This window comes from Notechis scutatus, chromosome 1 (genome assembly GCF_049901735.1).
Source record: "Notechis scutatus isolate UNSWTSFEM ecotype Mainland chromosome 1, rNotScu1.2, whole genome shotgun sequence".
NCBI classification, from domain to species: Eukaryota; Metazoa; Chordata; class Lepidosauria; order Squamata; family Elapidae; genus Notechis; species Notechis scutatus.
The window spans coordinates 124,694,169-124,838,347 of NC_142009.1; the positions used below are offsets into that span (position 1 = coordinate 124,694,169).

General features: G+C 37.9%; 2 protein-coding genes across 2 annotated transcripts in view; both read left to right on the plus strand.

The window, feature by feature from the left end:
* LOC148132974 (protein eyes shut homolog) overlaps window positions 1-33,372 on the plus strand; it is a 110,408-nt gene extending 77,036 nt beyond the window's left edge. The window contains exons 8-9 of the mRNA XM_087951167.1: window positions 7,822-7,943; window positions 33,102-33,372. Of these exons, the coding sequence (XP_087807293.1) occupies window positions 7,822-7,943; window positions 33,102-33,372 (393 nt within the window). The remainder of the gene's footprint in view (window positions 1-7,821; window positions 7,944-33,101) is intronic.
* An 8,434-nt stretch (window positions 33,373-41,806) lies between these two features.
* Window positions 41,807-98,720, plus strand: LOC148132975 (uncharacterized). Its single transcript, XM_087951266.1, has 5 exons — window positions 41,807-41,939; window positions 82,488-82,659; window positions 83,224-83,302; window positions 98,386-98,585; window positions 98,696-98,720. Exons 1-5 carry the CDS (start codon window positions 41,861-41,863, stop codon window positions 98,718-98,720), a joined length of 555 nt encoding a protein of 184 aa, XP_087807392.1. The 5' UTR covers window positions 41,807-41,860.
* The last annotated feature ends 45,459 nt before the right edge of the window (window positions 98,721-144,179 follow it).

Here is a 144,179-nt window from a genome sequence, read left to right on the forward strand (position 1 = left end):
CTTCAGCTGCCCCTGCAGGGCAGCCTAGCTCCGTACCCGTCCGGATCGGAGCCCCAAAAACGGCTAGCGCGGCAGGGATCGCGCAGCTTCGCAAATCCCTGCCGCTCGCGAAGCCGACAAACCGGAAGTCCCCCAGCTGAGTCTTCTTTTGTTATCTTGCACAGGAGAACAGAGCTGGAAAGCAGGTTAGTGGGATGGGGAGGGAATAGGATTTTGCAGTAACCTTCCCGCAGGAGTGGGGAGGGAATGGGATTTTGCAGTAACCTTCCCGCAGGAGTGGCATGGGGATGGAGATTTTACAGTATCCTTCTGCTGCCACGCCCAACAAGCCACACCCAACAAGCCATGCCCACAGAACCGGTAGGAAAAAAAATTGAATCCTACCACTGCCTAGGTATATGAGTGTCTTCGGTCATGATTATTTTAACCTTTTTACAGAATATTCTATAACTGGCTGTCTGGAGAATTCTGGGAATTAAAGTCCACCCATCTTCAAGTGACTGAGATTGAGAAACACTGTTTTATATAATAGCATTTCCCAAAATCTAGCTGACTCCAGCCCTTTTGAGCTCTCACAAAACTTTAACAACTTGGCTATTTCAACAAGTCTTTGATGTCTGATACGTTAGTAATTTTTCCCATCTTCAAAGGGAGTGTTTTAATTGTTATTGGGTCACTGCTTGTTCTTCTGGTGGAAGGCAATTGATTATATTTTATGGGAGCATTGTGTTTTAATCCTATTACTGAAATTAGGAAAGTAAACCTCTCAGGGTGTTACAAATGAAAATGACACATCAGCCTAGTTTGCTGAATGAAGGGAGAAATGAACAAATCAATATTTTCTATTTTTCAATATGAAATAAAAAAATAGGTGGCCTTATCATTACAAATTACTATACTGGGTATTTTATTCAGTTACATAATTTGGTTGGTGTTTTTTTTCTGCTATTCACAGCAATTACCTTGCTTATTTAGGTTATGTAGTACTGGTTAGAGGAATAAGAAAGAAATGTATATGGAACCTTGTAATCGATGGTAAATGTAGGTTCAGTCTGTTTTCTCTTTGTGTATTTGCATGCAGTTATAAAGGAAGCAGAAGTGGTATTCAGAAAGTTCTGTCCAGTTCTGAAGAACTGGTAGCAGAAATTTTGAGTAATTCGGAGAACCGGCAAATACCATCTCTGACTGGCCCCATCCCCATCTATTCTTTGCCTTCCAAGCCCCAGCTGATTAGCTGGGTCTTCTTTTGTTGCCCTGCACAGGAGAATGGAGCTGGAAAGCAGATTAGTGGGGTAGGGAAGGAATGGGGATTTTGCAGAAATGAGGAGGGAATGGGGATTTTACAGTATCTTTCCCCTGCCACACCCACCAAGCCATGCCCACCAAGCCACACCCACAGAACCGGTAGTAAACAAATGTTGAATCCCCTATTGTATATATTGACAGAAGAGACTCTTTTAGTACAAATTAGGCAAAACCAAGAGATTAGAGGACTAAAAATTAAAAAATAGGAATATAAACTCCAGGCATTCGCTGATGATAAGGCATTTATATTAGAAGAACCCTTAGAAGCAAGCTCTATACTACTAAGAGAAATAGAAGAATATGAAAAGGTGGCAGGGTTAAAAATTAACAAAGAAAAAACAAAAGTGTTAACAAAAAACTGTACAAAGGAGCAGAAGGAAGAACTAGCAAATAAATTAGGTATGCAGGTGGTAAACAAAGTCAAATACCTAGGGATCTGGTTGACTGCTAGATGTTCGTCAATTTAAAAAAGATAACTATGATAAGTTAATAATTCAAATAGTTAAAGATTTAGATAATTGGGTCAAATTGCAGTTATCGATATTGGGACGTATTTCGATAGTAAAAATGAATATTTTGCCAAAATTGTTGTTCTTATTTCAAACAGTGCCAGTCAAGTTGGAAAAGATTTTTTTTGTAGAATTAAACAAATGTATATCTAAATTTATATGGCAGAGGAAAAAACCCATAGTGAAATATAAATTATTACAGGATGCCAAGAAAAAAGGAGGATTTGGCCTTCCAGATTTTGAATTATATTATGATGCTGCTATAGTAAACTGGCTTAAGGATTGGGTTAAATTAGAAAATAGAAGGTTATTAGTATTAGAGGGTTTTGATCTCCAACTTGGCTGGCACGCTTTCATGTGGGATGGAAAATCTAAACAGCATTCGTATTTTCAAAGGCACCATGTAAGAGATGTGTTGTTTAATATCTGGGGAAAGATTTAAAAAAAACCACTACCCAAAGGTTCCATTGTGGCTATCTACACTGGAAGCAGTTACACATCCAAATGTATTGGATTATGAAAATATTGTTAGGTATAAAGATTTATTATATGACACTGGAGAGCTTAAAAATAGGAACCAAATACAAATTCAAGGAAAGGAGATAGCATGGTGGCCCTTTGCACAAATACAAACCCATTATAAAAACGATAGAGAACAATTTGGCTTTAATATGACTCCACAAGAATTAGATAAAATATGGCGAGGAGAGGAAAAGAAAACAATTAGTACAACATATAAATATCTTTTGGACTACAAATTAAAAGAAGAAACAGTTACAGAATCTATGATAATTTGGGCTAAAAACGTGGGTCATAGTATTGAATTAGATAAGTGGGAACACATTTGGCAAACAAATTACAAATTAACTATGTCAGTCTCATATAAAGAAAACTTATATAAAATGGTTGATCGCTGGCACCTACCTCCTGTGAGACTGGCTAAGATGTTCCCCAACCTACCACCCAATTGTTGGAAATGTAACTACGCACAAGGAACATATTTTCACATGTGGTAGACTTGCCCATGTGCTCAGAAATTTTGGAGAAATATTAGAAATTGGATTTTAAATATAACAAAACAAAATTTAAAACTTGAACCCGAAACCTTTCTGCTAAGTATGATAGATTCAAACATGGAGAAAAAATATCAATATTTAATTTTGCATATCATAACTGCGGCCAGAATAACCTATGTACAAAACTGGAAACTGTCTTCCATTCCTTCGGAGGATATGGTAATTTAAAAAATACATGAATGCGCTGAGATGGATAGCCTAACCAAACTGTTAAAAAATAAACAAGGTAGTGACTATTATGAAATATGGAACATTTGGTATGAGTGGTTAAAGAAAGGTAATATTTGATATTTGGATAAGTTATGGAAATGACAGAAGACGTGTATTTAATCACAAACTATATGGAGAAATTAAAACATTAAAAGAACGAAGGAGTTATGGTAACAAGGCAGATCACATCAATGATAAAGATAAAGAAAAAAAAATTAACAATTGCTCAATATATGTTGTAATATATATATAGATAGATAGATAGATTTGTCTGTTTTAAATGTATGTCAAATAAATGTTTTTTCTAGAATAAAATGTTTTTTTTTTAAATATTGAATCTCATCACTGAATAAGGAAAATACAACTTATATAGTTCTGCATGGTTCAGAATTCAAAAACACTTTTCTAGGAAGCTCTTCATGAATACTTGTGCTCTGAAACTATTCAGAGATATCAATAAGAACTGGAGTCAGTGTGGATCTTTGGATCTTCTAACTACTGAAATACATGTTCCTACGCTTGGCTTCAAATCCTCTTCAGAGGAGGATATGTGTTTGTATATTATTCTTTTGAAGTAGCATGTTTTTCAATTCATTTATAACAGTCTTCTTCCTGGTGAATAAACAGCTGATCTAATGAGTTCTTTTTTAGAAAGAAAGAAAGAAAGAAAGAAAGAAAGAAAGAAAGAAAGAAAGAAAGAAAGGAAGGAAGGAAGGAAGGAAGGAAGGAAGGAAGGAAGGAAGGAAGGAAGGAAGGAAGGAAGGAAGGAAAGAAAGAAAGAAAGAAAGAAAGAAAGAAAGAAAGAAAGAAAGAAAGAAAGAAAGAAAGAAAGAAACTGATTAATGCAGTTCCAGTCATGTAAACCAGTCCAATGATCTAGAAATTCAGAAGCTGAATTTCAAACTTGAGTTCCCCTGATTGCATCTCCCAGAGAAATGTACAAAGTAGAACATAAGCTATGCCTCTTCTTGAACCTAACAAAGCATAAACATGCCCTGATAACATTTTTCTTTTGCGATTTCCCCAATGCTATTGCCTTCATCTCATTCCCACCTATGAATTAAATAGCCTTAAGTCTGCTGTATTTTTCCCTTATTCTGACACAAACCAAGGGCAGTTTGAAGGTGTGTGTAATGTATGACTCTGAATGGATGACAAGCAGTGACTAAAAACTCAGTTAACAGAGACAGAATAGAGATGGGCAAAAGGAACAGTAAATTTCATGCTACTTGTCTGCTGACTCAAGGATGGGCATCCCTTTCATTATAATGGGGAATTTTCTATAATGTTTATACTGAAGTTATGATTTCATCAGATTCCATAGGAAGGGTATCTTTTTTCCTTTTCCTTTTCCTTTTCCTTTTCCTTTCCTTTCCTTTTTTCCTTTCCTTTCCTTTCCTTTCCTTTCCTTTTCTTTTCTTTTCTTTTCTTTTCTTTCTTTCACCAACATTTATATATAGAGTCAGCCATTTTTTCCTAGACAGGTCCTTTGAGTAATACAAAATCAAGAGTCTTCTTGTTGCCCAAAGCACTTGCAAGCCCTGTCCCATTGTACTAAACTGATTTTTTTTTAAAGGTAAAGAAATTTATTTTAATAAAAATACTTTAAAAATTTCACTGTAGAATTCTAGATTAGAGTTTAGATTTTTTTAAAAAAGAAATCTTCATATAAAAGAAAATAAATTGTAGGTTCTGTCAAACAGTAAATGGGACAAAACAGATATAAGTCTGAATCATCTCCCCAGTGCTGATAATTACTGGTGCAGACATTGTTTTTTTACTAAGGACCATGGTTAATTAGTTGGAGGGAGAAACCAATTGGTAACAGAATTCTGAAATTAACAGGAAGATTGCAAAATTCTGTTCAACATCTTTAAGGATGTGAGTCTAATGTTGGGCTTGTCAACCTCGAATTTATATTGCAATTCAAATAGATATTATATATTTTATTAATACATCTATCTTTTATGTTAATATTCCTTAAGAATTATTTTAGTTTATAATATTTGCCTGACTGACTGACTGACTGACTCTCCCATGATAACCATGTGATTTGGGCAGTGAATATGGCTTGATCTCACTCTTAACTTTATTATTTGCAGGGTAGAAGCAGAAGCATGTACGGACATAGCTACTTTAGGCCATCTTCCTGTTCAAAGTAATAATACACTTCTAGAATAGGGTGTGCACGGGTGGATAATTATACAAGTGATAATATTTTGACAGATAATATGTTCCTATTATATATTCCTGTTAGTAGCACTGAGCTGTATTTTGTCTGCAGTAGGAACAATGTGGGGTGTAACTGATCAGTTGGGTTGTGGGTTCCCAGGAGTTCAGTAAAGCAGATGGAAATTGCTGAGAATAGCATCTGACCCATAGCATACAAATGGTTGTGTTTTAATGGAAATGGGGAGGGTTTTATAAACATGAAAACTTATGTAGTTGTTCTATATGCTCTATGAAATAAGTTACATTGGGGAACTTAAAATTTCCACTTCATAAGCCATAGATTAAGAGCATTTCTGCACTAGTTATTTATGGTATCACTCAGTCATCTCTGCTATAAAACTTGAATTCATTGACAATATGTTGCCACAGCAGTGGCTGAATGACACTATAAACTGCTGATGCAAAAATGCTCTAGGGATAAATATGTACATGCCTACTTATAACTTGATAATGGCAATAGTGAGTGATAATTAGCAATATGAAAAATTATCTCAGAAATAAATAAGGGAGATAAACCTTTCATGTCTCCTGGTCCGAAAAGAAGCCAATCTCAACCTTGCAAATTTACTAGCTTTAATTCCTATTTAATCAGTGTAAACATACAGCTGAATTATATTTCACTATATTGGTACACAAACAAACATACACAACAGAAGGTCTCTGCCTAAAGAATATTAGACTTCAGAGAAATGTCTGTGGTGGAAGACTATGCCACAACCATTGGTTTTTTTGCATGAAGGGAATTTGTATGATTGTGTTATATGCACTATATGGAAAATTACCAGAGCAAAATGATCAAAGAAAATTGAGGGCATTGTTACAGAGGTCTAAATAGGGGTGGGATTCTACCAGTTTGGACCAGTTCTATAGAACCAGTTGTTACGATTCTGTGCAGTTCGGAGAACCGGCAAATCACACCACTGGCTGGCCTCTCCCCTCCCCACCCACCCCACCTAGGAGGCTTCCCTGAGGCCCAGTCAGGGGTGGTATTCAGGGAGTTGGGGGAGGGAGAAGTGGCCTGAGAGCAGAGCTGAACCTTTCTTAGGATTGAAGGTTCTATTTTTCAGTGCAGACTCAGGCAGCAGATTGCAGAAAGGTAGATTTGGGAATGAAGCTGTGATTCTGCAAGCAGCTCAATCTGCCTGCCTGCTTTGCCTGATTTTGGATAAAAGTTGCTCTTTTTTTAAAATAAAAAAATACATCTTTACATATATATTTACAATATTTACATACAAGCCATGCCCAGCCAGTCACATGACCACCAAGCCACACTCACAAATTAGGCCATGCCCACAGTACCAGTTGTTAAGGAATTTGAATCCCACCCCTAGGACTAAATAAGCATTTTTATTGAGTTCTTTATTTTTGCATTAATGTGAATAAATCACACTGATACAATGTGTGTGTGTGTGTGTGCGTGTGCGTGTGTGTGTGTGTTTTGGATGATGATAAGTACAAGATCTCTAAACATCAATACTTCAGTGAATGTTCCAGTTTTATATCTGAGTTTTGCACATTTTGTTCTTTTCCATTTAAAAGGACTCTTCAACATGACAGATACAAAGCATGATAGATTATTACTAATAAAAGATCTTTTATTCCAGGAAGTGGAGTGTTTCATAGTTTTATCATAGATTTATTTTAGGAATGGTGATTTAAATGATTTTAGCCAAACCTAATTTGCCAAATATTTTAAGCAGATTATTCTATTTGTATTTCCGAGGTGCTTGGTAGCCTTGAAACTGAATGGTTCTTGTATAACAGCTGTCTGCAACTAGAAATTGCTGATTCAAAGTCTAACCTAGAAACCTTACTAAATAGCTAATGGGTAGATTTAGAACAGGTGATAATATAGGGCTTTTAAAATGCTTGTAAGGGCTGCTTTTTATGAGTTAGGTTTTAAATACAGTAGAAGAGGGGTGTCAAATTCTTGGCCGGATGTATCATACACTGGCACGCTCGCCCATTTTAGCAAGGAGGGAAAAAGTTGTGATACGTCACATGACGACAATGTGTTGTCGCGAGTTTGACACCCCTGCAGTAGAATATTAAGCATTTGCCATGTAAATGGAAGCCTGTTGTGGATCACATTTTATGCCATTTCATATTGTTGCTTCTCCTGTTTTATCTATATCAGTAAAAGATAGGATTATGTGAGTTGTACTAAATGGGTATTATGGGTTTTTTTCCTGACCAACTATTCATGTACTTCCTTCTATATGGTCTTAACTTCTCATACATTAATTATGGCAGTACAAGGAGAAACACTAAGATAATGATTTCAGTATCACTGGGTTAACTAAGGAATGAAAACGTCTAGTTATTTCATCAGTTATTATTTATTAAGCACTGGATCTCTCTACCATTCCAGAGATCATTGGTATTACAATTGCACATGATTTTGAATCTTTCTTCCTTAAAAAATGCTTATTTAAAATGCACTGAAATATTGTGAAATAATTAATTCATTTTGACCTAATTCGTTTTAGGGTTACCGGTGTATCTGCCAGCCTGGCTGGGAAGGGCCATTTTGTGAATCTGAATCTAATGAGTGTAATTCTGGTCTGTGTAAGAACAATGGAACATGCATTGATCTCTTCAATGACTTTCGGTAAGAAGCATCCTCTCTGCACTAAATCATATCCCTCCTTTGTGTTTTACAATTTATTGACTTTGTTTCATTGGCTGAAGTTCTAAAGTTGATTAGAGAGAAGGACTCTTGACTCAAACATAAGTTCTGATGATTACATGGATGTGTATTTCTAGCTTTTCTTTTTTGGCAAATATTATGAAAGTAAACTACCACTGACTTGTCCCATAACTTTTTAACCGTTCAGTCTAATCTTATAGTTCTATGATTTCCTGGTGGTATTCATCCAAATCTAGCAACATCTGTCCCTTCTTATTTTTTTTTTTTCAAATTTGCTAAGTTTTGCTACATGCTGCAACCTGTTGTTGAGGTTTTAAAATCACTTTACTGCAATTATTAAGAAGCTTTTGACATATTGGCATCAAGAGTTTGTAGGAGTGCTGATGTATATCAAGCAGTCCATTGAGGAAGAAAAAATGATTGTATGGAAATGTGCAGGTATTTAATCCTCTTTTATACTGAAAGGAGAAAAGTACTATATTCCTCATTTTAAAAGCCTCGGTTTCATGCCCAGTGATTTATGCTCAGCTTTCAAGGTATATTATCTCTTTAATACCCAAAACAGCTGACATAAAAAGCAGTTCTCCTGGCTCACTTGTTTATTCATAGAGACATCAGAGAGCCGTCAAAGTCTCCATGCTTGAAGTACAAAAGGATTAATCTGGGTCAGGTCTCTTAACTTTGATTTTGATTTTAATAACTATTTCCACCAATGTTCCCTACTAGCAAATACAAAATTACCATGCATCACAGTACTCTTTTTAAAAATGCAAATTACTTTGGCTGTATTTTGTTGAGGTTAGGGCCCTATTATATCTGTGTATGTGTATGTGTGTGTGTACTGTGTGTATGTATGCATCAGTAGTGGGATTAAAAAAAAATTACTACTGGTTCTGTGGACGTGGCTTAGTTGGCGTAGCATGGCTTGGTGAGCATGGCAGGGGAAGGATACTGTAAAATCTCCATTCCCTCCACACTCCTGGGGGAACGTTACTGCAAAATCCCATTCCCTCCCCACCCCACTAACCTGTTTCCAGCTCTGTTCTCCTGTGCAGGGCAACAAAAGAAGAACCAGCTGATCAGCTGGGACTCGGGAGGCAGAGAATAGATGGGGGTGGGGCCAGTCAGAGATTATATTTGCTGGTTCTCCAAACTACTCAATATTCCTGCTATCGGTTCTCCAGAACTGGTCAGAACCTGCTGAATGCCATCTCTGTGTGGGACTGTATTGTGCAAATGTAGCCACTATACTGCTGTCTCTGTGTATCAGTATACAGAATTCTGGGAGTTGAAGTTCACAAGTCTTAAAGTTGCCAAAATTGAACACCTTGCTGATATAAAGCCAGAAAACAGTGGGACTATTTCTTATTGTTTACTTACTTTCTGATGCTGCTGTGGAAATCCTTTCCGAGGGCTAACTGAAAAGCTAGTCTCTGTAGCTTCTCTGAATAATTTAAACAGATCAATACATGACAGATTTTGGCCTTCTTGGTCTTTCAATTTATTTTCATTTGCTTTCTTCTCTAAAATGAAAGGCAAATAGATTCTTCTGTTCAGCCCAGTAAAAAAGAGATGCCTTAGCTTCATTTTTTTTGTGATGCTGTATAAATGATCACATCAACCCACAGTTCTGAATGCTTTTTATATTTGTTTACATTTTGCCGCTAATCAGTCGTAGTTCCTTTGATGCCAAAATTTCACCACCGAAAGGATTCAAAGGTATTGCGAGAGCAAATCTTTCACTCCTCTCATTCTGTTGGTGCTGACAAGAAATTATCCTGCTGGCAGGGAAAGGTCATCGTGGACCACTTGACTGCACATTCAGAATAAGCCAGAAAGCAAAAAGCTTTGTGAGCTTTAATAAGCTAACTTGAATTGTCTTGTTTATTTAATTGTCTATACATCACAAGTTGTTTGGTCTTCTGATGAAAAGTACATACAAAAATACATAACTGGTTTCAAATGAATAATCCTTATTCTTTCTGTAAGGTTGGACTTTTAAAGAATATTGCATCGGCATTTTCTTGAATCAGATGCTGAAATGTCCTCAATACAATACTTGGCTCCTCTTTCTAGATACTTCAAAGTGCAATCTTATACAAGTCTTATTAAGTCTAATGGGACTGCCTGATTGTATTATAAATACAAATAAGATTGTATTTCCCAGTACCTAAAAAGCACATCATAGGGGACAGAACCCTAAAGCATTCTTCTGTTTTAATGAATCCAAAATAACCATTTCTTAGATATCAAACTGAGGAAGGATAGAAGTTCATTTTAAGCCTTTTTATGCAGTCAGTAATAAATGAGGGTGGTTTGTTTTACCATATGAAAAGGTTCTGCTGGTGGTTGCCATATATTATAATAAAAGAGATTAATTTATCCCTACCATGATGTAGAGGAGAAAGCCAGAAACAGCATTGAAAAAGGAGCAATATAGTTATCAAGGTTTGAGCAGAAAGGAATTATAAACAGACCAATATATGCATCATTAAAACATGCTGAGTGTAATCAAAATAAGAAGTCATAAATAATGAATAAACTTGCCTTTAGGATATGTACGTATTTCTAAATATTGCTTTAAATTCTGATGTTCAAAACAGAAGTGCCTTCTCCAAAACATGTAACTCCATAGGTTCTCTAATGGAGAAAATCTGACTGTATATCTATAGTACTGCCAGCTTTTAAAATATCTGTCAATCTTAAAATATCTTTGGGAAAGATTAAGATTGAGAAATAATAATCAGATAATCAGAGTTGGAAGGGATCTTGTAGGTCATCTAGTCCAACCCCCACCCCCAGCGGGAGACCCTACACCATTTCTGACAGATGGGAGTCCAATCTCTTCTTGAAAGTGTCAAGAGATGGCATTCCCACAACTTCCGAGGGCAAGCTGTTCCATTGGTTGATTGTTCTCACTGTCAGAAAGTTTCTCCTTATTTTCAGGTTAAATCTCTCCTTGTTCAGTTTTCATCCATTATTCCTTGTCTGGCCTTGGGGTGCTTTAGAAAATAGCTTGATCCCTTCCTTTCTGTGGCAGCCCCTCAAATCTCTTTTTTCAAGCTTCAGGCTCCCCAACTGTCCAGGGCTGGCTTGCAAATTCTGTGTTGTCCAAGTACATTTGAGAAAATGGAATTAATAGAATAGATCACCAATTCTGAGGCACTTGGGACAGCTTAGTGACAGACATTACTTTTATGGACAGCTTGTCTTGCTGGCAGCCTGATGGGGAGAAAATGGGAAGCATTGTAGTTGTTGTTTCTTTACCTGACCACCCAGGAATTGTTCCCCTCCTTGCCTGGCAAAGCACTATGACTGGTTTGTTCTGGTAAACACAGCTTCTTGGTAGATTACAATATATACTAAAATGTGGAGTTATTTCATAATCTGTTTTCCCTATTTTGTACTGAATGTATCTGGACATCAGCACAATGAACCAGTGAAATATTAAATTGTCTGATATATATTTGAAGCCACAAGTTACTTTTTTTTATCAAACTTCTTCCAGTCCAGATGCCTATATTATATTATATTATATTATATTATATTATATTATATTATATTATATTATATTATATTATATTATATTATATTATATTATATTATATTATATTATATTATATTATATTATATTATATTATATTTATTATATTATATTATTATATTATATTATATTATTATATTATATTATATTATATTATATTATATTATATTATATTATATTATATTATATTATATTATATTATATTATAATTATATTAATAGGAAGATTTGGAAGATTTGACAAAAAAAATAACTTGTGGCTTCAAATGCAAGCCAAACTAGATGACATAAATAATTATATTTAGGAAATGTATCCAAGAACTTAAATCCATAGGGACATTTTGTTTTTGAAATTCATTTAAAGAAGTAGAGTTGCTAATGGGTCATCTGGTTTGGCACTAGATCAAAGTCATAAAGTCCATAATTGCATTCCATGCTTTTTTTTATGTATATGTCATGGTTATACTTCATTCCCATTTCAAACAGCTTTGGTGTCTTTTTTCTTTTCTGAAATTTTATTCTTAATCAATTGGAAAACAAATGACTTACCAGAAACTGCAAACGTTACTCACTCCCTGTTCCATGAGCTTTGAGTTCCAGTTAACAAGGAATAGTTAAATATCTTATCCTTTTTAGAATTTTAAATAATAAGTGAAAGATTAATTCTGAAGTTTGATTCAGGTCATTGATCTGATTTGGAGGGGGGGGACAATTCTACCCATGTGCCAAACCCCACTGAAAGTCAAGCACATTGGAGATGCCTTTAACAGAGAGAAATGTAAGGCAATACATTTAGGGAGGAAATACATATAAAACCATCTAAGATGATTTGGTTCCATTATTGTTTGTAAGCAGTTGGACCTGGATATGATTATTAACAATAAGTATAACATGATCCAGAAATGTGAAACGGCTACTAGAAGGGCTAACACAGTTTTGGAAGAAAACAGTCAGTCAAGGAGACTTGAAATCCTTATTCTTCTCCATTCTGCACTATATATGATTTTGGGAACCACATTAACAGAAGCATGTTGACATGTTTAGAAGGGACAATAATTCTGATATTGGAGCTTAAGAACATGCTCAGTGAAGAAAATTGGGGTGGGGTGGGGGATATTCAATCTGGAGAAAAAATAACTAGGGGAGAAAATATATTGGTGTTCAGGTACATAAAAGAGAACCATAGAAAATTATTTTTATATTGAAATTAGTATCAGAAATGACGCGTAATTTTTGTACCTATCTAGGATTAATTTAAATATAAGGAAATATTTCTCAACAATAGGAACTGCCAAACAGTGGAACAGTGGAATAACATGTGCTGTGGAAGTTTTAAGTTCATGATCTCTGGATATTTTAAAGAAGATTCTAGATAGCCATCAGGATGGCATGATTGGTTTTCATAATTGGCCATTATAATCCCTTCCAATTCCACAGTTCTATGACTCTATGAAGCCACAGAATCTAGTCTGGAAATAATCAGCTCAGATATCCAACACTATTAATATTGTGGGAGTCCTGAATTGTTTTCAGAATGTCTCAAAAACTTCATGTGGATGGGACGCTTCAAATGTTGTGCACTGGGCTTTGTATATGATCCAAAAAGTCATCTCTTCCAACTCACCTCATATCATCCCCAGTAGGTCGAGATGGCAAATAGAATGTCCCTTGATTTATTGGAATATTCATCCAAATCTTCCATGACTATGCAGTGTGCTAAAAAGAAGGAAATTGAAGTTACATTAATATTGGAATATATTGTTTTGCTACAAGCAAATATAAGAATTATATCATACTCTGTGTATTGAAAGTATTTATTATATAAGAAATGTATTTTTCATGCCATAAAATGTTTCATTTAAATTAAGTTCCCATTATTTGCATCTTTACTTTTATAGCTTCAGCCTGAGTTCCCTCAACCACCTGCACACATTAGGGAGCAATAGATAACTTTTAAGAGAAAGCTATACAAATATTTAAATATGCTTTTATAATTCTTGCGGCAAATATGCTTCATGTGTGCTCGCTCGCCAAAGCAACCGTTTCCTTTTCTCTTCCACCTGAATGAGCTTTTTAATATTATTATTACTTCACCCAAGTATCAAAGGCACCCATTTTGCTTTATTTTCAGATATAACTAGAAACATTAGCTTGAAAAATGTTTTGCCATGTTTGGAAAGTAAGTTGTTTAAAATGTTATATTTGAATAGGGTTTCATATAAAACTACCACTGTTGTGAAAAACTGTCAAAGAATGTGGCCTATGGGCATGAAGCAATATAGTGCTTGTGTAGTATGTCTCATTGAGTTTGAATAGGAAAAATCACAATCTTTGCTAAAGATAGCCAAAATTTGTGATCACATGTTGCTGTGCAGCACAGTGTACAAAATGTGATGTACATTGTTGGCAGTTCTGTTGTTCTAGGAAGAAGTACAACAAATAAACTGGAAACTGGAACTTTCCAGTTCTAAACTGGAAAGGAGGAGTATTGGATCCATCCAACTTCACAGAATCCCAGAACTGTATCACTGAATTATGGATCACTGAGTCCAACCTCTATTGCATGCAGGAATCCAAATTAAACTCTCCCCCACAGATGGCTGTCCAGGATGCAGATTGTATAAACTACGATCAGAATAGAATATATATCAAACAAGTAAAGCAGTTAAGAGCAAATTTAGGTATTTGTTTCTGTCATGAATAGTGACATTTTAAGTTCATTGAGAACGAAGCAGAGCAGGAAGATTTTGTATGATATCTAAAGACCTTAACATGACTTATTGACCACAGTTTTATACTAATCACAGGACTAGCACTAGTTTGGGTTTCACAAGGAGAGCTCAGTAGTGCCCAGCAGAGTTTGAATCTGTAGGCCAAGAAGTGATTTAGACCATCTGGTGACACAAATGTAGTATCTGTCTATAACTCCTTAAAGCTGCTGCAGCTTTTTCTATGAATAGCCATCTTTTCTGGGGGAATGCCTTCTTTGAAGTAAGGAGTGGCAAATTAGGTGCTATGTTTACTTATTGAAAAGCACTGTTGCCTTTAAATTCTACTCATTGGACAATGGGTAGAATTCAGTCTGTAGTATTCAGTCAATGGGTAATATTCAGTCTGTCATGGAGTCATTTCTACAGGAAGAGGACATATCTTTGAAATTTATTAAAGCAATGGTCTTGCAATACTGTTATCACTGTAGTTCTCTGACTACTGGAAATAGGGGCATAGGGGAGAATAATTAGGAACTCCTTAATTGGTTTAAGTAAAAAATACTTTGGTCTGGAACTTGTAATAGATGTCATATTTGGATCAAAACCAAAGAAGAAGCTCACCAATTCATTTTCAAAAGATTTTTATACCTCTTAAGTAAGTATTATGAAGAAATATGCACATCTGACAAATATGTACACATGGAAAGAATGATAGATGACAGCTCTTTCAAAGAATATGAAAGCTGATCAATATTAAACAAATAATCCAAGCTCAAATAGATTTTGATCCCCCTCCCTTCCCTATTGTTTTTCTTTGTTTGATAATGGATTTCAGGGCCCTGCTAGCTATCTAATACCTAAATATTTTATAACTGCACCTACTCTCTGCTTACAACAAAAATCAGGTGACAAGAGACATACTTTCTTGCAGTTGGCACTGGAAACAAATACAAGGAACAAGAATCTTACAGTTGTGGTCAATAGTTTTTATAAGAAGGTATAACACTTTGTATTTGGTCCCTATTTTAATAATTCAGCCATTTTATCAGTTTATTTTTCCCTGAAAAGTCTTAGCTAGTATTCTCAGAGAAGCAAGAACATTCCGGACCAAGTTTCCTGACTGGAATTGGACCTTGAATTCAGGGCCAATGCCCCCAAACAATAGGAAAACTGGACCCAGTGTAGTTGATTAGTGGGATAGGTATCACAGAATCTATCAAGGATCTTTTATTTTAATCATTTCATTTCATTTGTTCTCATTTCATTATTTATTCATTAATTGGTTTAATTCTTTTGAAGGGATAGGGTTATATCTCCACCCATTTTTTGACTATTATTTACCTCTATGTTTTCTTGTTTACTTCTATGAATGTTAAGGGCAACTAGCATTTCTGTATAAATCTAGGCCAACCATGAATTGATTGAGCTATTTTATTTCCCAAGCCCATAATTGGATACATTTACTTAAAAAAAATAATCCTGCTACTGTTTTTTTCTGACTTTTTTTTATTTAAAGAGTTTTATTTTACATGTATGTGGTTTTATAGACAAATTCTAAGATAATGGCACATTGGCAATTAAAATACCTGAAAATATTAAAAATAATAGAGATGAAGATAAGAGCTAACGACAATCATAAAACTACATTCTAAAAGTTAATATATGAAATTGTGTATATGTAATGTGTGTATGTGTATTTTACTATATAAAAGAACAAAGATATTATCTTTATGTAATATGGACACGAAGACCCACCAAGAACATTTTAGAGTGACATCTATAAGCCAAAGATAAATGCTTTATAAATATAACACATAAAAGTTCAAAGGTGAAAAAAGAGTAAGATTTATATAAGAAAAACACAACCAACACAATTTTATCAAAGGCTTGAGGAAAGGTCACATAAGTAAAACATGGAAATACCAATTCAACAAATTTAAACATAGTTGTTCTTTAAGAAGCCAACTTAGAAAAAGCAATAAAAAGCACTTTTCAATGAAACAAGAAAGGTGCCAAAATGGGCTTCCCCCAAAAAACACTATCTTCTAAATTGGTGATTAATCACTTTACTTCACTAATGAGTAAGTTTAGGTTGCCAGATCACATATTTTGAAATTTCATACACTTTAATTACTTTTAAAAAATAGACTTTAAAAAAATACACTTTACTTTTAAAAGTAAACTTGTAAGAATGAAGAATTACAACATTTGTACTGATTATTTGTTTATGTTCAAATTAACTATCCATTGCAGGCATTGTGCATAAATTTGCTGGTATTTCAGTGATAAAAAAGATGCAAGAAGTATTGAGCAATGCTCAAATCTGCTTAGACTATTACTATGAACCACTTCAGGCTTTCTTGATGCTGTCTGGACATTTGCATTAATTTCATACATACATCACAAAACCTTTTTTTCCATACAACAATATTTTCTTCCTTCCTGCCTGCCTCCCTGCCTTCCTTCCTTCCCACTGTCCTTCTCCATTGCAAAAGTGGACATAACTAAAAGCCTACTAAAATTTTCACAGCCAAATTTTTAGTTGGCTGATATATTGCTTTCCACACACAACTAAAATAGAGCTGGCTATGAAGGATCGCTGGCTTGCCAGGGAAGAGCCTGATGCTGATAGTAAGAAGTGTTCCAGAGCTTAGCATCTGGGTCCAGTAAGCACTATACAGATTCTCCATCTGTATCCGAAGCTGTTCATTGCTGCTGGGGAAGGAACAGTCAAACATAGTAAGGCAACAACAGCTAAAGCGGTGCCAATAGCAACAGAAGGCAGAATGAACTCAGCATTGAAATTAACATTCATATTCCAATTTATTTTTCACTTCCGTGGTAATGTAAAAAAATCTAGTTATTTAGGGCCAAATATGTTTTAGGCACATTGACTTGCTAGGAGGCAACCACTACACAGGGCATTTCTTATGCAAAGTTGCAGTGACGTTTCACTTGCTCTTTGCGAGCCAAGTTTTTAAAATAATGATTATTTGGGGGTTTAGTAGCATTGAAAACATTAAGGGAAAGGCCAAGATGTAATGTGAAATCTTTAAAAGTTCTAATAAAATACTAGGAGGAATTAGGAAGCTTGCGGATACCTTAGAATGTAGCCTATTTGTTTAATGAATGGAAGAAGTAGTAAACTCAGATTCATTCTGTGAATGAAATATCCTTTGTACATGGCATCATCATCTTCCTAGCATTTTCCCCACAGTATTTTGTATTTTCTTTCTCTTCTCTTCTTTTCTTTGTTTCTGGCTTTATGTGTTAATATTGTAATTTTTTTTTCACCAAAAATGATTTTAAGAAAAGAAAATTCTCTTTGTTAACAGACCAGACCAGCTCAGACCAGACCAAAACAGAACAGAACAGAATAACAGAGTTGGAAGGGACCTTGGAGGTCTTCTAGTACAATTCCTTGCTTAGGCAGGAAATCCTATAGCATTTCAGACAAATGGTTAGCCAATCTCTTCTTAAAAACTCCCAGTGTTGGAGCATTTACAACTTCTGAAGGCAAGTTGATCCACTGATTAATTGTTCTAACTATCAGAAAATTTCTTCTTTGTTCTAGGTTGCTTCTTTCCTTGATTACCATAGTTTCCACCCATTGCTTCTTGTCCCGCTCTCAGGAGTTTTGGAGAAAAGCTTGACTCCCTCTTTTTGTGTCATCCCTAGTCCTTCTTTTGATCAAACTAGACAAACTCAATTTCAGCAACCGTTCTTTATATGTTTTAGTCTCCAGTCCCCTAATCATCTGTGTTGCTCTTCTCTGCACTCTTTCTAGAGTCCCAACACCTTTTTTTACATCATGGTGACCAAAACTGGATGTTAAAAACAAAAATCTTGTGTGACATTTTATTTTGATAGAAATAACTATGTCCCTTGTTTCTTCTATCTAATGAATAATGACAGATTTGGTATGCTAACATATTTTGCATACTACTATTAATTTCTGTATGAGTATCATCCAAATTTTTTTCATATAGTCAACAGTTACTATTTGGATAATGTAGAAAATACACAAGCAATAGTACAATAATGAATAGTGCACTCATTCATTATTTTTGCAAGATTTTAGATCCACATACTTATCTCTAATGAGGCAAGGTCAGACTTATGAGTTAGAAAAGTAGGTGAAAGTATATACTGTATTACATCACAGTGAAGTCTAGATTTATCTGCATTTATCTCTATTTGGATTTCTTTTTCAAAACAAGAACATAAACAAGCAAACAAAATCCCCAATGATCTACTTTAAGAGCATAGTACAGAGCAACAGGATACTATAAAAATAGCCTTCTTGTTTATTGATGCTGTTATTTGACCTATAAGAAATATATACATGTACAGATATAGTATTAGTTTGGCCATGTATATACTAATAATAATAGCTCATCAGCTGCCTTGCTGGGACAGGACTATGCATATTATAAATATCATAGAATGAAATCTTTATCTTTTGAGCACTAGCAAATGTCAAAGGACCATCTATATAAGTATATTAGTCAGTTTGATAATTTGCTTCATTGCATCCAACATATAACAGAACTGGTTGGGTACATCATTTCTTTATGTAGGAAAAATTGCAATTACAGGGAAAAATGTAGAAGAGGAAAATTGGTGACCTCATTATTTTTAATCTAACCCCCTTGTAATGAATCTCATTTTAGATGAGTCATAACAAAATCAATTTTGTTTGCTCTTTTGCCCTTTGTTCAGTGGTTTTCAGAAAGCATTGTGACATCTTTAGAGAAATCCTAGTGAAGTATGATTTTCAAACAAACAAATATAAAATGGTGTGAGCACTTTGCAGTGGCTCATTAGAAATGAAAGGAGAACCCATCCATCAGTGTTTGGTACAGATGAGATATTTCATGCATGGCCAATGTCTATGCCAAACACAAAGAAACAGAATTTTGACGACATTACCGGAATTGCCACTAGCATTAAATCCTATTGAACCATGGAAAATGAATAATAAGCAATTTCATGTAAATGTGTCATATGCAGAACTATAGTAAAAGCTATATTTAGCTATTAATAAAAAGCCATTAATAAAAACTAAACAATATATTTCTGGAAACAGGCATTTGACCTTGTCTTTGATGCAATTAGTTTTGGACTTAGAGTAAACGCAAACACTATTATAACTAATTAATGTTACCATTCCTTATCACAACCAAGTCTTCTTTGCTGTTCTTTAAGCCAACTTTGTACAGTCAAGTTTGTTTGTTGTTTGTTTGTGTGTTTGTCTATGGTGTTGGCTCATTTGGGACAATGTGACAGAACCTCTATTTCTGACTATATTTGTGCTGGATGATTGCAGTCCACAATTAAAGCAGCATCCATAGCTTTCCGGTACTTACAATATGATGTCCAACTGTCTCCATAATTTAACAAGTTATGGCACATTACTATTACTATTATATGAATGGTAGAGAGAATTTATTTCGGTACTGTAGATTTTCATCATTTGCAGGCAAGGAATTTGACAAATCTATTTTTGAATGAATGGAGAGAACACATCATAACACGATAACCACCAATGTTTAATAGATTATTAGGTTATGATTATACCATTCTATTATATCCATCTGAATTATGCTTTTTTTAAAAAAAATCAGTAACAACAAATGGCTGTCCCATTGTTGATAGGTTTCCTAGTACTTAACTTTAAATCTGAATATAAAAGAACATTGTCATTAAAAGGAACTTTCCATTTAGCTGAGTTTTTTTAAAAAAAAATAAATAATGCAATGTAAGTAGCATGAAGAACTTCCAAATGGTTGATGAAAAGTTTGAAGATAGATTTTTTTTATATATATAGTAAACAGAGGTTGGTAACAAGATTTTCTTGTGTATACTAAACATGTGTTTGAATAGGCCACGGTTAACATCTACTCTATTATAACTTGCTAACCATATTACCAGCCTTTTTTATCTGAAAATACATAAAGGAGGAGAGAATCTAAAAGAAGTCAGATTTCTTGGAATAGTTAAGTCACCAACAGTTTTTTAATTAAAAGAAGAAGAAGAAGAAGAAGCAAAAGGTGAGGATGACACCGCTGTACCCGGACTTAAAGAAATAGGAGATAAAAGGAGAGGTCCTTACAATTTTACTCTACTCTCACAGTTTCCAGCCAACATGCCTGGGAACTGATGTTTATGCTTCTGAAGGACATCCAGGTATGAGAAGACTTCTATATGCAGGAATAGCAATAGGGCCTTTGTCTCTGTCTAATCTAGTACATTAGACCTAACAATAAAAAATGAATGGCTGTTTTGTTAAGCTCTCTTTGATATTGATTTAGTACAAGTTTATTTTTTTTATTTTATTTTTTAAAAACAAGTTTTATTAATTTTCAAAACACACAAATCATCATTATCCATTACATGTTTAAACCTTTTTCCATTATAAATTTAACAAGTCAGATAAACTATATTTCTGTTTTAAACCATTTCCATATAAACATACAAAAACCTCTTATCCAATTTCTCTTTACTTCTCTTTACTCTTATTCAATTTCATTATTATTATTTCATCTATTTCTTTCTGACTTAGTTACCATTATTCTCATTCTATATTTCTGCAAGGTTTTATTAATTCTCCCCCCCCAAAAAAACATATACACACAACACACAAAACATAAAAAAAATCTTTTTGGAAAGTAACTTGGACCCAGGTATCTCTCTCTTCATGGACTTCAATTATATTCATGCTCATCTTACATATCATTACTTATTTTATTTACCATTCTAAGTCTTCTATATTAACTTCCTCCACATATTTCACTCTTCTTAATTCTATCTTAATTAATCATCTTAATTTGAGTCATTATATTTGTATCTTTTGTCTATTCTTTATTGTCCCTTTGTCTCGTTCCTTATATAAAAAAAAAAAGAAGTTTCTCCTGAAATCACTAATCAGAGTATGATGCCTTTCTATCTCCCCTAAATTAATCAAATTAACCTTTAAAATAACGCCCAATGCCCAATCCGATTTTGCTTGGTACATTCTATCTAAATAGTACATCCAGAATAATTAAATACATAGTTAAACAATATATCTAAATATTAAAAACAAATACTATAATAAGAATTTTATAATAACATCAATACCATAATCTTATTAAACTCTTTAATTAAAACTCAATATTCTAAACCTCCCCTCATATTATTAAATTTTAAAACCAATCATTATTAAACATTTCAACATTTTAATCTCTTATCAACTCTTAAACCATTTAAGTTTTCTATTTCTGATACAATACTACAATATCATCTTATGTACCTTGCAAAATCTTTTTGAAGAAATTATACTTTATCCTTTATCCCTAAAAAGATTCCTTTTTCCCCATTTAATTTCAAAACTTTGTAGCTTTTCTCCACCTTTTCCCTTTCTTTCTTCTCCCAACAAACCTTTCTACCCCCCTTCTTCTAGCCTCTGCCTTACTGGCTTCCCTTCTCTGTCGTGTTCCTTTTCCCTTTTGTTTACTATCATTATATTGATTTTGCACCTTATTTTTCCCTTTCTTAAGTGTTTTTTAAATCTTAAGTCCTTTATTTCTCTTCCTTTCCCTCTTCCTTCTTTCTTGGTCGAGTTCTGAAATTCATTAAAAATGGCTTCCTTTCCTTCTTCTTCTTCTGCTGTCTTCATCTGTTGTAATGTTTGTTGATAGTTAATAAGCGCCATTTCTAAAAAAAAGGAAGGCTTCTTTCAAACCAGCTTTACCATTTTTTTTGCTTGTTCATAATCTTTTCTCAGTTCCTCAATAGAGAGAGCCATTATAAATCTTTTCTTTTCTTTTCCCCTTCTTTCTTCTTACAACAACCAGAATATTCCAAAGAGAAAATAAAACAGTCCCAAAGTTATCAATCAGTCCAAACCAAGGCAGAGTTCTCACTTTCTCCTCCTGGGGTAGTATCAATCAGAGAAAAAGAAAGTCCAAATCTGTTTCTTAAAATCTTAAAATCTTATTGCAATATATTTTAGTCTTCAAATCCTTAAGGCATCTCCTCCAACAAAGTCTTAGCATACAAATATTTTTTTTTAGTCCTCTCTCTTCCCACTCATCTGAAAGTTTTCACCTAAAAAAATAGGTTTCTTAATATCCACTTATTTATTCCGTAGGAAAAGAGGGTAAGCTTTCCTTTCAGCACCACCAAACTGCCGCTTTTTCCTCTTCTAGAAGGTATCATTCAGAAAGTCATACTTTTCAGGAATTTTGTTAAATATGTCTTAGAGTCCTAGGAACCAAGAAAACTTTCTCCTTTCAAAAACTTTCTCCACTTCCTCCTGCGCATTCTTACCCGGCTGCCAGCTTCTTTGTGGCGGCCATTACAGACCGCCGCTGCACTGCCTTGGGAAAAGGGGGTTCTGCCGGCCGGGAGGGGGTCTGCAACACCCCTAACCCCTCTCCGGATCCCCCTACCTTCAGCTGCCCCTGCAGGGCAGCCTAGCTCCGTACGCATCCGGATCAGAGCCCCAAAGCGGCTAGCGCAGCAGGGATCGCGCAGCCGCAAATCCCTGCCGCTCACGAAGCCGACAAACCGGAAGTCCCTGATTTAGTACAAGTTTATTTAGTACAAATTCCTTCTATAAATATTCCTAATTTATGGCTGCAAGAAAAGATTGTTCTCCATTGCTCCTGAAGGCAGGGCCTTAGTAGATAAAATTGCAGAGGAGTATTCTTAATAGTGATAGCTGTTCAGCAATGGAACAAACTACTTCAAGACATGTTGAGCTATTCTCTTGAGAGATTTAAGCCAAAGCCTTGATGGGCTTTGTGAGTAGGAAAACATGCATTGTGTATTTTGCACTGAACCAAGGGCTGGGCTAAACCTGCTTGACAAAATTGACACCTTCCAGATTTATTGCTGGTTAGTAATTATGAACGTGAAAAAAATTGCATTAGCTAAAAAAAAACCATATCTTTGAAGTTCTATTTTGACAAATGTCTCAACTAGGCAAAAATATGGATAATTGTGAATTAATGCTTGAGATCTTTTAGACAAATACAATATTGTTATCAAATAATCCTAAATCTGTTTGAATCTGATCCTGTTAACTTTTCTACTTAAATTAATGACTGGGTATAGTTATAAACTCCTACGGAAGTATGCCACTAAAGATCATTATAGTACTAGCCTTGTTGGTTTATATTCATAGGAAGAAGTTGATATTCACTTGTAAAATAAAAAGGATTTGTGAACTTTCTGTAATGCAACATTGTAATTGGGGGGGGGGGGGGGGGGGGGGGGGGGGAAAATTAAATTTTTTTATTTTTTTTTTTTTTTTGGGGGGGGGGGGGGGGGGGGGGGGGTGGGGGTTTGTTATTTTTTTTTTTGGTTTTTTTTTTTTTTTTTTTAAATAAAAAATTAAGTAAATTCTAAAAAAAAATATAAAATAAAAAAAAAAAAAAAAAAAGGAAGGTTTTTGTTGTTTTAATACGTTGTTGTTTTTTTAGGGACTAACAAGGGGGGGGTTTTCACCCCTTATTTGTTTTTTTGTTTTTCTCTTTTATTGATTCACAACAGTAATTCAATTAGATTAGATATATACTGAAACAAATGAACACGGTTACCTATCTGAAATTTGTCTTGATTACAGTGAAATTACTTTTCAGATATTAGGAGAATCTGTGCTTAGGTTATGGTCTAGAAACCAGACCAGTAACTAAAATGTATAAATCAATTCCACAGCAATTTAGGGTAGATTTTAAAATTTCTTACTTTCCAAATATAATCATTTGGATTCAGTTATTTAAATAGTGATGAAAGGAATAACAAATATCTATATGACCTAATATAACAGGAATATATTAGAATCAAAATGTGCCTCTGTTTCCATCCCCTCCCACTTGACACACACACTTGGGTATTGTGTTGCACAGTGTGTTAAGCCTGCCCCTACAGTACTTACTGCTTTACAGAAAAGAATATGACTGGGAAAGCTATGATAAGAAATTCATAAAAAGAGGAAAATGAATCCTAAGAAATTAGACAAGGAACAGGCAAAAGAGGGCTGAACCAATTAAATTGGAAGGAACTTATTAAACTGGAAAGAACAAAAAAAAATGCATAAATCCTCTAAGACTTCCTGAAAAGACTATAGAAGCAAAGGCAGATATTTCCACTGTTATGATAATAATAGTCCTCCCTCCCTCCCTCTCCCCCCCCTCTCTCTCTCCAGCTTAATCCTGTCAAATGCTTTCTGCATATATATAAGGTCAATATACTCTTTCATCTGAATTTTGCAAAGAAAGTGAGACATTGGAAATATCTTGTTTGAATTTCTTATTTTTAATAAAAGGTTTCTTGAAATGTGTTTCAAAAAGAATTTTCCATATAGATTCTTGAAAGTATATAATGGATGGGTTTAAAAGACAAGTTAAAATACATGTGGGTAATTGTGCCTTTGGCATATGGCAAACATAAAGTTCCTTCATTATCAATTTTTGTTGTTTTGTATTTCCTGTTATAATCTTATTCAGGGAGAAAATTCCTTCACAAGTTGTAGAGAGGTACAACATTTAAATTATTATTAATAAACACATTTATATAGCTGCCGAATTCACGTATACGTGACTGCAGGTAGCTTACAGTATTTAAAAATTCACTGTATAATATAAATTCTTAAGTAACTTCACCGCTCCTCCTATGGCAGCAGTAACACAATCAAATCAGTCACTTGATCAGCTCCATTTCCATTTGTGGTTTCCAGGCTCACTGACCATGTTTTTAGCACCTGATATATCTTTAACAATGTTATATTTAACATTTAGAATAACAGTGTAACAAAATTGGAAGGGACCTTGGAGGTCTTCTAGTCCAACCCACTGCTCCAGCAGGACACCCTATGGTAAATTGCATAGATTTTCTACATGACAATCAACCCCTGGTATTTCCAATCTTCTAATGATGCACACATTTCTGCTATAACGGTCCACTCACCTTGCTTGTCATCCTCTTCATCTATTTTTTTCTACCTTTACCAGGAACAGAGCCTTCCCCAGAGTTCTTGTATAATGTGTCTGAGGTAGGATAAATTGAACGAACGAATAAATTAAATCCCACCTCACCAACTTCCTACAATGCTTTGAAACTGTTAACAGGCTCATTGAACCCTAGCCTTCTCAACATTTTATACTTGGATTTTTTGAAAACTTTTGATGCAGTTCTTCCTTCTTAATGACTCTTGAATAAATCCAACAGCCCTGGCTATCCAGTCATGATTTTTAATAGATTGTTAGCTTGTTGTTTTTTTTTAAAGCAAGCAAGCAAGCAAGCAAGCAAAGAATTGATGAAGTGAGAAGTGGAATCCCTCAGGGATCTAATTGGAACCAGTGGTATTTGACTTGTTCATAAATAGTCTTAAGGTCCTGAATCAGAATAGAACTAGAAGGGACCTTGGTGGTCTTCTAGTCCAGCTTCTGCTCAAGTAGGAGACCCTATACCATTTCAAACAGATGGCTATAAGGTGTAAGCAGTGACCTGGCCAGATTTGCATGTGATGCTAAACTATTCTGGTTGATTTTTTTTTTAAAGACTCCAGGACAAATACTTCAAACTGGGTGAAATGTCAAATAGCATATGTCAAGCCTCCAAGTAACATACCCCAAAAAATAAAGTCCAAGGCATCCATCTTCCTTTCAAAGTCTATTTATTAGGTACTGAGGCAGGGACTTGATGTCATCCCAACTTTGACCCAGATTTGGAATTACACCCAATAAAAGCAAAAGTGTGAAACTTCCCACCTGAGTCACAATCTCCAATCAAGTCTCAGTCCAAAAGACCAGCGACTCCAAACTCCACTTTCAGTCAGCTGCAGGCATCTTCTCTGTTGCCACGGGAAAGGAATGCCACCTAGACATAACATTCCCCCTTTATCTTTACAACCCCCTTTCAACAGTTAGAAAGTGGCGAACCTGGAGTATTATTAAATTCATTTACTCACAAAAGCTAATAGAAAAAAGAATACAAAGGCTAAAATAAAATATGGCTACACATATGTTATCTTCAGGGTCAACAGCGTATGCAACTCTAATCCATTTTTTACACTTGAGATGATAAAAAAAAGGTCTTCCCCCTATGCACGTCTGTCTGTAACTAACCTGGAAAAAAAAAGGAGGGTGGAATGCGATTATAATAGATAATTCAGCAATGACAACTCTGAGGAAAGCGCATTCTGTACTAGAGTTCATCAGAAACAGATTAAAAAGAAAAATACCAATACAATCACAACTTTATGAGGTGTCTGTTTCTGGACTACTGCCTCAAAGGTTCTGACCCTCACATTTGAAAAAAAAGAAAGAACAGATTGGAAAAATTAGTGACCAAAATGTTCAGGGCATTTGAACTTTTTTCCTATGAGACAAAGTTAGAACACGTGACCTCTCTTACTGGGAGAATGGATGACTGAGGGAAGACATTGGTAGTCCTCAATTTACAACCATTCATTTAGTGACAGTTCGAAGTCACTGAAAAAAAGTGACTTACAATCGTTTTTTCACACTTGTGACCATTGCAGCATCTACATGGTCACGTGATCAAAATTTGACTACTTGGCAACTGGCATGTATTTATGACTGTTGCAGTTCCTGGGTCATGTGATCACCTTTTCTCATTTTCTGACAAGCAAAGCCAATGTGGGAAGCCAGATTCAGAACAGAACAGAATAACAGAGTTGGAAGGGATCTTGGAGGTCTTCTAGAACAACTCATTCTAATTCACTTAACAACTGTGCTACCAACAAGGGGGGGAAGGGCAGGGGGAGGGAGAGGAGGAAGAAAATTTAATGGCTGTAGATATTTTCAATCAGAATAGAGCTGGAAGAGACCTTGTAGATCTTCTAGTCCAACTCCCTGCTCAAGCAGGAGACCCTTTACCATGTCAGACAGGTGACTATCCAGTCTTTTCTTTAAAAACCTCCAGTGATGAAGCATCTACAACTTCTGAAGGCAAGCAGCTCCACTGGTTAATTGTACTCACTGTTAGAAAGTTTATCCTTAATTCCAGGTTGCTTCTCTCCTTGATTAATTTCCATCCATTGTTTCTTATCTTGCCTTCTGGTGCTATGGAAAATAAGTTGACCCCCTTGTCTTCTTTGTGGCAGCCCTTCAAATATTGGAATACTGCTGTCATGTCATCCCTAGTCCTTATTTTCTCTAGACTAGCCATACCCAATTCCTGCAACCGTTCTTCATTTGTTTTTGTCTCTAAGCTTTTAATCATTTTAGTTGCTCTTCTTTGCACTTTTTCCAAAGTCTCAGCATCTTTTTGTAATGTGGTGACCAAAACTGGATGCAGTATTCTAGGTGTGGTCTTACTAAGGATTTATAAAGTTGTACTAATACTTCACATGATTTTAATTCTATGTCCCTGTTTATGCAATCAAGATTGTATTTAGCGATTTAACAATATTAATGATATAGCTTTAATAATCCATCTTTTAATATTGAGGGGTATGCTTCAGCCAGGGATATTCCTAAATCAAACCTTTGATTTTTTCAAAACAGAGGATTACAAGAACACTAGATGCATGGAGAGAAACCCCAATATAAAATGAGAAGTTACTGAATGTTGGGTACAAATTATATCTCAGGCAGGTGGGTGACACCCTTGAGCTTCCTCATTACTTAATTTAGATATGAAACAGTGGATTGCTTGTCCCAACCTCCCAATGCATTTTTTTAAAGCAGAAACTGCTGAACATGAAATGTTAATAAGAAAAGAGAAGAGTTTAATGTATTCTATGCTTAGAGCATTGAATCTAATGCAAACGGCATAAGAGATTGACCTAGAAACCTGGAACTAAGAAGCAGATCTAGGACTGCTGTCTTGTATGCTTCCACTTTGAACATTTCTTTCTGCAGAAAAGTCTGCAGTCATGGCAGACAACATTTGGTTGATCCTTCCATAAAGCTTGGCAGAAACATCCAAATTGAAAAGCCCATTTGTTTTAGTTTATCTCCCTTTAGACCATGGAATGTAATATTGCTATTCCAAAAGGACTTGGTGTGCTTAATTCTGTTGGCTTCAGGAGGATTGTTTTGTTCAGATCTAACCATTTCTAAAGTAAAACATCTTCAACCTCTACAAGTGGCTGATTTCGTTTGGCACACACTTGCTGCTTTTGCTCTTCAATTTGGGATTTTTTAAAAGGCATGGGGAATTTCCAGGGCAATAAACACTTAGTAGTTCTTTGTCTGAGCAAATAGAAATCTGACATTATTGCAGACAGCAAGCCAATGACTCGTTAAACAGTTTCAGCTGGCTTGTGCAACAATAAATTGCAGCCATTACAATCTAAAGGTGAAAAGCTGCATTACAGAGCCATTACTTAGTAGTGGAAAAACGTACAAAAAGAAGCATTACAGGAATTCAGAAAGAAAGAAAGGAAGGTAATGAATTCCTATTCTTCTTCATACCAGTTCCAAATAAGGCTAAGTTATGAGTAAATGTCATAAGTACCATTTAGTTGCTTCGATTCTCTGTCCAATTTTTTATAGGATGCATTTGGAAAAGGGTTGAAATTGGAAGTCTATGTGATATCCCACATGAAAAACAGTCAAGCTGCCTACACTAACTGTTGGTACCACCAATTGTAGGTATTAACCTTGTAAAGTCAATCAATGCAGCTAATACAACACATCAGATACCCTGCCATGTGTTAATCTGAGTTGTTAATTTGATGTGTTCTGAATTCCTTTTGAGTTCTTTTATGCGTTCCTTTTTCATTTGATGCCTATACAATTGAAAAAACTATAATTAAACTTAAAAAATAGAAACATTAGAGAAGAGAGAGGCCCAAACAAATAAAAAATGAAATCTATGGGAGGAAAAAGGAAAGAAGGGAAACAATTCTACCTTATATTTCTTTTGTATCAATAGTCACTGGATTACTAATGAATATATGAGTATAATCATTCACTTTTTTTGTCCTTTTTTCATTTTGTCAATTTTTATGTGTAGTTGTTGAACTTCACACTATTCATTTCATTATGGACTATTTTTCTGTTTATATACCTGCATCAATATATCATTATCTATATTGGGATGTCAAACTCGTGTTGTCATGGTGGTGTCACATGACAAATTGTGACTTTTTTATCCTTCACTAAACCAGGTGTAGGCATGGCCAGCATGTCACACATCTGGCTCACGGGCAGCGAGTTTGACAGCCCTGATCTATATCAACATCTTGGATATGCTAATTCTTTTTCTCCTAGCTGATAAAATAAATAAATAATAATAATGAAGTGCTCTGGAATGTTAGAATTCAAACAGACAAGCATCTGCCATATAACATCGCAGAATTAATTATTGATAGGAAAGACAAAAAACTCTGGATAGTAGATGTGGTCTTACCTGGAAACTTCAGAATAGAAGAGAAAGAACTTGAGAAAATCACAAAATATAAAGACCTGCAAATAAAGTTACTGTGGCGAAAGAAAGCAAAGACAGTAGCAATAGTAAAAGACACTTTCCTTGGGTACAATCCCAAAACATCTGGAGCACCACATGAACAATATCAGCATTAGCAAAATCACTCTCAGTCAATTGCAAAAGGCAGCTTTACTTGGAATAGTTTACATTTTGCGATGATACTTTAATATTATTAAGCAACTGCATCTTCTTATCCCATGTCCTTGGGAAGAAATTGACAGGTGGACAATCTAAACATCTGGCTGCCTGAGCAATGAACCATAATGAAATGTATACTCTCACAAAAATGATCTGTAAGGTTCAAAACTGTGCTTCAGTATGATAATGAATCAATCAATTTATCTAAATTTAAGATATAGATTAATCGAAGTTGACACTTGTTTCAGAACAGTATATCAAATTAGAGAACTTCAAACACTTCATAGATTTTTAAGGCACTTTGCAGACTTGATGACTTCTGACAACATATAACCATGGCAGTTTCATTTTCAAATAATGAGAATGCTGAAAAGGAAACTTGAATGATGTAACTGTCTAACATGCTCATTGGGAAGCTACCAGTAGCACTGTTTCTGGCCCGAGCTCAGCATTTTCTTTTGAATAATAAAGCCATAAACATTATTTTATGATCTGCCTGTCTCATATGAAATCTCCCACATTTGAAGACTAACCTCAAAGTCCCCTGTCCCAAGTCTAAAAATATCTAGCATTAGAAAGAAAGGTATTATTTCTAATGACCACTTCTTCATGAATGAAGAGGGATCTGTTTCAAAGCACTAAACCCAATCAACAGGCTGCAAAACACTTTGTCCCCTTACAATGTGCTTTGCAGATGCCATAGTTTTTGGTTGCTTGTTTCCCAGTGTGCAATGTTGCAATCTCACTTCCATTTATGGAGAAAGCTCAAGGGGGAAGTTTGAATGATTTGAGAACTTCCTTAAGATTAGTATTTGTAGCTAACAAATGAGTTTTATCACAACATTAAACTCAATGCATACCAAATTTATTTTGGCATGTCAAAAGGCTCTCTTTCTCAGTTCTTAGCTTCTTAAACATGGTCAGCCACAACGCTAAACTCTGCTGTCTCTTGAGGTAATGGAATTTGGTTTTATGCTTCTCTGCTGGTCCTCTCATCATCTTGAATAAGAGCTCAGGATTGATCAGTCCACTATATAGGGACTGGAATGAAATCTTACTTTTAATTCTGGATGAAATGTTATTTTTAATACTTAAGGAGTGAGTCAGATTTAAGTGGGGGGAAAAAAGAAACCCAGAATCTCAACTCCTGCAGTGGCTTATATCAGTTTGCCCTTGAAATTCAAATCATTGTCTCAAATACAATTATATCCTCTTTAAATCTGGGAGTTCAAACAGAATCAGGCTTCATCTGCATTGACCATGCTGATATTAGCTAGCTGTTAGGAATAAAGGACAAAATTTCATTCCAATACTAGTGAAATTGGGAGAAAAAGATGGAATTGGTTTTCTTCTGAACTGAATTAACTAATACAAGAATATAGGTAGCTCAGGTGGAACTGTGGAGTCCTCTGTTCTCTGTGCCTGCTTGATTGTTTGCTTGCAGATGTTTCATTACCCAACGAGGTAACATCATGAGTTCATTGATTATCATTGATGATGCTTCCTAATCAGCTAATGGGATGTCTTCAACAAGCAATCAAGCTCAGAGAGCACCAAGTACTACACAGAACTAAATTAAGTTCAACATCTGGATAGCAAAAAAATGCAAGTCCTCATTGTTATAGTTCAATTTTAAGGAAACAACATTTAAAAGAATCATATAACATCATGTGATTTATTTAGAAAAGAAATACATCTATGTTCTATTATTTTATCCTTTCTCAAACACATTTTTTGAAACAGAACACAGAAAGGTATGAGGGAAATTTCTTTTCTTTTCTAAGATTTGGGAGTGCTAAAACATGCCCTAGTCTTTAGGTTCACTTTATTCTCCTGTTTTTCCATTGGGAAGATTTCTCATTGTATGGCAGAAGGAGGAAGAGTTGATTTGTCAAATTTTTATTCAAAGTAAGTTGGAAATGTCAATTGATATGGTCCCTTTTTTCCAATGTTTCATGGCTGTCAGAGGAACCCTGTGAGACCAAAATAATAAAGATTATCAGTGCTCTACATATTTGTGTCACATCATTAAAACTGGCCAAGCAATTTTAACCATATTTCCTTTTACAGACATTTTTACAGAAATGAATCTTAGCTGTGTTCCAGGATCCCGAATATACCAAGGAGTATGTGCATTGGTTTATGGGAAAAGGTGGTTGGGAATCAAAGGTTAGAAGCCATTTTCAGAATGTTCCATTTAAAGATTAACAGTCCGTGGATGACTCATTCTTGCAAAGAACTTAATTATAATTCAGAGGCTTTGTTCCATGTGTAAATCCTAAAATTTGCCTTTGGAATAGACTTTGCACTCTGACCCAGAAGCTAAGAGTTGTTGTTTTTTACAGTGACTTTAAGATTTTTTAGTAGCTCCCATTTTGTTTCTAGAAGCAGTTCACAGTGCTGATCAAACTGTTAAAACCATTCTCATTAGGGCAGACAGGGGATTGCACTTTGCCTCATGTATTTGGCCATCAGTAATTAGTACAGTATTGCTGTTTCCAGGTACCTTTTGGAGACCAGTCATGGTATGTTGCTTTGGTAAGGACCTTCCTTCATTATTATTTTTTTGCATTCACATCTATTAGCATATTTCAACCCTCCTGTTAAGTATCTCTATTTTCTCAATCCTTTTATGGCAATTTATGTTAAAATCTATGGCATTGTTTAAGTCTATGTTTATCAACCTTGGCAACTTTGAAATATGGGAACTTCAACTCCCAGAATTCCTCACCTACCATGGATGGCTGGGGCTTTCTGAGTTTTAAAGTCTCCAAACATCTGAAAGTTGTCAAAGCTGAGTAACACTGGTCTACATATTTGTTTCATAGGCAATGTTATTCCATTTGTCAAGGTTCAGCTTCATCTTATTGTTGATCTTATCCTGTTTTAAATTGCATTTGTAAGTCACCTTGAGTTCTGTAATTCAGAAGGACAATCTGTACATAATTGTTGCATATATAACATATTAGTATTCTCAACATATAAAATTTGCAACCTTGTTGGCCAGTTAATGATGAATTTGATAAAACAGCTTTGTATGCTCTTTTTCATCACAACGTTCTTGCATTTAAAAACTCGTTTCATCTTGCTTTTTTTCCCCTTAGGTATAGATTCCTTTGTCCTACACAGCAGGTTCTTTTTTAACTGTTGGTAAAAACTCTTTTAAGCAGCTTAAAGTTAGTGCTCATAAAACATAGTCAAAATAATAGAAATATACAGGGAACCATTACCAACGAGTGTTTTCACCTGGTTTCATTATCTTCTGCTTTTTTCTCAGATGTGTATGCACAGCAGGTTGGACAGGACAACAGTGCAATGAAGATATAAATGAATGTGAATCTGCACCCTGCTTGAATGGAGCAATCTGCTATGAATCCATTGTCCCTGGTCAATTCCTCTGTGCTTGCCCTCCATTTTACATTGGAAAAAAATGCCAGTATCACCATAATCCATGTGATGCTCCCTACAATCAATGTAGAAACAATGCTACTTGTTTGGCCCAGGTTGATGGGAAGCCATTGTGCATCTGTCAAAAAGGTGACTTATGAAAAAATACTGCATGCTTTGTACATTTTACAATAGTTCATAACAGGTGAAACTACAGTGAAACATTAAATGTAAAATTTAAAGCAACAAGCCTATGGATGGGTAAGGAAGAACATCCATTACAACAACTGAACAACATGAGCCGTGGTGGCCCAGTGGTTAGTGTGCAGTACTGCAGACTACTTCTGCTGACTGCTGGCTGCCAGCAGTTTGGCAGTTCAAATCTCACCAGGCTCAAAGTTGACTCAGCCTTCCATCCTTCTGAGGTGGGTAAAATGAGGACCCAGATTGTTGGGGGCAATACACTGACTCTGTAAAACCACTTAGAGAGGGCTGTAAAGCACTGTGAAGCGGTATATAAGTCTAAGTGCTATTGCTATTGCTATTGCTATATAGGTACTACATTAGGTCATAGCTTAGAACTGGAAAAGGGAATAATTTAAGATGAAAGGGGGAAGCTTCAGACAGTCTACCTGGGTTTCTTTACAGGAACTGGGCAAATCATAGGCCAATTGAAAAGCTTTCCAACAATACGAACAATTTGACTATAGAACCAGCAACCAAGGGAGGTAATAGATTTCCATTCATTGTAAAGGTTCAAACAGAATTTAGCATCAATCTATGTGGTTATTTTAATTTGGATTCCTACTCTTAAATGGCTTGACTCAATAGTCTCAATAGTACCTTCTAACACTACAAGCAAAACTTAACAGAACTATTTTATCATAAACAAGTGATCTGAGTGTCTTGTAGCTTTAATTAATTAATTGTTCTTGATAAATAAAGCAATATTGAAATAATTCTGTAGGGGTACATTTCACATTGCCTTCAAAACTCTCAGGCGTAAGATAATCAGCCAAAGCAACTATTCATTTTTCTAAGAATTGCATTACATGAAGGCCATCAGCAGATTCACTTTCTTTCTTAACACTTTACAAGTCTGGGGGAAAGATTTCTGTTTTTCAAAAGAAAGGAGACGAAAAACATATTCAGTGCTCAAATGGGAATGCTTTATTTCTTTATTTAATTACCACGAGTAAAGTCTTGTGATTTTAAGCAATGTAGGGAAATCATGCAAAACACAGCTTCTGGAATTATTTCCAACCCCTTAATGAAAGCTCTGTTCCAGATTGCATGACCAGGAGAATGAAAAATAAAACAGCCACATTATCCAAAATCTTTGCACAACTGCCTTTCCCACAAGTGTGTATTGGGAGATCTTATTTTCTTCAACTGGATCTAGAAAGTGATATGATTCAAATAATTTAACAACCGGTTCACCCAGGGTCAGGTTGGCTGTCATGGGAGGGGTGGCCCATCCCTGTCCTCCTGCTTCACCACATATGCGGGATGAGCCTCCCACGATGGCCAACCTGACCCTGGGCAAACAGGTTGTTAAATTACATACGCACACACCCGCTATCAAAGTGGATCCTGGGCACTGCGCTGCAATGGAGAAATGGGCAATGGAGCAGCCGGCACAAGGGAAGGAGGAGGAGCAGAGAGAAGAAAGAAGGAAAGCAGCCTTCTCCTTCCCTCGCGCCGGCTGCTTCATTGCCCATTTCACCATTGCAGCGCAGCACCCAGGATACACCTTAATAGAGGGAGGGGTAATTTATCAACCAGTTCTCCTGAACCAGTGCGAACTGGATGAATCCCACCATTGAATCTAGCCCATTTTCAAAGCCAATCTTTTACCAGATTCTCCTGTAATAGCCAAATCTGATAACATTTCGTTCTTAGAGCATTATCCTGAAGATAGAGGTCCCAAGCTCCCTTGAATAAGAAAGAATAAAAAGGCCTTCAGCTGAGAAATGTACTGGGATTTCTAAATCACAATCTGAGTTGCATTTTAATTCATCTCTCACTGTTGATTAAGTAAACCCAGAAATTCATGTGGTTGGTGACTCTGCAGCTACAGGCAGTAGTACTTGTTTATTATTAAAAGCTGGACAGTCATATAATTGAAAATGCAACCCAAATAAGGAATACCCCTAAGTAATAAGTAATGAGAAACTGAAATTTAGTTTCTTCTAAATGTTTTGCTTGAAAAATATAAAAATATGGGGGGGAAAACTAAAATAAAAAAATAAAAAATAAAAGTCTGTTCTCTAGGGCTATATCAGATCATTTCCATGCACTGTTGATTTATAATTTGTATCTTCTGCTAGACTGATTTGCATGACCAGCAGCGGCTAGTAGTTGCATTGAAATGTGCCTATTACTTTAGTACACATGGTAGTAAATGTCATTACCATAACAATACATTAGCACTAAATGTATATTTTCAAATGCCTAATTAATAAACCAATTTACAAAACAGTTGGCTGAAAAATAAAAAAACCTATGTTTTATATATTAAATTAATAAACTATATTCACAGCCTATGACATGAATTAGAATTTACATTATGATGTTTTCTGAAGATTGTTCTGGGCAAATATTTTAGATGCTGCAAATTGATTGCAGTTGGTTATGTTAATTTGTCATAATGTTGCTAACTGTTAAAAATGTGTTGAACAACGTTAAGTTTCAGAAGTTAAAGAAAAAACAGCTCTCATTTAATTTTATTAGATCACATTAAATTGGCTGGAAATATGGACTTGGCAGTACTTTTAGCAATTTCCAAGACTGTCAAGGGTATTTCTTTATTAAAGACTCTGGTTCTGCACTCAGGACAGAATAGATTATAATAATCATAATTCAAACAAAGTATATATCAATAAGATCATATGGCTAACATAACCATCATGCTAAATCAAATCAAGATAAAATGGTTATAAAATCAATAAATAAAAATAAACCACTTGAACAAGTCCAGAATTACATTCTTGTTGAAATAGAAAGGGGAGGAGAAACAAAAACCCTTGATGAGCTGTTGGGATATCAATAAATTAGAAGTTTAATTTAATTTAATTTAACTTTACTTAATTTAATTTCTTGGAGGGGGAATGTCCCCGGAAAAAGTCTAGTTTAAAAGCAATCACTATCAAAAGGCTTTGTTATATACTACTATCACTAGTATATTGTAGAGCAGAGGAATTCAGAACACACTAATATAATTAGTAGTGTAAATCCGAGATTTAAAAAATTGCATTAGATTTGGAAATTGGATTAGAAAGTATATTATTCTGTAGAGATCAGCATCAAATATTAATTCCATGAAAATAAGACATTGACATAACAAGTGTTTTTGTTTAAAGGGAAATGTAGAGTGATGAAAAAGGAATAACATATAAACCTAACCTATTTTCTAAAGATATGGAGCTTTGTTCGGATATTTTCCCACGTCAACTTTAAAAGCACAACTATAATGATGTGGGAAAATACCCGAACAAAGCTGAATACCATACATATAAATACCTGTGAACACTTAAGAAATATATATATATATATATATATATATATATATATATATATATATATATATATATATATACACACACACACACACACACACACACACACACACACACATATATACTGTGTGTGTGTGTGTGTGTGTGTGTGTATGTATATATATATATATATATATATATATATATATATATATATATATTTATTCTATATTGCTTTTCCCTCTCTCTGTCTGTCTCTCCTTTGTGTTTGTACTGAGATTGCACACTTTCATGATAAGAATGACATTACTTTTTTTTTCTTCCTGAAATAGATTTCACTTCTTTCATAACACTCACTTTAGATGAAAAGGACCTCAAGGAATGTCATTTCATGCTGAAGTCCTAACTTAAGAGTGAAGATTATCTCCTTATGTTTAGTTCTCAGTAGCAAAAAAGCACACTGCCATAAACTTTGAATGCTGTTTTGTCAATATATTTTACAAATCACAATGACTGCAAACACACTAAACCAAAACAAAGTAAATCTTATCATGACTTAGCATGGTGTCCGAGTTCCAAATTTTCTAGCAAATTAAATCTTAAATTCAATTTTCTCTGTCAAATTATGTAACCTTCCCCAAAACTAAAGCCGACTACCTCCTATCATTACATAATTAATATAACAACAAATGAAATCATCAATATCAATCTCTCTCTTTCACAGTCTAATGACTAGAAATATTATATTGATGAATGATCTAGTTAAGTGATGGCACTCATTATAGTAAGCACTCTTGAAAAATCCTCAGATTTTACATTGCTTTCAACATTTGCAATGACATTTAATTTTGAATATTTGTTACAAGTAATCTATATTAGAATTGCTCAGATGCTGAAAACAATACATTTGGGGTTTCGGTATAGTTGGATCATACATTGTTCCATTAATATCTGATTACCACATACAAAAGAATGTAGGTTTTTTCCCCCTCATTGCAGCCTTCACTATTTGACCAGTGATTTAAAAAGAAAAGAAAAAAGAAAAGCCCAGTTTTGCACTGGCCACCAACTGGTAAAAATATTACTATCCTGATAAACACATTTTCTAACATTTTGTTCCCCAAAATACATTTTCTCCAAGCTATTTTATACATTGCTTTCACTAATGTACTCTCTTTTGCCAACACAATTCATTTTTGTAGAAGGAATTGCAATGGCAATTCTAAAAAGGGTTCATCTCTGAATTGATTCAGTGAGTACGAATAAAGTAAATAATGACTTAAATCTATACTAAATCATTTTTCCCATTCCTAGCCTTATCAATATAAAAAACACAGAAAAAGGACAAATATTGTCCTTTGCAAGTGACAATATTTTTTTACTCTAAGATATCTAGAATGTTTAAGAAGTACAGTGGCTCAGTGGTTTAATGACACTGGATTGGTTTCTGGTCTGGTACTTTGAGTCTAGCACTGCATGGCCAGGTGGACTCCTGTCACTCACCTCAGATTTTGTCCACCTAACAGTTTGAAAGCATGTTCTATGTAAGTAGATAGATGAGTACCACTTTGGTGGGAAAATGAATTGGTGCTCCGTGCAGGCAATCAGATTCCTGATGGCTCTGAACCTTCTCGGGTGCAATGCCCATTTGTGAGGCAGCTCCAGGAAGGGAGGGAGACTTGGATGATAATGCAGGAAGAGCCCACTCTTCTTTCTCTCTAGTGTGAAGTCAGTTTGTCCTTCTGTGGTGCACCTTTGGGAAGCATGCAAGCATGTCCTACAACGGGGTTGGTATCTTGCCAAGCTAAGTTACTACTCTGAGATTGCATTGTGGTCTCCTGGCTACTGCAACAATACCATACTCTTAATCTAGAACATAAATAATAGATAATAATCTACCTATGCTGGCTGGGGAATTCTGAGAGTTGAATATAGCACATCTTCAAACTGCCCAGATTGATAAACACTGAGATATATGATAGCTTAAGCTCCATGATGTGGCAGATTTGCCTAGTTTTTGAAGACAGCATACTACTATTTTAATATAATATTTCCAAGTTTTTCAAAAAGGCAAGAGTAGCCTGGCCGATTTTGCTAGACGCTCATTTCCTGCCTTCCTCTTTATTTTGTCCCTGCATGAAAGTATTATTTGATATGCGATCATCTCTATGGAGAAGCATTGCTTGTTAGATTGAACAGGTGAAGCTCCAAGTGTTTTAAAGTTCAATTTTGAAGGCATTCACCTGGGTCTTTGTTATTTCTGCTCCTGACATTCAAACTAAGTCAAAAAGATCATAGATCCATTACTGCTTCATCTGTCTTTCAGGATTTGAAGGCACTTACTGTGAAATTGACAATAATGAATGCATCTCCAACCCATGTAGGAATCAAGGTCACTGTGTGGATGGGATAAACAGTTATAGGTAAGGAAGAATCAGTGTAAGACTTGGCTTGGGGACTGTTTTAGAGGAAGATGATGTATTTAGTGGCACAGATTTGGATCATTTGTGGGAGAAGCCATTGCTTAACGTTCCTCCAATTTCTGGGCAATAATTAAAATTTATGCAATCAGCAAACCATGTATTTTGCCAAAAAAGTTGTTTAAATTGTCCAGACTGTTTATTTTAAGTGATAGAGTATACAGAAAAAGGAACAAAATCTTGCATTTTTCTTTCTTTTTGTTACTTCTTCTGCTAAAGATTCTTTGCAGTTCACTAAATGCCATCCTTCTATCCAGGTGCTTTTGCAGAGATGGCTTTTTTGGGATACTGTGTGAAGGGGAGATTAATGAGTGCCTATCAAGACCCTGTGCAAATGGCGGAACATGCATAGATCTTATAAACAGGTTTGTGACTGGAATCAAGTTTTGGCCTTTTACTTTGCTGATATAGCATGTCAAGTAGTATTATAGAAAGTAGGCAGCCTATATTTTTTGTAACAGCATAGAGCAAGCAATTACAGCTTGTTTCTTAGGGTTTGTAGTGAACAAATAACAGAAGAGTTTATATATAGTTAGAGTAATACAATCATAAAATTATTATAGAATAATTCCATTATCATTCATAAGTTATGAGCTCGAGGCTCATGATTTAATTAGGGCAATCATCGGAACCCTGATGGGCCATCATTCTGATGCAGTATAGGCGTGAGGATAAAAACAAAGCAAAGTTGTTGCTTTCATATCTTTTAGGTACTGAACAGTGGGTTTCATCATCTCATTAATATTTCTACTTATCAGGACTCTTTAATGTTGCAAAATGACTGCTTTGACTCTTATTCACCACTCTTAATTTCAATCACATCACCAGCCACAAGTTTTAACTAGTGACATGATATAGCTCTGTACTGATCATCCAACATAATTAAAATTTGGTTTGTTAATACAATATACACTGAATTCTCTATTATTTTTTATTCTGTATGATTAGGACAAGATGAAGTCCCTTAAAAATGGGTGCCAAACAACCACTTACAGATATTGGAGGATGGGGGAGGCAGGGTGTAGTGCAGGGGTGTGTCAAACTCAATTTCATTGAGGGTCACATCAGTGATGTGTTTGACCTCAGAGGTTGGGCATGGCGATGTTGGACGTGAGACAGGATCACACCTCCGCATACATGGTTTTTAAAATGATTTATAAAAATAGAGAGACGTAAATTTCTGTGATTTTGTTTTTTTAATATATACTTGATCTACTTGATCACCCTATGAAAGAGAAACCAGATCAAGAAACTAACTCCAAAGGACCAGACTAGAACTACAAATTATTGACATAGGCTATAGTAGCAGAATCTTGCAAGCCTGAAAGGTAAAATATTTTACTTTTCCTCCCTTTAATAACCTTCTGAGTCAAGGACTCCTTCAGTACTCTGGCAGCCAAAAGAGGGGGGGCTCACATGTGCCCCCTGCACCCCATTCTGGGCCTGGACCACCCACTGCAGCACTCAGCAACCAAAGCACCCCCCCCCCCATGCCTCTGTGCCCCATGCTGGGCCTGGACGGCCTCCTGCAGCACTCTGGCAGGCAAAATGCCCCTCCCCCTGGGAACAGAAAATGGACTAAAATCTATCCATATTACATCTTCCTAGCGTTCAAGTGTGATTTGGTCAATCAATTCCTTGTTGCTCTTCCTTTTGGGATTTCTTGGATTTTTTCCAGTTTCTAGATTTTCCTCTTCTCAGAAGCTGAGGGGAGATAAGACAGAACAAAGTGCTTTTTTGGGGGGGGGGGGCTGGGAATAGGGCTGGCTTTATGAATGCTGGATGATATTACAACTGGCAGCAAAACTACGGTATAAATGCTACTTGTAGTGGGCCATCTCTTGATCTGCCCTGCCTATCACTGTGGCATTTTTTAACACTGTGCCAGCCTGGGGTTCTGCTACCTCTGCTAATTAATTAACATGGATTACTGCCAAATCTGGCACACCTGCATTCTATCAAGGATGAGGTTGTCCTTTCTCTAGAAAGGCCAAGCTTGGTGTTCAGTTATATCATCTCACAAAACTCAGTCATCAAAGGCATAAAGCTCACCTACCTGCAAAGCCAATGAGTGGTTATTCTTCCAACTCCTTCTCAAAAAAGGCCAAATCTACCAAGGGGCCCTTTCCTAGCCTGGTATCCTACTTTCTGCATGGATTTAGCATAACTTTGGCTGTTTGCCCAACATTTGGCAGGATATTTGGAGGCCTTTCCCTCAATTTGGCTATCTCTCCCTTCACAGATATACAGGAAGAATATTTCAGTATTTTTCCCAAAATATATATCAAACATTTAACTATAAAGTATGCATATAGTACACTTTAACTTACCCAAAATAAGCCACCTTCCATTTGCTCATACACATAGACATAGTACTTAATTGTGACATAATTTGCAGAAGAGCAAAACCAAAACAATACCATATTCTGAGCTGTGGGTCAGATCAGTTTATCAGTCAGATAAATCATATCAGTTTACTGAAATATCTAGGAATTTCTGAGAGCCACTGCATTCCTGCATCCGAGTAGAAGTAAGTTGAACATATGGCAAATACTGTGAATTTGCTGATTTTGCCATCCTCTGAAATCTTCCTTTTCTCTGATAGGTTCCTTTGCAACTGCCCCATTGGCTTCTATGGGGCATTCTGTGAAGTGGATATAAATGAGTGTGAAATGGTTCCTTGTTTGCATGGAGGAAGTTGCTTCAACAAGCCTGGAGGCTACCAGTGCGTTTGTGATTCTGGTTTCACAGGTTAGCACATTTTAAAAATGTACTTTGTAGACATAAACCAAATCCCATTATAATAACATGAGTGTTTGATCATAAAGTCATTGTTTCATCCTGGATAAGCAAAAAGGTCACTTACTTTTTGAAAGATAGATCAATAATTATCGTGGTGATTCCTAAATCTGCATCTTTGTTAAGCACCTCTGGACCTTACAGTACTTACTGCATTTCTGATTTATTGGTTCTTTACCAATCCAGGTACTTAGTTGAATTATATTAAAAGAGAGGTTCTATAGACCAGAGAAAAAAATCAATATTTTGTGAATTCAGCTAAGAAAAAATAATTACTAGTGCAACTGTGATGTTTTACAAAAACCTACATATCACAACTCCTTTTTCAGTTGTGCCAGTTTATATCACAGTAGGAATGCTTAATGAATCAACATAAATCCTGACATATGTGAAAGAAAAAACAAACAAATCAGGCTTTGGCACAATAAAACTGATTTACGTTCACATTTCTCATTATCGAACATTTGACTTTCCTAAAATGTAATGTTGAAAACTTTCCTCACGTAGGGATTTGTAAACTTAAATATTTATGCATCATTTACTGAGAGAAGCTGTACTAAAATCTCTGAATCTTTTTACTAGTACGTAAATATTCATCATATGTTATTCATATATAATGGATTATTTGTATTCAAAAACTCTAGCACTGCATGCAAGAACAGTGCAAGAAGCACCCTGCAACTGGTCTCTCATTTTGGGGCAGCACGGGGCAGCATGTCCACTTGCAACTCTGTTCTATGAATTCCACCGGGGTACTCCTGGTGTGCAATTCAAGATGCTTTTTGTCACTTGTGAAGGCTTCCGTGGCCTGGAGTTGGGTTGTAAGAGCCATGGTGGTGCAGTGGTTAGAGTGCAGTACTGCAGGCTACTTCTGCTGACTGTCAGCTGACTGCAATTTGGCAATTGAAATCTCACCAGGCACAAGGTTGAGTCAGCCTTTCATCCTTCCAAGGTTGGTAAAATGAGGATCCAGATTGTTGGGGAGCAATATGCTGACTCTGTAAACTGCTTACAGAGGGCTGTAAAGCACTGTGAAGTGGTATACCATGTAAATCCAAGTGTTATTGTTATTATTTGTGGGACTGCCTCTTCTCAATTCTTTCGAACTATCCTGTTAAGTCTGGCAGGAGAGGCCTGTTGCAATGTCCCAATGATTAAAGAATGTCATCTTGTGGGAACCAGAATTTTTTTGTTATGGTGCCTGTTTTATGGGACTCCATACAACTACTGGAATGGGAAAACTTACCGCAGCCAATTCACCATGGCTGTAGGAAAACTCACTACAGCAGACTTGCCACGGGACAATTTAACAGTTCAATTTAATTATTTAATTTTTAAAATATTTTAATTTTTGTCAGTTACATTTCCTTTTGGCCCTCTTGCATCCTTTCTGTAATGTTTCTATTCCATCATTTCTTTGATTTTAGTGTAGACAAGCATATATACACATGTGTACATACATATGCTACACACACACATATATATTTATGATTCGGCACTTTGCAATGTTTCCCTTCACTCATTTCCTTACCTTATCTAAGAAAAAAGAATGCTGGGCAAAGTTCTGCTTTATTTTGACTTCTTTATGGGAATACAGACCTTCTCATAGATCTCATACCAAGTCAATATTTTCCTGTGTGCGCAACAACAACAAAAATATAGAAGAACCAGGCATCCCTTTGGCAAGGGCAGCAAAGATGGCCAGGGAAGGTCAGAGCTTACTACAGAGAGCAGTCGTGGAGCCCAGCTGATTGACAATTATGAAGGCATTGCCAGTCTCCATGGGGAAGTCTAGAATGGAAGATCTTCTGTTGCAATGCTATGGAATCACTGATAACGTTGATGAAATGGTGGCTCCCTTCTGAGTAGCCGTGCTTGTCAAATAGAAGTGTGGCATCCTTGTAGCACGTTGGCCATTTTATCCTCACTCCTCCCTTTGTCCTCATTTCTTTTTTCTTTTTATTTTTTAATCTAATTCCAGCTTAGATGCAGAACAGGAGGATGACAGATTGTTCCATGTTATACAACACTGACGACTAAAATGAACAGCTGATGTGACAACTAGCAATCCTGATTTTGCCTCCTGAATGTAGCAGTTTATTTGACACAATTATTGGGCTGTTGAACACATCTGAGCAGCTGCATTTAGCTCATTGGGCCTATTTAGGCAGGTCTATTTGCATAAGTATTAAAAATTAAACTTAGGGTTGTAGCATTATTTTAGTGAGCTTGTATCGTATTCATGTTTTGGTCTGTTAACCATTCCTTTTTGATAAGATTCGTTGCTAAAAGCCATTGATGTTGTTATTGAATTTTAGTTTATACTGCTTGGCACAAATTATGATAAGCAAAATGGTCTTATTTGCCAATCCAGAGAGTATGATGAAGGGAAGCTATTTCAAGGACCATGTAAGCTACCAGACTGTGAACAAAGGGGGGGGGGTCACAATTCCCATCAATTAATAGGTTGATGCTCAGTGTTGGCTTTATTGACAGCTTGAAAATTTGAGAAGCATTTTTTTTTTTTTAGAAATGTACTATATACTATGATGCATGACTACTTTCTATGTTGTATTGGTTTTATGTCACCTAATTCATAAGAAACGAAAACATATTGTTTGCAAGGGTGCCAACCTTCTCTGCTTAGGATAATGAAAAAAACAATTTAAAAAGTCAATATGTCAGCAGTTTAAAGGGACTGGATTTATGAGGATATAACCAAGCAATATATTTAGCTGATTAAAAAGGAAATATATGCTCAGCTAGTTATTTCTTTCATATATATGTGCATGTATACATTTATACATATTTTGCCTAAGGGGCCTTACCCAAAGAAGACAAAAAAGAGTGCCTGAGGTTGGTCTTAAAACCCAAGTTTTGTACCAATTCATTTGTACCAATAAAAGAGAATATCTGTAGCTCAGGGTTGAAATGAGGGATCCTTCTGAAATGAGCCCAGAAAACACCAAGGATCCCTCAGAAAACTGTGTATGCAAACAGTATTTTAAATCATCTACCAGTTTCTATCAGTTTCGGCTTTTAAATATTTTAAATATTAAAATCAGCACTGCCAAGTACATAAATTTCTCTTCGTTGAAATTTTTTTTCTTAGTTCCTTTAATTTCATGAAAAAGAATTTATTTTAAAAGATAGAAATTATTTCAAAGAAAGTTTAAGGTTTTGTGCCTTTGGCCCCGTGCCAATTCCATTGGTAATGGACACACCAACAGAAAGGCTTCTCCTTGAAGGCCTTAATGGCTAGAGATGTTCAAAATGAGAAAAAGCTCTCCAATTGCTCTGCCTTTTGATATTTCTGGCTTTAAAAGTTGATACTATATTTTTTATGGTTGGTAAGTTGGCAAGCAGTGTAAATCTGTCAAGAGAGCAATAATTTGATCCCTGAACCTTGCACAGATGACTACTTACCTGATGCATTTCTTACTTCCAGGTATTTTTAAGGGTAGCTTCCTATAAAGTCTATTCCACAGTAAAAAACAAACAAACAAACAAACAAACACCTAGGTGTTCTGTCTCACTTTTCTTCTTTCCCAAAAGATGAAAGAATACAAACTCACACAAACACAGGCAGGCAAGCTGGCTCGGACTTCACAGAGTTAATTCTTTGGAACTGATAATATCCTTGGCATTCCAACAAGTCCGAACTGATAACAAATAAAAATCTACTCACAGAAAATTACAAGGCAGTCCACAAAAATCATTCACGAAGAAAATCTGAGGTAAGATTAAACTTTGTCCCGTACAAAATTCCAGCTGAAAACATACCCACTTTTATCCCCTGTGGGGTGTGGCTCAATGACTCAGCTCACTCTCTGACTCTCCCACGCCTCCTACATTGCTGCTCACGTTTCTCCCTACGATGCTGCTTAGGATCAAGCCAACACTCTTCCTCTTTACTCCCTGTCAGGGGCTGCTCCGATATGCCTTCCTCCTGATTAATCTCAGGATGTTCCTCTCGGTTGTCTGATAAAACCTGAGGCATTATCAGGGAGGAAGGCATTGCCAGAGAGGAAGGTCCTGGGAAGGAAGGCATTCCCAGTTCCTCCTCCTCATCTTCCAGGTCTTCTTCCTCTGACAGCATAGGCTCGGGAATGGGGGCCACAACACTATCCCCCACCGCAGGGCCCTTCCCCTGAGTCTGACGGTCAGGAAGTGGTCGCAAGAGGAAATGGTCATGGAACATCTGTATAAGGTCCGGGGTGTGGATCGCGGAAGCATCCACCCAGGAGAGGGCCTCCGGCCCATCCCCCTGCCTCTCGATCAAATACTGGAACCACCCTTTTAGCCAGCAGGAATCCCTAATGCTGGCCACCTTGCCTTCTACTGTGCCATCTTCTCTGGGCACAGGTGGTGGATCAACAGCTGTGGGACGTCGGAGATAACATGAAGGGGCGTCAGGGACCAAAAGGGAATGGTGGAAGACTGGATGAATTCGCGTGGAGCACGGTAGAGTCGGTCGATAGACTACGGGGTTGATGACCGCCTAGATGGGAAATGGGCCGATGAACCAATGGTCCAGCTTCTTTATTGGGCGGCTGACCTAAAGATGTTTTGTGGATAACCACACACGGTCTCCTACAGCCAGTGGAGGTGTTGCCCGTCGAGAGCGATCTGCAAACCGCTTGTAATCTTCCTTGGCCTGTATCAATTGCTGCTGAACTAACTGCTGAACTGAGTGAAGTTCCGAAAGGAATTCCTGGGTCTCGGTAACAGGGGAATCTAATAGTGTCAAAGGGAAAAACCACGGATGGTACCCCACATTAGCATAAAATTGTGTCATTTGGGTGGAAGTGTGCTGGGAGTTGTTGAATGCAAACTCCATCAGAGGGAGATAATCAGCCCAGTTGTTCTGCCGTTGGTTTACAAAACAACGCAAGTATTGCTCGAGAATGCCAATGACCTTCCCCATCCCCCCATCAGTCTCTGGATGGTGCACCGACGACAAGCACACCTGCACCCGTAACACAGTCATCAGGCTTTTCCAAAATTGGGCTGTAAATTGTACACCGCGGTCAGAAACTACCCTGTCTGGCAGACCATGGAGACGAAAAACATGCTGCAAGAACAAACGGGCAGTTGTACAGGCCGTTGGCAATTTACAACACGGAATGAAGTGGGCCATTTTTGTCAACATGTCAACCACCACCAGCATAGTTGTAAATCCAGAGGACGGTGGTAAATGAGTCAAGAAGTCAATGGAAATCGCTCCCCATGGTCTTTCTGGAGTCGGCAGAGGTTGGAGGAGACCAGGAGATGCACCCGTCGCGGATTTCACTTGCCTGCATGGTACACAAGATGTGACATAGGTGTGGACATCATGCCATACTCGAGGCCACCAAAAAGTCCACGTTACAAGATGGAGAGTCTTAAAAAACCCAAAATGGCTGGCTGCAGGGTTGTCATGACACTGAGTCATAATAAGGGCTCGAAGTGGCCCCGTGGGTACGTACAACCGGCCCTGATGCTTGAGTAAACCCTCCTCCAAAGTCCATGGGGATTTGGGTCTAATCTCCCCCATCCTCTGCTGCAACCAAGTGTCTAGGCGCTGCGCCTCTCGCACCTGAGTCCGCAAGTCCACTGATTCTTGGACTGCGGCCAAGGATTCTGCTGGCAGCACCATCCGCAGAGAAGGGGGTCCTCGGGGCAAAGGTACTCGGGTTTGCGGGACAGGGCATCCACCCTCCAATTGTGACCACTGGGGTATAGGTCACAGAAAAGTTGAACCAGGCAAAAAACAACGATCACCGGATCTGCCGCTGGTTCAACTTTCTTGCCGTTGACAAATGTTATAAATTCTGATAGTCCGTCCGGACCTCCACCTTGTGTCGGGCCCCCTCGAGATGATGTCGCCAAGCCTCAAACACAGCCTTGATAGCCAGCAACTCTTTTTCCCAGATGGTGTAATTGTGTTCGGAAGGAGTGAGTTTCCAGGAATAATAAGCGCAGGGAAAAAGAGTGGCGCTATCCACCGGGGCTTGCAACAACACTGCCCCAATAGCCACGTTGGACGCATCCGTCTCCACCACAAAAGGACAATGCGGATCAGAGTGCCTCAGGACGGGTTCTGCGACAAAAGCATTCTTGAGGGCCTCAAAAGCCTGTTGCTGCAGGGGGGCCCACTGAAATGGGACCTTCTTTCGAAGGAGCTGGGTTATTGAACCCGTCAGCTTGGCAAAACCTGGGATGAAGGTCCGGTAATAGTTAGCAAACCCCAATAGGCGTTGAATGTCCTTCACGCCACGAGGGGGTTCCCAACTACATAAGGCCTCCACCTTACGTGGGTCCATGGCGATGCCTTTGGAAGAGATGATGTGCCCAAGGAACTCAATGGAAGTCTGGAAGAAGAAACATTTCTCCAGCTTCGCATAAAGTTGGTGCTCCCGAAGGCGTTGCAAGACCAGACGAACGTGTTGAATGTGGCTGTCCCTGGACCCGGAATAGATCAGAATATCGCCCAGGTACACCACCACGAATCGATCTAACATATCCCGAAACACGTCATTCATCAGGTACTGGAAGACTGCGGGGGTGTTGGTCAACCCAAACAGCATCACAGTGTACTCAAAATGGCCGTATCGGGTGCCAAATGCCGTCTTCCATTCGTCCCCCTCTCGCATCCGCACCAGGTTGTACACCCCTTGAAGATTGAGCTTGGTGAAGATAGTGGCCTCCCGCAACCTCTCCAACAACTCTGGAATGAGCGGCAAGGGGTAGCTATTCCGCACCGTGATGGCGTTTAGCCGGCGGTAATCACAGCACAAGCATAAGTCTCCCGTCTTCTTCTTGACAAAGAGGACTGGGGCTGAGAGAGGGGACGACGAAGGCTGGATGAGCCCTCAGGCCAAGTTTTTGTCCAAAAAGTCCCGTAGTGCCACCAGCTCGGGCTCAGACATGGAGTACAAATGTCCCTTTGGCAGTGGTACATTGGGCAGAAGGTCCACTGGGCAATCATAGGGCCGATGTGGGGGTAACTGATCCGCCTCCTTCTCACTGAACATATCCGTGAAGTCCGTCATTTCAGGAGGTATGGAGATGGCAGAGGTGGTGATGTCCTGGCCAGCACAGGTGTGGCGGAAGTGGTCCAAGCACTGCAGACTCGGAAAAAAATGGCGTTCCACGACCATGCCACCTGAGGATCATGAATCCTAAGCCAAGCCATGCCAAGGACTAATGGGAAATGGAGTTCTGTGGTGACATTAAAGCGGATCACCTCCTCATGTTCTCCAATGACTAGGCGCAAAGGCTGGGTGGCGAATTTAATGGGTCCTGCAATAAGTTCCCGCCCATCAATAGTCTCGACCCTCATCGGAGGTTCCACCGGAACCAAGGGGACATCAAAATGGGCTGCAAAGGCCTGGTCCATAAAGTTAGTCGTGGCCCCTGAGTCCACCAGTGCATTTGCTGGAATCCCTTCCGACTGGTTAGCCAAGAAAACCCGAGTGTCCAAAATCAGATGCCAGGGGGGTCCAGAGTCAACCTCTGCTAATTCAGGTGGGTGTTTGATATGTGCCCGGCCTAGGGTTTCCCCTAGATCAGGCCTGCCCTGTTTCCTGACTGATCATGCTGAGATTCAGGCACAGGCTTGAGCGACCCACCTCGCTTTAGAGGACAAAAATTAGTGAAATGTCCTGCCCCCTCCCAATACAAGCACAAACCGCCTTGGCATCTCCGTGTTTGCTCCTGGGCCGTCAGGTGAGGTCTGACTGCTCCTAACTCCATTGGCTCCTCGGCCATTGCCACGACACGTTGGGTGACCCGGGGCGCTGTTAGCACAGGGCGCTGCAGTACAGATGCAGATGGCTGCTCCTGGATGGTACGATGGTTCTTTCGCCGTTGGAGACGTGCATCGATGTGCAAGCATTGCACGACCAGAGCGTCGAGGGTCGGGGTCGGTTCCACTCGAACTAACTTGTCCTGCAGCTCATCTGACAGGCCATCCTGGAAGGTGTCCATTAACGCTGCATCATTCCAGTTGGAGTCCAGGCACAAAAGCCGAAATTCAGCAACAAACTCTTGCAGAGGGCGCCTCCCTTGGCAAAGGTCCTTAAGGCGCCTGGCTGCCATCTGCACTCGTATGGGATCTTCATACATGTGGCGCATGTGTTGCCAAAAACCCTGGTAATTAGTTAATAACGGGCTGTTCTTGAGCAACAAAGCTGTGGCCCATCTGGTGGCTGAGCTGGAAAGGAGGCTTATCACAAAATCCACCCGAGCCCAGTCATCTGGGAAATCCTCTGGCCTCATAGCCATAAATAACTGGCACTGTCCCATGAAAGCCGGGAACATCTCAGGCTGCCCAGAAAACTTATCTGGCACAGCCACCCGGCATTTCCAACAAGGAGGGGGAGGAAGAGCTGCATGAGCCTGCAGAAAAGCAATTTGGGCTGTTAATTGAGCCACTTGCTGTTGTAGAGTTTGATTTTCATCTTGCAGCTGTTGTTGAAGCTTCTTAGGTAAAAGATGGTTTAAGTCAGGTACGGGACAAAAATGTTCTGTCTCACTTTTCTTCTTTTCCAAAAGATGAAAGAATACAAACTCACACAAACACAGGCAGGCAAGCTGGCTCGGACTTCACAGAGTTAATTCTTTGGAACTGATAATATCCTTGGCATTCCAACACCCTCTGCCTGCCAAGCCTGAACTGATAACAAATAAAAATCTACTCACAGAAAATTACAAGGCAGTCCACAAAAATCATTCACGAAGAAAATCTGAAGTAAGATTAAACTTTGTCCCGTACAAAGTTCCAGCCGAAAACACACCCACTTTTATCCCTGTGGGGTGTGGCTCAATGACTCAGCTCACTCTCTGACCCTCCCACGCCTCCTACGTTGCTGCTCACGTTTCTCCCTACGACGCTGCTTAGGATCAAGCCAACACTCTTCCTCTTTACTCCCTGTCAGGGGCTGCTCCAATATGCCTTCCTCCTGATTAATCTCAGGATGTTCCTCTCGGTTGTCTGATGAAACCTGAGGCATTATCAGGGAGGAAGGCATTGCCAAAGAGAAAGGTCCTGGGGAGGAAGGCATTCCCAGTTCCTCCTCCTCATCTTCCAGGTCTTCTTCCTCTGACAGCATAGGCTTGGGAATCGGGGCCACAACGCCTAGGTAACCATGACACAAGTAGCAGTAGGTAGCACAGTTCCAGAAGAAAAATGCTCCATAACCAGAACATAAGAATTACTGTGAGGAGCTTCCGGTTTGTCGGCTTCGCGAGCGGCAGGGATTTGCGAGCTGCGCAATCCCTGCCGCGCGCTAGCCGTTTTTGGGGCTCCGACCCACACGGGTGCGAGCTAGGCTGCCCTGCAGGGGCAGCTGAAGGTAGGGGGATCCGGAGAAGGGACTGGGGGTGTTGCAGACCCCCTCCCTGGCGGCAGAACCCCTTTTCCCAGGACGGTGCAGCGGCGGTCCGTAATGGCCGCCACAAAGAAGCTGGCAGCCGGGTAAGAATGCGCAGGAGGAAGTGGAGAAAGTGATTGAGAGGAGAAAGTTTTTCTTGGCTCCTAGGACTCTGAGACATATTTAATAAAATTCCTGAAAAGTATGACTTTCTGAATAATACCTGCCAGAAGAGGAAAAAAGCGGCTGCTTGAAGGTGCTGAAAGGATAGCTTTCCCTCTTTTCCTCACGGAATAAATAACTGGATATTAAGAAACCTATTTTTAGGTGGAAATTGGTTTTAAGCGATGAGTGGGAAGAGAGAGGATTAAAAGAAAATATTTGTATGCTAAGATTTGTTGGAGCAGATGCCTTAAGGATTTGAAGACTAGAATATATTGTAATAAGATTTTAAACAGATTTGGACTTTCTTTCTCTTTGATTGATATTACCCCAGAAGGAGAAAGTGAGAACTCTGCCTTGGTTTGGACTGATTGATAACTTTGGGACTGTTTTATCTTTTTTATTTTCTTTTGAATATTCTGGTTGTTGTAAGAAGAAAGAAGGAGAAAAGAAAAGAAAAGATTTATAATGGCTCTTTCTGTTGAGGAACTAAGAAATGGTGTGGAAGAAGCTTTCCTTTTCTTAGAAATGGCGCTTACTAATTATCAACAAAAATTACAACAGATGAAGACAGCAGAGGAACAAGAAAGAAAGGAAGGAGCCATCTTTAATGAATCTCAGAATTTGATCCAGAAAAAAGGAAGAGAGAAAGAAAAGAAAAGAAGAGAAAAGAAGAAAACTAAAGGATTTAAGGACTTAAGATCTAAAAAACATTTAAGAAAGGGAAAAATAAAGTGCAAAACCAATATGATGATTGTAAACAAAGGGAAAAGAAATACGACAGAGAAGGGAAGCCGGTGAAGGCAGAGGCTAGAAGGAGGGGGTAGAAAGGTTTGTTGGGAAAAGAAAGAAAGGGAAAAGGTGGAGAAAAGCTACAATGTTTTGAAATTAAATGGAAAAAAGGAATTTTTATGGATAATGGATAAAGTATAATTTTTTTTTTTAAAAAAAAAAGATTTTGCAAGGTACATAAGATGAGATGGTAGTATTGCAATGGTTTAAGAGTTGATAAGAGATTAAAATGTTAAAATGTTTAAAAATGATTGGTTTTAAAACTTAATAATAGGAGAGGTTTAGAATATTGTTTTAATTAAAGAGTTTAATAAAATTATGGTATTGATGTTATTATAAAATTTTATTATAGTATTTCTTTTTAATATTTGGATTTATTCTCTAATTATGCACTTAATTGTGTTGGATGTATTAGTTAGATAGAATGTACCAAGCAAAATCTGATTGGGTATTAGATATTATTTTAAAGATTAATTTGATTAACTTAGGGGGAGATAGAAAGGCATCATACTCTGATTAATGATTTCAGGAGAAACTGATTTTCTTTTTTTTTCATAAGGGATGAGACAAAGGGATGATAAAAAATGGACAAAAGATACAAATATAATGATTTAAACTAAGATGATTAATTAAGGTAGAATTAAGAAGTGTGAAATATGTGGAGAAGTTAATATAGAAGGCTTAGAATGGTAAATAAAATAAGTAATGATATGTAAGATGAGCATGAATATAATTGAAGTCCATGAAGAGAGAGACACCTGGGTCCAAGTTACTTTCCAAAAAGATATTTTTTTATGTTTTGTGTGTTGTGTGTATATGTCTTTTTGGGGGAGAATTGGTAAAAACTTGTAGAAATATAGAATGAGAATAATGGTAACTAAGTCAGAAAGAATCAGATGAAATAATAATAATGATATTGAATAAGAGCTAAAGAGAAGTAAAGAGAAATTGAATAAGAGGTTTTGGTATATTATATGAAATGGTTTAAAACAGAATCATAATTTATCTGACTTGTTAAATTTACAATGGAAAAAGGTTTAAACATGTAATGAATAATGATAATGTGTCTGTCTCACTTTTCTTCTTTTCCAAAAAATGAAAGAATAAAACTCACACAAACACAGGCAGGCAAGCTGGCTCGGACTTCACAGAAATTCTTTGGAACTGAAATATCCTGGCATTCCAACACCCTCTGCCTGCCAAGCCTGAACTGATAACAAATAAAAATCTACTCACAGAAAATTACAAGGCAGTCCACAAAAATCATTCACGAAGAAAATCTGAAGTAAGATTAAACTTTGTCCCGTACAAAGTTCCAGCCGAAAACACACCCACTTTTATCCCTGTGGGTGTGGCTCAATGACTCAGCTCACTCTCTGACCCTCCCACGCCTCCTACGTTGCTGCTCACGTTTCTCCCTACGACGCTGCTTAGGATCAAGCCAACACTCTTCCTCTTTACTCCCTGTCAGGGCTGCTCCAATATGCCTTCCTCCTGATTAATCTCAGGATGTTCCTCTCGGTTGTCTGATGAAACCTGAGGCATTATCAGGGAGGAAGGCATTGCCAAAGAGAAAGGTCCTGGGGAGGAAGGCATTCCCAGTTCCTCCTCCTCATCTTCCAGGTCTTCTTCCTCTGACAGCATAGGCTTGGGAATCGGGGCCACAACGCCTAGGTAACCATGACACAAGTAGCAGTAGGTAGCACAGTTCCAGAAGAAAAATGCTCCATAACCAGAACATAAGAATTACTGTGAGGAAATATCTGTTCTTTCCAGATAGTGCTGCAGATAGGAGCCATTTGGGGTTCTTAAAAATGTATCCTGAACTCCCATGCCACGTGTACATTCAAAGATAGTACTAAATCCAAGAATAACGCTAACCACCATATTTGGGATTTTACAAAATTTGTAACTTATCTAAATCTAGTTCAAAATGTTTGTGCATATAAATTTCCCAATCTATAATGCTCTTGGTTTGTGAAGCTTCCCTTTATATGTCCTTATCTGAACAAAAACTCCTCCAAGAATTTTTTTGTCTTGTTGAAATGAGATGACGGTAAGGAGCAGTGGTGGGATTCAATTTTTTTTACTACCAGTTCTGTGATCATGGCATGGTGGGTGTGGCTTGGTGGGCATGGCAGGGGAAGGATATTGCAAAATCTCCATTCCCACCCCACTCCAGGGGAAGGATACTGTAAAATCTCCATTCCCTCCCCACCCCACTAACCTGCTTTCCAGCTCCGTTCTCCAGTGCAGGGCAACAAAAGAAGACCCAGCCGATTAGCTGGGACTCAGGAGCAGAGAATAGATGGTGGTGGGGCTAGTCAGAGGTGGTATTTGTTGGTTCTCTGAACTACTCAAAATTTCTACTACTGGTTCTCCAGAACTGGTCAGAATGTACTGAATACCACCTCTGGTAAGGAGAGATTGAGCGGCATGCCATTTATATATTGATGACTCCAGATTGTATCTCACATTGGTTTAATATAGATATTAGAATGAATTCAAGGAAAAACAGTACCCTGAGAAGACACCATCAGTGTCTGAGGTTCATCTTGAAAGAACGGGATTCAGCTTTCCACAATTTCCTAATACCAGCATGTTACAATAAAAGCAAGCTTTCCTACATATCTTTTTACCATATCTACCATGTATAGTCCTTTCAATTAACCCACAGAGTGCATCACAGCACAACAATTTCTGAATTAAGATACCTCAAACCCACTAATTTAAAGACTGCATTAAAAAAAAAATCTGAGATCCATTTCAAGGATCCTCAGGCTGCTTTTATTCACAAAGTTGTAGTCACTGCAGCCACTCCATGGTCATGTGATAATGACGTCTGACATTGCCTGCCATCTTCCCACAAGGAAAGTCAATGGGGAAGCTGGTAGGAAGTCAGAAGCTGCTCCCACTCCTATTGCTTTTTTGCCCACCTGTGATCATTCTGTTTATCTGTTTACTTCTATAAATATTGACTTCTTATTGATGGTCTTTTGGCACTACAATTATTGTTCTATTTATGATACACACTCTTCTTAGATGTTCATGATACCATTCAGCATTGGGGTAAGAAAAATGGTCACTCAAAATTTAATGTTAATTCTGGTCACATCAGATTATAATATCTTCCTCTCAAAGGTTGACCCAACGGGTCGTAGGTTGTCTAATCTTTTACTAAAAGTTGACAGAGTTTGCAATGAACTGAAAAACAAAACAGCCTCCAAGTCTAAAGGGAAATAGGATCACTCTTTTATTTCAGATTTTGCAGTTTTCTTAACATTCCTCATGTGTTAGTAGGCAGATAAATTGGAAGAAGAGAAATTCCCCCAACTATTTCTTTTTTTACCATTGGCCATACCCCAGCTTTCCCCATGAGTTCTTTCACTGAGAGTCCCTAAGTAATAGCAACAGCAACAGCAACAATTATTGAATTACTAATGCAGCAACTATTTTTCTTGGTCAGATCTATTGTTTGTGGCTGTTATTCAAAGAGGAGGGGAAAGCTAGCTATCCCCATTTGTTTTAAATTGTGAATCTTGAGAGAAAATCCTTTCTATCCTAGGGATATGGGATAGTGAGCAAGGGAGACATTTATTTTTCCAGCAAATTATCCCAGCTCTAATTTCACTGAAATGTAATTGTTTTTTAAAAGCCTTGAAAATTACATGTCTGTAAAGAATATAAATTGTGGAGGAGGGCATGTCACTCGCTATCCATGCACACATCTAGAATAGATTGTGAAGTTTGTTAAGGCAACTGACTTTTGGACACCTACCAAGGCTAATCAAAGAGACCAAATAAAGTTTAGAGGGTGTTATTAATCCTGCAGTGCATATAGTCACAGGGGGAAGTATTACTCCTCAGGAAGTTCCCTCCCCCTACTCTGTACTGAAAGTATAAGCCTTATCTACATTTCCATATTTTTATTGCTCAAGAGGGATACAGTGTCTTTAAGTGCACATTGCAGAGTTTATTTTTCGTATCTATCTCATCATAATGATTTCACAGCAGTTATATGCTAATACTTTTCTCCAGCTTATTGCCAAGCATTAGGCTGCAAGAAAGGAAGTACTTTGACGAAAGAAAACAAATGTCAGCAAAATGGGAAGAAATTTCAGGCAAAGTTAGATTTAGAGTAGATAAAATATAGAGGATTATTCCATTTACACAAAACAATTTTCTTCCCCAGTGGATGTCATTCTGACGAGGCTGTTTCTTTAAATGATGCAATCCAAGATGTGTTAGAGTTTTTAATACATGTTTCTTAAAAATAATGGCAAGAATGTGTTCATAATGATGGTACAACACCTGGCTCAGCCTTTTTTCTTCCTTCCATTCAATCATAACTGAGTTTCAGTGATTGCCTGGATAAGTCCCTGCAGTTTTCTTGCATGATTTTTCAGAAGTGGTTTGCATTGCTTCCTTCCTAGGGCTGAAAGAAAGTTACTAGCTCAACTCCACCCATCTGGCTTTGTGCCCAAAGTAGAACTAGAACCCTGGAACAGAGGTGTGAATAATCTAGTCTATCTTAAATGGCCATTGGGAAGCCTTTAAGTAGAATATGAGAGCAATAACCCTCTGCCCTTTTTCTGTTTCCACATATAACATTTAGAGATGAAATACAGGTTGTCCACATTTAGCAACTACTTGTTCAGCAACTGTTCAAACTTGCAACGGTGCTACTTAAAAATAATTCTCAAAGTTCTAGCTATTACAGTGACCCCTTGGCATGCAATCATGATCCAGACACTTGATTTCTGACCATTGCAATATCTGGTGGTCACACCATCATGGTTTGCAAACTTCTCCATTGGCTTCCAACAAGTAAAATCAATGGAAGAAGATGGCAGGAAGTTGGAAGTTGCAATCAGGTGAGGTCCTCACTTAACAATTTGCACATAATAACACTACATCCTTAAGCAGGAAACAAGATGGTACCCTACTCCCATTCCCTGTAAGAAGCCGACTGAAGCAGCATTTCCTGGAATTAATAAGCGACCATTTGAAGTTGTATGGTCATATGATCTGTAGAAGAAATAATGTAAAGAAGCCATTTTGGCTGACTGCTCAGGGTTACTTTGAGTATAGGAGGCTGTTTTACTGTTAAAAGAAGAAAATGGTGTGTGTTAGTCACTACTTAAAGAAAATCCAACCATTGATTATCTTAAACATAGAATTCTAAAACAAAGTTTTAAAAAAGGTAAGAAATTGATCTAAATATACCATAAGGGCAAAATACTATATAGGCACCTTGAGGAAGTACAGTTGTTCAATGGGGACAAGAGAGACCGTGGATAGCACAGGCAGTTTTACGTGCAAACTTGATCCCATTTTGATTCCAGCAACAACTGTCCTATTATTCTGTTTAATGGTAGGATCAACCCTTATTCCCCCTCCTGAATCTTTTCAACTACAAGCCTTAGATTTTTTTTTCCTTTTCAGAAACATAAACATATAACACTTGAATATAAAATTTGTGCCAAGAATAAAGAAGAATCTATTTTAAATACCCCTTTGCTAAACATAAAGCTGTATCTTCGCAGTACATTGTGAGAATTATATTTTGCACCATCATTATCACTGGAACTAAATGATACTATTTATTTTTCTTGGTCTCTAAGGAAAAAAAAATCTTAGTTCACCCTTTTATGTTAATAACTATTAGAGGGGAAAAGTTTCCTTTTTGACTTGATCTTAATTTTAGCAACCAAATATTCCAGATTCAAATTCAGTTGATACATTGGAATAAATTACTGCCATGGTGCTGGGAAATACAGGGTGTTTAATTAATAGCACACTTTTTCATTTCAGAAATACAACACCAAATGTATTATAAAGCAGATGCACAGATGATTTCATAGTGCATTTGTATTGTTCTTGGGTTTTCCAGGATGCCGTTTTAAAAACTTGGCAAATGATTGCAGAGAATTAGTTGAATTGATTCTAATTGTGCATTGGGCACAGAAATTGAAATTAAAGGTATCCAGTCAATGTGCTTTAGTGCAGTCATATAAGCAGTGTTGTACAAGTGATCAATAAAGCTGGCCCTGATAATCTTTAATCATATAGGACTAATTTGTGAGAACAACATAAGCATCATGAGATTTCTTCTCCGAGAAATATTAAATCCTATAACATTTGGCAAGAATCCCACTTGAGGAATTGTTGACTCTTGTTGACTGTTACAGTGACAGGAACAAAGCAGCAGCAATAAGTCTACCCAGCTCCCAGGGAACCAGCTCCCAGGGAGAACTAGCTTCTGTAAGGTTTTCCCATCAGTTGGAAACAATCTCTGCTTTCCCCTAGATTTCTCTATCAATGGAAGGGACAGTGTCCTAACAATGGACCACCTTCCTTTTATCTTCCAGCGTGCTCAGGAAAGTAGTTTTCCAACAAGTAGAGATTGATAGAATATTTGTAGAGGAGATCATCCCAAAGTTACATAAAATTTGCTCTTAATTGGAGAGGCTTCATTCATTCAGGTACAGAGTGATACAGCTTGTTGTGCACAGAGAAGTTATTATCAAGAATCAAGGATCAGGTTTAAACAATGCATAGTGGCAGTGTTAAAGTAATGTTATAATTAATGGTATCCATGAATTTCTGTTGGTATCTAAGACCTTCCTTAATTCAATATCTCTAAGCTGTTGTACAATGGTATCCAAAATTCTGACCCAGAATTTTTGGAATATATCAGAAAATGGGAGAAATTGGTTTAAGAAAATATATCTTTACATCTTTTCTGCGAAATGTTACTGCAGAATAATATTCTTTTCAATATTACTCATATCTTTGCTATATGCTTCTCTTCCTAAGTAACATTAATTTTAATATTCATGAGTAAAATTTGAATCTGTTTTTGTCTTTGCTGGCAGACAAAGTCGAAACTCCATTTTTAAAAAAATGTCCTGCTTGTAAATCAGCCTCTTGGATTATTATACCAATGTGATATCCACATTTTTAATAGTTTTTGCATCAGGCTGTTTTTGCATTTGACTAATCTGCCACAGCTGCTCTCTCTAAATCAAGTTATTAAAAGTTGTTAAGCTGCAGTAATGCCACAAATTGCTTAGAGGTGCTCCTAAATCAGGTAGTTGGTTTACTAGGTTTTTGTAAACAACAACAAGGATTTTATAAAATATTTTTCTTTCCAATATTGTTGCGACATGGTACTAAAAAAATGATAGTACCAGATTGACCCCTTGTGTCCAGTATCATAGTCTGTTCTATTGCAAACCATCTATAAGGGTGACATACTGTCTTATCTCTATATATAATATAAGCCTATTTACTATGTATACAACTGATTCTGAATGATAGTTATCTATATTTAGACAGAATGTTAAGAAAGGGCATTTGAGGATTCTCTTATACTCCCCTTTCCACAATTCTCACTTAATCATCATTAGATAAAGTATAATAATTTTCTTTCTATCTGGGTCTCTATATTTTATGTCACTCAGTAAAATTTATTGCTCTCAACGTTCCTATAGACAGAGGAATTCAAACCAGGTAATTATGTTAGATATGTGTGTCACCAAAGCAGGCAGGGGTGGGATCCAACAGGGTTAACTATCGGTTCGGTGATTTATGAGGTTCGGTGATTTACGATGTGCTTCCTTCCCTGCACACTGCACCTGCGGGCCTGTAAATCGTCATCAGCACACTGCGTGCAGAAAAGCAGCCTTTGAAAAAGGACTTTTTTCCTGCTTTTTTAACTGCAGCTGTGCCTTGTGCGGCAGCTGAAGTTGAAAAAGCAGGAAATAAAGGTCAGGTAAGAACCCGGGCAGGTGGGTGGGCAAAAACATCAGCAGACTTAGAACCAGTTCTATGTCTGCTGCTCTTCAGAGCTACCAGTTCTACAGAGGTGGACAGAACCGGTAGAAACCCACCCCTGAAAGCAGGACATATTTATTGCCTGCCAAGCTCTGAACTGTGTTGTGCTATCTGCAGGCTGAAACAAGGAGCAACCTTTTCAAAACCCCTCAGAAGAGTTCAGAAATTCTAAAAGGATTTGCAGTGGAGATGTACCTTATTTATCTATATATTCTTGCTCTCCTGTCCAGAAGATGACAATCAAATGAGAGGATGTGGCATTTTTACCATCCAAGTTGGGTGTCATAACATCTTCTGGTAATTTGTTGAATGGCTTCCTGACAAATTTGTCAGTTTGAAGAACAGAAATCTGCATTTTCAGCTGCTACAGCGAAGATGTCCCATACAAAAAATATATATCTGGGAATTGATTGGAGCTCCACATATTTGCTACTTGCTTTATTTAACATGTAAGCCTTATGCTCTTATGCCTTATGCTCTTCATAAGAGACATAAAACAATTGGTACAAAACACCATCATGAAATGCTCTTGAGACATGATGCTAGTAGCGATGTTGATATTGTTTCCAACCTGTATTAGAACCTTAAGACCATCCATTTTTCTTTTCAATCCATTTATATCACAAATCATTTATTGTGGCATCTTTCATGCAGTTGTACATGAGGGATTCACATACACCATAAAAAGCATGGTGCCATAAGAAGAGTCTTTGTGAAAAGAATAAAACCTACTTAAAATTGTATGTCTAGTCTCTACATTTCTAATTGAGAAGTGTGTATCTGGAACTTGATAAATGTATTTTTAGCAGTCTCATGAGTCATCATTTTTTTCAGCAGAATAAGTTACCACCACCAGAATCATGGGATTGCTTATGGATTCTGACTTACAAAAAATACATGAATTCCTCTACCACCAAATTAAACATGAAAAATATTATCATACTTACAATCTGTAACCTGCAAGGTGTGCCAGCTATCATGCTGCTTGGAGCACAGTTTGCTGAAAATGAATACTTTACACATTTTGTCAAATCTTCTGCCTCGCTCTTTAATTTTAATGGATGGAGAAATCCTTACAGCACCTCCATTTGTTATTTGTCACTTTTTTTACTGAATGAAACAGCGTGTGTACATTGTGTGGATTCCATAGGTTTAAAGATTTCTCTCAAATCAATGCCGTAACAGGAAATGTAGATATCCCAGACAGGGAGATTGATTACTTCTTTCCAGTCAGATAAGCCCATTACCTGTCCTTCTGTGATTTTATTGTGATTTCATCAACAATAAATGTTTATTAGGCCTATATATGGCCTTCAAAACATCTGAAGTTATTGGTAAGACTAAAAAGTAGGCAAAATAAAATTTTATTAAATATAAAACAATACAAATAACAATAGGAATCATTAATATTTCTGCTAATCATCAGTAGTAAATGTGATGAATAGAGCAAATAAAAGCATAAAATTGGGCAGCATGGAAGGATATCACAGAGTCTTGCATGAATAGAAGTAACTGGTAAGCATTATGTTCTCTACCATGGTAGTTTGTTAAATTGGGATAGATGAATGTCTTACACGATTCCCTGCAAAGACAATAACAAAGGTGTTTGTGACTTAGGGTCTCCACAGAATTGTGAGGCAGCACTGATGATGTTACCTAGTTGGGTAATGATATGTCTGCAAGAAAACAAACAAATTCAGAAAGCACGAAGGACTCTACAGACTTTTCTCCATATAGGTAGATAGCTGCTAAAAATGGTTTTACTGGCAAAAAATTTTTTTGAAAAAACAACAACAATGCTTAGATGTTTAATTGAAAAAAATCATGGTTCTGAAGGTTAATAATACTTCACGTTTATAGACTTTCCTAAGACATACATTTATTTTATTTATTTGTATCTTGTCTTTATACAGTAGATATATTTTACAAATAACTCAATATGGCGAACATATCCAACATACCTTCTTCCTCCTATTTTCCCCACATACCTATTTCCCCCACAACAACTCTGTGATGTAGGTTGAAGGGAGAGAGAGAGAGGGAGGGAGGGAGGGAGAGGGGGAGAGACACTAGGCCAAAGTTAGCCAGGTAGGCCAAAGTTAGCCAGCTGCCTTTCATGGCTAAGGTGAGATTTGAACTCATGATATCCTGCTTTCTAGTCTGGTGCCTTAAATACTAGGCCTACAAACACAGGAGATAAATAGCAGGCTGCATCTTTTTTTTTTTTTTTTTTTAGCTTTTCAAGGGTTTTTAAAACATCCATTTGATCCAATTGTAAGAAAGATATTTGTTCATTTATAATTTATTTTTTCAGATTTTTATGTATTGCACATACATTGTTTTTGGGCTGCTGTTTTATTTTTATTTTTTTAATATAACAGCACTTTATTTCCTAGAACAAGATTGCCTTAGTTCCGCTTTATATTTTAGTTATGTAAATGAGGTACTTTGACACAGAAATGCAGAACAACCATACAATCATATCAGAGATGGAGAAAAGTTCAAAAGTCATACAAAGTAATAGCTGAGTGGTAGCCAAGGTCCTTCAAGAAGAACTATACATGGAAATTATATTGTACCAGAAAGTTTCTGAGTTGTCAGCAACTGGGACTTGCTGGGTTTCAGATATGGCCTGCTTTGGGGCACCAGATAAAAACTGAATGCACTAATTATCACATTAAAAAAGAGGAAAACCTTCTATGCACAAATTCTACCCACGCTTTCTACAATTTTGTAAACAACGAACTAAAAGACTCAAGGTCCATCCCACTCCTGAAAGGACCTAATGGCAAAGACTGCAATGACGACACCATCAAAGCAAGCCTCTTTAACACATTCTTTGGCTCAGTATTTGTAAACAGCAATGGATCAAGCCCAGTACTTCCTAGTCGAACCACAGACAACTACAATGATCGAATACATATTGATTTTACAGAAGACATTGTTGAAAAAGCACTGCACAATCCAAAACCACCCCTATCTATTGGACCGTATGGAATATGTGCCTACTTCTTTAAAAAGCTATAGCTGAACCTCTAAGCATAATCTTTGAAAAATCTTTCAGAACCAGTTCCTTGCCAAAACTATGGTCACAAGCCACGGTCATCACCATCTTCAAAAAGGAGACCCCAGCCTAGTTGAAAATTACAGACCAATCTCCTTATGCTGCGTCACCTGTAAAGTCATGGAATCAATTATTAACCCAATCCATTATCCTCCACTTAGAGACAAACAACCTCCTCTCTAATAAACAATTTGGTTTCAGAAAAAATTATCCTGTAATCTGCAACTCTTACACTGCAAAAACATATGTACTGTACAACTCGATCAGGGCAAAGCAATAGACACAATCTACATAGACTTCTGTAAAGCTTTTGATTCAGTGGTACATGACAAACTACTACTAAAACTAAAATCTTATGATATCTCTGGACACCTACATAGCTGGATAGAAGCATTCCTGTCAAACAGACAACAAATGGTCAAAATTGGGAGCGTCCTATCAAATTCTGTACCTGTCAACAGTGGCGTCCCCCAAGGCAGTGTTTTAGGATCAACTCTCTTCATACTCTACATAAATGACCTCTGTGATCCTATCAAGAGCAACTGCGTTCTCTTCACTGATGATGTGAAGCTATTCAACACCACAGACAATACACTACCCTCCAAAAGACCTTGACTATGTATCAGAATGGTCAATCAAATGGCAACTTCAAATCTCAACAAATAAATGCTCTGTCTTACATATTGGCAGAAAAAATCAGAAAATAAAATACAAGCTAAATAGTCAAGACTTTGTTGAGGATCCAAACTTTGTCAAAGACCTTGGAGTACTCATCTCAAATGATCTAAGTGCTAGAGCCCACTGTAACTACATAGCCAAAAAGGCATTAAGAGTTGTTAACCTAATCCTACGTAGCTTTTCTCTGGTAGTATCACACTACTAACTAGAGCATACAAAACATTTGCTAGACCTATACTTGAATACAGCTCATCAATCTTGAACCCATATCATGTATCTGATATTAACACAATTGAAAAAGTCCAGAAATATTTCACAAGAAGAGTTCTCCACTCCTCTACTCATTGTAGAATACCTTATGCCACCAGACTTGAAACTCTAGACCTAGAAAATCTAGAACTATGCCACCTTCGGTCCGATCTAAGTATAGTATATAAAATCATACATTGCAATGTCCTACCTGCAAATGAATACTTCAGCTTCAATCATAACAATACAGGAGCACACAACAGATACAAACTCAAGGTTAACCGCACCAAACTTGACTGCAGAAAATACGACTTCAGCAACAGAGTGGTCAACGTTTGGAATACTCTACCTGACTCTGTGGTTTCTTCCCCAAACCTCAAAAACTTTAACCTTAGACTGTCTACTATTGACCTAAGCGTAGCAATCGTGCCTACCATCCCTGTTTTTTTTCTTATAAGTATCTATCTCATGTATTCAAAACTATATTTATTCTTATACCTGTATCTTGTAAGCAATTGACAAATCAAATAAATACTAAATACATATATAGCTGGGAATCATCAAGATGAAAATGACAACTACCTCCAAATTGACAGATAACTTTTCCTAGCTGCTTAATGTCGAAGTTAAATAAAATAGATAATAAACTCAAGCCCTGGAACTGAAATGCTCCATTCTTATCTCCCAGCCACATCAATCCAGAACTCTCTTCTGAAGAAGAAAAGGAGCTATTACAAAACACTTCCCCCAAATGCTAGTCCTTGCAATCAACCCAAAGGAATACTACAACTAATAGTAATAAATACTGCTGAAAGATGTAGCAGCTCAAGTAACATTACCCTATAAATCTGGTCACAAGAACCTTTTTCCTCCTTCTCTCCCTTTTTTATAATATGCAGTAAACCCAGTATTCTGCACAACATGAACACTTGTGTGCATTTTTCATCCATTTTATTGGTTCAAATAAAGGTACCTCTATTGTTTTGCGTAGATTTCTATGGATATTGGAAATGCTTAAGTAGATAGTTTTAGTCTCTTAAAAACATCAAGGAAGCAAGTTTGGCTATTTCTAACTTTGGTTCGTATTGTGCTCCTCACAGTGCTGGTTTTTGTTTTTTGTTTTTGCAAAATGCTTGTCATTGATGGTTAAAGAAGAAAAGACTCAGGTGTCTGAGTGCATCTTGGAGAACACAATTCATCTTTATGCATTGTGAGCAAAGAGCATATAGGCAGAATTCCTGCTGTCATAAACTCACTGAAGCAGAGAAGAGCAAGGGGGGCATTCCTTTTAGCCTCATCTACCTTGCCTTGGTTAGTACACCCCAGCAAGAAAAGCTCTGAATTGCTAAGTACTGTGGTTGTTGCATAACTGAACAAATTACAGCGATGCTGATGCAGGAGTCATTAGTCAGGAAAGAGGAGACATGGAGAATGGAAAAGTCACATGTTTGTCCACTCATTTGTGCATTTTTTAAAAAAAAGTTTCAAAAAAGAAGAATATTTGCAGCTCAGGGTTAAAATGAGGGGTCCTTGAGCTTGATTGTTTTCTTGCAGATGTTTCATTACTCAGACTCTAGGTAACATCGTGTGCCCCACCAACTCTGACAGGGCAAGCCAATAGAATATAAACTGAGAGCAAATCCTGCTCCTTACTAGTACTAATGGAGTTATCTAATTTGGGTAACAAAATAACTTCAAGAAAAAAACCAAGCTCAGAGAGTACCAGTGACCCCTCAAAAAAAAAGTGCATGAGACAGAAGAACCACATAAGGATCCTAATACAGGTAGTCCTCGACTCAAAACAGTTCATTTAGTGAACATTCAAACTTACAATGATGCTGAAAAAAGTGACCTATGACCATATTTCACACGTTCGACCTTTCTAGCATCGCAAATGTGATCAAAATTCAGATGCTTGGTTCACACTTATGACTTGCTGTATCCCAAGGCTATGTGATCACCTTTTACAATCTTTTGACAAGCCAGATCAATGGGGAAGCCAGATTCATTTAACAACTCTGTTACCAACTTATCAGCTGCTGTGTATGGGCCCTTCTTTTACAGAGACCGGTTCCCAGGATACCTGGGCAGTCATCTAAAGTACTCAAATTACAGGATGTTGGCGTTCTTGTTCCAATTTCTTGAGTGAATTGAGTGAACCTTTTCAGTGGTCTGCAAATGGGGAAAAAATGCCACTTCTACCATATTTCTGTGGTGCTTTCCCCCTGCTTATTCTCCTGTTTCATTAAAGTGAACGCAGGGGACCTTTGGTTTTTCTGTGACAGCAAGTTCAGGGCCAGCCAAAGTGCTTTGTCTCTTCTTGTAAGTTAAGCCCCTCTTTTAACATTCTCTTCTTCTTCTTTTGTCTAATGTCTCAGTGCACTTTCACACTTCTATAGTTTGCCACCTTTCCCCTTTCCAGTGCAGATCATCTGAGTAAGAGTATTTCATTTTTTAGGTCAGGAGAGCAAAAAGGCCATATTACTGAGCAGCTAAGGAGCAAAAGAGGCAAACACTTTTTTTTTTATTCTATTTTGCATGAAGAGAACTATTCCACTGATACAGGATGTGCAATGAGCTGGTTTCTTTCTTTCTTTCTTTTGAAAATCAAAATTATGCCTACTGGTCCCCACATGGCTGTATCAAGTTCACAATGCCTGAATGTCTGATCTAACAGCCTACTGTAATTTCCCAAGCTGGTCAGCTGGAAGCATTTGCCACTGAGTCCTTGAATTTTTGCATAGAAGAGTTGAATTATGCAGCTTCTGACTTGGTCCAAGATAAATTAGAATTATTGAATGAATTCAAGCAAACATTCCTAAATTGTATAGTGCAATTTTAATGCCTTGGTTTTTTTAATCCAAGAAAAACTAATGTACATATTTTAACAATTCTATTTTTAGATGAAAAGTACTGCTAGTTTGCAAAACAATTTGTTTTAAGACAAATTGGTTTAGTTTAGTAGATGTAATCCAGTTTTTAAACCAATTGGCTAAAATCACTAGACCAACCACACCAAGTCATATTGCCTAGGAAAGAATAAAATATTTGGACATCAAATATAAATATTATGTTCCATAAGAAATCTATTAAATGAAAAAAATCAGCATTTTTTCAGCTATTCCTGTTGAAATGAAGCTACTACATTTTATGCCAGATTAGTTCTCTGATGGTATATTCTGATGACAGTAATTATACTCATGAACTTGCATGCTAGTGTCTAAGCAATTTCTTTCTTATCCCTTACTTCAGCTATGGATAGTGAAGCAAACGTTACCTTTCAAACTCCCTTAGTAGTACAGTAGTTGATAATTTATATTATCTTGTATGCAGGGAATAAAGGAATGTAATTGTTTCCAAAGATCTTAAAGAACATCAGAGCACTTATATAAACCTTAGCACTCCACAGCCAAGTGACAATATGCTGGTTTCAAATAACTAAACTATAAATCCTGGTCAAAGAATAAATGAATGTGCTTTGGGGATTAAGAATTGTAAAGGCAATCTAAAAATTCTTATTTTATGGGAGCTTAGTCTTAAAATGGAGAGATATACAGGTAATCCTCAAGTTGCGACCACAATTGACCCCCTAATTTATGTTGTTCAGTGAAACATTTGTTAAGTGCCCAATTTTATGACTTTTCTTACTGCAGTCATTAAGTGAATCATTGCATTTGTTACATTAGTAACATGAATCTGGCTTTCCCATTGACTTTGCTTGTCAGAAGTTTGAAAAAGCTGATCACATGACTCTGGGACACTGCAATCATCATAAATCTGAACCAGTTGCCAGCCATCTGAATTTTGATCACATAACCATGTGGATGCTGCAACGGTGGTAAGCATGAAAAACAGTTATAAGTCACTTTTTTCAGTGTCATTGTAACCTTGAATGGCCACTAAATGAACTGTTGTACGTCGAGGACTACCTATATAACGAAGTAGGTCTTCAGAAATCATACTTAATTCAGAGAATTACCTGACATATACTTGCAGCAATTGCAAACTTGATGAGGAAAAAGGATCGGAGCAGCAAAATGGTTGGACAGATAACAGATAATCAGAGTTGGAAGGGACATCTAGTCCAACCACCCGCCCAAGCGGGAGACCCTACATCGTTTCTGACAAATGGCAGTCCAGTCTCTTCTTGAAAGTCTCAAGTGATGGCGCTCCCACAACTTCCAAGGGCAAGGAGAAATAAGGTTTCTCCTTATTTCCAGGTTAAATCTCTCCTTGTTCAGTTTCCATCTTCAACTGCTGAGAGAAGATGAATATTTGTCAGATTAAAAAAAAAGAGGAAGCTTTAGAACAAGAAGTAACTGTCAGCAAGACACTCAGACAAAGGAGCAAGCTCAGTGGAGCACAGCAACTATAAAAGGCAAGAGTCTGAAAAGATACTGTACATCTCTAGAATTCAAATAGGTTTCAAGCCCTCATGGATGAAACAGTTCTGAGCCTCCAGAATCGGGAAAAAAGCTACAGTGATGAACAGGAGAAAGTACCACAGATCCTTTAAGAGCACAGACTGTGCAACTCCGTCCTGCAAGAAGGCAAAGGAGAGAGTTGTAGCGATTGGGGAGTCACTTGTCTTCATTTTTGGAAGAGTATCAAAAACTGAATAAGAATAACGAGCTTTATAAATAAAGTTGATGAGAAAGTCTTGGGTTTTTTTTTTTTTTTGGGGGGCACAATGGTCTGTGCTTTTATAAAACTAAAAGTCATTTGAACCCAGTCAGAGACATCCATATACTGAGAGTTTTTGTGCTCCTGCAAAAACAAACGAGCAAACCTCCTACAGCTGCCATTTTGCAGACACGATTCTTTTTCATTTTTTTCTTTAAAGAAAGCCCTAAGAGATTGGAGTATGCTATATTTGATAAGAGAGCTTTAAACGGAATCTTAGAGTTGAACCTAAAAACAGCAGAGTCGGAGCCTCAGACATTTGCAAATCATTTTTTTTTAATTATTTAAATACAGACATGTGCATAGGCAAGTACTTGTACAATGCTATTTTAAAATAATTTTAGGCCAACTTCTTCTTTAAATGGTTGGTAATCTGGTCATGTTTTTTGGGAAGCCTCTACCTATTAACACCTATTAACATTAAAGCTAGACTTTAAGCTTCCTTTGTGTTTCCCAAATAGCAGAACCAGGAAAAGTATTGCCTTTCTTTTAGCCTTGGTCCTTTAACTGGGTTAAGGGGAGGAAAAGAATGAAGTTAACAGCAAATACTGGTTAAAGACAGTAATGATGGCATTCTGCTGATTGAGTAAGGGAAGCCTGGCTAGAGAGAGAAACTTAATTGGATTTGGACAATAAATAAGTCAGTCAGTCACAGAAAAATGTATGGGTGGAAGTAAGGAAGAAGCCTGGCTTTCTTGGAAAGCATTTCTTAAGATTTTTCACATTTCTTTCAGCCTGATCCTCCATCACATTCCACTTAATTATGCAGCAGAAATAACCTCCCCAGTAAGGCTTGCTGACTATTGATTTAGATAAGTATTGACTTGAATAGGTTCCCATTGTTTTCTCTTGCTGACATTGATATACGGGGCTTTGCTTCTTTTTACAGAGGTTTCGGTAAAATGAAAGAATTCCAATTAAATATCTCTTGGAGCATTTTTCATTCTAAGCCAATTATCCACCCTAATGCCTGTGTTACTCCACCAGTTCTAACTTTAATGAGCATAGCAGACCAAATGGCATTGTAATCAGCTGGCACAACTGCGTGCTTCAGTTTGATGCCCTGCAGTAGGGTGGAGGGGAGAATCACATGTGTTTTCTTTGCTAACTCTGCAGTAAGGAAGGTTCTTGCCATCTGTATTCATTAACTAATTTCATCAGACTCTTTCCCTAACGCCTTTCCTTAGCTTGTGAAGTTGATGTTCAAAAATAAATGTATAATATTCCATATACTGTATACTTACAGGCTGTTTCACACCACCAGAGGAAGGTACAAAATTTCTACCAATGGGTGCTTGTTTGAGACATAGCTTACTTTTTAGGGGGAGGAAGGAAGGAGGAAGGAAGGAAGGAAGGAAGGAAGGAAGGAAGGAAGGAAGGAAGGAAGGAAGGAAGGAAGGAAGGAAGGAAGGAAGGAAGGAAGGAAGGAAGGAAGGAAGGAAGGAAGAGGAAGGAGCAGATTAAATCAATAAAATGAGTACTGAAAACTTGTAACAATCAAAAACCTGATTAAAAAGGGATGTGTTACATATTTACTAAATAGAGAGGGTGGAGGCCCAAGGCAACCCTCAAAGAAATATGTGCCAAAGGGTGGGTACAATGCAAGAGAAGGCTCCCTCCCCCATGCCAGAAAGATGAGCCATCATCAAAGACCTTCTCCTGCAGTTCTTAACAAGTAAACAGGTTCATACCAGTGGTCTTCAATTATCCCCCTGTTCAAAAGGCGATTTCTTTAGTAAAGGTTTTCCACCTTTTTTAGGAAATGGGGATCATCCTTCCTACAAGTAAGCTTTATCACTTTACTTCAACTATCAGGCCAGTTCTATGCTAAGTGATTGTTCATCCATTGAGGAATAAAAGTCAAAGATGCAGTTGGCCTTCATATCTCCACATGCCCTGTCTACATATTCAATATAGCCAAGCCAAAGTATCCCAAACAAGACAAGCAGTTGCTGAATTAACATTGTTAGAATGTAACAAACTGAAACAAGAATCATAATCTAAGTTTACTGTGTCTGCAATGAACAATGCAAATTGTTCATAGCACATCACCAACAATTTCAGCTTCCTCATTCCAAACTTTTTGTGAAGGAGACCCTACACAGTCAGGAACACCAACACCATCTGTTTGGTTCAGCACAGGCAGAGAAATTAATGCTCTTGGCTGCCACTACTGATAAGTTTTGAATTACTGGCATACTTACACAAATAATTTCTAGTTCCCTTCTAGTCTTCCAAGAAGCAAAGGAAAAATAGCCATGGTTGTTGTTTTTACACAACATAGTTGGAAACCTGAGCCATACAGCAGATGGTGGGGATAAGGCTATGCAGTTCTCAATTCCTGAAAATTGATCAGGCAAGAACAAACAAAATGGCTGATTTTATCGCCAGTCATTTCTGTTGAGGTAAAGGCAGACTCTAATTGTGGTTGTCCAAAGAAAGAGAGATAGAAGTTATCCACATAACATTCTAAGATATAAAGTGGTTTGACTGATTGGAGTATTATGTCTAAATGTAGCCAACTGTAAGACTCCTTTAGTTGCTTGATAATTGGATGGCCCTAAATAATGAATTAAATAAATGGATGAATAAAAAATGGCTTGTTTCACAGTCTCAGTGTGGATGACTATTTGCTGAATAGAAGGAATATTTCAGCAAATCACAGTCATGCAAACCTTATTTTAACATTATGTGGGAGACAGTCATTCTCTCACAGCTGAACCCACCTCACAGGGGAGTTGTGGAGAAAATTGGAGGAGGAAGGAATATTAGGTATGTTCCCTGCCTTGAGTTTCTTATAAAGTAACAAAGATGTGATAAAAATCTAATTAAAAAAAAGTCAAGGATGCTGTTCGATTCAGGCACTGCTTATGATCATCCCATAGCAATTTAGATATTATCAGAATCAAAATCATGGGTGAGACACCTTAACATATATTCAGAGTAGCAACTTATATTTTTATGAATAGACTTTATTTCTTGTTTTTGCTACCTTGACTGTTGATGCTATGTTACATTCTTTTAGTTCAGGACTTGTATTTCTCATGCTCAGTCATGTTCAGGAACAGAACCGCAAAGGTGAAGATGTTATTTTTTGCTGAAAATAGATGCTGGCTTTTCTTAACATTTTTTTATCATTGACAAGAGACTTATCAGTAGCAAGGTCAAGAATGAAAGAAATGACATGCAGGTTTTTAGACTGTTCAACCAAACTCTCTCAAGAGGTGAAAACAGGTGTTCATAATATGTGGCCATCTAGAAAATCAGTGACTAGATTTGATTATTATATTTAGCAATATTCACTTAAAAAACTATACATAGAAAAATAGTTTCTTTTTAACTGTTGCGACTTTAAGAAAATGCCCAGGTTTCTACATCACCTTTTCATTCATTTACCCAATAGTTCATGTGGTATGTATCTATATTACTGGACAACAGTGGGTATGCATTTTTTGTGTGTGTTTCTGTGTGTGAAAAATATACTAGCCTAGCCTAGCCTAGTCTATAATGGGGTTTTCCTGGCATATATAGATATAGATACATATTTTAATGGCAGAAAGGAAGAGGAACTTGATGAGGATGAAAGAGGAAAACATAAAAATTGATGTAGGAGATGACTAGGCTGAGGCCGAGGGAGGGGTCATCAATCATGAGTCCATTTGCACCCGCAAGAGAGCTAAGTCCAGCCCACCCTGGATTCCTGAGACTCTTATCTATAGCCAATTTGCCTGGACCATTAGTAGTTCAGATTCTTGTAGAGAATTTAACCTTGCAAGAAATCTTTGTAATCATTTGAACTGCCTGGACCTCCTGATTTCCCCTGCGCTTGACAGTTGACTTGAAATTCAAAATTAAAAAAAAACAAAAAACTAAGATCATGGCATCTGGCCCTATCACTGTCTGGCAAATAGAAGGGGAAGAAATGGAAGCAGTGACAGGTTTTATTTACTTGGGCTCCAAAATCTTTGCAGGTGGTGGTTGCAGCCATAAAATTAAAAGGCACTTGCTCCTTGGGAGAAAAGCTATAGTAAACCTAGACAGCATATTAAAAAGCAGATATATCACCTTGCTAACAAAGATCAGTATAGTCAAAGCTATGGTTTTCCCAGTAGTAATGTATGGCTGTAAGAGTTGGACCATAAGAAGGCTGAGTGCCAAACAATTGATGCTTTTGAATTGTGGTGTTGGAGAAAACTCTTGAGAGTCCCTTGGACTGTAAGGAAATTAAATCAGTCTATCCTAAAGAAAATCATCCCTGACTGACCTTTGGAAGGACAGATATTGAAGCTGAAGCTCAAATACTTTGGCCACCTATCAAGAACAGAAAAAAAAAAAAAGACCTGATGTTGGGAAAGATTGAAGGCAAAAAGGGAAGGGGACAGCAGTGGATGAGATAGTTAAATAGTGTCATTGGCATAATTGGCATCAATTTGGTCAAACTCTAGGAGACAGTGGAGGATGGGCAGGCTGTCATGATGTGGTCCATGGGGTCACAGGGAGTTGGACATGACTTAGTGACTGAACAATAACTATATACTCTATGTGTCTGTATATTCATTAATATAGGTTTTATGATTTGGACTTTACTCTACTTTCTTACATATATCTTTGTAGTCCCATGAGAAACATGCTACTCATCAAAGTAGATAAGAACTTGGTAGGTGAAGTATTTAAAATCTTCTATGTTTTTACCCTTTAAGTTCTCACATTTAATTTTTATAACCATACTTTTTGAGTCAAAAGTAAACACTTAACACAAAGCACTCCGATTATAAAAGTTAGAGAGAAGGAGAATATGTCACTTCCTAATTACAACATTTAGGGGAAAAACATGATAACATATGGATAACAGAGCTGCTGACTGACAGTTCACGTATAAATATTACAACCTCTAAAGTAAATTCACTTGGTAAAATATAAACATTTTTGTTAGGCAGCTAAAATTACACGGAGAACAGTTGGATGACATGAATGTTGGAAGAGGAGATCATGCCAAACTTGGCATCTCTTTTTCTGTTTGACATGCTTAATAAAGTGATTTTGTTACAGAAATCACAGACTTTTTTTTTTAAAAAAAGCTATGTCTTGTCCTTCATCATCAAATAAAGAGATATTTATGTCAATGGGAAGGCAAGCTGTTCCATTTTGCATTGTTTAAAATATAGACATTGCTTTTGCGAGATTCTAAGTCAGCAGCTCAGCTCAGCTGCTGTAAAACAAACTTTGCTCCCCAAAGTCTGGTGCATTATCTCACAGAACTGTTTTTGTTTTGTGGTATAGCAGATTTAATAGAAGTCATTTATTGTTAGTGTAAATTCCTTAGAGTTCAAGATTAATAGCAACCCTGTAAATTCAGAGTTTCTCAAATGACCAAAGGCCAAATGTGTTAAACCCGTATCTTAACTATATTGTCAAAGTGCTTTTCCCCACCACTTCAGCTTTCCTTAAAGCTGGTTTTCTTCCCGTAAATACAAATTTACTTCAGGTATTGTGACAACTTACTGACAGTATTGATTGTGGCTTCCAAAGCTCCCCGGGAGATTTCTTCTAGACTTTTAAGAATAAGGGCCTTACAAGTGAAGGGATTTAAAGACCAAAGGCAGCACTGAGATGGAATAGCTGTGGTGCTGCTTCTGCATCCTAATGCTATTATTGTTTCCTGAAAGCACATAAGGAGCTCTGTTTTTATCAAATGTGGTACATAAGTAAATTAAATTTACATCCAGAAATGGGACCTCCAGGAAGAAAATTAGACAAAATGAATTTCTGAAGAGCTGGACTGGTCTTCCAATCTTAGGAATTTCTAGCATCAGTTTGATATCTCTAATCTGAATTAATTTGCTGTTTGCCTGGCTACATGGGGAAAACTTGCCATCTTTTTCTTATTAGCCCAAGTTTTACTCTGTGTGGAAGGGAAAAATAATGCAGATAGAAAAGGAAAACAGTCATTCTTAGTGATGGCAGTTCTGTTGCTAAAGGGGTGACTTACTGAAAACATGTTAAAGGTACTTCTGAATGAAATTCAAAATATTTGCAGCAACAGACAAAAAGTATAAAATTAATTTCTATATATAAATGCAAAAAATATAATTTGTAGAATAATTGAGGTATATTTGTAGCTGAAAAAAGCAACGATAATGCATGCTGGACTGAAAGATATGGTACAAGTAAAATAGCAAAGCAAAACAAGACCACAGTGAAGTAAGCTGGGTAGAGAACTAAGCCAGAAGGAAGGGTTACTTCTCAAGGAAAAAGACCAATATGGCATTTTTTCTCTCTCTTAGAAATAACTGGTCAGTGCATGACAGCAGACAAGATAAGATAAGGGTCGATATTTAGAGAGAAAGCTAACACTGTACTAAATGAAGGAAAGGAGAAATACAAATAACACATTCCTTAGCTGTGGAAGAAAAAAATTGAATTGTGTTACCTGGGACTTTCCTATTAACCTTAAACCTAACCCCTTGAAAATTATTAGGGCTGCATTAATATATGCGTTAACCTAAACTCCTTTTCAGAAAGGTAGAAGCATACCTGAATCTGTAAGATGAAAGATGGGAGGTCTCAAACCTTCTCTCACAGAACCCTTTGAATTTTCAGTTCCAGTAGCTGTGTAAAAGTGTTTCAGATTGTATATGTAACAAAATTTCTTTAAAACACATATTGTATTAGCACTGATTTTCAATACCCACATCCCATCCAATGTATAAAAACCTGGCTGATTGAAGTAGTACCTGACTGATTATATTGTTCCAATGTATTTAGATGGAACATTGCCACTCATGAGTTGGCTGGGTGCACTGCAGCTTGATTGCCAGTGAACAAGGAAGTAAAAAGGCAACTGAACTATGGAAGCATAATAACTAATTGAAATTCTCCAGCAGAATTTTCTGATGGCTATATACTTTGCAAGAATATATCTTGCCATGCTTTCAAATTATGGTCTTGGTTTCAAAGAAATGTCCATTAATTCCTGCTCACTGAATCATCTTTAATCTGATCTTCCCTTCTATCAACAACTCCTCCTCCTCTCTCATCAAGAGGAACATCACCCTAAGGATATCTTCTAAAACATATTCAGCCATCAATGTTGTTCACAAATTTGTGGCTATTTGTGAGTTGGTCAGTCCAACCTTTGACATTTCAAATAGTAAAATAATATAAGCCAGGACTCAATGTGATTATGATTAATAACCCTACAGATGTCATTATTAGCAAGAGCATATAACTCAGGGGTGGGATTCTACCAGTTCGCACCTATTCTCTAGAACCAGTTGTTAACATTCTAAGCAGTTCGGAGAACTGGTTGTTAGAAGAAATTACTGGCCTAATCCTGTAAGGAAGGCAGGAAGGAAACATTCTGGTGTTGCTTACGGAAACTGCCTCTCCATTAACCCTTATTACATTCTTGGCAGCACTAGACTTCCTGTCTCAGGAACTTCTCTGGAGTTTTTTTCCCCTCCTTTGTTGGTACTTTGCTTGTGTGGAGTGACCATTCAAAATTACAATGGCACTGAAAAAAGTGACTTATGACCATTTTTCACACTTAACGACTGTTGTAGCATCCCCACAGTCATGAGAGGACAGGCGAGGAGATGCGTGCCTTGATGTGAGTGATATTGAATTGGCCACCCCCAGCCAATAACATGACCACCAAGCCACGTCTACCCAGTCACATGACCACCAAGCCATACCCACCACCTAAGCCACGCCCACAGAACCGGTTAAAAATTTGAATCCCACCCCTGATATAACTTGATTTGAACTCAGCACTTCCAGCTCACAAAATGCAGACCTCCCCATTGTATACTAAATGCTCCATTAGCTCAGTTAATGAGAATGGAAAGTTCAATGTCTCTGCAAGTTCAGATAATAAGAGAACAGTGCATATGAAGAGTCCAATCAGGTTCATTCATGTTTTCCTTAATTAGGGCATTTATTCCTGTTTAGCGAGGGGTTCTTATAAGCTTGCCTCTGCTCACTTATAAAGGGAACTTTAGCACTTAAAACAGCAAAGCCACAATTCTTGAATATGCTGCAATTTATTAGTTGCAGTTTATTAGCTGCAGAATTAAATCTGCAAGATTATTTCTGCAAGTGTAATTGTCTAGATCAGTGTTGGAGAACCTTTTTGGCACTGAGTGCCGAAATGGGAGTACACGTGCATGCACACGGGGGAACACCAGAAACCAGAACAGCAGCTCCCTGGTGGTTGCATGCATGCCGGCCACCTGGTCTTCCAGTTTCTGGTGCACATGCACATGCAAAGACCAGCTGGCCAGCATGCATGTGCATGCTGGAAACTGAAAGCTCAGCTTCCCGGTGCGCGCATGTGTGCCAGTCACCTGTTCTTCCAGTTCCCGGTGCTCGTGCATGCACAAAGACCAGCTGGCCAGCTCACATGCGTGTGCTGGAACCCGGAACAGCAATGGGGAATGGCTGGCATGCCCGGAGAGTTGGCTCTGCATGCCACTTCCGGCATGCATGCCATAGGTTTGCCATCACGGGTCTAGATCAAGGATGTCAAATTCAAGGCCCGTGGGTTGGATTTGGCCTGCGGGATGCTTAGATCTGGCCCACGGGGCTGCCCTGGAAACAGTGAAGGACTGGCCCATGGTGCCTCTGCCAGGGATGATGGAACTTGAATGGGCCGCACAAGACCCTACCAGGCTCTGTTTTCAGCTGCGATGGCCTCCTGCAGCCCAGCAAAAATGGAGCTCCCAGAGAGCTTCAGGAGGCCATTGCAACTGAAAACAGAGCTTGGGCGCCCATTTTTGCTGGCAGAGTACTTGGGCCACGGCAGGCATCCCCAACATGAATGACGTCAAGCTGGCCATGCTCAAGGTCAAGCACAACCTTGATGCGGCCCTCAATGAAATCAAGTTTGACATCCCTGGTCTAGATTTACTGAGGCCAACACAAATATGTGATTGGAGGGTGTCATTTTCATCTCACTAAAATATGGTTTTAGGATACTTTCAGTCCACCACCTTTCCCAATCTCTCAAAAAGCAGTTTGAAGTCAATCAGCCTTCATTTTTATTTCTGTTATTTCAAAAAAGCTGAAAGCACATAAGGGGGACCACTGCTTGCTTCCAGCTGACCCAGCATAAAGTGGGTCAGCCGGAACCACAACTACTAAAGCTGCAAAAGTGCCCATATTTCCATTCCAGACAGGAGAGTAATAAAGTAGATTTCTAGTGGCTTTTTCATGTTTCTAGTCCATGCTGTGGGCATATGGCTGTTTATTTGAACTGCAAAAAAGCTTCAACTGCCAAGTTATCTTTCTTCCTGCTTTTAAAATCCTGCTGCTGCAACTGTGAATGTGAAATGAAAGCCTATGCTTATTTTTACAACTGGGTACTTTGCACTGGATCTCTAACATAGTTGCCTGCTCCTTGGAGTTAGGAAGTAGAAGATACATTTTAAACTGGGGATTCTCAGCTTCTGTTTAGAGAAGACTCCATTAGATGCAGTGTAACATAATGAGGGCTATAATTAAAAAAAGTAGATGACCCATTTTAGGAAGGAAGCTGAGATATTAACTAGATTGTTTAGAGCAGGGGCGGGCAATTAATTTTCTCAAAACAGGGACTGTTATGGAGAACTGTGAAGGTGCAGAGGCAAGCATGCATGCACATATGTAACTAAATAAGAAAGCAATTACCTTCAAAATAAAAGCAATTTATGCAGGTCAGACAGGAACAGCCAAAGGGCTAGATGTGGCCTGGGGGCCATAAAATGCCCAGGCCTGCTATAGAGTAGCCCCAGCCTTTCCAGCTTTGCGGACCACTGGGGGTGAGGAGAAAGGATGGGTCTTCTGCATGGTTTAAAACTCTTATTCTGCTTCTTAATACTGCCCACATCTCACTGTAGCAAAAGTCAATGGAAGGGCATTGTTTAAAGCAGGGATACATGTTCTAAATATACAGTATATAAAAAGGATGGTGAAAATCAAAACAGAAAAAGGCAAGCGTTCACCAAAATGAAATTACTTATATACACTTTGCAGACTTTATGTTGCTGTCAAGAAAAGGTCATTGTGGAATGATAGAAAAAGTTCACATGAAGCTGCCCTTTGAACTATAGCTAATATTGTTATTTCTAATTTAGGAATCTAATGCCATGGGATAGCTAAGGTCCAGATACATGCTCAAAATTTTCTTTGAAATTTCATTCTTGGCTAGTAGGATAGTATGGGGGGGGGGGGAACAAGTCTTAGGGAAGTGAGTGGGTGAATCACAAACTCGATTGTTTTATCTGTATACCAAAGATACATTATCACTTCTTCTTTACCGCAACAGACCAAGAAACTCTCTTGCAGGAATTTTATTCACATATGTACACTCCCCTGTTACCAGCTTGCACAGGAAAATAGTTTTTTATAACCTAGGAATCCCTACACATGTAGCTTCCATAATCAGGTTGAAACCCATGTAGACATTGTATATCGAATCAGTGAAATGGGATTCATATGTTATCTGATTTGATTCAGCAACGAGGCAATAAAACATCTTTTTGGAATTCCCTCTTTCTGTTAACCATAGCAGAAGGAAGAAAAATAGATATTATCTTCGCTGCAGCCACTCCAAATCCCCCCCCCATCCCAGAATAAAAAGTACGATAGGACATGTTGGGGCATCTGTATTTGCCCAAATGGCTCCACTTGAAAGCAGTGGTGGGATTCAATTTTTTTTACTACCGGTTCAGTGGGTGTGGCTTGCTCGGCATGGCTCAGGGGTGTGATTCAACCCGTGTAACAACCGGTCCAGTGAGCGCGTGCATGCAGAGGGTTAGTTACTGACCTTCTCCTGCAATCCTGCAATCTCCCTGTGTGTTAAACAGCTGACGCGTAGCAAAGCAGTTGAGCTTGAAAACCAGGAAATAAAGGTCAGAATAGAGCCAGGGCAGGCAAGTGGGCCCAGCAGCTGATTGTCAGAGCGAACTGGTTCAGCTGAACCCGGCCGAACTGGTAGAATACCACCACTGCTTCAAAGGCTTCACTTTCACAGGATGGTTTGCAGACTAGAAACAGAAGTTACAAAAGGCAAGAAATTGGGCCACTTTAAAGCTATCTTTCTTTTTATCCACTCTGCTTTCCAGCCTACAGGGTTTTCCTCTGCCTTCCTCAAATGAAATTCTTCATTATCTATAAAGACCATTTCTGGCTTCATGTCTCCTTATTTTGCCTGACCTACAAGATTAGGAATCTCTGGCTGGCAAGAGTGTATGAACCTCTTAAACCACCCTTCATAAGGCTCAGGCTGTTCTCCTTCCCATTGATCAATTAGTTAAATACCTTTATTCAGTTCTCACTTTATGTCTCATCTAGCTTTCTAAAACTTAGCCTTGGTACACAAGAGGTATCCTCTCAATTTATACTCCATGAAAAAGCTTGTGACATAGATCTAGCTCAGATGCAGACCATCCCATTGTCATTCATTGATGTCCATGGACAAGTAGAAAAGTGAACTTATATCTTCTTGGTCTTACCCCAAATATTTTTTTCCAATTAATAGCCAATTTGTAATGTTTACTTCTTGTCCTATAGCTGTTACTATTATAGTGTTTCTTTTCACCCCACTCAGTATTTCTACTTCATTTTACCTTGTGTCTCACTGCTGGCTGGTTGTCTTGTATTCTGTATCATAATAATTCTGGAAAATCTGTTGTAACCTTTAAAATTATGTGAGCTCATGTACATTACATAAGACACTATCTACATTTGTAATCTCTGAACTGAGCTCTGCTCCTTCCATTCCTATTTTCATCATCTTTCTGATGTCTTGCTGCAGCAGAAAGGCCATTCAATATGGCCTTGAAATATGAATTCATAGAATATGAATAAAAGAGGTTATCCATAGCAGAAAGTTGCCCTCTATACCTGAAGGGAGCATGAAGATTATCCTTCCCCTCCCTTTTTGCATACCAAATCATAAAAAAATGGGAAAAGATGCAACACATTTTGGATTCAGGCTGTTTTGCCATTTTGAGCATCTCACACATAAGACAAACGTCCTGTGTTCAGGGGAGATCACAGCAAAAGTTGTTTTACTTTAATTGCAGAAGTAAACCATTCTGAACAGCAGTGTTTTGAGAGTTAATGTTCTAAAAAACCTAAGCCTTTCTATCTTAAAACTTTTTTTCTTTTTTCAAAATGGACTATTTCAAGTGAGAAAGTTTGATTTGATGTCTGGAACAAAATATTTAATTTGTTTCAAAAAGTGTCCTTTGATGGAACAAGCTGGTGTAGACTATTAAAATATAGTTTTTAAATGGGCTTCTTTTGTTCCAAGCTCAAAGCAAAACACATTTCCTATTTTGAGCATTCTTCTGTGAGAAACCGAGTTTGGTTGCAAGTGCTATGATGTCAGAACAATAGGAGCTACTAAAATAAAGATGACTTACAGCAAGATACTATACCACTTATCATATACAGCTTCATAAAAATAATCAACAAATGTTTAAAATTATGCAAGGAAATTCACAAACAAAATTCAAACACAAAATTAGAGGAAAATATGGAAATACTAACCAAATTCCAAATCTATGTTTGGTGTGAACTACTCTTCTATTTGTTTTGGATCTCATATTTCTTGAAATTTGAGGCCCAATTCACAGGTCACTGAAGCAAATTAATTCTCTGGATAACTGCAGCCCTGTCTTTTTGATTGACCTCCTAAGGAGATTATGAAATTAAAAGTATGTAAGATAATTCAACACTATCTTAAATTCCTTGTGGAAGAGCCTTTTGATTTACTTGTGTTTTAATCTAGGAGCTAAGTATAACACACACATACATACATACAGTGGAGTTCCTTTCTGTTTGTGCTTGATCTCTTGCTCTTTTGGTAAGATAATTAGAGAAAGCTTCTTGTTAAGTGAAAATAGTATAATAAATAACAATTTCCTATATTTTCAGTTGCACATATAGCATTCAAAGAACTCTGAGCTACCGTATTTGCCGGCGTATAAGACGACTTTTTTGCCCTGAAAAACATGCCTCCAATTGGGGGGGGTCGTCTTATATGCCGGGTCGTCTTATACGCCGGCAAATAGTAATTGGGAAGCACTGCGGCTGCCCGCGGCTGAGGCACTTTTGCGCACTGTGGAAACGAATCCCGTGAAGCCGAAAGGAGCAGCCAGCCTTCTCCCAGCTCCCAAGGAAACGAGGCTTGCACCGCCCAAGCTCCGCTGAGGTATCCGGCTGGGGCTGTCAGGAGTTGTTACCGCTGGCGCAGCTCCGCACGGCTCCAGTCCCGCGTTGCCTTGGGAAGGGAAAGGCAAAACCAGGAGCCGCTGCTGCCATTGCAAAGCGCCGCCGCGGCTCTTCCTTTTTGCAAAAGTGGAAGGCGTGCGGAAGAGGGGGCGAGTATATAACAAACTATATTTTGAGTGGAAATGTTGGGGGGTCGTCTTATACGCCGGGTCGTCTTATACGCCGGCATATACGGTACTTTAATGACTACTGTGTGTGGTAACTCTAACTTAAAAAGAACTATTGTGTGTGGTAACTTAACTGTAAAGTAGATTTCAGGCCTGATCTCGGCTCTTTTAAAAAATTATGCATACAAATGCATTTTTTAAAAGAAAGCAATAAAAATCAGTCCTCTCTTAAAGACTCAGAACAGGACAAAAAAAGAAATTTCACTTCTCCTTTTGTAAAATTGTGTTTCAGGTAAGCAGTGCGAAGTGGATATAGATGAGTGTGCCTCAGCACCTTGCCTCAACAATGGAACCTGTGTTGATCACATCAACTATTACAAGTGTTATTGCCAACGTGGTTTTACTGGCATAAAATGTGAAACAAATACTGATGAATGTTCCTCAACACCTTGTCTTCATGGAAGGTGATTCTTGGTTTTTTTCTTTTTTACTTTTATTACCCTGTGGTTTTTTTAAAGGCCTAGCAATGTTTAAAATGTAATGTCAGGAAGATTGTTGCAGATATTTCAAATTATATTATTCCATAAAATCAAACCACAGACACAGCTAATGGATAACAGATGTTGCCAGTTTAAGCTAGTGCAATGTGGTGGTACATTATCTCATTTCTTCTTTCATTTGAATGTAATGACATACAGCAATTTTCAATAATTGATTGAAATTAGGTGTTAATATACTTAACATTGGTTTCCTATACTATTTGCATTCCAGCAAGCTGAAACGTGTTTTGGTTTGTTTGTTTGTTTGTTTGTTTTGGGGAGTAGAGACCAATATACATGAAGTGAAAATACTACAGGAAGGGTTTCCAACATAAACTTGTATGAATAACAGATAATTATCTCAGAAATCAAAAACATATCAGAATTAATCTAATATGTTACAGGCATAGCAAAATAATATGCTTGGTATTTTGTCTGAAAGACAAAAATTACTTTGGGTTGTATATAAAGCAGTACTTTCTTTTTCAGATGCATTGATCTCATAGATGGATATCGCTGCAGCTGTGATCCTGGGTGGACCAACTCAAGATGTGAATTTGATGTTAATGTAAATATTCTCTTTAAAACAAATGACTATCAAGCATATAAGATTTAGTAAAACCCTTGCATTTTAGGATAAAGTTCTGGAACTCAAACTGTATTGCATTTTAAAGGCATAATTTGGAGCTGTTTTCTTTTCAAAATAAGCATAAGAAACTTTGTATGAACTACAAGACTACTGCTTCTTGTCTAACACTGTGGTCCAGAACTCACAAGATTGCATCTTTGAGTGAAATAAATAAATAAACAAAGTTTGCTGCTCTTGAACTACAAGAAAGTTCATGAGAGCTGGCATCTCTAAAATGTCCATGATCCAGAACAGTCTGGTCAAATTCAGCAATCTGTATTTTTCTGAAGCCCCCTCAACCTCTTCTGACATTGTTGTAGAACAGGGGTGTCAAACTGGCGGCCTGTGGGCTGAATGCGTCATACACTGGCCACGCCCACATCCAGTTTAGCTAAGGGGGAAAAGTCTCAATAACTTGATGCCGCTATGACAAAGAAATACATTTTATGAAGAAATAAGCCTTTGAGCTAGAAAGATTCATCTTTCTTATCACTCCATTTATAGAAACTGGACTGAAGATCGAATGGTCTTTTCAGATGACAAACTCTTTTTTATGGGAGGATGGAGCATAGCATACAATAATCTAGTGGACAATGAGAAAAATACTCTAGACATTGGTGAATAAAGTGGCTCAGAGTTGGACAGATTGGATTATTTGGATTAAGGTGATGAAGGCCTGGCTTTGCTCAGTTCACTGAGAGTGTTTGATTCTGTCTGTTATGAGAAAATGGACAAAATATTTGGCATTGTTTCTCTGACCATCTGTTTGTCAGAACCTTGTCCTTTCTGGCTAAGGAAGAACACCTGGGACATGACACGTTGAATCAGAAGTGCTGCTTTTTTGTTGCAGGGCGTGCAGCATCCTTCTGGAGATAGGAAAGGCTTTGACTTGTTAGCCTTCCATAAGTCTTTAAAAACCTGGCTATTCCCCAGGCCTATGGACTGGGAGATTAAGCAGTTTCTGCTGTTAAATGGATTTTACTTTCTCTTTTATAAATTGAATTAGTTGGTCATTTATTATCTGGATTGTTGATTTATTTTTGTTGGTTTTAATGTAACCCGTCCAGAGTCATTGCCATTGGTGGAAAATGTAGTGGCATGAGCAGGTCTTGTTATATTCATATAACATTATCTGTTCTGCAAATTGTACTGGTTACCACAAAGCTTCCGGGTGCAATTCAAAAGGCAGTTATCATTTATAAAATTTTGCATGGCATAGGGCCTACTTACCTGAGGGACCATCTCTCGTGATTTCTGCCCATTCTGTACAAGCAAGACAGAACAGTCGTGTTCTTGGTTCCATTGACTAAACAGTGTAACACAGCTGGACCTAAGCAGCATCCACCCAAGAAATTCAAAGTGCCCTATCCTGCATGCCTTTAAACATGTCTTGAAAACCTGGCTTTTGGGGTTGGGTTGGGTTAGGTGGCTGCCAGACCCCTTTATCATGGGCAATATAAAAGGGAGAGAGTGGTGTGTTTTTTTTTACTGTTCCTTGTTGGTGACTATTATTATTTTCTGATTTTGTGAGTTTCCTCTTTTTTTAAAAAAAAAAATGTAAGCTGCCCATAATAGTTCTGGAGTTAGGGGGCTCTAGAAGTGAGGCAGACAGAAAGACAGATGCATGCATGCATGCATAAAAATATGCAAACCATGCATGCATGCATAAAAATATGCAAACCAAAAAGCTACAGTGCAGACAATCCATTGTTTAAAATAAAAGTATCAGTGGAGTAACTGGAATTTGCTCCATTTCTGTTTTGTAGATATTAGTCAGCTAGCCTCATTCTCAGATAGTTTCAGTGTTTTAATTAAAACTTTAATTGATTATATATGTAGTACATTTGTTCTAGAAAATTATATTCTAACTTCTAACTTCTAATACTATCATATTAGAAGTTTTGTTCTATAATATATCTCAATGGTACAAGAGGAGTTAAATGGCCATTCAAAACAATTATTTGCTATCTCCAATTAGCATTCTAGGATAATTCATACTTTTTTGCCTTGTGAAGGTCTATTTCTTTTGATTTTGGTAGTTCATATTATCAATCCATTAAGAGTTTGAGTTCCATTTATGCATGATGCTGTGCACGTGACAACTTCAGCAATAAAAAGCTCTGAAAGGAAGGCATTACCTAGCATTACCCTTATGTTCAATTCCATTGCTATATAAGCCGGCAACCAGTATTCAGTGCTAACTATAGAGTGTCAGCTTCAAATGTCCTTCATCTTAGAAGGTCAGCACATTTAGTTCTTCTGCTCAATATTAAAAGCCAGGAAAATGCACAGGGAATTTAACTCTGACAAAGGATTTACAATATTGTTTCACTGGAAAAGGGAATGAACATAGAAAATCATTTATATTTCTTAGTTCTTGCATTCTAAACTGTCTTTAAAGTGCCTTGGGATGATAGATCTAAGGGAACCTACTTTTGGAAGTTCACTAATGTGTATCTAAAGGCATTTTCCTGACAATCTTTTCGAGATCTGAAATCAAAGATATATACTTTAAAAAAATCACCACCATGACAGTATGTATGATGTGTGATGTGTGTCTGTATCTGTGTTGTATGAATATTCACTATAGTTTGTGTCTGTATAGCAACTGCATCTCTCATCCCATTTTGCCTCTGAATAGTGCTAGGTACAGTGGTGGGAGCAAAACAATGGCCTCATTTCCAAAATAATGGCTAGCTTATCATTTTTAGTTCTGCTAATGTTGAGCCACCCTTCCCAAGAAACTGTTGGGACAATTTTTCCTCCCTCTGAAAGAATCCCTGGCACCATAGCATGGTTTATTTTCTGGCCTTTTCCTGGATTTATATCTTGATTCAGTACTACATAACCCCATTCAGATAATGGATGGATTCACACATTGAATTCAGCCATTATGTGGGTTCTGGATTTTGACATTATGGAGTGAAAACCCAGACAAAGTGAAATCGTATTTCTACATTAAAAATGGTTCTTAATCTTGCTAACTGCTGTACATTCTTTTTTTCATTTTGTGCTTTTCAGTGTATTGTTTATGGGTGTGTGTGCTTTAAATTTTCATTGTAATTAGTTTATTCTTTGCTGCCAACCGTTCTGGGATTATATCTTCAGAGAGGAATAAAAATGCATAATACATAATAAATATGTATGCTGGTCCTATGGGTCTAATCCTTCACATCTATGAATGGTTCGGGAGGAGCCAGGAATGGTAAAGGACTTCACTTTTCCTCATTTACCTCTGGAATGAGAGTCTTCTACCAAACTCTTCCATTCTGATGGTTTTGTTCTTCTTCAGAAATGTATCCCATTGTAATTACTTCAGTTAACGTTTGTGATTTTTCTTTAGGGAATCTAACTTATTGGATTTCCCTTTCTCATTTGTTCCAAAAGAGGCATTACATTTTCTGCAGAGCTTGTAACTTAATCCATTAAGGAGCAGATGCTGATTCCTTCTGTTCTATTAGCACAACTATCTTAATGTGTGTATCTCCTCAGAAACTAAATGTAGGAAAAGTGGGAAAAGATGCCTTTTTCAAAATAAAAGAGTTTTTACATGTATGTATGTATGTATGTATGTATGTATGTATGTATGTATGTAAATAATTAGTGTTTTTCAAACTTGGTAATTTTTAAAATGTGTGGACTTTAATTCCCAGAATTCCCCAATCAGCATAGTGGCTGGGGAATTCTGGGGGTTGAAGTCCATACATCTTAAAGTTGCCAAGTTTGGGAGGAAAAAAAAAACCAGACATGCAAAATGATTGGCATCTCACAAGCCAGTAGTCTGCCAGTGTTGTGGCCCGCCAGCAGCTGGTGGAGCTGGTAGCAGACTCGGACAGTGAGGAGGTTGGGGAAGAACATGGGCCAGCCCTGGAATCTGGGGAAGGCTCTGACAAGTGCTCTGCTTTGGAGGCAGAGATGGGACCAGGGCCATCTGACAGTTATCAGCTGCCTTTGGAGTTGGAGATCAGTGGGGCAGAAGAACAGCTGGAGCCTGTTCCCAATGTGCGCATGCGCAGAGCTGCCAGGAGAAGGGAACAGTGAAGGAACAATGGTCAACTTGGGAGTAAAGGCACAGGTGGATGGTGAATGGCCCCTCCCATAGGGATTAAAGAGGAGCGATAGGGGAGTGGTGTTTGCAGGAGACAATTAGTTCATTTAATTAGGGTGAAGATTTGTTCGTGACTCCTTGTACAGCTTTGTGCTTGGAAGCTATCGACCTGGCAACTCTCCAAGCCTGATAAAGTCTGTGGTTGTAAATCATTCTTGAAAGACTGCCGGGATTTTGCTGGATGTGAATAATAGGAATTCACATTAGCCTAATAAAAAGGGGTTTTGTCCAGACGAGGAGTCTTCTTCGTAATTTTGGTGAAGCCTAAGTCAGAACAGCCTGGATTATTTGAAACTCTACCCAATCAAACTGTTGCTATTTGATTTTAAGGGACTTACACACAGCTCATTCTTGTTATCTATTACAATTTGAAACAGGGCTGTGAGACAGATTGAATCTGAAGGCCAAAGGTTCTCCATCTTATTTTAGAATAAAAACAGTGACAACAGTAATGTATATAGAAACATAAAATCTGTCCCCACTCTCACCTCAATCCTCCAGGGTGCATTGTTGGACTGGAATTCTCTAGTACAACATTGGAGGGTATCAAGGATTTTAAGACCAGCCAAGGAAAGGGGAAATAAGTCTTCATGTTTCAAATGTGATTCTTGCTCTAAAATTCAGGAGTATCACCAATGCCATCAAGTTAAGTTTAACACTGTTACGAACTAAGCAAACGCGTTAGTTTAAAATCCTAAATAGTTTTGCTTCCACGGCAGGCTCGTAATCCTGCACTTCTGATTGGCCCGCGAACAGCGGATCGTGATTGGTCATTTCTGGCTGATCTGATTGGCTGATAGCGGGTCGCCGCTGATTGGACTCTCCCAGCGCGGCAAACTCAAATCATTGGTTGTTGTGACAGCAGCCAGCTCTATAAAAGGAGCTGCTGCTGCCCAAGTATTTTGCTCTGTTCTGAAGTCACTAATAAAGAGTTGGAGTCACTATTCAATGCCTCGTCTCCGTTCCTTGCGCCCACGCTCCAGACGTAACACTGGCGACGAGGGTGGGATGCGGAGATGATAGAGATGACTGAACACTCACCGAACGCTAACAGAACACGTGGCTGAGAGCGCACCAAGAAGCGGCAGAATGACCAGCAGCACTATACCACCCGCTCCATTCGACCCGGCTAACGAAGACTGGGACTCGTATATAGACAGGTTCCAGATGTTCCTGGAGACCAACAATCTGAAAGATGCTACGCCTGGCAAGAAACGAGCTGTGTTCTTGACCCATTGCGCGCCCGCCATTTTTAAGATGGCGAAAGCACTTGCGAAACCGGCAGAAGTCAAGACAATGGACTGGGACAACCTTGCCCCAATCCTCCGGGCCCATTATGCACCGGCAGTGCCAATACTCATCAGGAGACACGAGTTTTACCAGAGGGACCAACAGGAAAGCGAAAGTGTTGGAGACTTCATCGCTGACCTCAGGAACCTGGGGGGACTCTGTGGCTTCGCAAATCTCGAGGAAGCCATGAGAGATCGAATTGTTCTGGGCCTAAAACACCCCACAACACAGAGCAAGATTATGGCGAAGGGAGACATCGCCCTCGCAGATGTCATCGCCAATGCTACTGCAGCAGAAGCAACCAGGAAGTCAGCCGCTCGAATGCGCCGAGCGAACACACTGCACCGCCAATTCGCCAGTGACACTACGCCTTTCTCCAAGAGGCACACAACGACCACCCACCATGAGGACCTCGAATCCTCATCAGAAAGCGAGGAAGAGGAGGTCAACAGACTCAGGTCAGAACGCGACCAGCGAGACCAGCGAAATCGCAAACCTCCGTGCCAATGTGCTGGATGCGGGGGAAATCACCTGCGATCAGACTGCAAATTCCTAGACGCACTCTGCCGTTCCTGTGGAAAGAGAGGCCACATCGCAAAGGTCTGCAGAAGCAAGCGAGGGTCCAGCCCAACCAGAAGAGAAAATAATTTCCGGCAGACAACAGGCACCCCACCAGTAATTCGGGACCGCCTAAGCAATCAATGGAACCACCACTACAGAAATCGAGCACCTGCCATTTCGTCCAGACGAGAAGAGGCTCATCAGACCATCACCATCGGCCATGCTTCATCCATTGATGCAAGGAAAATCCGAGTGAAGGTCGCCATTGAGAATCGACCATGTGTTATGGAGGTTGACTCTGGATCGTCCCTATCCATGGTCTCCTGGAAAACCTTCAAACAGCTGATCCCTGACATCCGTCGCCAGGACCTCAGCACTCAAAAAATCATATTGAAAGACTACCAAGGAAACAGAATTCCAGTTGCCGGTTCCAGCCACGTCCAAGTATCCTTCAAAGACCACACCGCAACCCTACCTCTGACCGTCGTCGATCGAGATCGGCCCAGCCTGATAGGCTTGCAGTGGTTCGCGCCATTAGGAATTGAACTAGCTGGCATCAACCAGACCGGAAGTGATGACTGGGAAGCGGCCCTCGTCCAGGAATTCCAGGACGTGTTCACCGAGAAGCTAGGCAAGTACAAGGGATCCCCCATATCATTTAACCTCAGCCCCGAGGTTGTGCCCATTCGCCTTAAGCCTCGTCAAGTGCCCTTTGCACTCAAGCCAAAGATTGATGAACAACTGGACAAATTAATAACCCAGGGCGTGTTGGAACCGATTGACCACGCCCGATGGGAGACCCCAATCGTAACCCCCATAAAACCTGACGGATCTTTGAGAATTTGTGGGGATTACTGGGCCACCCTAAATCACGCGCTCCAGCAGAGCGCTTACCCTGTACCTGTGGTCCAACACCTTCTTCATTCCCTGGGAGGTGGAAAAATATTCGCAAAATTGGACCTAGCTCAGGCGTACCAGCAGTTGCCCGTAGATGCACAGACTGCAGAGGCCCAAACTATAGTCACGCACAGAGGGGCATTCAAGTGTAATAGACTTCAATTCGGAGTGAGTGTAGCACCTGGCATTTTCCAAAGTTTGATGGAAAGATTGCTACAGGGCATAAAAGGGGTCGTGCCCTACTTCGATGATGTCTTGATAGCTGCCCCCACTAGAAGCCTATTAGAAAAATGACTCAGAATGGTTCTCCAGAAATTTAAAGACACTGGCCTGAAGGTCAAAAAGGACACATGCCAACTATGTACGGAGAGGGTTGAATTCCTGGGGTACCTTCTTGACAAACAGGGAATTCACCCTACTGAGAAAAAACTGACTGCAATAAAAAACGCCCCAAGACCTAGAAATAAAACAGACCTCCAAGCCTTCCTTGGACTCATTAATTTTTATAACATCTTCTTGCCTCAGAAGGCGACTGTTGCTGAACCCCTGCATAGGCTCCTCGACAAGAAGGCTTCCTGGGTCTGGGGACATCGGGAAGAGCGAGCTTTTCAGCAAGTAAAAGACCTTCTAACTTCAGATGCTGTATTGATACAATATAACGAGACTTTACCCTTAACTGTCACCTGCGATGCCTCACCGTTTGGGGTAGGAGCCATCCTGAGCCATGTCCTGCCAAACGGTACTGAGGCACCTATTGCGTTTTTTTCAAGAACCTTATCTAAAACTGAGAGAAACTATAGCCAACTTGATAAAGAGGCTCTCGCTATTGTGGCTGAGATCAAACGATTCCATGAGTATGTATATGGAAGACCCTTTTCCATTATTACCTATCACAAACCATTACTTGGCATTTTAGCGGGAGACAAACCAACACCCCACATCTTATCGCCAAGAATGACACGTTGGTCAGAATTTTTAGCCGCATACGATTACCAACTGCTACACCGCCCGGGTAAAGCCATTCCCCACGCTGACGCCTTGAGTCGCTCACCGCTACCCGAAGTCATAGACGACCCAGCTCCAACCCTAGCCATGCTACAAATCGAAACCCTTCCTTCACCACCACTGACTGCACAAGACATCGCCTCGGAAACAAGGAAGGATCCTTGTTTGGCACGAGTCCTCAGTTGGGTGGAAAGAGGTTGGCCTGACAACGAACCCAACAACACCTTCAAACCATTCAAAAACCAACAGACAGAGCTTTTCTCACAAAGAGGATGCGTCTTGTGGGGAGACAGAGTGATCATTCCGGAGCGGCTACAGCATAAAGTTCTGAAACTATTGCACAACGGACATCCTGGCATCGTGCGAATGAAGGCACTAGCGAGGAGCTACACTTGGTGGCCAGGTATAGATAAGCAAATAGAAACCTGGGTGGCCACCTGCACCAAGTGTCAGGAAACTCGCTCAGCTCCACCAAAAGCCCCGCCAACTGAATGGGAAACACCCCGGGGTCCCTGGTCCGGTATCCACATCGATTTTGCGGGACCTACCAGGGGCATACATTTCTCATAACTGTGGATGCCTATTCCAATTGGCTAGAGGTCCACAAAATGAAGAGCACCACCACAGAAGCAGTCGTTAAAAAACTAAATAGACTATTCGCTACGCACGGGTTACCAGATGTCCTGGTTTCAGATAATGGACCCCAATTCACTGCTCTTGCATTTGAACAGTACCTAGCAGACCGGGGGATATGCCACGCCTTAACATCACCAGCTCACCCTGCGGCCAATGGCAGGGCTGAGCGAATGGTCCAATTCATAAAGAAAACTTTACACAAGATGGAGCAAGGGGACATCGATGATAAGGTGACCAGGATGCTCCTACTCCAACATATCACCCCAAACAGCACCACAAACAAAACCCCAGCCGAACTCCTGATGGGCCGGAAACTTCGCTCACATCTTGACCGCCTACACCCTGCCTACACACCGGAAAAGCCCCTGGGGTCCAGCAGCAGGTATCGCACATTCAAGGTAGGCGACCCCGCTACCATAACTCAACTTATGGGGCCCCGTTCCTACCGTTTACAAACTGCTGACGGGAAAATGTGGAAGCGCCACATCGATCAACTTCGCTCCAGACTGGCACCTACTCCCGTCACAAGCCCTGAACCTCAAACCTGGGGGGGAAGGGAAATCGAGGGGGCCGGAAAAGAGCTAGCATACGACCCAGTACTCAAACCCAGAAATCAGCACAACCAACCCTGGGATATTCACCTTCCGAAGGAGAGCTGGACCAGATGATCACCTCGCCACAAAGCAGCACTGCGACAGCAGCAAATCCAGGGAATCCGGATGACAGCCTTGATGGAGGCAGGGATGACAACCCTGAGTCGCCCAGCAAAGAGGTTGGACCAGCGAACAGCCCATCGGAACCAGAGTCATGGCAAGGACTGGTGGAGCAACGCAGATCAGGTAGACAGGTGAAACGACCTGCTTACTTGCGAGAATACATCACCCCACCCCTCAGACGGAACCTAGGGGGGAGGGGTGTTACGAACTAAGCAAACGCGTTAGTTTAAAATCCTAAATAGTTTTGCTTCCACGGCAGGCTTGTAATCCTGCACTTCTGATTGGCCCGCGAACAGCGGATCGTGATTGGTCGTTTCTGGCTGATCTGATTGGCTGATAGCGGGTCGCCGCTGATTGGACGCTCCCAGCGCGGCAAACTCAAATCATTGGTTGTTGTGACAGCAGCCAGCTCTATAAAAGGAGCTGCTGCTGCCCAAGTATTTTGCTCTGTTCTGAAGTCACTAATAAAGAGTTGGAGTCACTATTCGATGCCTCGTCTCTGTTCCTTGCGCCCACACTCCAGACGTAACAAACACCTCTCAGTGTCAGTGAAAGTATATTACCTGTCTGCTTTCTAGGATTTAAGCATGCCTCACTTGAGACTAACCCACCTACTATAACTAATATTTAGTTATTTAGCAATAATTGTCATTTTCTAATAACTTAGGAAGTCAGTGGGAAGTGTCAAAAAAGGTATTTTAAAAGCTGAAATAAGATTTTTTTTTTACAAATGTAACCCTCCTTCATTTGAAATTAACTATTAAAACAGTTTGTATTCTGCTTCTGTATTGTGTGTGTGTTTATGCCTAGCTTATTTATTATTCTAATACTTCCCAATAATTAAAATGATTTTTTTTTCAGTGAATGATTAACTCAGGACCTACAAATTTCACATATAGAATATAAAGGGAAGAAAACTATAAGAATAATTTGAAGTGCTAACAAGCTAGAGGAAAATGAGTAGGAAAAAAAAAGAAATGAAGTATATTTTTAAGTTCATAAAAATAGAATGACACTAATTGGAAACTGCTGTTTCCAAAGAAAGACTGATTTTTAAAAAACAAAATTGACTTAGTAGGCTTCATCAAGTATTTTAATTAATTTAGTGCAGACTATAGGGTTGAGGTTTATTTTTAATAGTATGCAAAGTATCCCTTCCCATGGGATGTATAATTCAATTACTTTATATAATGTTTTGTAATAAATGATCCTACATTTTCCAGCTGGAATTCTGAGAAAGAAAGCACATTGTTTTCATATAGTCCCTTTTGGATTCATTTGCATTTCAGTAAAAATAACTGCATACATTTAAGTAAAAATAACTCCTGTGTCATAAGGAAATCTGTTTATTACTGCACTGATTTACTTTAAAATATTCACTTTGTTTTTGTGAACATAGAAGCAATATATCTATACTATTTGCAAAAATTATTTCACCTAAAGTACTTAGATTTGTTATTTCAACAGCTTGGCAGACAGACACTAACCTGTTGCAAAAGAATGGGGCAAATCACAACCTTATTCAACTTGTGATTCAGTGTTGTATAATTTTATGTTCCAGGTAGTCCTACAGTCATGATGAGGTATCATTAAGCATTTTAAAAGATTTTGGTGGGGGGAAAAAAACATGTTATTACTATCATTTCTGTTGAGCTCAATGTTGAAATTGAGCTCTGCATATAATACTGCATCCAGTTTTGGTCACCACGATGGAAAAAAGATGTTGAGACTCTAGAAAGAGTGCAGAGAAGTGCAACAAAGATGATTAGGGGACTGGAGGCTAAAACATATAAAGAACGGTTGCTGGAATTTGGTATTTCTAGTTTGTTGAAAAGAAGGACTAGGAGTGACATGATAGCACTGTTCCAATATCTCAGGGGCTGCCACAAAGAAGAGGGAGTCAAGCTATTCTCCAAGGCACCTGAGGGCAGGACAAGAAGCAATGGGTGGAAACTAATCAAGGAGAAAAACAACCTAGAACTAAAGAGAAATTTCCTAACAGAACAATTAATCAGTGGAACAACTTGCCTCCAGAAGTTGTGAATGCTCCAACACTGGAAGTTTTTAAGAAGGCATTGGATAGCCATTTGTCTGAAACGGTATAGGGTTTCCTACCTAAGAGGGGGTTGGACTAGAAGACCTCCAAGGTCCCTTCCAACTTAGTTATTCTATTCTATTCTATTCTATTCTATTCTATTCTATTCTATTCTATTCTATTCTATTCTATTCTATTCTATTCTATCTAAATGTCCAAAAATTAGAATGGCCACAGAATGGGTGTTTTATGGACAGTAAAACACTCCACCCATCATAAATGGTCACATTGACTGCCATGGCCACATGTTGGATTGATCAATGTTATGACCCATTATGGCATTCTGCAGTCATGTGACTGATTTGTGATTTTTTTTTTTTTACCACTTTCCAGTATTAGTAGCAATAAGTACTAATAGATGAATGGGTTTGCTTGACAACTGCTGCAAAAATTACTAGTAAATTACTTCCAGTCATGCGAGTGCCTCACCTTACAACCACAGTGAGTTGCAACAGTAATTCTGAGTGCAATTATGATAAGTAGAGGGGAACTACCAGTAAATGTAATGTAGTTATATCCTCAAAAAAATATCCTAATTTGGATCCAACTCAGTTTATTCCTAATTAATATAAGATTAATAGTGGCATAAATAACTGTCAACAACTGGGCCCCGTTTCATTTCCTAAAGTACAGAACTTTACAAAGTACCTCACATTTCCATCTAAAACCTTACATAGGCCCAACATATTTTAAATTTTGGATAATATTTTCATGTTTGATATTTTTAATATATTTTTATAATGATTATTTTTAGATATTTGTTCACTGATACAATTGATGTATAGTACCCAAAAATCAGTTATTATGGGATGGGCAGTTATGATTAATAAATCAATATTTGGGTATATATCAGTGGTGGGATTCATCCAGTTCGCACCATTTCGAGAGAACTGGTTGTTAACTTTCTGAGCACTTTGGGGAACTGGTTGTTGGAAGAAATCATTAGGGCAGAGAACCAGTTGTTAAATTATTTGAATCCCACCACTGGTATAGATCAGGGGTGGACAATTAATTTTTCCAAGGAACCACGTGAGAAACTGAGAGCTTGTGAAGGGCCAACGCCACCCCCCAGTCCCTGACTGCACCTTCTCATTTTTACTGCTGCTAACACCCTGTCCTCCATCCCAATGCTGCCAACACCATGCCCCCTGCCACCAACGCCTCACCTAATGCACAAGAGGGGCCACCCATGTGCCAGATGTAGCCCATGGGCCATAAAATGCCCAAGTCTGGTATAGATATATGAAAGTGAAGAAAGTCTAAGCAGGTGAATCTTAAATACACAGGAAATAGATGTTCTGTTGTTAAATAAATCTTATCTCGAACAGAACATTATTCAATTTTGAGGAGGAAAATTTCACTGTGCCTGAACATGCCCAGATGCCTTAATGGAGAGAAGTACTTTTCATCATTTTCTAAAAACAAAGCTTTCCACTGGTGTGAATGCATTCTTAATGGTGGATTGCAAACTGCACACTAGAAGCAACAATATAAGCAGTATAAACAAAAGTTTAATAGGTGATTTCCCCCCCCTCCATTTCTCCATTTTTTTTCTCCACACAAGTCCACCAAAGTCTTCACTGTTCTTAATTCTGTGTTGCATTCTACACCACTACTCCTTTTTTTAAAAAAAAATAAAAAATAAATGAATATGTATATAGGTAAAATCGCACAAAGGAAAAAAAAGACCTATTTAAAGGAAAGGAATCTGCCTGAATGTACAGAAGTCCTGAAAATTGCTTGTAAGTGTACATATTAAGGAAAATAGCTATAATAAAAGAGAAATGGGTATAACAATTAGTGTGAATTTTCACAGATTTTAAAATTATCTGCAAAACTAAATATATTAGACTATTGTTCCCAAATATTCGTTTCTCTTCTAAAGTGATTACAAATAGCAAAGTAGAGAGTAGACACTCCTGACTTGCATCTTAACTTATTGGAAAACCTGTGAAGAGTGTTCCATTTACTGTAGTCCTTGCTGTGCCAAATATATATAACCTCCACCCAAGTTTTATCCTGGACTGAATTTGTTTAAAGTTCCTAGCAAGAAAGGCTACTCCAAATTATTAAAGGCTCTTTCTGCATTTAGGAACATTACTGCCACATTCTTTTTCTTATTATTGGTGCATTATAATACATTTATTATAAGTCTGCTGTTGTGTTTTATCTTCCTTTTGGGAATGTAACTTGTTTGATCTGCATGTATTATTTTAGAAACACAATTCCTTAGACATTCAGCTAATATTGTAGTTAATATCTTATAATCAACATTCAGTAGAGAAATTGTTCTGTATGATTGAAGTTTCTCTGGACCATTTCCTCCTTTGTAAATCAAAGTTATGTATGCTTCTTCCACATTTTTAAAATCGTTTGTGTCTCTTTAATTGAATTCATTGTCCAACAGTTATTCTCAATTTTTAGAGTAGTAGGGTGCCAGTCAATATAATATTAATAAAAAACAATGAAGACAAGACAAAATGCTATGAAGTTGATGTAATATTAACTATTATGCAACTAAAGAGCTCAATAAGACAATTGATGAAAACACTAAAAAATGAATAATTATATAGTAAAGTGAATTCAGAACTTCACAGTAGAACAATAGGGAGAGTAATGGAAAAAAATCAATAATGTTTACTGCAATGTGCAATTTAAGGGAAAATTAGTATAAACTGCTTTATAGCTGTTTTGTAATGCCATAAACAATTACCAAGATAGACAAATTATATAACAATAAATATTACAAATGCCACAACAGAGAAGGAACATTTTATCATATGAGGGGATTACAAAACTCCAACCTACCAGGAAGAATAATCAGTATATTCAGAAAGTTATAAAAATAAAATGTGAATTAAGACCACAAATATTTCTATTAGGTGTAATTCCAGAAAATATAAGTGCAAAATGTCACAGTTTGCTAAGTTATGTACTGACAGGCTACAAGGACAAATTTGGCCCAATGTGGGAAAATAAAAACCCTGCCAATGATGCAATGAATAGATCAAAACTGGAGAATATGCAGTGATAGCAAAATTGGCTGTATACTGTATCCATAACAGGAATCTAACCAAATTAAGCAGGAATGACTTCTTTATATACTACATATCACACAGCATGTGAAATTTACATATTTGGAATATGGTTTCTAGGAAAAGAGAAAAATTAGAAAAACCAGACAAAATGACTTAAACAGATATTAGCAATAACGGTAATATCTCGGTATTCAGAATAAAAGTGCAAATATTTAGGTTAGTAGGTGGGAAACAAAGGCAAAGAAAAAACATTACTTAAAAATATTTCTATTGATTTTTTTCCTTGCTTTTTGTTTATAACTTTCTAAAATCTTTGAAAAGCTTAAATAAATAAAACTATATACCTGTAAATCAGGCAAATTTGTTTATCCTGTTATCAATGTGAAAGTTACTTGACCTTACTTTCATTGTTAGAAATGGAAGTGGGTTAGATTTCTATGGATTAATCTTCTATTCTTGTCACGTATTGTTATAAAAATCTATAACCAACATATACTTAAGCCTACACTTATTGACATGAGAACAGTGGCTTAATTCAAAGACATAAACTTAAATACAACACGATTTACTGATGAAGAGTAGAATTCTTGGTGCCAGATAGAACAGAGATCTGTTCGCATAAAGCCATATAATGCTTCAAAGCTCTGAGATCAATTTATTATCATTTATCTCATCAGGAATGTGAATCATCCCCTTGCCTTAATGGTGGCTCTTGTCAAGATTTGGTCAATGCATTCGAGTGCATTTGCTTGAGTGGATACAGAGGTGAATTTTGCCAGGTGGATATTGACATTTGCACTGAACTGCTGCTGAACTCATCCCTCTGCTTCAATGGAGGGAAATGCATTGACGGCCCTGGAATAACTTTTTACTGCAGGTCAGTTGTCTGCTTATCTATAACCAGAATAATCCATATGGATTGCGTTGTTTGTTGCACAGTCTTTTCCAAAACAAATTGAAATTTACGTTTGCTTTTTTTTCATAAAGGCTATGGAAACCAGCAAAGGGCTAATTATTTTCTGGAGCTCCTTGACTGTTCCTCCTTGTGCTTAAACAATTCCTTCATTGCTGAGATAACTTTAAGCTCTAAAGGGACAGGTGCATCTAGGAGAGTCATGATTTAGTGGCAAGGACTGATATAATTAGTTCCCATCAGAGAGCTGATTGTATTTGTGTGGGTTGCTAAGAGATGACAGTTACTTGATGCTGCATAATCAATCCATCAAAACCAGGAATTGTATAATTTAAACAGTTGAAATCCAACTCCTGTTATCCTGATCAATGGTAGTGAAGAATCAGTATTATCTGAATGACTCGTAGTCAGATCAACTATTTTCCTTGAATGTTAGCAATAGCAAGCAATTCTTAGACTTATATATCACTTCACAGTGCTTTACAGCCCTCTCTAAGTGGTCACCCAACAATCTGAGTCCTCATTTTACCGACCCCAGAAGGACGGAAGACTGAGTCAGCCTTGAGCATGGTGAAATTCAAACTGCCAAATTGCAGGCAACCAGTAGTCAGCAGAAGTAGCCTGCAGTACTGCATTCTAACCACTGCACCACCATGACTCATGTTGCTCTAAGAAAGTTGACAATCCATGTTTCTATCTTGCCTTTCCACCAATTAATAGTACTCTAGATAACTAACAAAATTGCAGACATGAGACTGTCTTCAATTATACCTGAAATAGGACAAGTTCATATATAAACAGTTTAGTTCCCCCTCCCCCCTGTACATTAGGAAACTCATCCTAAATTCAGCTGACCTGAATTCTCCAAATATTTACATGGGAGCAAGAAACCCAAGACTGCCTGCAGCTTCTGAATATAATGCTAAACAAAATTTATATATGAAAAAAACAAATACTTTTAGAGTCAAGAAACTTTCATAACATGGTAACATCCTAGCTCAGTTTTACATAAGAAACCATTGTCCTGATATTATTCGCACAGGAAATTTGTGTTAGGTAATAACTGTTCTCTCCAGCATGGTAATTGGCATGTAATTGCCATGCTTTCTTCCTATTCAGACAAAACACAGGTGACAAGAAGAGAAAATGACAAGGGCAGGAAGTCCTTGTCCGTGTGTGTATTTTATGTAGAAATCAGGATGCATTCAAATAGCTGAAAGCTTTATAATAGGAAAGACATCATCTATGGTGCCTCTGAGAAGGTGGGTGTGGGTTGTAAAAATGTGATAGTTTTAATTAAACAAGAGTTCACAATACAGTTCATAAAATCAGATCCATGGAATTCATTTTATTTCCTCTCAGAGGAGGATTACTGCCTAAATGGGCAGAAACAACAGTGGCACATTGAAAAGCAACTCATCAATTGCAAAGCTTTGACATGATGGAGATAATGCAGTTGATGTGTGTGTGTTTGTGTGTATGGATCTGGATTGGATTGAAAAGAAAATATTTATTTTCACAAAGCTTTCAACATTCTCTATGCTGTTCTTGGAGGTATTTATCACATTCTTGTTGCATAAAGATAATACTGTGAATTTTACTTTGACTTACTTGCATCTTGAAAAAGCTCGATAAAAAACCCCGTAATCCTCTGGTGATAATTTTCTGTGCAAAATACCAATATATTTCAAAAGTATTATATTTCAAGTTTCCATTATCTATGTTAAACACTTTGAAATAAAGCTGAGTTAATAATTTTATTAAGTACAATTATTAAATACAAAGCCATCTCTTAGTGGATTATAAGTCTGTGTGGCAATAAATAGCATAATATATTTAATTACACTACTAATCTATAAATGAAATTAAAGCAAAATTCAGGAGGAACTACTTATCCTGCCTTGCATTTGTCTTTGTAAAGAATGACAATTCTGTGTTATTCAGTGCTATTACACTATTTCTTTTGTACCTCAGTTATCTTTTTCTTTAGCTTCATACGCTTCATTTACCCATTCAGTACTTTAATTTTCTTGGTTGCAGTGATCCAATTATGTAAATGACATCACAATATACCTTCCAATGCAACATTGCCAACACATCCTCTTAGCTGTTTAAGCAAATTAAACAGTAAGAAGAGAAATCAAGAGAAGGAAGCCAAGAATCAAAGAAAAAGAATATTTGATGCTGTGTAATTTAGACTCATAGACATTGCTCGATACTAAGATCTGTTTCTATTATGTAGTAATTAGAAAAGTGTTTAATTCAATTGGTTTTAGAGACACTACTAGAAGAGTGACTTACCACTTGAAAATGCTCGCCTTCTAACCCCAACTATATGTTCTCTGATTAATGTAGCTTGAGAAAACAAAAATGTAGCTTATCGCTATTGGTGGAAATATCATGTCTGTCAATATAGATATATATAATCATGTCATTTAAAGATGGCAGCTGTATATGAGGAGTCTTTAATGTAAGTTCATATCACAAAAGTTTTCATTAATAGGAGAGAGGGGGGAGGGGGGAGAGGGGGAGGGAGAGAGAGAGTACATTTGGGCAAACCACAAATAAAATTATATATATATGTGTGTGTGTGTGTGTGTGTGTGTGTGTGTGTGTACATACATACATACATACATACATACATACATACATACATTCTGAATAATTCTTAGGGAACCTATGGTAGAAGACAACAGCCAACATACCTATCCCCCAAAAACCTGGTAAGGATCCAAATGACCTGCGGTGGCAGTGCAGTGGTTAGAGTGCAGTACTGTAGGCTACTTCTACTGACTGCCGGCTGCCAGCAATTTGGCAGTTCAAATCTCACCAGGCTCAAGATTGACTCAGCCTTCCATCCTTCCGAGGTTGGTAAAATGAGGATCCAGATTGTTGGGAGGAATATGCTGACTCTGTAAACCACTTAGAGAGAGCTGTAAAGCACTGTAAAGCGGTATATAGGTCTAAGTGCTATTGCTATTGCCAAATGATTGTTTCAGACTATTCATTGATTGAATCACTGGAGGCAAAAGCCCAGATGAAGGTTTCAAGAATGCCTATATGTTACAAAGATTTTAAATTTTAAAACTTATGCAGCACAGTTTAGAAGGCAATTACAAAGGCAGTTATTTGCAACCAAGGTGAAGATAAAAATATGTAATTAAATCTCTATATTTTTAAACATTATAATACAGTTTGTTTATTTGACTTCTTTGTGCTATTGCGTAAGAAAACTGCTCTAGGAGTTTCACACGTCCTTAAGGTATCTGTTCCCCTTTGATAACCTGGCATTTCTCCTAGATCAAAAGGGCACTTAGTAAACCTATCAATTAGAATTTACTCTGCTTTAAGCATTAGAGTAGAAATGAAAAGGTGCCAAGTAATTTATCATTTACATTCATGTTCCCCCCTCCCTTCCCTTCCTCCCACCCCACCTCCCACCACATCAGGTTGTGTTTTGTTGCAAACGGATCTGCTTTAAAAATGAAAAATGAATTTCTCCTGCTTTGCACTCATAAATTATTTTCCTTGAAGTTACTACCATGACGAAAAAGCAGATGCTAAGATGAAATTCTGAAGGCTAACAAATATGTGCAAACATAGCATGTAGCTTCGTAGAAAGTCAGGTAGTTCTGAATATAGAATCTGTTGTATTTACAGTTAGTTCTCATCTTACAACCATAAATGGGATGAAAATTTCCACTGCCAAGCCATGTGGTTGTTAAGTGAGTGACATCCTAATGTTATTACTTTTTTTTGCCAAAGTTGTTAACTTAATCATTGCAGTTGTTAAGTGAATCGTGAGGTCACTAAGCAAATCCGGCATCCCCCATTGACTTTGCTTGTGAGAAGCTGGCTCAGAAGATTGCAAATGATGATCACATGACCCTGGGATGCTGCACTTGTTATAAATTCAGTTGCCAAGTGCCCAAATGTTGATCACATGACAATGGGGATAATGTAATGGTCCTATGTTGCTTTTTTCAATACCATTGTAACTTTGAACACTTGCTAAACGGATGGTTGTAAGTTGAGAACCATTGTATTACTTTTAAGTCACTTATTATTGTGTGTGCCTTATGTTTATAGCACTTCATCTAAGGAATACTGCAATAAACTCTGTAGAAGGCTGCTCTTGGAGACCACTCAAATGCTACTAGTCCATAGTTTAGTAGCACAAGTAATTATGGGCACAACTCAGTATACCTATGTTATGCCAAAACTACACACAGAGAAACAGACTGGTTATCAGTGAGCTTTTAAATTTTGCTAGAAGAAAAAAAGTTTCTGGGTTCAAATGCAAGCTGTATTACAAATAAACACGCTAGGCGATTGCTTGAACAGGAAGGTAGTTTTTATTGGACAGTTTAATGTGGAGCCTAGAAATTGAAGGTAGACCACGATGTTAGAAAGCTGAAAGTAATGGTGTTTATAGTAACAATGCACTTTGATATGAAATATATTAGATTGAGGCGCTCCTACCTTGGGGAAGGCCTGTTCCTTATCCTGTGGATGTGGGTAAATCTCTTCGTTGGTGTCAAATTTGAGAGCAATCTGGCATCAGGGTGTAGTCTTGTGACAAGAGATTTCTCTTATCATGAGTGGTTTCTGGTTTATATTTGTTTGCCAGTGTTGGCTGACTTCCTAGAGAGGTGCACTTAATCAATTTGAGTCCATGGGTCAATGCTAGCAGAGAAAGTTTAAGTGGTTTCCCAAAGGTGCTTTTTCAGGAGGTAACTGGATATTTTTGTTTTTCTTTTGAAGACGTTTCGCTTCTCATCCAAGAAGCTTCTTCAGCTCTGACAGGATAGTGGGGAATGGAAGGATTTATATTCCTTGCAGACAGCTGGTCATTTCCATCCTTTTAGAGGGTCGTTGAAGCACTTAGAGGTTTATCTGTGTCCTCAGGATCATCTGAGTAGTGCTCCTCTACAGACTTTAAGTGGTTTCCTTGTAACTTTATTTTGAGGTTTGCTAGCTGATCAGTGGTGGTCAGGCCTGACATACAACCTGACCAAAACAGGAGGGGGTGCCAAAGGGGTTTTTATCTACTGACCATATAATTCAATGGGTTGGTTACCATATATAAGTCATTTACCATATATAAGTCATTTAACCATATATAAGTCATTTATTTAGACTAAATGGCATCTGACCTGGTTAAGCAAGGAGCCATCTCTCTCCCAACATTTTTCCTACCTCATAAGATCCATGAGAGCAGATACCTCTGTAGTGTACTTGTTTTACAGACTTGTAATACTGCATTCCTATTGGACAGATACCATCGCTGGGCGATTGGTCGATAACAACAAACCTGATTGGCCGCCTAAGCGGTGGGAAGTTTAAATAAACGCCATTGGTTGCGGGCCGCGAGCAGTCACTATAAAAAGGGCTGCCGCGGCTTGACTTTAGTTGAAGTTACTTGGTTATTGAATAAAGAGCTAAACTCAACTCCGGTCTCAAGTCTGCTTTGTTCGAGCGATAGAACAACCTCTATTAAGCAGATACCTTTGTCTCTTCTGTCAAGCAATGCCATCTGATGGGGCCTAGGAGGCATATCTTTTCTGTTGCAGTGACTGGTCTCTGGAGGATCAATACCCTGAAAGTTTATTTATTTATATTTTATTTTATTTATTTGATTTGACAATCACTTACAAGATAATAAGTATAAGTATTAACATGAGTAAGAATACAGGAAATAGGTATGAATAAATGGGGACAATAGGACATGGATGGTAGGCATGATTGTGCACTTATGCACGCCCCTTACAGACCTCTTAGGAATGGGGTTAGGTCAATAGTGGATAGTTTAAGATTAAAGGAGTGTTCAGACAATTACAACTTAAAGCTTTAGAGCTTTAAACTCCACCCCATCCAGGTTGGTGTACAGTGTCTGGGCATGGTGTCTGGACACGGTAGGGTATTCTGCTATTATATTTATTGTGTCTGTTTTTAGGTATGGGTCAGCTTTAATTGTACTCCACCCAGAGTCAATGTTGTTGGGAAGCTTTGTGCATCTCAATTACAAATAAGCAAATAATTTAAGTCTAAATTATAAGTAAATAAACTCTTCCTTTTTAGCCAAAGCTATTCATGATACTATAAAGGAATTAAAAAAAAAAAACTAAACATAGCCTTGGAGAGCACTTTCAGATAAAATTCTCATTGTTCCTTAGTAATGGCCAACCTCCATGGAGGTTGAAGGGAGTATGAAAAAGAAGACATGTGCCAGTAAAATATGGCTGCATTAGAAAGGAAATGAAGAATCCAGGTACCTCACAGCAGGATCTGTTAAAATTAATTTGATGACTATTAGATAGGAAACTGGAGTGTTTAACCTTTGCAAAAAAAAATACAGTTTTAAATGAGCTGGTTTTATGGAAAACGACAAGAAATAATTAAATAGCCCTATAAATGTATCATTTGCAGTTCTGCTAAAAATAGATAACTCTAACTCTGAGCCTTTCTTTCCCTCATTAATGGCTTATCTGTATCACATTGCACAGTATTTATAAACTTTTTAACTCATGGGGGAGGAGAAGAAATCCAGTGACAGAATTTTGACAGGGATTCTTCTGGTAGGAAGTCAAAAATACCATGACCCAAGGAGGACCTAGGGATAGTGAGGAGAAATTGTAGGAAGGTTGAGCAGTGGAACCATTTGATCTAGAACTCTGGACAAAAGCCCTATGTGCACACTCTAGAACAGGGGTATCAAACTTATGCCATCACAGTGGCGTCATGTGACATATTGGGACTTTTCTCCCCTTCGCTAAACCGGGCGTGGGTGTGGGCGTGGCCAGCGCATGACACATTCGGCCCATGGGCCAAGAATTTGACAGCCTTGCTGTAGAACATGAGACAGGAACAGGTTTGGATGATATTGGCCTAAGGAAGCCAGTGGAGTTAATGCTTATTTCATTCCCATCCCATCCTAATCCATTTTGAGAGGAAGAGCTGATAGGGTACATCCATGTTTCTGTTTGTCGGTCTGCATCCATCCATCCTACATAAAACAAGATCTTTACTAGGCTTATAGGCTGTTCCAATGAAGCCTAATCATCTTACATATCTGTTAGGATGATGCTATTATTTGAATGAGTTTAAAATAATGGCACATATCCAATTGTCTCCTCTCTCACTCTCTCCCTTCCCCCCTCTCCCTCCCTCCCCCCCTCTCTCTCCCTCCCTCCCTCCCTCCCCCCTCTAATTTTTCTGTCTCTCTCATAAAGGACATATAGTTGTTGCTGTTTTTTTAAAAAAACTTTTCTATAATATATCATGAACATAGAAACAGCTACAGATGAAAAATATGAAATATTAGAAAGAGAAGAACATTGTTATTTGATTGAGGGAAATATAGATGACTAAGTAGAGAAGGGTTCTTTCATACCCATTAAGTCTATGGTCTAAAATAATTTGGTTGCACTTCTGAAATAAATAAAAAATACTGCGTTCCCTCAGTGCTTTGCAAAAGGAGGGAGATAGCAGAAACTCCCTACAGCGTGAAATGGAAACAGTATGAAGTCTTTAACTGTTTTAGTGAGTTTTCCCCCCAAATTGTTTTGGATGTATTACAAAGGGCTAAAGTCACAGAAAACATCTCCAGAGCCACACAATAAACACAAAGCTCAGTAGCACAGCCCCAAATTTATATGGATAAGACCCCTGACATTTACAACTAAAAAAAAAAAAAAAGAAATAAAAAGCAGGTGATAGAAAACTACTTCCTGAACCTTTTGTCAGCTTTAGTAGATAAGGTGAAAGTAAGTGAACCAGTGGTTGACCCGTTGTAAGAAAGGTGAAGCAATTCATTGTTTCACTAGCTAACCTTCCGAAATTAAACCCTTTTAGAAGATCAAGCTGGAAATATAATATTCAGAAATTCAGTTTCAGGAATTATGGAATTTAGTTCAACAAGAAGGAGAAATATTTCATACTGTAAAGTGAGAGTTACAGACTTCTCCAATATGGCCAATAGTTGCTCACATATTTGCCAGTAAACTTCATTATTTGCTAACTGTTCTAAATCAGTTTATCCATCTTTGAATCATAACATTGATCTTGCTTTCAGTGATTAATTTATTTGGATAATTAGCAAGCAATACAATGTGATGGATGGATGGATAGATGGATGATGTGTATGAGTGAATGAATAGATATAGATAGATAGATAGATAGATAGATAGATAGATAGATGAATAAGTAGATAGATAGATGAATAAGTAGATAGATAGGTGGATGGATAAAGAGAGAGAGAGAGAAATTGAGAGAGAGAGAGAGAGAGATAGACAGAAAGAGAGAGAGAGAGAGAGAGTCACAGACACAGACATAATGTAAAGGTAAGGAAATCATCTGGAAAATGTTTTTTTTTTAAAAAAAAAAAAAAACCTTAGGCCTGGAGTTTTCTCAATAGATCATCATGTACTTTCATATTCTATACATCTTTTAAGGATTATATCAAAAACAATGTTTTTAATTCAGCCAAGTATCATCTGTAAAAAGAGAGATGCGACCCATTACTGTATTTGACAAAGTACTTATGGGAACCACTCTTGCCATCTTTCTCTTTAAAGAAGTTAAAAGCATCAGGTTTTCTATATAAAAAAAACAAAAAATTTACATTTGGTATTTGAGAGCTGCAAAACACTTATCATTGCAGTGAAGATAAATGCCTGCCCTTGCATCTCCGTGGCATAGAATGTGGCAGTTAGCCCTGAGATTCAGGAAGAAATTATATGAGGATGCTGAAGAAAATCACAATCCTGAATCCTATTCTTTACCTCCTTTCAATGGAGGCCTGAAACACCTTGTTGCAGTAAGCACTGAATCTCATTGAATATTCTGGAAGAGAGAAGACGGAGAAGCACACAGGCTGGTTGGCCTGTGCAATCAGTCCTGATCTGTATTCAAGATTTAATTTTGAAAAGGGCATACCTCAAATTCTCTTTTTAATTCAGGATTCGAGGGGCAAACTGATTCAATTCAAGCCACTTCAGGATTTGACATTTAATTTTTTTAAAAAAAGGTTATCTCGAGGTGGTAATGGAAAAACATAGAAACATTTTTTCATTTTTTGATAGCATGAAAATAGCAGGGTTAATAGACCCTTTTTGAGGACATTGATCATGACAAATTTTGGTTGGGTATCTTAAAAGATTTCAAGATTTTTTTCCTTAAAAAAATATTCCACTGGATCTCTTTGAAGCAGATACACGTCTGAAGTAAAGGTCAGAAGAACAGTCTATAAATTTCCCAAAAGTGACACCTAGTTTTGCTGAATCTAGGCAGCAGGTTTCCTGTGCCAACTTACATACATACAAGCCCCTCATCCTATTCTTCTGTAGGGTAAGAAATGTTATGAACATTAAAGGAAAGGAGGAAGAAGTAATGAACAAAACAAAGTAAAAGCGAGAAATAAGAGGGGGGGGAAAACAAGAACCCACATCTAATCTAATCCACATCTAGCAGTATATCTTTCTGTAAATTTCTAAACTTGAAACGTATCCTTAATTCCACTATATTCATACAGTATTTCATACCTTGCCTTTTGTTCTTTCAATTTCTCAAGCTTCTCCTTTTAAGACTATCAACAACTCCATCTAATTACTTTTGCAGTTTCCCCTTCCTCTTAAATCCATTCACTTTTCTATATTTGTTTTGTTCTTTTGTCTTTATTTATTTATATCCTGCCTTTATTATTTTTTGCAAATAACATGGCAGCAAACATATCCAACATATCCTTCTTCCTTCTCCTATTTCCCCACAACAATCCTGTGAGGTCAGTTGGGCTGAGAGAGAATGACTGACCCAAAGTCACCCAACTGGCTTTCATGGTAGAGGTGGTATTCAACAGATTCTGACCAGTTCTGGAGAACTGATAGTGGAAATTTTGAGTAGTTTGGAGAATCGGCAAATATCACCTCTGATTGGCCCCGCTCCCATCTATTCCCTGCCTCTCAAGTTCCAGCTGATCGGCTGGGTCTTCTTTTGCTGCCCTGCACAGGAGAATGGAGCTAGAAAGCAGGTTAGTGGGGTGGGGAGGGAATGGGATTTTGCAGTAACCTTTCCCCTGAAGTGTGGTGGGAATGGAGATTTTATAGTATCCTTCTCCTGCCACACCCACCAAGCCACGCCCACAGAACCACTAGTAAAAAAAATTGAATCCCACCACTGTTTCATGGCTAGGACTTAAACTCAGGATTTCCTGCTTTCTAGACTGGTGCCTTAACCACTAAACCAAACTGGCTCTCTATGTGACCAGATTACTTCAGTGTATTTCCTTCTTGCTGGTAACTCACTTTAAATTTCGTTCACATTCATTCAGCATCATTCATTTTTTATCTATCTCTTCATGTTTTACTGTACACTCTTTTTAAGTACCCTATTCTCACTGCATTCGGCCTGCTTTTATGCTTCTCACTCTCACAATTCTCATTTCCATATAACAAAATAGGCAGAAGCATGCTCTTATTAAACAGGCACTATTATGTCTTTGGTTAAAAATGCCTTCTTCATGGCAGACCATGTTATCAACCTTCAGACTGTGAACTTCTTAAAATTTTACCTTCCATTTTACCATTTTCAGTAAATTCTACCAAGTTATATAAATTCATCCATTGATCTAGGACTTGTTTTCTGCTTGGTTTGGTTTGGTTTTTAAAAAATCTAACTCACAATTATTCATTCTATTTCCTCTTTCAGAGACAACTGCTCTAATCTTTAATACAATACAAGGATCCAATATCCTTGTGGTATCATACAATTAGCTAATACTTGCTACAAATCTTTCAGGCTCGTTGCCAACAACATGGTCTAATCTTCATGCAAAATTACACATATATGGATGTCCCCAAAGAACAAATCCCTAACTTTATTACAAACATTCCTTTTTCCTGTATTCATAAATATATTAAATTGATTTATCCAAATAGTTTTCTGTTTCCCCTGATCACTGGACTATTATTATTATTATTTAGGATTTAATTTTCAATTTGATTCACAGTCTGGGACTGGTAAAAAGTTAACTGTTCAGTCCTAACCAAGAACCTAAGAACTGTTAAGGTAACGTCTGAGTATATAGGTAGTTCCAAGTAAGGTTGGGTAGTGGGTTTTTTTTTGTGTTGTTTTTTTTTTTTTGCGAAGTCAGAATATTCAGGCCTGATAAGTTTAAAATTTCCATGTATCTAGGCAGTCCTTTGGCTATTGCTCCAAGGGCTCCTATTACTATTGGTACAACCATTGATTTCTTACTCCACAATTGCTCAACTTCAATTTGCAGATTGCAGTATTACATTATTTTTTCTAATTTTTCTTCAGTTCATGCATCACCTGGTATTGCAATATCAATGAACCCAACTTTTTCTTTTCCACAATAGTGATGTCAGTCGTGTTGTCGGCCAGATGTCTGTTTGTTTGGATTCGAAAGTCCCACCAGATCTTGACTTGTTCATTTTCAAGAACTTTGTCAATCTGATGTTCCCAGTAATTTTTGCTGCATTCGAACCCAAACTTCTGGCAAATTATTATTATTAAAAAGTTTGGATCTTGGAAAGAATCATCTCAACATCGATAGGATTCAGTTGAGTCAGAATTTGGAATTTCTAGCAATAATTTAGCTAGTTAGTAGAAGGGAAGTTGCAGTAAAGAGGCACAAAAAATATTAGCTTTTTCCTCTTAAAAAAATAATTTAAAAAAATAATCCAAAGTTTGGCTCAGTGCTTATAAGTGCTAGTGGGACACCCACTGAGGAATTTAAACCTGTTGAGGCCATTCAGAATTTAAAAGTAAAGTAAAGAGTTGTGCCAGACTGCTACTGAGCACATATTCAGAGTACTAAAGTGAAGTCCAGCTGTGGTAGCAGCACCAGCAGAGAAATGTTATTCTTCCATTAGTAGGACTATAATAAGGACTATTGTTTCGTAGTACAAAGAAATCAAAGTTGAAGCTTGTGGCTGGTCCCAGTAAAAAAGCTGAGAACTTTAATGAAGCTAAAAGCTATATTAGCTTTGCTACTCCAAAAACTCTCTGATCAGCAGAGAGTTTATTGTCAAGCAAAGTTAATAATAGGTCACAGATTGTTCTGACCCAAACCCTTTTCCAATAAAACAAACAATAATCAAAGGAAACAGAAACCTTTTAATGAGTCTTATGAATCCCCCGGTTAAAAGGCTGCTGCAAACTAATTAACTTTGATATATACAAATCTCGCCAAAACTGTGCGAAACTGCCAAGAATCACAGATAAGAAATATTTCTCAACACAAGAGTCTTCAAACACCAACTAAGATACTGCAATGTCCATGAGGCTGGAGTTTCAAAACATTTTCGCTTCCTACAAAGAATGTCTAATTCACAGCTGGCTTTTATCTTCTTGAAGGAGGGGCCATTATCTTGCAGCCTTACTCCCGAGTCGCCCGTGCTGCTGCAGCTGTTCTTTCCTACGAGCAGCCCTGCGCGCATGCGCACTTGGCACAGGCTCCTTGGGAACCTCCTCATAACTGTTGCTAGCCCCCACAATCTCTGAAGGCAGTAGTCCACTCCCTAATGGTCCTGGTCCCTCATCTGAGTCCTCGCTCTTCTCAGCCGTCTGCACCTGCTGCCAGCTAACCACAACACAGATCCAGAGAGCATATTGTTGTGGCCTGCCAGCTGCCAGCAGAGCTGGCGGCAGACTCAGACGATGAGGAGGTTGGGGAATAATTTGGGCCAGTTCTGGAGCCTGGGGAAAGCTATGGTGGATGCTCAGCATAGGACACAGAGATAGAGCCAGGGTCATCCAGTATTTCCCAGCCAGAGAGGCAGCTGCCTTTGGAGTCAGAGATGAGTGAGGAGGAGGAACAGCTGGGACCTGTTCCAGATGTGCATATGCACAGAGCAGATAGGAGAGGTGAACAGCGGAGGACAATGAGCCAGCTTGGGAAGCAAATTGTGGATGCTGAACGGCCCCTCTCTGGCTGGGGAATAAATAGGAGGAAAGGGGAGTGGTTTGGTTGTCACAGACAACCGTTCCCATTTCTGGAAAGTTTGCTCCTTGTGTGTTTCATGTGACAAAGACTGCCTTTAGGTTTGTCTATTTCACTGTTTGAACTGACTTAATTTGCACCCTCCTGGCTGGGAGCTCACAGCCTTGCATCTATCATAACAAGCTAATAAGGACTATTGTTTCTATGAATTTCTTGCAGGACTCTTGTCAGGACTTTCTGTTGATGAATGCAGTTAAATGTATAAAATAAAAAGGGTTGTTGTTGTTGTTGTTGTTTGCAGGGAGTCTGTTTCTTGCTTCTGCGAAAGCTGGGTCAGAACACATATAAGAAAATGCAGCATATAATATGAAGTTCAATATTACATGCATGATAAAAAAAGGCCTGCAGTTTACTTTGCTGTTTTAGTTTAAAGTGATCAGTTTTATTGATATGAGCAGTGGTTAAATCTCAAGCTAACTATGCCCACTGCCAAGAGTTCGATCCTGACCAGCTCAAGATTGACTCAGCCTTCCATCCTTCCAAGGTTGCTAAAATGAGGACCCAGGTTGCTGGGGGCAATATCCTGGCTCTGTAAACCACTTAGAGAGGGCTGCAAAGCACTGTGAAGCAGTATATAAGTCTAAGTGCTATTGCTATTTATTGACTGGTCACTCGGGTCAATGTCAGAAAGTCCATCTCAACCCCCTCCCTTTCCAGTATGCTTCATATATAGAAGGTGATTCCAGAATCAGTACAAAAGCCCATCAAATCTGCAAAGGCTTTGAAATGCTTATGAAGCACTTCAGAAACACTTGATTTGATTTGCTGGCTTGAAGCAGATGCCCATCTTTATTACAGGTGGCCCTCACTTAACGACCACAGCTGTGCCTGGAATTTCTACCGTTCATACTTGTGATCGTTAAGCGGGTTGCCAAATGCCTCAAATGCAGTCAAGTGCCCACAGAGAAGGAGCTGCGGCAGTCATAACTTTGAGGATTGGTCGTAAATAAATTTTGGGAGAGGGGGGGTCAATCATAACTTTCAACTTTCATTAAGTCCCCAGTCTTTAAGTGAGGGCTACCTGGAATCAGCTTTGATGGGAGATTTGATTCAAATTTCCCAGGGGAAGAACTGCTTTTGAGCTTGCACAACTTTAGAGGTAGATAGCTTAGATAGCTTAATTCAAGACCTCGAAAATATTGAGTGCCATCTTGATTCAGCTACAGATAGAAACATTGTCACAACTATAAATAATACTACCAACTTGTGCTGGCTATGATGACAGATATTATCATCGTCTTTTACTGACCCCATAATCCCTTGCGGGGTGGAGTACGGGCAATTGAATGGAGCTAGCATAGAGTTTTAATGGCCGGATGCCCTTCCTGATGCCAATGCAGAGTTTCATCCAGCAGATATATTCTCAGTGCGTCCAAAGAGAGAAATATATGCCTCCACCCAGGATCGAACTCATAGCGAGAGCTCCAACTCTAAGCCACCACATCACCCTGCTATGAATAGAATAGAATAGAATAGAATAGAATAGAATAGAATAGAATAGAATAGAATAGAATAGAATAGAATAGAATAGAATACTTTATTGGCCAAGTGTGATTGGACACACAAGGAATTTGTCTTGGTGTAAATACTCTCAGTATACACAAAGAAAAGGTACATTCGTTAAGAATCAAGAATCATAACGTACAACACTTAATGATAGTCATAGGGTACAATCAACAATCAAATCATACTAGGAAACAGTCAAGTGGGAGGGGATGGGTGATAAGGAGTGATGAGAAGATTAACAGTAATAGTAGTGTACACTTTGTAAATAGTTGAACAGTGTTGAGGGAAATATTTGTTTAGCAGAGTGATGGCTTTCGGGGAAAAAACTGTTCTTGTGTCTAATTGTTCTGGTGTGCAATGCTCTATAGCATCGCTTTGAGGGAAGGAGTTGGAACAGTTTATGTCCGGGATGTGAGGGGTCTGTAAATATTTTCACAGCCCTCTTTTTACTCGCGTGCAGTATACAGGTCCTCAATTGAAGGCAGGTGGGTAGTAATTGTTTTTCTGCAATCCTAATTATCCTCTGAAGTCTGTGTCTGTCCTGCTGGGTTGCAGAACCAAACCAGACAGTTATAGAGGTGCAGATGATAGACTCAATAATTCCTCTGTAGAACTGTATCAGCAGCTCCTTGGTCAGTTTGAGCTTTCTGAGTTGGCACAGAAAGAACATTCTTTATAGACAAGTTTTCTCCATGCTACCCTGTCAAGTACAGCTTCTTTCAGTTGTTGGATGTTCGCCTTTTAATCAGCTTTGAAATTATCAAGCCGGCATGTTCTTTGCTTACCTCTTCTAGTTCTGTTAATTCCTTTGGCAATAACTCAAGATGCAATGATACCACTTCTAATAGTAATACTTTATTCCTTAGTGTGCCAGTTTTGGATTTTCATTAGTACTTTATATTCAAAAACCATTTGGATCTGGATACTGGTTCAAAAAAGAAAACTGGGGCCATTTAAGAGCCATGGTGGTGCAGTGGTTAGAATGCAGAGTGCAGGCTACTTCTACTGACTGCCAGCTGCCAGCAGTTTGGCAATTCAATTCTCACTGGTTCAAGGTTGACTCAGCCTTCCAACCTTCCGAGGTCAGTAAAATGAGGACCCAGATTGTTGGAGGCAATATGCTGACTCTGTAAACAGACAAGAGAGAGCTGTAAAGCACTGTGAAGCAGTATATAAGTCTAAATGCTATTGCTATTTATTTAGAAGTTAGTCTTGGTGAAGGGAGATCTCTTCTAACCTATCCAGATAATATTGGGATATATCAACCTTTTCTTATCTCCCTGCCCAGATAGACTTCTGTGAGCTGAAAGAGAAGCTGTCTCTGGAATTTAAACAGAGGGATAGGAGAATAAAGATTCTGGGACAGGATGTAGCAAGTGGGGATTATTTGTCTGTCACAGATATCCCTGCTATAAATTTACATCCAGAATGCTATTGCATTGCACTATATTGTATTTCTTCCAGGCAATTTTAAAATGAGATTTATTGTCCAATTCCATTGCTATTCATTGGGTCCATGAAACTAGCGCACCTATAGTAAATTGGCTATTCAACATATTGGAGACAGAAATCTGTCTCTTCTAAAGGAACAGTCCAGATCATCACAACAGTGGGTTTTTTTTTTTTTAATCATAAAAATTGCTCTGCGGCTTGAACTTCCACACTTATTCACATTCTTACAAATCCTATTCATTGCATTCTGTGCCTCAGTGTGACATAATCCTTACTTTAGTAGAATTTAGTCAAGGTCTCCTGTAATGCATATATTCATGTAGGTGAAACATAAAACATCCTTTCTCTCAGTAGCATTAAGCTAGGGCAGTTCATTCTTGAAGAAGACTTCGCACTGAAAGAGTGAACTACAGCTATAGAGGGTAATGCTAAAGGTCACTTTCCAGTCTGAGATTTCTGATCTGCTGCATTGTGAATTAATACATTTATCTTGGAACTAATCCCATTGGAATAACTCTTTTTCACTGCTGATAATGTAGTAGGGAGCACAACTAAGCACATTGGTCTGCACCGTATAGGGCATTTGTAACTTCCATTTCTTGTTAAACAGAAATCAATTTGCATCTAGATATATTGCACTAAATGGTTAAAATCTAAAGCATAGTTTGCATATTTAAGGGGTTTTTTTTGCAGTCAACGGGGCAAACAATATGTTGAACTGTAGCCAAGGTTTATATTATAATTCTCTGTCTATTTCTCTCTCTAACATATACATTGATTTAAAAGTCCATTCTTTTTTTTCTTTATTATTCCTAAAGTCTAGTTCCAACTGTGCACAGGACAGTGATTTTTACCACCTCTTGCAGCTGTGAGAACTGTTGGTGAATACCAAAGTGATGCTGGTATAGATTTTCTCACTTTTTGGTTGCCCTTTTGGCTATTTTCAGTTATAAGTGGTGGTGATTGTGTCTCTAACAATAAGTATATATGAGTGTAGATTGCCCTAGTTGAATTTATAGTTGGGGCTGATCTTTGGGTAATAGTGTCAGAAGTAGCAAATGTTTTATTGACCCAGCCTCTGTTATTTCCTTGCCTCAAACAATTCTCTCTTCCTCTGTTCAACTGTGGTGGTTTAGATATGCATAAGAAGATATCACTATACTGCACATGAGTGAAATTGCAGGCATTTGAAGGGTACTCATTCTATAATTCTCTCTTCCATTAGGCTAACTGTAGAAGCTTGTTCTTGAAATTATTGATATAAGCCTAGCTTATCAAATACAAAGCTCTAGGCATATGCAGATGCCAAAACATCTCATACAACAAGGACATATAAACAATACTGTATAGCCTATGACTATAATGTGCAAGCTATTTGTTAATAGATACATCTTGAAAAGGTTAAGGTACTATAAAGCCTTGACTTTATAACTATATCTGAATATACTGTATACCCATCTTTTCCTGTTCTGGCATTGCTGAGAATTCACTATTAACTTCTGCTTTAATCACCCATACTATACATGTTGCTTTGCAGTTTAGCTAAGTTTTCAGATGCAGTTTTCTGCCTTTAGCTATTCACTTTATCAGTTGTGCTTTGTCATCTGTTTTTATCAATTGCAAGATGAACGACATTCCCCATTCCCAACAGCTCCAATCAATTGGACCAACAAAAATACTGAAAGATAAAAATGAGCAAACTGGAAGAATTTCTGTGCCATGCATAGGTGCAAATAGTCATTTGAATGAATGCTATCAAGACAACTCAACATTTTATAAGAATCTGCAGTAACTCAGTGCAAGAACTTCCTACATGAAAGAGTTGATTAGACCAATTTATTTTGGAAGGCCCAGTGAAACATGTCTTCTGGGGGGTATATATTCTGTTTTGAATGAACAAAATATGGAAGGCAGCATCATTTCTCAGCTGTATAAGGCTGCTGCAAATTTTACATGAATGTAAGAGACTAGAACTGAAAGATCAGATCAGATCAATGTTATCGTGCCTTTTAGCCAGCAAAATTCAATGAGAAGATCTAATATTGTTTTCATGATGTTAATGTTTGTGTGTGTTGGGGGAGGATGGATATCTTTTCTAGAACAGACAAAAGAGAATCCAAAATATCTAGCTCTGAGATTTAAAAAAATGGCACTTGTTCTATTTACATAATATGTAAACAGCAAAAATAACCAATCCAATCTTATTATTTTAGACTGTATACTATGGAAGAAGCTGTCTCTGTATGACATAGAAAAGTATTTTTCTTTTTAAAAAAACCTAAAAATTATTCTATGAGCCAAAAGAACTTATTTGATGCTATGTAAGGATATAGATTAGGAGATGATGGTTTTAAAATATAGTTTTAATGAGATGTTGACAAATCACCTTTGCTATTTTAGGTTAAAAAAAATGGCATGTAGATAAATGGGAACGGATAACTTTGACTGAATGACAAATACCCTTTATTCCCACAACCTATTTTTCATCAGTTCTAATATCAGTATCTTTGTTACCCATGCATGTGTAGATACTGGAGGGCTCATAATTTGGCGTTTCAGTTTCAGAAGGGCAATTGTAACTCTTTTATACATACAGGTAGTCCTCGACTTATGACCACAATTGAGCCATAAGACAACCACAATTTATGTTGTTAAGTGAGAAATTTGTTAAGTGAGTTTTGCCCCATTTTATGACTTTTCTTCCACATTTGTTAAGTGAGTCGCTGCAGTTGTTAAATTAATAGGATGGTTGTTAAGTGAATCTGATTTCCCCATTTCCTTTGCTTGTCAGGTCACAAAAGGACTCATAGACACTGCAATGGTCATAAATGTGAATCAGTTGTCAAGCATACAAATGTAAATCATGTGACCATGGGGATGCTAAATGATTGTAAGTGTGAAAAAACAGTCATAAGCACTTTTTTCAGTGATGTTGTAACTTTTAATGGTCACTAAATGAACTGTTGTAAGTTGAGGAATACCTGTATTTATTATAAATGTATAATTCTTGTACTTCATGATAAGGCTGAAGGGCTCAAATGATTTACAGCCGTCATATCAGAGCTGCAAAAATGTGGATGAACACTAGATAGCCATAGAAAGAATATTCTGTAGCTCTTTGCTACCATTTTAGTGGTTGTATGGATTTTTTTCCAGGCTAGATTCAATAGCCATAAATTATTAAAGTTTCAGAATGCCATTAATTCTGGAATTAATTGGACTATAGACTAATAAAGAGATCTTCAGGATTCAGGATGACATTTCTGAAAATACTTTTTATACAAATTTGTGTCGCTATTATGTAGGCAATTAATTAATTAAATTTCTAAGTCCACTGGACTCTATAAAGACTCTGGGCATACAATAAGAAAACTGAATAAATTACAGATAAACTACAAATGGGAAACCCCAGATGTCTGGAAAAACAGCTGTTTTAATCAAGAGAAAGACAAAGGACCAACCACTCCTCTAATCCAAAACCTACAGGAAAAGCAATCATTTTTAAAAGGAACTTTCTAAGTGGACTGAAAAATATCCTTCACAATGCCCAGGCCTCTTTGCTGCTTTGATCAGATGCTGTTGCAGTGACATTTGTTGGCAAGCTGCTCATCTCTATTTAATATTGATATAATGATGTAGCTGATTATATTTAGCAGCAAGAGATTATCACCAAAGCAAAATATGGACAGGGCCTGTTTAGGGGCTTTGCTTTCTCTCTGAATTAGCTTCATTTGCTTTCACTGACTTAGTCATCCTGGCAATAACAACAATGCTACTTTTGTTAAGAAGAACAAAAAAAAGGATTAAAAAGATAATGCTCCTAAGAAAAATCTGCTGTTTAATAGAAGCATGTTGTTTGCTTTTAACTTAGCCCTGGTCTACTATAATAAAACTTGCAATCATCTACCTGCACCTGTAAAGCCTCTCATTACCTCTTTGGCACTTCCTGATAGGTATTTCTAAAATGTATGTAAAAGTAGAAGAAAGTTGTTTGTATCCTGCAAAGAACAGCCATGCTGGATCATATGAATGAGTCTATCTAGGGAAATGACCTCATTTTATGTGACTGAAAGACTCGAACTTCTATCATTTCATAATAAGCAAGACCTCAAGCTTTTGCTGGTGGATAGATAATCCTCAGTGACATATAAAAGCTTCGCAAGTTAGATTTCTACCTTTCAGTCGCCTGTGAAAGATGAATAAAACATTGAAAGCAATCCTGATTCTGGTACTTTTAAAGAAAGGTTTTAACAGCATAGACAGGAATAGGAGATTCTTTGTTCTCATGTTAGTGGTACATTGCAAGCCTGGATGGATGTGGTGAATATTTCTTCATTCATACTTACAAATGTAATGTAATCTTTAATAAAAATAAAAAGAACAGCAATAAATTAAGATTTGTTTAGAAGGAAATTAGTTGGCAGGTCTTCATCATTAGGTGATCAAACCTCCTATGGATATCCAGCACTAATGACAAACTGGTTATCTCATTTTCTACTAAGTTAGAATTAGTAATTAATTATTTCCATTAAGAAAAATAGGTAGTTGCAGCCATTTTTTGGAAGTCCTCATTTCCAGGCATAATGGTTCTATATAGAGTACAATCATTGATTTTTTTTTAAATTTTACTTTATGAATCTCTTAAACTAAGTTTTCCAATGAAATTGAAGCTTACTTCTGCCAACACTTTAAAAATGGCTTACTTTTCACAAATTTCACAGACTATCTTTGGGAGTATTTTCATTTATTTCAATACAGAGTTTGTTACTAAAGTGCTTCATAATCAGTAGGAAAAAATATTTATCCAGTTAATTATTGGGATCTGTGCAATGCCTAAATGACCATTTATATTGGGGGTGAAGGATATTTTTCTTTTTTTAACCGGCATTACAGCTAGAATATAATATGTTTGCCGTTTTAAAATTGAATTTAATATTGTTAAGCTATATTTCTTTCAAAATAAATGGCAAAACTATGATAAAAGAGTCAAACAATAAAATTAAGCATTTATATAAATAAGAGAATGTGGAAGATCTGAATGCCACAACCATCATCAAAAGATTGATTACAAAAATGTGTTCTGTTTTAGCAGGATTAAGTGAAGTGAAGATGGGGATGGTAGAAGAAAGCAAATAGATGAATTTACATCCACATTTTTATCCACTTTTTATAGGTAGATATCTACAAAATGTAATTTAGATATTATCTAACTCTACTGGATTGTGGTTCTTAGCCAGAATTTAGAGCAAATCTAAGCATCAAAATGAATACCTTTCATATGCCCCTATTTAATTTATTTAACAAATTTATATAGCCATCTAACTCACATATAGGTGATTCCAGGTACTTACAAGGTAAAAATATCCACCAGATAATAAAACCCCATAAGAAAAGCCACCCCATGTATCACTTCTACCTGTACTTGCCCTTCCTTGTTCCACAGATGCACAAAGAGAGAATCTTGCACTTGGCTGCCAGTTAAGATATAGAAGTATTTCTAATGTTATAGTTGTGTCTGACACAGCCTGCAGCCATAAAGGCTCTCTATGAAAAATATCTGATGTGAATATATGGAAATGATAGCTAGCAGAGATTACCCTCATCTCTTTGGTAACATGCTGACCTTATTCTTTAGCTCATCAAGCAATCTGATAATTCTGTCTGGAAGCTTGTTTTGTGCTTGGAGAGTGGATTCACTTCACCATTTATTTGGAACCAGACTCAAGATGTATTGTTTGCGCCATTCATCTGCTAGTATTTTAGGAAAAGGAGGAGCGTTAAAAAAAACAAAAAAACAGCTCAAGTAATTGACTGTGAAGTGTGATTTATTTATTTATTTGCTTCTGGCACTTGCCCACTCTTGCAATTTTTCTTTTCCTTGCTTTCAAAATGAGGTGCACTCAGACAAATGAAATGAATGTGTGTCTTTTTTCAATAATGTAGCTCTATGGAATGCAATGCCAACTTAGTCCCATGGTTAATAGTATAGTCTGCATTGTTAAGTCCTAACAATGTTTGGAACTGTCTGGAAAAAAGGAATGATAAAAGGGGGTGGTGGTGTAACTGCTAATGGTCATGCTGATTAACACACACTTCAAGTTTAATATAATGGTTTAAGATTGTAGGAAGTAGTTTCAGCAGATAATGTGGGTAGGATGTATAGCTGAGCCATATCACGGATCTGGTCTACAATTCGATATATTTCTTCTTTTTTAATTAATTGGGGAAGGCTCTTGTTTTTTGGCACCTATTCCGGATTGATATGTAAGTTATTTTCCTTATGCTACCCAGAAAGAGAGATAGTCCCAATAATGGAAGATACTATAAGCATTTATTCAGGGAAGAAAGACAACTACCTTCTATTACCACCTTGGTGATCAGCATTTAAGCTTAATTATTACCCTTGAATGTAAACAAAATATTGTCCTCTTAGCATCATTTTGTTCCCTTTCAGAAGTACATAGAATAGTTCCCTAGTCCATGGCTTCTATTGAATTTTAAATGTGCTTTAGGGGATGAAGCTTGATCAAGCTGACCTTTGCTTGAGGTGGCTGTTTGTTTGCCAGACAAAATATGTTTTGCCGAACACAGCTGGCAGAAGGAGATTTTGCCTTGCACTCATTTGTGAAATATGTTCCATGGCTTCTGAGACATGTGTATATGTAGCATATTTTAATGAAAATGCATTGGTATTGGATGGAAACAGAAAGTATTTATGCAAGCTGATATTGCCTCCTAATGTTCTATGTGAGAAACTGGCATTTCTGTTTTGTCATATCATATTTTTATCTGACTTGTCTAATCGGTATTTCTGATTATTTCTGCAAATCAGGTGCACTGTAACTGTCCAGCCACACAACTTGTCTATTTGACATACATTTCACTAATAACAACTCAACTTATTCCCAAGTATCTTCACAAGTACCGTCCCAGGGTGGAATCTTATACATGCATTGCATAGATCGAATTAGGTTCCAGTGAAACCAAAGTGCTTTATGTCTATATTTTAAATTGCTGCTCCTGTCTCTTTCACTGCAGGTTCTAGGGTGTCTTCTTTTGCTGTCCCATTATGCACTTCAACAATATATAATAAAATAGAAAAGGAGGGTTTAAAAAACACAATTAGGAAAATTCTAACCCATAAGCACAATATAGAAGTGACTAAGAATTGAATCTCTTTTGCATGCAGTTGTTAATAAATTAATATCTGGAACTTTTTGTGCAATTTATTTTGTGTATAGGCTGTCTCTAATCTCACTGTCTCTTTCATTCTATGGTAGATGTTTTTTCTGCCTTTAGAATTTGGGATGCATTGTTTTGTTTTTTCTTGAGGATAACGACAAAATCTACATTTTATTTTTGTTGTGCTTTGTTAGAAAAGAAATATAAATTGCGTCAACAGAAGGATAGCATCAAGACCACAAGAGATGTTAGTACTTCTTTACACCGCACTGATGAGCCCACACTTGGAATAGTATATCCAGTTCTGGCCTCCACAATACAAACAAGATCCTGGAAAGTATGCAGAGAAGAGCAATAAAGATGATAAAAGGTTAAATTGTATAACAAATAGTTGAGGGAGCTTGATAGCCTATCAAAGAGAAGGATTAAGAGGGGAACATGATGGCTATCTTCCAGTACTTGAGGGGCTGTCACAAAGAGGTTTATTCTCCAAAACACCGGAGGGCAGGACAAGAAGTCATGGGTGGAATCTTGTTAAAGAGAGATCCAGCCTGGAAGTAAGGATAAATTTTCTGACAGTGGAAGCAATTAATCAATAGAATAGCTTGTCTGGGATTGTGGGTGCTTGATCATTGGAAATTTTCATAAATAGACTGGATAACCATTTGACTGGGATGGTACAAGGTTCCTGCTTGAGCAGGGAATTGGGTTAGAAGACATTCAAACACTTCCAAAGCTATGATTCTGTGATTTGCAATTCTGTGATTCTATGAATATAAAAGATGATATTCATATTATAATTAGCCATATATGGGGATAACTAGTTAACTATGGCACATATGAAAAATGATGGGAAGGGAAAGGAAGGGAAGGGCACTAATGAGGCAAGTACTATAAGGGATGCTATCCATACAAGCTTATTTTCAGGCCTGGAACAGTGTGAGGAGCACATTGCTGAGACTATTTGAAGACTGTAAAACCTGCATGTATGACTGCTGTTCAGATGAGGATACATTTGTCAGCTGGTAGTTTTTTGTATCTTATTTCTTTAGACTTAGTCAATCAGTTTAAGGCAGATACCCACATATACACATAAAGAGGAATTCCTTTCCGATCACACGAAGTGATAACTCAATAGCTTGCTTGTTCTTCAGCCAACAGTGGGTTGCTATACCATTGTTGCTCAGATTCCACTCAAGGAAATAAAGGCATACTGGCAATGACCCCCTAGGGCCATTTCCATTCACATTTGTTTGATTGATAGTACTTCAACTCTGTCCTCCTTTTCTAGCTAGGTTCTGCAAAAAGGCTCTCAGGTTAGCCAGATGGATTCTAGTGTTACACTTGGGTTGGGATTCTCAACCTGGCCAGTGCTACAATCACAAAACAAAGGGGGGCCCTGGGTCCACTTGCCTGTGGGCCTCAAGGCAACAAAGCACCCTACCTTATTGTCTGTATGTCTCTGAAACCAATAAAAGAAAAATCATTGTGTCCAAAGTTGCTGAGGGATTAAGAAATATCCAAAAATTAAGAATCCAAAAATTTCTCCTAAAATAAGTCCTCTGCAGGGAAATTAAAGCCAATTCATATTCAACCCAGTCTTGAAGTTGGACTGAAATAGATCTAGATTATCCACTTTCCCCACAAATATTCCTGGATGTGAACCACCATGATACTCTTCAAAGCCCTTTGCAAAAGAAGAATATCAAATATTAATATAGCTTTTAAAATATTAAAGTGAATATGGATTGCTGATTTTTTTTTTCATCTTGCATGAGGACATTAATAACATTTGGCCTTCCTGTGTCACTCCTAATTCTCTACTTGTTACTTTCGAGGGTGAACAAAGATCAAGAATGTAGATAGTCTGTGAAATTTCTCCAAAGATTGTTTAGGCTGCATTAACTTACACTGATACCATGATGCAAGTAGATTAGATAGAGCTCCGTACAGCTCTGGAATTCTATTAGTGATGATATTAATATGAGCAATTATCCTTAAAGTGCTAAAAAGTTTGCCTTAGAAACTTAGCACAACCATTCTCAGGGGATTCCATCACTCGCCCACTTAAGTCTTATTTTTTAGAACCTATTTCAGCTGGATTGTTGAAACATAAAACAGGCATAGAAGTATGTATTCTGTGAAATCTGCCAGTGATAAGCATGGTCATGTAACTTTACTTGAGTTCTGCAATATTTTGCCATGCTAGAGTTGCAGACTTGCCTACATTGCATTGATGTCCCCAATGCAAAAGCACTTTCATTCAACTTCCCAAATAACCAGTCAATGGAGCAAACAATGATGCCCTGTTTTATCTCCTATAATATTTTAAATATTGTGCCACTGTGGTTATCCCAGTCCTTCCAAAGTCAGAAATACTATATATAAAATCTGGAGACTAGTGAAGAAAGCAGTCATATGAGGTATCTTGAAATGTAGATACGTGATTAGAAATGATCAAAGATCTACATACGGAATACAGATAATGGATATAATAGCCATATAATTTTTTAACACATTAGTAATTCTTAAGAGAGTCATTCATTTACTGGGTTGCAGCTTCTCTTTTAATCATGGTATTGCAGTCCTTTAAATGTGAAAAAAGGATACAGAAATGGAATATAATTGCACTTGTAGTGGTGATCACAAATTTACTTAGAAAGCAATATTTGGGACTGCTGTAGAAAAACTATTAAATGATATATCCCTCTATTCTCTGCTTTCTGAATTGACAGATATACCTAATACAGGTATTTTTTTTAGGGTAACGTGTCTCTAAACAGTAATTAAACTCACATTAGTTCTATTTTGAATTTTACAATGGATTCTAAAATAATATGCTGAGAAACACAGAAGTACAATCAATAGCCTAATTAGAAAGTCAGTCTGTTTTAAAATATTTAAAAAATATTGTTTAAGTTAATATGCTGAGAAACACAGAAGTACAATCAATAGCCTAATTAGAAAGTCAGTCTGTTTTAAAATGTTTAAAAAATATTGTTTAAGTTAAATTGCTGATGAGCACATGAGCGTTTTTGAAATGATGAATATAATTTGGGTAAGCATGAAAAGCATCCTGAGTGTTGGAGCGGGACATGCTACTGGTACAACATCTACTGGGAATTAGGAAATCAAGAAATACTTAACTGATAATTGGAAAAATAATGTTGTTTAGGAAATATCCTCTAAGATATACTGATCTATAAACTACTTTAGAGATAGTTCATATTGTTTGCAAGTATAATCTAATACGTGAATTCATTTCACAAGAGAAAATTACATTGCTGCAATTCAACACATTAAAAATTCATGTGGTTAATTGCAATCTTATTCTTCTAGCGAGTTCTATTTTGGGATTCTCAATCATCTGGTTTTGTTTCCAAAGTGTTGTACAGCAATCCTTCATTGTTCCATTGTGTTCCATTGTGAAATTTGTCTGTGCATTGACTAAAACAATATTGTACACTTAAATGCAAGTTTCCTTTTATGTTACTACTGTAAGGTGCCTATGTTTGTTGTCCTTTATTATGATTGACAGGCTATTAAAAATGTTCTGATTAGCACATAGCACTTAGATTTATATACTGCTTCACAGTGCTTTATAGCCCTCTCTACAGAGTCAGTATATTGCCCCCAATAATCGGGGTCCTCATTTTAACAACTTTGGAAGGATGGAAGGATGAGTTAACCTTGAACCAGTGAGATTTGAACTGCCGAGCTGCTGGCAACCGGCAATCAGCAGAAGTAGCATGCAGTACTGTATTCTAATCACTGCGCCACCACGGCTCTTATTGTCCATGTAACTGTCTTTTTATGAGGTATTTCATCAATGAACAAAAAATATTCTTCAAAAACCACACACTCCTGCCTAATAAATCTATAAAGCAATCATGTAATGGTCTTCTCAGAGCCCAGGAAAGAGGGTAGCAATGCTCAGAAAACATTGTAAATAGAAAACATCTGAATATTTCTCCATTATCTGGAAAATGGATACCAATTCTCCTGATTATCAAAGAACTGTTAACAAGTGAAGTATGAAAGAGTTTAGCAATTTCAGAGATAAATAGGGCCCTAAAAATGTGAGTATTCAGTTGTTGAGATTTCTGTAACCTTTTGCCTTTGAATGATTTTTTAAAATTTATTACATTTATTTGCTGCCCCATCTTGCTGTCGTTTTAGTCAGAGAAGCTTCTCTCTCTCTCTCTCTCTCTCTCTCTCTCTCTCACACACACACACACACACACACACACACACACACACACCACAATTGGGTTTTTTTTCAGGATTTATCAATGCAATGTGTAAACATGTAAGGAATTAGGATATAAATTTACTTAACTTCTGGCATTAATCACTGTAATTTTCCAAGAGTAACATGGAGATCAGAGCAACCTAGAGCAACCATAAGGATATAGAATAGAGAAAAACATTCATCCTTACACCATTAACAGTATAGACTGGCAGCCCATGGGCCAGATGCGTCACGCACAGGTCACACCCACCCCAGCTCTGCGAAGGGAAAAATGTCACAATATATTAAGTGATGGCAACGTGATACCGCAAGTTTGACACACGTGGTATAGGCAATCATTTCTTCTCAGCTGATAAACAAGGTGGATCAAAGGTAGGCCAATCACTGTATTTTATTTTTCTCCATAGAAAACCTTAGCATATTCAGAAACATTCAAAGGTCATGCATGCATCAATGGGGTAAGAAATTATTTAGAAAACAATGGCAACCAATTCAAATATAAATTCTTCTTGGGGCCTGACTTCTATTATACTCTGAATATTCTTCACTGGAAGGAAATTTCCCACAAAATTTTAATATTACAAACTGACTTTTGATTTATTGTGACTCAGGTTTTCATTCAGAAGAAATTTTGTTCCTATAATTATCAGGTTTTGATGTAACAAGAAGGAAGATTATTTGATCTTCTGATTTTACCCAGCAATGTAGTTGTCATTTTCTCATGCATTCATGGATATTTAGGTAAACAACTACTAAAATAGGTATATTTTATTTCATATTCCATTAGTTAAAAATGAAGCAATTCCCTAAGAACCATTTTAACCCCACATTACAAAAGCACATAAAACATCTGTGAATAGTTTCCATAGAATCATAGCATTCATCATAATGTGAAGATAACACCTAGATAAAAGTAAGGGATCTGTAAATATACTAGCTGTGTATAGATGCATAGTTAAAATTGGTGCATATTATTATGTCCTATAGCATTCCAAGCAGCTAACATAACCAATTCATTTCAGGTGCATTTCTTTCAGAATAGAATGTGGCTGCCCTCTTGCTGACATATGCTAATCAGTTTAGCTGCATAGTACTTAAAAGGTGGGAGCTACATTTGTTGCTGGTAAGCTTCCAGATGCCATTGAAAGTATTGGTTGTTAGCTAGGAAGCCTTATATATCCTTGCTACCTTCAGAACCATTTGCTCTGGGTAGAATAAGTCCATGTAACATAGGCCATCCAGTAGTGTGTATCATAGGTACTCATCTTCTTGGAGATCAATTAGGAATCTGAAGGGTGTCCTTTTTGGTAGCAGCCTTCTCATTATGGGACATATGGCCCCTGTTATCATTTCATTTTTTTATAATAATGTCATCAAACATTACTTATCAATAAAAATACAAATATAAATAAAAAAAGTATAGAAAAATAGAAAGTGCAGAAAAAATTGAAAAGGAAAAATAAGAATATAATAAAAAGGAAAAGAAAGAAATGTATAAAGAAATGATTTCTCCCTTCATCACAGTTATGAACAATTTTAATAAAAATATTTAACCTATCTTTAAAATACAAAAAAAGATCTCTTATTCCCATACCTCATTTATTATCTATAAACAAATCTTCAGAACCTCATTTTTCAGTCCTGGTCAACAAAAGTTAATTAAGGGTCACCAGGGATAACAATATAGATATTTTAACTTTGATCAAATAAACCAACTTTATATTCCTTCCTTTTGCTTTTAGCAATTTGGATCTTTAATAAATAGTATCCCAGAGCTTGAGAAAACCAGTTTGTTCTAGTGGATAAGGCACCAGACTAGAAGCTGGAAGACTGAGTTCTAGTCTTGCTTTAGGCATGAAATCCAGCTGGGTGATTTTGAGCCAGTCTCTCAGTTTCTCTCAGCTCATCCCATCTCACATAGTTATTGTGACAGGGGAAATAGGAAGAGAAGGAGAATTAGGTATGTTTGTCAATTTGAGTTATTTATAAAAATAATAAAGGCAAGGTAGAAAGTCCATTAACATCAAACTCAGCATATATAAGTAATTTTATCCAGCCACCTGCAAATTCAACCAGTTTGTCTCAGGAGCTTGGTCCCATACAACTTTTCTTAAATCAGTTAGGGCTAATCTGAATAAGGTCATAGGGCGAGAGGCTGAGGATGCAATAAGTTCTGAGACAAGAACTGACACAGTTTTGCTCTTATCATGACTAGGTAGACCCAAACCTAAACTGCTACTGGTTGCATCTACGGTTCTAATTTTCTTCCATCTTTGCTTTAAGTTTCCTTTTGGTAGCTTTTTCCCCTCAGTTCCTCAGTAAGTGAAGCCTTGATTGTAAAACTGCTTAAAATATAATTCTTCAGACTTTAGGGAAATTTCATCAAGTTGCTTTGAATTCTGTTCATGAAATAAATTTCAATCATTTTCCCTTTCTTTCTTATTTTAAATGCATGGCATATGCATTTCTGGTATTCCTGTCAAATTAAACTGGTCTGTTAAAGTCAACATGTATGTTGATATTGTAGAATGTTCAAAACTGTTGAAAGAAAAATAAGTTATGTTCCAAATGATGTCCTTCTCAAGATTATAATTTTAAAACAACTGACTTGTGATTAAAGTTATATGAAGTAGGCATGACTAGTTGGATGAAGTAGGTATAGCAGTATTTATGAAAGACTGTGTATAAAAATCAAATGTAAATGTGGGATGCCACTGGCATGGGATACCATGTGGCTAAAGGATTTCAACAGCTGGAATTCAATTAACTGCATAGGGAAATGCCTAGTTTTTGGCTGTGTAAGATGGCGAAATGCAGCAGTCCTGCTGTGTGATTAGTGTTTCAGTTTCATTCATTTGCATTTAAGTAGTCTCCTTCTATTTGGAATAGCAGGAACAACTTTGTTTGGTGGCAACATGGGACAAAAATGTTCTCATCTTGTTAATGTCATTTTTGTGGAGACTAAGGATTATGGGTCCTCTGCGACTTGGACATTGATCCTAAGCAGGCTTATTTATTGGTTGGAAACAAGTTGCAGTAAAATGAACAAGGCTTCCTTCCAAATAAGTGTGGCCAAGATCAGAATGTAGAGAAACTCTTTTTGCAAACTGAGCAGGTGATCAACACAAATTGACATCCTGGGATTCAGAATGTAATGGCTATTGATAAAATGATTTGAAAGTTGAATTTTGAAAATTGAATTTGTCCACATTTTAGGAATATACACCTACCGTATATGTCCTCCCTTCCTTCTGTCCCGTTTCCACACTCAAAATATTAGGGAGTGAGGGGAATAGCTATAAGGATTGAAGATGCTTAGGCAGAAATCCCTGATTTTTTTTACTCTAGAAATTTTGTGTTTTATTGGTACAGGGGGGTTGTTTGTTTATTTTGGGTGGTGTTTTTTTTAAAAAAAAGCTGTCTGAAAAAGTTGATATATGACTAAGGCATATTTTCTGTGTGCTACTATGTTCAGAATCTCTTTATAAGTATCATTACAAAGTATTTATCTAAGCTTCTTGTATCTGCTTCAGGAATGCAGAGGGGAAAGAGACAGAGAATAGCATATGTGTTTTTTATTGCTATGCCTGGCTGGAAGATTCTTCTTCATATATTTTTCTTTTGTGAAAGAAGTGTTTACTTATTCAATGGGCAGATAGCAAAGTGTCTTCAACTCTCAAATTTCCAGAAAGATCATTTAGTATCTTACAAACAAAATAGAGACTTCAGCTCCAAACTTATACCAAAACAAGAATGCTTATTTTAGAGCCCTCAGAAGCCTTTGATATCACTACTCCATTCTCTGGAATTGTACCAAAATTTTAAAGCATAGCACTATTTCTATTAGATCACAGTTGTTCCCATTTCTACTGCTTAGAAAATGATTAGCTCTTCCAAACACTGCTGCCTGGCCCTTAACAAGCTCTGACATAATCGCTGGACAAGATGAGAACTCTAACTTCTTCTGTCACAGCTGTTTATCCTGTTGTCTGCTATAAAATGCAACATATAAGGCTTTCTTGTAGTCCATTCAATTGATTCAAAATGAAACAGCTCATGTAGGTAAGAGTGTCAAATGCTTTACCATATAACACCACAGCTTCAAGAGCTCCACTGGTTATTTGTCTGCTTTTAGGCAGAATTCAAGGTGCTGTTTATTTGTTATCATGTGGCCTAGGATCTGTTGAATTTTATTATTTGTTTATTTAATGTATCTTTATTTTAATCTAACTACTTTATTGGATGTATATGCCACAGATGTGATTACGATTGGAAAAGTTTGTAAGGCCAGCATATTACATTGACAACTAATATAAGATATTGCATTGATGACAAAAGCATATGTTATCAAGGTTATGGTTTTTCTACTGTGTTTCTCACAAAATAAGGCTGGGCCTTATTTTTTTTTGACCCCCCCCCCCAAAAAAGGCTAGGCCATCTTTTCGGGGGTGACTTAATTCCCCCCCTTGCATCCTCGGGCAGATGGGTGGCGACAGCTTGAATGTTGACCTCGGCGTTGGTGGGGCACTTCGTATCGGGAGACCTTCCGCTACCATTGCTTTCCCTTCTCCCCATGCTGCTGCGGCATTTAGAGCAATGCCGTGGCATTTGGCACAGTCACGCACGCCAGCCAGGGCTCCTCCCTGCAACCGGAGCCCAGCGGAGACACTCGGCTTCAGGCGCTCCTGTCACCACCTTCCCTTTGCCTTCGAAGACAAAGCCAATTCTTTTAAAAACGACGCCCTACTACCAGTACAACAAAGTCTCCCCTGCCCAAGAGGGAAGCCCAACCCCACGTGGGGAAGCGAATCTCCTGGGACTGCAGCGCAGGATTGGCCCACCCCGGGAGAAGCGCCCAGCCGCCATCCCTGCTTGGTGCAGGGCAGAGCGCAAAGAGCTTCACCTGGGGTGCCCAGCACAGCTGACAGGTGGGCCCTCCTGCGTGGCAGTGGAGCTCTCACCAAGGCAGCGAGCACCTCCCCGCCAGGCCCTCCGCTCATCCTGCCAGGGCTGCGACAGAGCCAGGCGGGCTGGGCAGAGCCGGGAAAGCGAGCCGTGGGTGTGCGCCCACCTGCCAAGCGAAAGAGCTGGGCCGACCCGAGCTTGGCTTCCTTCCCAAGTCCCTCCAGCCCAAACCCGAAGGGGCCACCAGGAGAGGCCATCTGAGGCAATGATAGTGCCCACTCATCCGCGGACAGGGAGGCAAGGCGACGGTCTGCACCACGTCCTCCTTCGAGCTGAGCCCTGCCGAGTGAGCACCTCTGCCCGATGCCTGTGCCGCTGCAGCGTTTGGAGCTGCCGGTGCATTTGGAAATGTGTGGGGACGGGGATGGGTTGGGCGAGGGGTGGAAAGGATGGGCGGCTTTGTGCTCTCTCCGCCGGACACTCCAGCCAGGGAAGCAACGCTGCCGTTGCCTCGCCTCCCTGTCCACGGACGGGTGGGAACAGGAGCGCCTGAAGCCGAGTGTCTCCTCCGGGCTCCGGTTGCAGGGAGGAGCCCTGTCTGGCCGCACGTGGCTGCGCCAAATGCCGTGCATGGGGAGAAAGGAAAGCAATGGTGGCGGAAGGTCTCCCGATACGAAGTGCCCCACCAACGCCGAAGTCAACGCAGGCAGCACCATATCTGGGTATGCAACCAAAGTACTTCCTAACGGCAAGCCCCCCTCGCCATTCCCCCCCATTTCACATGTTTAATATAGGCCTTAATTTGGGGGGAGGGGCTTAACTTGATTTTATGCCTATAAAACATGCTGGGACTTCCTATTGGGGGAGGCCGTATTGTTGGAGAAACACAGTAGTGCTAATATATCTCCATGGTACTCGGTCATCAAAAAGACTTAATATCCTGGACGGCAAGAAGAAAATGTTCAGTACTAGACAAAGTAAAATTAGACTGATCATTGAGATCACTAATACTAAAATACTTTAGGCTTCTAATATGAAGGCAAGCGTACTTTCTATTGAAAGGCAATAGAAAAAGAGGTCAATAAATGATAACATTTGATAACATTTGTGTAATTTGTGAAAACATTTGTGTCTGGCTATCTATCTACAGTATCTATCAAAATAAAGTGTACACTGTATGTATAGACATGAATGTGTATATAGGAGCATATGTGCATGTATTTATTCCACTGTGAGATTTGTTGAGAGTTTGGATGTATTCAAAGATAATGTGCTATCCACTCTTTATATAGAGAGTTAATAAAACACAAGTTCAATATTTTTTTTAAAAAAAAAAAAATTCATGGATTCTTTTATGTCATAGTGTTCAATATCATTCCTTTGATCATGCAACTGAATTGACTCTTGGCACCTTCATCATATATTCCTTAGGCTTAAACCAAAAACAGATTACAAGCACTAGAAAAAGTGTTAGAAAGAATTATCAAATTTATCTATTCTTCAAGACAACATTTGTGAAGCAATCAAATCTTTTGAATGTCCATAAGCAAATTACTATTCTAATCAGTCTCTGAAGGAAATAATCAATGTATCAAAGTAGCAATGCCAATCTTCTATGACTAGTATGACAATCTTAAATTACTATCTGTTAGTGTATCCATTCTATTGGAATGTGAAATTATCCCACCCCAATTTCTAATTAACTCATTCTAAGCCTCAATATTACCTTCTCACCATTTTCATCCTGCATATTTACCTTAACAAAACACAATTAGAGCCTCGGTGGCGCAGTGGTTAGAGTGCAGCACTGCAAGCTACTTCTGCTGCCTGTCGGCTGCCTGCAATTTGGCAGATCAAATCTCACCAGGCTCAAGGTTGACTCAGCCTTCCTTCTTTCCAAGGATTCAAATTGTTGGGGGCAATATGCTGACTCTGTAAACCAATTAGAGAGAGTTGTAAAGCACCATAAAGCGATATATAAGTCTAAGTGCTACTGCTATTGCTATATAGGAATATAAAATTATTCAGAGTGTTTAGGGATCATTACAAGGATTTTTACTCTTTGCCATAAATCTAAATCTAAGTTTAATCTATTAAAAGTCAATGATTAGGAAATCAGAATAGATAGAAAAGAAACAATAAGGAAAGTTTACTGGGTCTCCTGTCCTAAATCTACTAAGGGAAAAGTCCTATTGCATACAAAAGAACTAATTTTCTATAAATAGGTAAGGGAATGTATAGAAAAGAATGTAAAAATCTCATTGATCAAAGTGTAGCTATATGTATAGGACAGCTAATGTAAAAACATATTTTTTTAAAAAAATTCAACTTTGTTTCTGAAAGTTTCCTTAAAGTCCCATGTTCTGTGCATAATGGTATGTAGCTTTAATAGAAAAGCATCTTAGCTGGTTCATAGTGGTGCACATTTTTTATTAGATATGGCATCAGTTCCCAAAAGTCACTATGCATCACTTTGGAGAAATGTATTATATTAGATTCTTGTGCATAAAGTTAATCTCAGCTCCAAAGTCACACACTCTTTTAGTCAGAGGTTTTCTATCTTGCAGTAGACAGAATCTAAATATCATTACAAGCTCTACTTTTTTTTTTAGCACATACAGTACTTGAATATTGACTTTAGAGTGATCGATCAAAAGAGTCATTTTTGTTTTCAAGTAGGTATACTTTTCATTGTGAAGGGATAAATGAACTAACCAATCTCTATATATGCATTTATATTATTACTGAGCAGTTCAAAATCACTACCATGTTCTGTATACTTTCATATTTTAACTCTAAAAATCTTCAGGTTTCATCCAGGGAAGCTATCTCCAGAAAGAGTAGGCAATAAAGTAGTGGTATTTCCTGTCTTTATTACATATATTAAATTGGGTTATTGCTTTTCTGCAGTGGATGTGAAGTCTCCAAACAAGTGCTCTCTGATAACATTTCTTAGGCAATGTTATTTGGATTTTTTTATTTATTTCATAGAACAGTATCACATTCCCCAAGCATTCCCCATTATTTGGGGAAAATTCTGGAAGCGTGTTTGATCCGGGGCACTGAAGAATATTCAGAATAGTACTTAGACCAATAATACATTTGCAGCATTAGTAAACAAGAAAAGAACATTCACTGAGCATAGAAGGAATTGTTGTGGTTAGCCTGCAGCAGGTGCGGACGGATGAGGAGAGCAAGGACTCCGATGAGGGGCCAGGACCATTAGGGAGTAGACTGCTGTCTTCAGAGATTGTGGGGGGCTGGCAGCAGCAATGAGGAGGTTCCCGAGGAGCCTGTGCCAAGTGTGCATGCGTGCAGGGTTGCTCGCAGGAAAGAGCAGTTGCAGCAGCATGGGCAATTTGGGAGTAAGGCTGCAAGGCAATGGCCCCTCCTTCAAGAAGATAAAAGCCAGCTGTGAAGAGAACATTCTTTGTAGGAAGCAAAAATGTTTTGAAACTCAGCCTCGTGGACATTACAGTATCTTAAGTTGGTATTTGAAGACTCTTGTGTTGTGAAATATTTCTTATCTGTTATTCTTGGCAGACTCGCACAGTTTTGGCGAGGCTTGTGCTTATCAAAGTTAATTAGTTTGCAGTAGTCTTTTAACTGGGGATTCATAAGAATCATTAAAAGGTTTCTGTTCCCTTTGGTTCGTGTTTGTTTTATTGGAAAAGGGTTTGGGTCAGAACAGGAATCTATGTTACTGCCATAGCTAAGAGATTGTGGGAGGACTTGTTCTCCTCCAAGTTTGCTGTCCATAAATAAAAAAGAAAATTCTGAATGGATGCTTGAACACAAGTATTGCTTCTTCCCTATAGTCCTTATCTAGTCAAATCTATGCAGCATTGTCTACCCCATTCATTGAAACAAGGAACTCGGGGCAGTGCTTTAACAAAAGTATTAGCATGTGTTAAGTGTCTATGGAGTTTCTCAGTCATCCAGGTCATGGTTGTGTCAAATGTCATGCTGTCTTCAAAAGGCAACTGAAAAAAAACATTTCTTCCTCAAGAAAAAATATAATTCAGTTGCCTTTTGAAGAAAAACATTTTTAAACATTTCTCAAAGTTAAAAACCTTCCAAAATTTGCAATTAAAATCTTTTAAGAGCTCTTTTCCTCTTCATCTTGGTCTTCGTTCTCTTGGGAAATTAGCGTTCTCTTAGGCTTGTTTTTTATTAAATCCTGACATACTATTTTAGAAAGCTAGTTTGGTATAGTGCAGCGATGGCTAACCTTTTAGGTACCAAATGCCCAAAATGTGCACGCACGCACCCCCAAAATGCAATGCGAGTGTGTCCCCCGCATGTGCACCCCACCCTCGCACATGCGTGGCAGAGACCTGAAAACCAGTTGGCCGGCGGGAGGTGCATGCGCACACATATGGCAGAGCTGAGCTGGAGCGAAGGCTCATGTGCCCACAGAGAGGGCGCTGCATGCCACCTCTGGCATGCGTGCAATAGGTTCATCATCATGGGTATAGTGGGTCAAGACATCAGGCTAGAAACCAGAAGACCATGTGTTCTAGTCCTTCCTTAAGCACAAAGCTAGGTGGATGAACTTGACTCAGTCACTCTCAGCACTAGGAAAGAAGCAAGAATAAACCACTTCTGAAAAACCTTGCCAAAAATACTGCAGGGACTAATCCAAGCAGTTGCCAGAAGTCAATACTGACTCAAGGGTACAATAAGTAAATAAATAAATTACTACTTTATTGTTTTTACAGTGACCTAAGGTAGAAAGTCTTTATCCCCACCTCCAATATACATTTTTGGCCATGATTGTTAGGTGAATCACTGCAGCTATTAAATGAATCATTTGGTCATTAACTGAATCCAGCTTCCCACACTGCCCTTCTTTGTTGGAAACCAGCTGGAAAGGTCACCCAACGGTGAGCACATCATCCTGGACACTGCAACCATTGTACATGCCAATTGCCATGTGCCTGAATTTTGATCAGGTGACTATGGGGATGCAGCAATGGTCATAAGTATGAGGACTGGTTGTACATCACCTTTTTTCAGTGCCATTGTAAATGAATGGTTGTAAGTCAAGGACTACCTGTATTGAATCTAATATGCTTTTAACATAAAATACTGAAATACTTTTTAATATATAATAAATCAGAGTGTATTCAGATCAGTGTGGACAACTTTTCTCAGCAGAATGTTGCAGAGACAACACAGAATCTCAGTGTGAAGAATATTGTTTCAAATGCATTGGGAGAGAATGAAGGAATTAATTAATAACCTTATTTTGCTTGTCACTTGCAATCATTATGTTCTGGCAGAAATAAAGTCCATTGACTCTGTGGGTTTTATGTAGTGAAAAGAACGATGAAACTGTATTTTATCACAAATATTCCAAGTATGTTCTGTTATTGTAGAGAAGAAGGGAAAAAATGTAGGTTCAAGTTTGCTTATGATGTATCGTTCAATCCATTCCATTTTGTTGTTTACAGGGAAGGAGGTAAGATGCAGTTTACTTTTCATACATCCTTGTTTACTTTCTTTTTAAAAATGCAAAAATGACTGTATTGAGAATTGTACAGCTAAGAGGCAAAGGGAATGACATCTTTAAACAAGATGTCTCTCTTCCCTACACATCAAACATCCCAACTCACATATGCAATTAACATACTCTTGGTGTTGAGTGTCTCCAGAAATGAATGTAAATTTCAATCCATTTGCTCTTTAGGAGGGGAAAAAAATTGTTTATTATTTTACTTAATAACATGTAATTTAACAGAGTGTGCCCTCTATTACGTGTATGTATGTGTGTATGCATATGTGTGTGTGTGTGTGTGTGTGTGTGTGTGTGTATATTGCACATATATATATATATATATATATATATATATATATATATATATATGTGTGTGTGTGTGTGTGTGTGTGTGTGTGCAAATTCTATCAGCTCCTTTAAGTCTCCAAGGTAATATTCTTTAGGGTTGCAAAATACTAACAATTCATGAAAATGAAATATATTCAGTTCTATTCCTTTGGCTATGTTACTAGGATTATGTTTTGGGAATCTTCAGAGAACTTTTTTTTCTTGTCAAAATATATTTTGGCTATCTTACACATTGCCCAAACATCTGTCCCAATGACAAGCTTAATATGTCCTGCTGCTTCTTTCAGACCCCACTGTTTTCTAAAAAAGAGTGACTTTTCTCCTTAAGGTTGACATCATTTTCCCAATAAATCAAATGCTCCAGAGAAGCGGTGGCTGTTTTATCCTGATTATACTTCACACTTTTTTTACTGATAAAATCATTATAATTGGAGTGGCAGGTGTCCTTACTTAATGATGTGTTGCTTTCCACTTCAAGCAGGCTATTCTACTAAGATTCAGCCAAGTTTAAAATGCAATGCAAAATTGTATTAACTTTACATTACATGTAAAAGTAGTGATACTGATGCAGTAGTGAACCAAATTCAGGATATAGCATTAGCTGATCACAATCCATGTACTGTAACATTATCAATGTAAGAGAAAAGCAGGCAGAGCTGAGGGATGGAGTTAAGCACATCATCAGATTAAAGTCATTCCTCTGCTACAAGTAATACACATCCAGCCCCTTTTGAATTCCATTGATTCTTATCTAGTGCCAATTTAGTGCTGATCACATTGACTGGATTCTGGTGTATAGGCTTGAGCAAAAACTATTCTGAACTACAGTTTAACTTAGGGTCCTGATCCTTTGCGTTTGACATTCTACAATGCTTTTCTCAAATTTGAGGTCATCTTCCAGAATACTCCCAAAGCCTGGCCATTGCTGAGAATTCAGGGATGGAAGGGCAAGTATGGGATGAGCTATGTACAATCTAAGGAACGGGCTTACAATGATTTTGGTATCCAGAAATCATTTATCTGTTTTTATTTTCCCACCAAAACCTATTCAGAGAACATAACAGTCCTTTTGGTTTTCGGGATTAGGAGGCTACTATTTTAATATATTATTTTTCTACTACTACTACATAAGGCCGGAGCCCGAAAAACAGTGGCCGCTGGGGCATTCCCCCTCCCATCAGAGCGCCCGGGAGCCCGCGGCCAACGGCGATCGGTAGCAGAGAGCTCCCCTCCCACCAACACCTTTGTGACCCCAGACCTTTGGCACCGCCGCGTGCTTCCCGCCCCGCGGTTGGGTGGAGCGCCGCGTTTGGGGCTTTGGCGCCGCCGGGCGTTGGAGGCGTGGGCTGGTTTTAGGGACCGAGCGCGCGCGTTGGTTGCCGCCGCCACATTGGCTGCGTTTGGCGCCGTGGGTGGGCGCCCAAATGGTGGTGGGCTCAACAGCGCGGCCCACGGGTGGCGCTCCAAGGACGGCAAACAGCGGCGCCCAACGGCCTCAACCGCGCTCAACGGCCCCAAGGCAAGCCCCCCCCCCCCTTGCTGTTTTAACTAGGCCTAATTGGGGAGGGCATTGTTTGCCTAGAAAACATGCTGGGTCTTCCTTGGTGGAGGCCTGTAGCATATTACACCATCTTTAAATTGGAAAACAGCTGCATTATACCAGTGGGACAATTACACACTTATTTTACATTCATAATGTATATTTTAAGTGGGATTTGTCTGCATGAAACATGGGTTCTCCCTGTCCTAGTTCCAGTTATCCCTGAATGGAAGGGATGTCTTCATTTCTATCTCAGGAGGACAAAGATTTAATTGGTAAACTTCTGCATGCATCTTCTGTCACAGAGCTACATGCTAGATTGAGTTTTATTTTAATCACTATTGTCGTTTCATGTTTCACACAGTCCAAGATAAAAGTTACATCAGTTGTATCTAATGCTTGACAATCAAATGGTTAAGGCCATTAAATTTAAAATTGTTCCACCAAAATAAGGACTTTGCTCCCCAAGATGGCTGTTGAACAGTAGAGAGAATTTTCTCTCCTGCTGACCATCTGCCGATTTTGCTGTCAACATTGGTTTTTTTGGCAGCCCTGTTACCTGGATTTGAATGGGAAACAGCGGTAGTATGCTACCAGTTTGAACAGGTTCAACCGAACCCATAGTTGGGAAAGAAAAAAAAGCCTCCAATCAGCTGAGAGGAGGAAAACAAACCTCTGATCAGTTGAGAGGATAAAAGACCAAAAAGTGCATGGGACGGTGGGAGGATCGCTACTAGATTTTTGTTTCTTCATCCTGTCAGCTGATTGGCTTGTTGTGGGGGGGGGGGGCAATCACCCACCGAATCAGTAGCGACTAAGGTAGGATCCCACTACTACTGGGAACACTTAGGAAGAAGCTAAGGCGGTTTTCAGATGATCGTGGACCCACCTGGGACGAGGAGCCTTGAAGATTACAGTTCCTAATAGGAGCGGTGGAAAACCAGGTCATCTATCTTTTTTCTTTGGGCAGACCGTTCTCTTAAGCATGCATGGATTTCAGTTATATTTTTAAAAGCTTCTGTTTTGCTTTGCTTCTTATCTAAAGTTGGCTGTCTGGTTGAATGCTGATGTATTTTAGTTTCCTTTTTGTTCTTTTCCTTTGATCGTTTTTTGCTTTTTAACCTTTGTCTTCCATAAGGAAAACATAGCATGCCTTAGAGTAGTGGAAATGTTTGGACTTGATTTACATCTATATGGGACTTTTGCTACAGGGATTTTGCATTTTATTAACTTTATTAAATAGATTAAGCCTACTTGTTAACACCTACACACATTACCTTTTCTTTCAATGAGATAGATTGTTGCTAGTAAACACATTTGCTTCTTTCATTGTTTGTTAGCAAATATATATTCATCCATTATTTAAGAAAATTAAATAATTTCCCCATTATTTGGGGGGAAAAAAACCCTCTGTGGGAGGCTGAGACTTTCTTAAACGTATATACACCGTAAGTAAAATAGTACTTCTTGTTTAATAGCATTGTGTTATGACATATTTTAGGTCATTTCAAAATTTATAGTGATCCTCCAAAATGTTAAATTAATTTGGGAGATTCCTTATGCTGTAATAAAAGTAATATTTTTGTTGTACAAGACTAATAAGATTTTTTTTCAAAAAGTGTGGCTCCAACAAATCCACCCTCACTCAAATCAAAAGTCTCTAGCCGCATCTCAGAGAAAAGTAAATTGGCTTATTAGAAGTTGCCATGTTGGTGTGTGGCTGGGTGCAGCTGATACTAAATTACAACATTCATTTCCCCCTTGACCCTGGTCTTTCCCCCACCCCCTGGATGTGACTTCTCCAATGGGACACATCCGTCTCCAAGAGTCATCCATCATGCTCTCCAATAACCTTCTTATGCTCCAACAACTTTGGGCTGCCGGGATGGTTATCTAGGCATTTCAAGAATGCCTTGTTTTCCTCCACTCCCTTTTTCTGGCAGCTAAAAAGACCAAGGCAGTATCTTTTTAGTTGACAGTGACACACAAAGACCATGTAGTTATTTGAGATTCCCATAGAGCAGGGGTATCAAACTCAAGGCCCACAGGCTGGATTTGGCCCACAGGATGCTTAGATCTGGCCCATGGGACCCTCCTGGAAACAGCAAAGGATCGGCCTGCAGTGCCTCTGCCAGTGAAAACAGAGCATGTGGCCCTCCCGAGCTCTATTTTCACTGGCATAAAGTTGCAGGAGGCTGCCCCAGCTGAAAATGGAGCACAGGAGCCTATTTTTGCTGGCAGAGCACTTGGGCCGCCATAGGTGCCCCCGGCACAAGTGAAGCCATGCCCACCCCAGCCCCCTGAGGTCAATCACAACTCTCATGTGGTCCTCAATGAAATCAAGTTTGACACCCCTGCTATAGAGAGTCCTCCTGACATAATACAGTGAACAAGTATTTTGTAAAGTATTTTTAAACTAAAAGGTAAAATGCTTGTCTTTTTCTTTTAAAATGCTGTCTCCAGTCATTTAATATTTCTACCATTAATTATATTCATATTTGAAGTATTTTCTTCAAAAAAGAACAAAATTTCCAAAATTTCTTGTCAGCTGCCAGTAATTCTTGCCAGTAATTAGGCATACTTACATACTTTTTAAAATTTTGAAACAGGCTTGTGTGTCTCTTTTTATTTCTGAAAAGTTCTTGAAATGATAAATAGATACAACATTATTGCACTTACTTACTTATTATATGTTGTATAGCTGCATATGGACAATCGGAAGGCATAACCTTTAAATCTAAATTTCTTTCACAGAGGTAATGTAATTGTTCTTTTTTAATCTTTGAGAATTCAGAACTTATCCTTAATAAAATTTCTATTTTATTAGAATAAGCTTTATTAAGCTTCTACAGAGAAACTAAATCTTACACTGTGAGCTGAGATATGCAATTAAACATATTAGGACAGGTTTTTGATATCTCTTACTATTGAAGTGCTGATCTTTTGTGAGTAGTACTCAAAGGAACAATTGACACGTGTTATTAAAGATAAGGAATTTGAATCATACCCTTGTACTTTAATTCATTTTTTTAAAGATCGGCTCAGAGAAAAGCTTTTTCATTCAACTGTAGTTCAATATACTCATTTTTAAACTCTTATTTGCAATTCCCTAATCAAAGGTTGAATGGATGGCTTGCCTCCTTTTCAAATATTTGGTTTTAAGCGTTGGCTGGTTCAATCACAGATCTCAAATGAACTACCCTTTCATACTTTTATCTCAATTGAATCAGACTAAAATAGTAAGATGACATTCAGACTTGACTTAGCCCAGTGCTTGACTGACAGGAACTCTTCCTTTTTCTATACTAATACCAAAAAATTATATTACTGTGTTTTCCACAAATTTATGAATCTCCATGATACATTTTAGGATTTCAAAATAAAATTATATTTATCTCAGGATAAACGAAGCATGAAATTCACAATACTCTGACATATACACAGAGTTTGGAACTAAGAATTCTGTTAAAAAATCTTATAGCTACCTTGCATTGAGACGTGCGGCCAATAAATTTAATAAATAAATAATCATCTTAATGTTAATGTTGGAGAGGAGGAGGAGGAGGAGGAGTCTAATATTAGAATGTTACTCTTGCTCACTTATAAAGGAAATGGCTTGAACTTATTTTGTGAAGGGTCTTTATGTTTCATTTCACTGAGTAGCAATGATTACTTTAAAGGTCATCTGATCTTCAGCAAACTTCCTTGGAGGTAATCTCATTTGAATGTTAAAGTATACCCAGGGTTGAAATATAGGCAGAAAAGCTTGAGGAGATGGATATTTGTGTACTCACTCAGCATTTTGTAATGATATTTTTAAAAAGATATTAGTTGTGCAGTAGCTTTTGCACTTCTGAAATATTTCAAAGTTCTAAAGTAATTCATAGTAACGTATTGTGTTAAAATGTTTTTTCAACATGTTCAAATGGTGGGTTTTTTAATAGAAAATGAGAAAATGGAGTAGTATGGAACTACTTGTACAACTTAAAACAGTGACTTCAATTAAAAACAGTCATGATCAATGTCAATTTATATGATATAACAGATATATATATATATATATATATATATATATATATATATATATATATATATATATATATATATATATATATATATATATATACTGTTTTTATATATTGAATCATATAAACTGTATAAAATATATAAATATATAGGGACATGTGATGCGACACCCAGACAAATACAGCATACTTCACTTAATCCTCCAAGGAAAGATTGAAGGCAAATGAGGTCCAGGCAGAAGAAGAACATCATGGCTTCAAAATCTAAGGAATTGATTTGGACAAAACTCAATAGCACTTTTTTATGCGGCTGTTGATAAAAATAGGATCGCCAACATGATTGGCAATATCTGATGACAGATATAGCAGAAGAAGAAGAATATAGTGTGTGTGTGTGTGTGTGTGTGTGTGTGTATTTCTCTGAAAATAAGACCAGGTCTTATATTAATGTTTTCTCCAAAAGACACATTAGGTCTTATTTTCAGATTAGGCCTTATTTTCTAGAAAATACGGTAAAAATGTATCCATCTGGCTGACAACCTTACTGGGGCTTATTTTGTGGGTAAGGATTATATTAAGAGCATAATGAAAAATCATGCTAGGGCTTATTTTCTGATTTCAACATTAGGTGTGCATGCCCCTTACTTCCTCCAGACCCACTACTACATATCTAAAATGGAAACTACTCAATGCAAAAAGTCTCACAAACAAAACACATGAATTCCTCATCTTATTAGGCACGACCACATTCAACCTTATATTTGTCTGTGAGAAATCGTTATATGCATCTTTTCCAGACTCCATTACTACAGTCAGTGAATATCACGTTTATCGGTCAGATCACGAAATCTGTAGAGGAGGTGGAGTTGCTATCTTCTACAAAAAAATCCCTAAATCTAAAGAAAATTCAAATTACACAGGAACTTGCTCTCCCAGAGACCATCATCTGTGAATTGTCCTCAAATGCCACAATCCGCTTCTTACTATGCTACAGAGCCCTGGATTATGACATAGTTCATGCAAACAAGCTAACTTCACTGTTAATGTGGGCTGCCTCTTGCCCTCACCCTCTTATTTTCCTTGGTGACTTCAATCTACCTCTTATAAATTGGACACTAAATGAATGTACATCTGAACCTACACATGCAACTCTGTACAATGCTGTTACTACACTGAGACTGGATTAATTAGTAACTAACAATACTAGACTCAATAACTGCCTCAACCTTATCTTCTGCAAAAACTCAATATATGTCCTACAAATACAAGAACCCTTTTCAAACAGTGACCACAGTATGATCGACTTTTGTCTCAATTTACGCCCTCATAAAGAAGACCATAATGATGGATCCCCAAAATACAACTTCAAAAAAGCCAACTATGATCTCATAGATGCTGACCTATCATTTCTTGATTGGCACATTCTGTTCTCTAGCTGTAACACTACAGAAGACCATTATAATGCATTTTTGTTTGAACTTGAAAGAGTCATTAAACTATATGTACCATTAGTAAACCCCCCCCCCAAAAAAAATCACCCATAACAATAAGGAAACTTCAATAAAGAAAAGATCGCTATGGCATAAAAACAAAATTAGCTACGTAGCAAACTTTAAAAACCAATCAACACCCTATGCCGACAGATAAAGGAAGAACGCACAAATTACCACTGCAAGCAAAAGGAAAACTTCCTACGTACAAAATCCACCCACGCCTTCTACAATTTTGTTAACACCAAACTTAAAGAATCAAGAACCATCCCACCCCTAAAAGGACTAAATGTGAAAGACTGCAATGATGAAGCTGTTAAGGCCAATCTCTTCA

Coding starts and splice junctions, on each gene's coding strand:
- LOC148132975 (XM_087951266.1), top strand. CDS start 41,861: ATGGTTCCTTGTTTGCATGGAGGAAGTTGCTTCAACAAGCCTGGAGGC. Junction 41,940..82,487: donor TTGTGATTCTGGTTTCACAG/GTTAGCACATTT, acceptor ATTGTGTTTCAG/GTAAGCAGTGCGAAGTGGAT. Junction 98,586..98,695: donor GGAATAACTTTTTACTGCAG/GTCAGTTGTCTG, acceptor TTTTTCATAAAG/GCTATGGAAACCAGCAAAGG.